Source organism: Schistocerca gregaria, unplaced genomic scaffold, assembly GCF_023897955.1.
Source record: "Schistocerca gregaria isolate iqSchGreg1 unplaced genomic scaffold, iqSchGreg1.2 ptg000001l___fragment_3, whole genome shotgun sequence".
Taxonomy (NCBI): Eukaryota; Metazoa; Arthropoda; class Insecta; order Orthoptera; family Acrididae; genus Schistocerca; species Schistocerca gregaria.
In genome coordinates, this window is record NW_026061699.1 from 7,222,531 (window position 1) to 7,366,709 (window position 144,179).

Below are 144,179 nucleotides of genomic sequence, written 5' to 3' on the forward strand. Positions count from 1 at the left end.
TTTGAGACATTACTCCCATGGAGAAAAGACTGCATGGTGCCTATTGTATTCAATCACGATGCAATATCTCTCTTTCATCAATACTGTGAAAGTCCACAGATCACAGAAAGCCTCCAGATGTGCTTCGGAAACTACTACTGGTCTCCCAGTGAACGATCAAAGCGTAGACAGTTTGAGACATTACTCCCATGGAGAAAAGTCCGCATTAGGCCTGTTGTATTCAATCCCGATGCAATTTCGGTGTTTCATCAACACTCGGAACGTCCTCAGATTGCATGAAGCCTCCAGATGTGCTTCTTAAACTACTACTGGTCTCCCACGGTACGATCAAAGCGTAGACAGTTTGAGACATTACTCCCATTGATAGAACTCCGCATGGAGCCTGTTGTATTCAATCCCGATGCAATTTCTGCGTTTCATCAACACTCTGAACGTCTACAGATTACAGGAAGCCTTCAGATGTGGTTCGGAAACTACTACTGGTCTCCAGGGAACGATCAAAGCGTAGACAGTTTGAGACATTACTACGATGGAGACAAGTCCGCATGGTGCCTGTTGTATTCAATCACGATGCAACTTCAGTGTTTCATTAACACTCTGAACGTCCATAGATTACATAAAGCCTCCAGATGTGCTTCGGAAACTTCTACTGGTCTCCCAGGGAACGATCAAAGCGTAGACAGTTTGAGACATTACTGCCATGGAGAAAAGACTGCATGGTTCCTGTTGTATTCAATCCCGATGCAATTTCTCTGTTTTATCAACACTTTGAACGTCCACAGATCCCAGGAAGCCTCCAGATGTGCTTCGGAAACTACTACAGGTCTCCCAGGTAACTATCAAAGCGTAGACAGTTTTAGACATTACTCCCATGGAGAAAAGTCCTCAGTTGGCGTGTTGTATTCAATCCCGATGCAATATCTGTGTTTCATCAACACTCTGAACGTCCATATACTACAGAATGCCTCCAGATATGCTTCGGAAACTACTGTAAGTAGGCTGTTTACGTTTTCTTATTGGTAACGCCACGTAGCGCTCTGTATGAAAAATCACTGGCTGCTGTGCGCAGTCTGTGGGTAGTTTGCATTGTTGTCTGCCATTGTAGTGTTGGGCAGCGGCAGCTGGATGGTAACAGTGCGTAGCGTTGCGCAGTTGGAGGTGAGCCGCCAGCAGTGGTGGACGTGGGGAGAGAGATGGCAGAGTTTGAAATTTGTAAGAATTGGTGTCATGAACTGCTATATATATTGTGACTAGTGAGGTAAATACATTGTTTGTTCTCAATTAAAATCTTTCATTTGCTAACTATGCCTATCAGTAGTTAGTGCCTTCAGTAGTTTGAATCTTTTATTTAGCAGGCAGTAGTGGCGCTCGCTGTATTGCAGTAGCTTGAGTAACGAAGATTTTTGTGAGGTAAGTGATTTGTGAAACGTATAGGTTAATGCTAGTCAGGGCCACTGTTTCGTAGGGATTTTTGGAAGTCAGATTGCGTTGCGCTAAAAATATTGTGTGTCAGCTTAAGCACAGTCGTGTATAATTGTTCAGAGAGGACGTTTCACATAGACCAGTCTTGTATAATTTTTCTAAGGGGACGTTTCATATGGCGACTACACGATTATATCACGACGCTACTAATGAGTGACAATTTACAATGTTGCTTTTGCGGTGTATCTGTTTTATATCTGCAGTTTCTCTGAATAATTCTGGAAAGTAAAACATGTTTTACAAGTAACTTTTGTGGTATAGCTACAATGAGACAGCCTTTTCTGTAGCACAAAAGTACGTACAGTACTGTACTTATTTCATCACGGGAATAAGCGTAATAACTAAGATATCTATACGCAAAGCATTTCCATTTCGTTTATCATGAGGTTAGTACATTGACTTCTGCAGAACGTAGCTTTCGGAGGACAATAACTACGACACTTCCACAGAGATTGTCTTACAGCAAGACGCACATTTAGCGCTACAGGACACGCATTAAACTATTTATTTTTCAACATATTTGAATTACAAAGAAAGTTTTCCGTGATACATTTCATTCCATTGCTATAATCTGTAACACCTGAGGATATAATTACATTAATCCTCAGGGGGGTACACGCCTACTTTGTGTACCATATGTTTGGCAAGCACAAGGAGCCCTAGCTAATATGGTATTTGCTTATACAACTCTACACATTGGTACCATATTTCTCTAACACAGAATTACACAGCTATGTGATCACTTAACTGAGAGAGACATACATTTTTTTTTTTTACTACGTCAGTGACAGATGTTTACGCAATTACACAGCTGGATAACTTCACACTTATGAAATTGTATTTTGTCTGTACTTTGTGAACTGTTCATATTTTTTCAGAAGCATTGTGATACTATGAGAGCTTTGAATGATGTATTTGGTATGGGGTCATGATTTTTAAAGTACGTTTGAAGTAGATGACACTTTTGACATGAGCACAGATTTTTTTTAGGTTTTGACATAGGAAGCCACGACGATTTTGAGATTTGGCTGAGGTTTTATGATGTTATGATGAAGATGTGTGTTACGCTGTTGTGGTATGTTTATGTTCAACAGGCTGATGCTATGTGAGGAATTTGATTATGCTATGTATTTCGTATGATTAAATATTGAAGAAGTGTCGACAAATATGTATATGTGTAATAAAGCAAGAAGTAATGAGTAGTGGTTAGGGACTCTGGTTTGTGAAAAAGGTTGTTGGAAACCAAGAATTGTACTTTAAGAGTTATGAAATGTATGTAAATGTGTGAATGTATTACAATGCCGACGAAAATTTTTTGGACACTCTTATATATATATAGGATTTTATTTTCTACACATTTATAACGCAAATTCTCAACCTGTGAAAATATTTTTATAAGAGACTGTCACTGTAGCGGAAACTGATGTCGCAAATTTTTCAGTAAGAAAGGTAAGTGACCACCTGCACGTAATGCGTCGTGGGCACCCAGCTGCGCGACAGGCGCCTGGAAAAAAAGCCTTTAGTGTGTGCCTGTCAGAGGCACAGTTGGAAAAAAAGAGGTCATTATACTCGCTATTGACATTCCTTTGTAGAAAGCATCGTAAATACGACACCCTCAAACTTGAAAACATGATTACACTGTAGAGTTCTTTATTTATGATATTTACTGAAATGAAATGATGAGAAACGTTTCATGTCTATTGTCTTGCTAGCTGGAAGATTGTTTACTGCATTATGAAATGCCTTATGGCTAGCGAATGACGTTTCACGCCTTGCTTTGCCTATTTTGTTTAATATCTAGTTTCTTGTTGCAATGCAGCATCGTTTAAATTAAAATTTAATACATGTACTAATATAACTACTTTCTGTTTACAGACCCAGTAAAGAATCATTTTATGATGTACTTCCTTAGAAAAGAGAGCACAAATAGACATTTCCCTTCACAGGACTTACAAAAATAATTTTTTTTTACGATTTGGTAACTTATCTGCTAGCGTATGTTCTAGTGATGCATCACTCTAGTGTTAAGATGTGACATAGGTATTACACATTTTGACTGTAATATTTTTTCTGTTTCAGCTTTGTCATGTTATTATTTTTTATTATTACATTTATTGCTGCTCGCTATGCTTACTTGCATTTTTTTCATTTCTGTTTGTGTTAATTGTTTTGTGCTGCTGCATTGCCTCGTCCCTTAGTTTAGCATTAGAGCTCAGTAGAATTTAAGTTAGCTTAGGAGGGGGTAGACTATATAAGAAAATAACTATGATGAATTGGAAGAAATGCATTGAGAAGCTATAAGAAAATGGTTTGGCCAAAAAAGTAGTGTATAGTGGAGAAAAACTATTTTTGAAAGAGGATGTGAGCATAATACAGAAAGCAGGCTTCGATATGACTTTTTGGAAATAATGAAGAATGAAGGGAGATCTCCGAGAAGTAAAGAAAGTTTTGTTTACAAAATACTGCAGTAAAACAAACCCTATCCTTTCCTTGTGTTATCCCACTATGTGTTTGTGTACCCTTGTGTATTTATGTTCGTCCTGTCTTTATATGTTTATCTGATAAGACTTATGTTGCAGAATTTTTCTAATACTCAGCTACATGAACTATGATGAGGAATACTGTTATCCTCAAATATAATTTGCATTAATAACATGTTATTTACTTTGTAAAGATGTTTACACATTATTTATTCTGTTTTGTTCTAATGCTCATGTGTGAAGTTGATGTTTCAAAAGTTATTCTGACCTTTTATGTATGTACTTATGACGTAATTTTTGTAACACTGATGTATTTGCTATTTCGATTCTTTTGTAAAGCCTGTAATACTACAAATGTTTTCTGTATTGTTATGTTCTTTAAAGATGTATTTTGTACCTTCATTATTGTATTCTGATGTTATAAAATTGTAATTGACACCAGTTCATCAAACTAAGTAACTTGTAAATTACATTTCACTGCACACATTTCTGTTGGTCATAGTATATGGACAATATGTGAGAAGTAGGGACTGATAGCGTTTGCACGTGTGTTAATAACTCAGTAAGGGACTGGATAACAGCATTGCTGGTTCTAAGGACATTTCAAAAACAATTTTTCTGAGTGCACAAGTGGTTGTTATGGACTTGCTGTATTCTCTGCAAGACTCTTCGATGGTGATTGTGCACCTGGCAGTCGCAACAGATGGCTGCTGGCCATCTCTACAAGGACTACAGTGGATCTGCATCTTTGATGGCCCATCAATACCATTATTTCTACAAGGACTGCAGTGGGTCTGCATCTCTGGTGGCCCACCAATACCCTAATCTCTACCAGGACTACTATGGGTCTGCTCTGTGATGACCTAAGTACCAATAGTCTTCAACTTCGACTGACTCTGCTATGGGTTTGCTCTGTTGTGGCCCATTACCTGTCTGCATGTCAAGAGTCAGCACTGTCTTTCCGTTGGAAGGACAACACTACTTCTTCAAGACTGCATGGAAATCCACTACTTCCATGTGCATTTTCTTTTACTACTCAGACTTTGAGAAAAACACAGCAATTTTACTTTGATGAATGATCAGGACTGTCTTTATGAACTGTGAGAAAATTTTAGCTTTTGACCAACATTTTATCGATAAGTGTGTGCATTTCATTTCTTTGTCATCGTAATTATGAAAAATTTTTTCAAATCTGTATTGGCCACTGCCCAAAACAATTTGTAAATATTTTGTGGGGAGCATGGGGGCTATGTAAGTAGGCTGTTTACGTTTTCTTATTGGTAACGCCACGTAGCGCTCTGTATGAAAAATCACTGGCTGCTGTGCGCAGTCTGTGGGTAGTTTGCATTGTTGTCTGCCATTGTAGTGTTGGGCAGCGGCAGCTGGATGCTAACAGCGCGTAGCGTTGCGCAGTTGGAGGTGAGCCGCCAGCAGTGGTGGACGTGGGGGGAGAGATGGCAGAGTTTTGAAATTTGTAAGAATTGGTGTCATGAACTGCTATATATATTATGACTAGTGAGGTAAATACATTGTTTGTTCTCTATTAAAATCTTTCATTTGCTAACTATGCCTATCAGTAGTTAGTGCCTTCAGTAGTTTGAATCTTTTATTTAGCTGGCAGTAGTGGCGCTCGCTGAATTGCAGTAGCTTGAGTAACGAAGATTTTTGTGAGGTAAGTGATTTGTGAAACGTATAGGTTAATGCTAGTCAGGGCCATTCTTTCGTAGGGATTTTTGGAAGTCAGATTGCGTTGTGCTAAAATATTGTGTGTCAGCTTAAGCCCAGTCGTGTATAATTGTTCAAAGAGGACGTTTCACATAGAACAGTCTTGTATAATTTTTCTAAGGGGACGTCTCACTACTACTGGACTCCCAGGAATCGATTAAAGCGTAGAGAGTTTGTGACTTTACTCCCTATGACAAAAGTCTTCATTGTGTTTGTTGTATTAAATCCCGATGCAATCTCTGCGTTTCATCAACACTCTGAACGTGCACAGATTACAGGAAGCTTCAAGAGTTGGTGCGGAAACTACTACTGCTCTTCGAGGAATCGATCAAAGCGTAGACAGTTTGAGACATTACTCCCATTTAGAAATATCCGCATAGTGCTTGTATTCAATCCCCATGCAACTTCAGTGTTTCATTAACACTCTGAACATCCATAGATTACATATAGCCTCCAGATGGGCTTCGGAAACTACTACTGGTCTCCCAGGGAACAATCAAAGCGTAGACAGTTTGAGATATTACTGCCATGGAGAAAAGACTACATGGTTCCAGTTGTATTCAATCCCGATGCAATGTCTGTGTTTCATCAACACTCTGAACGTCTACAGATTACAGGAAGCCTTCAGATGTGCTTCGGAAACTACTATAGATCTCCCAGGGAACGATCAATGAGTAGACAGTTTGAGACATTACTCCCACGGAGAAAAGTCCGCATGATGCCTGCTGTATTGAATCTAGATGCAATTTCTGTGATTAATTATCACTCTGAACGTCCATAGATTACATGAAGCCTCCGAGTGTGCTTCGGAAACAACTGCTGGTCTCCCAGGAATCTATCAAAGCGTAGACAGTTTGGGACATTACTAAATGCAGAAATTTCCGCATGGTGCCTGTTGTATTCAATCCCGATGCAATTTCTGTGTTTTATCAACATTCGGAACGTCCACAGATAACATGAAGCCACCAGATGTCATTCGGAAAGTAATACTGGTCCCCCATGGAACGATCAAAGCGTAGACAGTTTGAGACATTACTCCCATGGAGAAAAGACTGCATGGTGCTTGTTGCATTCAATCCCGATGCAATTTCTGTGCTTCATCAACACTCTGAACGTCCACAGATCACAGGAAGCCTCCAGATGTGCTTCGGAAACTACTGCTGGTCTCCCAGGGAACGATCAAATCGTAGAAAGTTTGAGACATTACTGCCAAGGAGAAAAGTCCGCAATTGGCGTGTTGTATTCAATCCCGATGCAATCTCTGTTTTTCATAAACACTCTGAATGTCCACAGATTACAGAATGCCTCCAGATGTGCTTCGGAATCTAGTACTGGTCTCCCAGGAATCGACCAAATTGGTGACAGTTTGAAACGTAACTCCCAATGAGAAAAGACCGCATAGTGCCTGCTGTATTCAATCCCGATTCAATTTCTGTGATTCATCAACACTCTGCACGTAGACAGATTAAAGGAAGCCTTCAGATGTGCTTCGGAAACTGTAACTGGTTTCCCAGGGAACGATAAAAGTGTAGACTTTTTGAGACATTACTCCAATGGAGAAAAGTCCGCATAGTGCCTGTTGTATTCAATCCCGATGCAATTTCTGTGATTAATTATCACTCTGAACGTCCATAGTTTATATGAAGCATCCAGATGTGCTTCGGAAACTACTGCTGGTCTCCCAGGAATCTATCAAAGCGTAGACAGTTTGGGATATTACTCCCATGCAGAAATTTCCGCATGGTGCCTATTGTATTCAATTCCGATGAAATTTCTCTGTTTCGTCAATATTCTGAATGTCCACAGATTACAGGAAGCCTTCATATGTGCTTTGGAAACTACTACTGGTCTCCCAGGGAACGATCTAAGCGTAGACAGAATGAGATTTTCACTCTGCTGCGGATTGTGCGCTGATATGAATTTTCCTGGCGGATTACAACTGTGTGCCCGACCGAGACTCGAACTAGGGACATTTGCCTTTTGCGGGCAAGTGCTCTACCATCTGAGCTACCGAAGCACGACTCTCGCCCGGTACTCACAGCTTTACTTCTGCCAGTATCTCGTCTCCTACCTTCCAAACCTTACAGAAGCTCTAATTCTGGAAACATCCCCCAGGCTGTGGCTAAGCCATGTCTCGGCTACATCCTTTCTTTCAGGGGTGCTAGATCTGCAAGTTTCGCATTAGAGCTTCTGTAAAGTTTGGAAGGTAGGAGACGAGATACTTGCAGAAGTAAAGCAATGAGTACCGGGCATGAGTTGTGCTTCGGTAGCTCAGATGGTAGAGCACTTGCCCGCGAAAGGCAAAGGTCCCGAGTTCGAGTTACGGTCGGGCATACAGTTTTAATCTGAGAGGAAGTTTCAAAGTGTAGACAGTTTGAGACTTTATTCCCGTGCAGGATAGTCCGCATGGTGACTGTTGTATTCAATCCCGCCGCAATTTCTGTGTTTCATCTACACCCTGAACATCCACAGATTACCGAATGCCTCCATATGTGCTTCGGAAACCACTACATGTCTCCCAGGAATCGATCAAAGCTTAGACAGTTTGAGACATTACTCATATGGAGAAATGTCCGCATAGTGCCTGTTGTATTCAATCCCGATGCAATTTCTGTGTTTCATCAACACTCTGAAGGTCCACAGATTACAGGATGCCTCCAGATGTGCTTCGGAACCTACTACCGATCTCCAAGCAATCGATCAAATCGTAGACAGTTTGAGACATTACTCCCATGGAGAAAAGTACGCATTAGGCCTGTTGTATTCAATCCCGATGCAAATTCTGTGTTTCATCATCACTCTGAACGTCCACAGATTACAGCAAGCTCCCAGATTTGTTACTTAAAATACTACTGGTCTCCCAGGGTACGGTCAAAGCGTAGACAGTTTGCGACATTACTCCCATTTAGAAATGTCCGCATAGTGCTTGTATTTAATCCCGATGCAATTTCTGTGTTTCATCAACACTGTGAAGGACCACAGATTGCAGGATCCCTCCAGATGTGCTTGGGAAGCTACTACTAGTCTCCCAAGAATCGATCAAAGTGTAGACAGTTTGAGACATTAGTCCCATTGAGCAATATCCGCATGGAGCCTGTAGTGTTTAATCCCGATGCAATTTCTGTCTTTCATCAACACTCTTTAGGTCCACAGATTACATAATGCCTCCAGATGTGCTTCGAAAACTACTACCGGTCTCCCAGGAATCGATCAAAGCGTAGACTGTTTGAGACATTACTCCCATGGAGAAAAGTCCGCATTTGGCCCTTTGGTTTCAATCCCGATTCAATTTCTGTGTTTCATCAATATTCTAAACGTCCACAGATTACAGAAAGCCTCCAGATATGCCTCGGAAACTACTACTGGTCTCCCAGGGAACGATCAAAGCGTTGACAGTTTGAGACATTACTCCCATGGCGAAAAGTCCGCATGGTTAGTTTTGTAAACAATGCCGATGAAATTTCTGTGTTTCATCCACACTCTGAACTTCAACAGATTACAGGAAGCCTCCCCATGTGCTTCGAAAACTACTACTGGTTTCCCAGGAATCTATGAATCCATAGACTGTTTGGGACATTACTCCCATGGAGAAAAGTCATCATTTGACCTTTTGTTTTCAATCCCGATTCAATTTCTGTGTTTTTTTTATCTATATTCCAAACGTCCACAGATTACAAGAAGATCCCAGATGTGCTTCGGAAGCTACTACTGGTCTCCCAGGTATCGACTAAAGTGTAGACAGTTTGAAACGTAACTCCTATTGGGAAAAGACCGCATGGTGCCGGTTGTATTCAATCCCGATGAAATATCTGTGTTTCATCAACACACTGTTCGTCCATATATTACACAATGCAACCAGATATGCTTCGGAAAGTACTACTGTTCTCCGAGGATTGGATTAAAGCGTGGAGAGTTTGTGACTTTACTCCCTATGACAAAAGTCTTCATTGTGACTGTTGTATTCAATCTCGATGCAATCTCTGTGTTTCACCAACACTCTGAACGTGCACAGATTACAGGAAGATTCGAGATGTGCTGCGGAAACTACTACTGGTCTTCGAGGAGTCGATCAAAGCGTAGACAGTTTGAGACATTAATCCCATTTCGAAATATCCGCATAGTGCTTGTATTCAATCCCGATGCCATTTCGGTGTTTCATCAACACTATGCACGTCCACAGATTACAGGAAGCCTCCCGATGTGCTTTGGAAACTTCAACTGGTCTCCCAATCGACGATCTAAGCGTAGACAGCTCGTGACATTACTCCCATAGGGAAACGTTCGCATGGTGCCTATTCTATTCAATTCCGATGCAATTTTTGTGTTTAATCAACACTCTGAACGTCGACAGATTATAGGATGCCTCCAGATTTGCTTCAGAAACTACTTGTGGTCTCAAAGGGAACAATCAAAGCGTAGACAGTTTGAGACACTACTGCCATGGAGAAAAGTCCCCATTGTGCCTGTTGTATTCAATCCCGATGCAATTTCTGTCTTTCATCAACACTCTTTAGGTCCACAGATTACAGCATTCCTACAGATGTGCTTCGAAAACTACTACTGGTCTCCCAGGAATCGATCAAAGCGTAGACTGATTGAGACATTACTCCCCTGGAGAAAAGTCCGCATTTGGCCCTTTGTTTTCAATCCCGATTCAATTTCTGTGTTTCATCAACACTCTGAACGTCCACAGATTACAGGAATCCTTCAGATGTGCTTCGGAAGCTACTACTGGTTTCCCAGGGAACGATAAAAGTGTAGACAGTTTGAGACATTACTCCCATGGAGAAAAGTCCGCATGGTGTCTGTTGTATTCAATCCCGATGCAATTTCTGTGATTTATTAACACTCTGAACGTCCATAGATTATATGAAGCCTCCAGAAGTGCTTCGGAAACTACTGCTGGTCTCCCAGGAATGTATCAAAGCGTAGACAGTTTCGGACATTACTCAAATTCAGAAATTTCCGCATGGTGCCTGTTGTATTCAATCCCGATGCAATTTCTGTGTTGCATCAACATTCAGGACGTCCACAGATTACAGGAAGCATTCAGATGTGCTTTGGAAACTACTACTGGTCTCTCAGGGAACGATCAAAGCGTAGACAGAATGAGATTTTCACTCTGCAGGATTGTGCGCTGATACGAATTTTCCTGGCAGATTACAACCGTGTGCCTGACAGAGACTCGAACTAGGGACATTTGGCTTTTGCGGGCAAGTGCTCTACCATCTGAGCTACCGAAGCACGACTCTCGCCGTTACTCACAGCGTTACTTCTGCCAGAATCTTGTGTCCTACCTTCCAAACTTTACAGAAGCTCTAATTCTTTAAACATCCCCTAAGCTGTGGCTAAGCCATGTAGCGGCTATATCCTTTCTTTCAGGGGTGCAAGATCTGCAAGTTTCTCTTTAGAGCTTCTGTAAAGTTTGGAAGGTAGGAGACGAGATACTGGCAGAAGTAAAGCAATGAGTACCGATCGTGAGTTGTGCTTCGGTAGCTCAGATGGTAGAGCACTTGCCCGCGAAACGCAAAGGTCCCGAGTTCAACTTTCGGTCGGGCACACACTTTTAATCTGCCAGGAAGTTTCAAAGTGTAGACAGTTTGAGACTTTATTCCCGTGGAGGATGGTCCGCATGGTGACTGTTGTATTCAATCCCGATGCAATTTTTGTGTTTCATCAACACTCTAAAAGTCGACAGATTACAGGATGCCTCCAGATTTGCTTCAGAAACTACTACTGGTCTCAAAGCGTAGACAGTTTGGGACATTACTCCCATGCAGAAATTTCCTCATGGTGCCTCTTGTATTCAATCCCGATGCAATTTCTGTCTTTCATCAACATTCTGAACGTCCACAGATTACATGAAGCCACCAGAAGTGCTTCGGAAACTACTACTGGTCTCCCAGGGAACGATCAAAGCGTAGACAGTTTGAGACATTACTCCCATGGAGAAAAGACTGCATGGTGGCTGTTGCACTCAATCCCGATGCAATTTCTGTGTTTCATCAACACTTTGAACGTCAACAGATCACAGGAAGCCTCCAGATGTGCTTCGGAAACTACTGCTGGTCTCCCAGGGAACGATCAAATCGTAGACAGTCTGACACATTACTGCCATGGAGAAAAGTCCGCATTTGGCGTGTTGTATTTAATCCCGATGCAATCTCTGTGTTTCATAAACACTCTGAATGTCCACAGATTACAGAATGCCTCCAGATGTGCTTCGGAACCTAGTACTGATCTCCCAGAATCAACCAAAGTGTAGAAACTTTGAAACGTAACTCAAATTGAGAAAAGACCGCATAGTGCCTGTTGTATTCAATCCTGATTCAATTTCTGTGATTCATCAACACTCTGAACGTCCACAGATTACAGGAAGCCTTCAGATGTGCTCCGGAAACTGTAACAGGTTTCCCAGGAAACGATAAAATTGTAGACAGGTTGAGACATTACTCCCATGGAGAAAGGTCCGCATGGTGCCTGTTGTATTCAATCCCGATGCAATTTCTGTGATTAATTAACTCTCTGAACGTCCATAGTTTATATGAAGCCTTCGGATGTGCCTCGGAAACTACTGCTGGTCTTCCAGGAATCTATCAAAGCGTAGAAAGTTTGAGACATTACTCCCATTGAGCAAAGTCCGCATGGTGCTCTTGTATTCAATCCCAGTGCAAATTTCTGTGTTTCATCAACACTCTGAAGGTCCACAGATTACAGATTGCCTCCAGATGTGCTTCGGAAACTACTACTGGTCTCCCAGGAATCAATCAAACCTTAGAAAGTTAGAGACATTACTCCCATGGAGATATGTCCGCATAGTGACTGTTGTATTCAATCCCGATGCAATTTCTGTGTTTCATCAACTCTCTGAACGTCCACAGATTACAGCAAGCCCTCAGATGTGTTACCTAAAATACTACTGGTCGCCCAGGGTACGATCAAAGCGTAGACAGTTTGAGACATTACTCCCATTGTGAAAAAACCGCATGGTGCCTGTTGTATTCGATCCCGATTCAATTACTGTGCTTCATCAACACTCTGATCCTCCACAGATTACATGAAGCCTCCAGTTGTGCTTCGGAAACTACTACTGGTCTCCCAGGAATCGACCAAAGTGTAGAAAGTTTGAGACATTACTCCCATTGAGAAAAGTCCGCATAGTGCCCGTTGTATTCAATCCCGATGCAATATCTACGTTTCATCAACACACTGAACGTCCATATATTACAGAATAATTCCAGATATGCTTCGGAAACTACTACTGGTCTCCCAGGAATCGATTAAACAGTAGAGAGTTTGAGACATTACTCGACCTGACAAGAGTCTACATGGTGTCTGTTGAATTCAATCCCGATGCAATTTCTGTGTTTCATCAACACTCTGAACGTCCACAGATTACAGGAAGCTTCGAAATGTGCTGCGGAAACTACTACTGGTCTCCCAGGTTTTGATCAAAGCGTAGACAGTTTGAGACATTACTCCCATTTAGAAATATCCGCATAGTGCTTGTATTCAATCCCGATGCAATTTCTGTGTTTCATCAACACTCTGAAGGACCACAGATTACAGGATGCCTCCAGATGTGCTTGGGAGCGTACTACTGGTCTCCCAGGAATCGAACAAAGCACAGACAATTTGAGACAGTACTCCCACGGATAAAAGTCCTCATGGTGCCTGTTGTATGCAATTCCGATTCAATTTCTGTGTTTCATCAACACTCAGAACGTACACAGATTACAGGAAGCCTTCAGATGTGCTTCGGAAACTACTACTGGTCTCCCAGGGATCGATCAATTTAAACAGTTAGGGACATTACTTCTATGGAGAAAAGTCCGCATGGTGCCTGTTGTATTCAATCCCGATTCAATTTCTGTGCTTCATCAACGCTCTGATCGTCCACAGATTACATGAAGCCTCCAGTTGTGCTTCGGAAACTACTACTGGTATCTCAGGCGTCGATCAAATCGTATACAGTTAGAGACATTACTCCCATGGAGAAATGTCAGCATGGTGCCTGTTGTATTCAATCCCGATGCAATTTCTGTGTTTGATCAACACTCTGAACGTCCACAGATTGCAGGAAGCTTCAGATGTGCTTCGGAAACTACTACTGGTATTCCAGGGAACGATCGAAGAATAGACATGGAGAAAAGTCCGCATGATGCCTGTTGTATTCAATCCCGATGCAATTTCTGTGTTTTATCAACATTCGGAACGTCCACAGATTACATGAAGCCACCAGATGTCATTCGGAAAGTAATACTGGTCCCCCATGGAACGATCAAAGCGTAGACAGTTTGAGACATTACTCCCATGGAGAAAAGACTGCATGGTGCTTGTTGCATTCAATCCCGATGCAATTTCCGTGCTTCATCAACACTCTGCACGTAGACAGATTAAAGGAAGCCTTCAGATGTGCTTCGGAAACTGTAACTGGTTTCCCAGGGAACGATAAAAGTGTAGACATTTTGAGACATTACTCCAATGGAGAAAAGTCCGCATAGTGCCTGTTGTATTCAATCCCGATGCAATTTCTGTGATTAATTATCACTCTGAACGTCCATAGTTTATATGAAGCATCCAGATGTGCTTCGGAAACTACTGCTGGTCTCCCAGGAATCTATCAAAGCGTAGACAGTTTGGGATATTACTCCCATGCAGAAATTTCCGCATGGTGCCTATTGTATTCAATCCCGATGAAATTTCTCTGTTTCGTCAATATTCTGAACGTCCACAGATTACAGGAAGCCTTCATATGTGCTTTGGAAACTACTACTGGTCTTCCAGGGAACGATCAAAGCGTAGACAGAATGAGATTTTCACTCTGCTGCGGATTGTGCGCTGATATGAATTTTCCTGGCCGATTACAACTGTGTGCCCGACCGAGACTCGAACTATGGACATTTGCCTTTTGCGGGCAAGTGCTCTACCATCTGAGCTACCGAAGCACGACTCTCGCCCGGTACTCACAGCTTTACTTCTGCCAGTATCTCGTCTCCTACCTTCCAAACCTTACAGAAGCTCTAATTCTGGAAACATCCCCCAGGCTGTGGCTAAGCCATGTCTCGGCTACATCCTTTCTTTCAGGGGTGCTAGATCTGCAAGTTTCGCATTAGAGTTTCTGTAAAGTTTGGAAGGTAGGAGACGAGATACTGGCAGAAGTAAAGCAATGAGTACCGGGCATGAGTTGTGCTTCGGTAGCTCAGATGGTAGAGCACTTGCCCGCGAAAGGCAAAGGTCCCGAGTTCGTGTTACGGTCGGGCATACAGTTTTAATCTGCCAGGAAGTTTCAAAGTGTAGACAGTTTGAGACTTTATTCCCGTGCAGGATAGTCCGCATGGTGACTGTTGTATTCAATCCCGCCGCAATTTCTGTGTTTCATCTACACCCTGAAATCCACAGATTACCGAATGCCTCCATATGTGCTTCGGAAACCACTACATGTCTCCCAGGAATCGATCAAAGCTTAGACAGTTTGAGAAATTACTCCCATGGAGAAAAGTACGCATTAGGCCTGTTGTATTCAATCCCGATGCAAATTCTGTGTTTCATCATCACTCTGAACGTCCACAGATTACAGCAAGCTCCCAGATTTGTTACTTAAAATACTACTGGTCTCCCAGGGTACGGTCAAAGCGTAGACAGTTTGCGACATTACTCCCATTTAGAAATGTCCGCATAGTGCTTGTATTTAATCCCGATGCAATTTCTGTGTTTCATCAACACTGTGAAGGACCACAGATTGCAGGATCCCTCCAGATGTGCTTGGGAAGCTACTACTAGTCTCCCAAGAATCGATCAAAGTGTAGACAATTTGAGACATTAGTCCCATTGAGCAATATCCGCATGGAGCCTGTAGTATTTAATCCCGATGCAATTTCTGTCTTTCATCAACACTATTTAGGTCCACAGATTACATAATGCCTCCAGATGTGCTTCGAAAACTACTACTGGTCTCCCAGGAATCGATCAAAGCGTAGACTGTTTGAGACATTACTCCCATGGAGAAAAGTCCGCATTTGGCCCTTTGGTTTCAATCCCGATTCAATTTCTGTGTTTCATCAATATTCTAAACGTCCACAGATTACAGAAAGCCTCCAGATATGCCTCGGAATTTACTACTAGTCTCCCAGGGAACGATCAAAGCGTTGACAGTTTGAGACATTACTCCCATGGCGAAAAGTCCGCATGGTTAGTTTTGTAAACAATGCCGATGAAATTTCTGTGTTTCATCCACACTCTGAACTTCAACAGATTACAGGAAGCCTCCCCATGTGCTTCGAAAACTACTACTGGTTTCCCAGGAATCTATGAATCCATAGACTGTTTGGGACATTACTCCCATGGAGAAAAGTCATCATTTGACCTTTTGTTTTCAATCCCGATTCAATTTCTGTGTTTCATCTATATTCCAAACGTCCACAGATTACAAGAAGATCCCAGATGTGCTTCGGAAGCTACTACTGGTCTCCCAGGTATCGACTAAAGTGTAGACAGTTTGAAACGTAACTCCTATTGGGAAAAGACCGCATGGTGCCGGTTGTATTCAATCCCGATGAAATATCTGTGTTTCATCAACACACTGTTCGTCCATATATTACACAATGCCACCAGATATGCTTCGGAAAGTACTACTGTTCTCCGAGGATTGGATTAAAGCGTGGAGAGTTTGTGACTTTACTCCCTATGACAAAAGTCTTCATTGTGTCTGTTGTATTCAATCTCGATGCAATCTCTGTGTTTCACCAACACTCTGAACGTGCACAGATTACAGGAAGATTCGAGATGTGCTGCGGAAACTACTACTGGTCTTCGAGGAGTCGATCAAAGCGTAGACAGTTTGAGACATTACTCCCATTTAGAAATATCCGCATAGTGCTTGTATTCAATCCCGATGCCATTTCGGTGTTTCATCAACACTCTGCACGTCCACAGATCACAGGAAGCCTCCCGATGTGCTTTGGAAACTTCAACTGGTCTTCCAAACGACGATCTAAGCGTAGACAGCTCGTGACATTACTCCCATAGGGAAACGTTCGCATGGTGCCTATTCTATTCAATCCCGATGCAATTTTTGTGTTTAATCAACACTCTGAACGTCGAAAGATTATAGGATGCCTCCAGATTTGCTTCAGAAACTACTTGTGGTCTCAAAGGGAACAATCAAAGCGTAGACAGTTTGAGACACTACTGCCATGGAGAAAAGTCCCCATTGTGCCTGTTGTATTCAATCCCGATGCAATTTCTGTCTTTCATCAACACTCTTTAGGTCCACAGATTACAGCATTCCTACAGATGTGCTTCGAAAACTACTACTGGTCTCCCAGGAATCGATGAAACCATATGGAGAAAAATCATCATTTGTCCTTTTGTTTTCAATCCCGATTGAATTTCTGTGTTACATCGATATTCCAAACATCCACAGATTACAAGATGATCCCAGATGTGCTTCTGAAGCTACTACTGGCCTCTCAGGTATCGACCAAAGTGTAGACAGTTTGAAACGTAACTCCCATTGGAAAAAGACCGCATGGTGCCTGTTGTATTCAATCCCGATGAAATACGCTTGGGAAGCTACTACTAGTCTCCCAGGAATCGATCAAAGCGTAGATAGTTTGAGACATTAGTCCAATTGAGCAATGTCCGCATGGTGGCTGTTGTATTTAATACCGATGCAATTTCTGTCTTTCATCAACACTCTTTAGGTCCACAGATTACATAATGACTCCAGATGTGCTTCGAAAACTACTACTGGTCTCCCAGGAATCGATCAAAGCGTAGACTGATTGAGACATTACTCCCCTGGAGAAAAGTCCGCATTTGGCCCTTTGTTTTAAATCCCGATTCAATTTCTGTGTTTCATCAACACTCTGAACGTCCACAGATTACAGGAAGCCTTCAGATGTGCTTCGGAAACTACTACTGGTTTCCCAGGGAACGATAAAAGTGTAGACAGTTTGAGACACTACTCCCATGGAGAAAAGTCGCATGGTGTCTGTTGTATTCAATCCCGATGCAATTTCTGTGATTTATTAACACTCTGAACGTCCACAGATTACAGGAAGCCTTCAGATGTGCTCTGGAAACTGTAACAGGTTTCCCAGGAAACGATAAAATTGTAGACAGGTTGAGACATTACTCCCATGGAGAAAGGTCCGCATGGTGCCTGTTGTATTCAATCCCGATGCAATTTCTGTGATTAATTAACTCTCTGAACGTGCATAGTTTATATGAAGCCTTCAGATGTGCCTCGGAAACTACTGCTGGTCTCCCAGGAATCTATCAAAGCGTAGAAAGTTTGAGACATTACTCCCATTGAGCAAAGTCCGCATGGTGCTCGTGTATTCAATCCCAATGCAATTTCTGTGTTTCATCAACACTCTGAAGGTCCACAGATTACAGATTGCCTCCAGATGTGCTTCGGAAACTACTACTGGTCTCCCAGGAATCAATCAAACCTTAGAAAGTTAGAGACATTACTCCCATGGAGATATGTCCGCATAGTGACTGTTGTATTCAATCCCGATGCAATTTCTATGTTTCATCAACTCTCTGAACGTCCACAGATTACAACAAGCCCTCAGATGTGTTACCTAAAATACTACTGGTGGCCCAGGGTACGATCAAAGCGTAGACAGTTTGAGACATTACTCCCATTGTGAAAAAACCGCATGGTGCCTGTTGTATTCGATCCCGATTCAATTTCTGTGCTTCATCAACACTCTGATCCTCCACAGATTACATGAAGCCTCCAGTTGTGCTTCGGAAACTACTACTGGTCTCCCAGGAATCGACCAAAGTGTAGAAAGTTTGAGACATAACTCCCATTGAGAAAAGTCCGCATGGTGCCTGTTGTATTCAATCCCGATGCAATTTCTGTGTTTCATCAACACACTGAACGTCCAAAGATCACAGGAAGCCTACAGATGTGCTTCGGAAACTACTACTGGTATCCCAGGGAACGATCAAAGCATAGACAGTTTGAGACATTAGTCAAATTTCGAAAATTCCGCATTTGGCGTGTTGTATTGAGTCCCGATGCAATCTGTGTGTTTCATAAACACTCTGCATGTCCACAGATTACAGAATGCCTCCCGATGTGCTTCGGAACCTAGTGCTGGTCTCCTAGGAATCGACCAAAGTGTAGACAGTTTGAGACATTACTCCCATTGAGAAAAGTCCGCATAGTGCCCGTTGTATTCAATCCCGATGCAATATCTACGTTTCATCAACACACTGAACGTCCATATATTACAGAATAATTCCAGATATGCTTCGGAAACTACTACTGGTCTCCCAGGTATCGATTAAACAGTAGAGAGTTTGAGACATTACTCGACCTGACAAGAGTCTACATGGTGTCTGTTGTATTCAATCCCGATGCAATTTCTGTGTTTCATCAACACTCTGAACGTCCACAGATTACAGGAAGCTTCGTAATGTGCTGCGGAAACTTCTACTGGTCTCCCAGGTTTTGATCAAAGCGTAGACAGTTTGAGACATTACTCCCATTTAGAAATATCCGCATAGTGCTTGTAATCAATCCCGATGCAATTTCTGTGTTTGATCAACACTCTGAACGTCCACAGATTACAGGAAGCTTCAGATGTGCTTCGGAAAATACTACTGGTATTCCAGGGAACGATCAAAGAATAGACATGGAGAAAAGTCCGCATGATGCCTGTTGTATTCAATCCCGATGCAATTTCAGTGTTTCATTGACACTCTGAACGTCTACAGACTACAGGAAATCTCCAGGTGTGCTTCGTAACCTACTACCCTACTAATGGTCTCCCAGGAATCGAACAAAGTGTAGAAAGTGTGAGACATAACTCCCATTGAGAAAAGTCCGCATAGTCACTGTTGTATTCAATCCCGATGCAATTTCTGTGTTTATCAACACACTGAACGCTCATAGAATACAGAATGCCTCCAGATGCACTTCGGTAACTACTACTGGTCTCCCAGGGAACAATCAAAGCATAGACAGTTTGAGACATTACTCCCATGGAGTATAGTCCGCATGGTGACTGCTGTATTCAATCCCGTTGCAATATGTGTGTTTCACCAACACTCTAAACGTCCACAGATTACAGAATGCCCCAAGATGTGCTTCGTAAACTACTACTGGTCTCCCAGGAATCGATCAAAACGTAGACAGTTTGAGACGTTACTCCCATTGATCAAAGTCAACATGGTGCTGTTGTATTCAATCCCAATGCAATTTCAGTGTTTCATCAACACTCTGAAGGTCCACAGATTACAGATTGCCTCCAGATGTGCTTCGGAAACTAGTACTGGTCTCCCAGTAAACAAACAAAGCGTAGACAGTTTGAGACATTACTCCCATGGACAAAAGTCCGCATTTAGCGTGTTGTATTAAATCCCGATGCAATTTCAGTGGTTCATCAACACTCTGAATGTCCACAGATTACAGAATGATTCCAGTTGTGCTTCGGAAACTACTACTGGTCTCCCAGGAATCTACCAAAGCGTAGACAGTTTGAGACGTAACTCCCATTGAGAACAGTCCACATGGTGCCTGTTGTATTCAATCCCGTTGCAATTTCCGTGTTTCATCAACACTCTGAACGTCCATAGATTCAGAATGCCTCCAGATGTGCTTCGGAAACTACTACTGGTCTCAAAGGAATCTATCAAAGCGTAGACAGTTTGGGACATTACTGCTATGCAGAAATTTCCCCATGGTGCCTGTTGTATTCAATCTCGATGCAAGTTCTGTGCTTCATCAGCACTCTGAACGTCCATAGATTACAGGAAGCCTTCAGATGTGCTTTGGAAACTACTACTGGTCTCCTAGGGTACGATCAAAGCGTAGACACAATGAGATTTTCACTCTTCAGCGGAGTGTGCGCTGATATGAATCATCCTGGCGGATTACAACTGTGTGCCCGACCGAGACTCAAACTAGGGACATTTGCCTTTTGCGGGCAAGTGCTCTACCATCTGAGCTACCGAAGCCCGACTCACGCCCGGTACCCAAAGCTTTACTCCAGCCAGTATCTAGTCTCCTACCTTCCAAACTTTACAGATGCTCTAATTCTGGAAACTTCCCCCAGGCTGTGGCCAAGCCATGTCTCCGCTATATCCTTTCTTTCAGGGGTGATAGATCTGCAAGTTTCGCATTAGAGCTTCTGTAAAGTTTGGAAGATAGGAGATGAGATACTGGCACAAGTTAAAATCTGAGTACTGGGCGGGAGTCGTGGTTCGGTAGCTCAGATGGTAGAGCACTCGCCCGCGAAAGGCAAAGGTTCCGAGTTCAAGTTTCGAACGAGCACACAGTTTTAATCAGCCAAGAAGTTTAAAAGCGTAGACAGTTTGAGACCTTATTCCGTGGAGAAAAGTCCCCTAGGTGCCTGTTGTATTCAATCAAGATGCAATTTCTGTGTTTCATCTACACTCTGAACGTTCACAGTTTACAGAATGCCTAAATATGTGCTTTGGAAATTACTACTGGTCTCCCATTAATCGATCAACGCGTAGACAGTTTGAGATATTACTCCCATGGAGAAAAGTCCGCATGGTGCCTGTTGTATTCAATCCCGATACAATTTCTGTGCTTCATGAACGCTCTGATCGTCCACAGACTACATGAAGCCTCCAGTTGTGCTTCGGAAACAACTACTGGTAACCCAGGAGTCGATCAAATCGTAGACAGTTTGAGACGTTACTCCCATGGAGAAAAGTCCCCTAGGTGCCTGTTGTATTCAATCCCGATGCAATTTCTGTTTTTTTTTTTCAACACTGAGAGAGACCACAGATTACAGGATGCCTCCAGATGTGCTTGGGAAGCTGCTACTGGTCTCCCATTAATCGATCAACTCGTAGACAGTTTGAGACATTACTCTCACGGAGAAAAGTCCGCATGGTGCCTGTTATATTCAATCCCGATACAATTTCTGTGCTTCATGAACGCTCTGATCGTCCACAGATTACATGAAGCCTCCAGTTGTGCTTCTGAAACAACTACTGGTATCTCAGGAGTCGATCAAATCGTAGACAGTTTGAGACATTACTCCCATGGAGAAAAGTCCCCTAGGTGCCTGTTGTATTCAATCCCGATGCAATTTTTTTTTTCAACACTGAGAGAGACCACAGATTACAGGATGCCTCCAGATGTGCTTGGGAAGCTGCTACTGGTCTCCCATTAATCGATCAACTCGTAGACAGTTTGAGACATTACTCTCACGGAGAAAAGTCCGCATGGTGCCTGTTGTATTCAATCCCGATACAATTTCTGTGCTTCATGAACGCTCTGATCGTCCACAGATTACATGAAGCCTCCAGTTGTGTTTCGGAAACAACTACTGGTATCCCAGGAGTCAATCAAATCGTAGACAGTTTGAGACATTACTCCCATGGAGAAAAGTCTGCATGGTGCCTGTTGTATTCAATCCCGAAGAAATTTCTGTGTTTTATCAACACTCTGAATGTCCACAGATTATATTAAGCCTCCAGATGTGCTTCAGAAACTACTACTGGTCTCCCAGGAATCGATCAAATGGTAGAGAGTTTGAGAAATTACTCCCATGGTTAAAAGTCCGCATTTAGCCTGCTCTATCCAATTACGATAAATTTTCTGTGTTTCAACCATACTCTGAACGTCCACAGATTACCTGAAGCCTCCAGATGTGCTTCTTAAACTAGTAATGATCTTCCAGGGAACGTTCAAAGCGTAGACAGTTTGAGACATTACTCCCATGGAGAAAAGTAATTATGTGCCTGTTGTATTCCATCCCTACGGAATTTCTGTATTTCATCAACACTCTGAAAGTCCACCGATTGCAGAATGCCCCCCAGATGTGCCTCGGATACTATTACTGGTCTCCTAGGAATCGATCAAATCGTAGACAGTTTGAGACATTACTCCTATGGAGAAAAGTCCGCATTTGCCCTGTTGTATTCAATCCCGATGCAATCTCTGTGTTTCATCAACACTCTGAACATCTACAGATTACAGCAAGCCTCCAGATGTGTTTCCTAAAATACTACTTTTCTACCAGGGTACGATCAAAGCGTAGACAGTTTGAGACATTACTCCCATTTAGAAATGTACGCATAGTGTTTCTATTCAATCCCGATGCAATTTATGTGTTTCATCAACACTGTGAACGTCCACTGATTACAGAATGCCTCCAGATGTGCTTGGGAAACTGCTACTGGTCTCCCAGGAATCGATAAAAGCGTAGACTGTTTGAGACATTACTAGAATTGAGAAAAGACCGCATCAATCCTGTTGTATTCAATCCCGATGCAATTACTGTGATTCATCAACACTCTGAAGGTCCACAGATTACAGGAAGCTGCCAGATATGCTGCGAAATCTACTACTGGTCTCCCAGGAATCGATGAAAGCGTAGTGAGTTTGAGACATTACTCCCATTTAGTAATGTCCGCATAGTGCTTGTATTCAACCCCGATGCAATTTCTGTGTTTCATGAACACTCTAAACGCCCAAAGATTACAGGAAGCTTCCAGATGTGCTTCGGAAACTACTACTGGTCTCCCAGGAATCGATCAAAGCGTAGACCGTTTGAGACATTACTCCCATTTATAAATGACTGTATAGTGCTTGTATTCAATCCCGATGAAATTTCTGTTTTTTATCAGCACTGAGAAAGACCACAGATTACAGGATGCCTCCAGATGTGCTTGGGAAGCTGCTACTGGTCTCCCATTAATCGATCAACGCGTAGACAGTTTGAGACATTACTCCCATGGAGGAAAGTCCGCATGGTGCCTGTTGTATTCAATCCCGATTCAATTTCTGTGCTTCATGAACGCTCTGATCGTCCACAGATTACATGAAGCCTCCAGTTGTTCTTCGGATCCCACTACCGGTCTCCCAGGGAACGATCAAAGCGTAGACAATTTGAGACATTACGCCCATGGAGAAAAGTCTGCATGGTGCCTGTTGTATTCAATCCCGAAGCAAATTCTGTGTTTTATCAACACTCTGAATGTCCACAGATTACATTAGGCCTCCAGATGTGTTTCGGAAACTACTACTGGTCTCCCAGGAATCGAACAATTGGTAGACAGTTTGAGAAATTACTCCCATGGTTAAAAGTCCGCATTTGGACTGCTCTATTCAATTACGACGAATTTTCTGTGTTTCAACCATACTCTGAACGTCCACAGATTACATGAAGCCTACACATGTTCTTCTTAAACTACTACTGATCTTCCAGGAAACGTTCAAAGCGTCGACAGTTTGAGACATGACTCCCATGGAGAAAAGTAATCATGATGCCTGTTGTATTCAATCCCTATGGAATTTCTGTATTTCATCAACACTCTGAAAGTCCCCCGATTACAGAATGCCCCCCAGATGTGCTTCGGAATCTATTACTGGTCTCCCAGGAATCGATCAAATCGTAGACAGTTTGAGACATTACTCCCGAGGAGGAAAGTGCGCATTTGCCCTGTTGTATTCAATCCCGATGCAATCTCTGTGTTTCATCAACACTCTGAATGTCCACATATTACAGAATGCCTCCAGATGTGCTTCGGAACGTACTAATGGTCTCCCAGGAATCGACCAAAATGTAGACAGTCTGAGACATAACTCCCAATGAGAAAAGTGCGCATTTGCCCTGTTGTATTCAATCCCGATGCAATCTCTGTGTTTCATCAACACTCTGAACATCTACAGATTACAGCAAGCCTCCAGATGTGTTTCCTAAAGTACTACTGTTCTACCAGGGTACGATCAAAGCGTACACAGTTTGAGACATTACTCCCAAAGTGAAAAGTTCGCGTGGTGCACTTTGTATTCAATCCCGATGCAATTTCTGTGTTTCATCAACACTCTGAACGTCCACAGATTACAGAATGCCTCCAGATGTGCTGTGGAAACTACTACTGTCTCCCAGGAATCGATAAAAGCGTTGAGAGTTTGAGACATTACTCACTATGACAAAAGTTTTCATGGTGTCTGTTATATTCAATCCCGATGTAATTTCAGTGTTTCATTAACACTCTGAACGTCCACAGATTACAGGAGGCCTCCAGATGTGCTTCGGATTCCACTACCGGTCTCCCAGGAAACAATCAAATCGTAGACAGTTTGAGACATTACACCCATGGTGAAAAGTCCACATGGTGACTGTTGTATTCAATCCCGATGCAATATCTGTGTTTCATCAACACTCTGAACGTCCACAGATTACAGGAAGCCTCCAGATGTGCTTCGGATTCCACTACCCGTCTCCCAGGGAAAGATCAGAGCGTAGACAGTTTGAGACATTACTCCCATGGAGCACAGTCCGCAAGGTGCCTGTTGTAATCAATGCCGATTCAATTTCTGAGTTTCATCAACACTCTGAATGTCCACAGATTACTGAATGCCTCCAGATGTGCTTCGGAAACTACTAATGGTCTCCCAGGAATAGACCAAAGTGTAGACAGTTTGAGACATAACTCCCATTGAGAAAAGTCCGCTTGGTGCTTATTGTATTCAATCCCGATGCAATTTCTGTGTTTCATCAACATACTGAATGTCCATAGATTACAGAATGCCTCCAGATGTGCTTCGGAAACTACTACTTTGCTCCCAGAAAACTATCAAAGCGTTGACAGTTTGGGACACTACTCCCATGCAGAAATTTCGGCATGGTGCCTGTTGTATTCAATCCCGAACCAATTTCTGTGTTTCATCAACACGCTGAACGTCCACAGATTACATGAAGCTCCCAGATGTCCTTCGGAAACTACTACTGTTCTCCCAGGAATCGATCAAAGCGTAGACAGTTTGAGACATTACTCCCATGGAGAAATGTCCGCATAGTGGCTGTTGTATTCAATGCCGGTGTAATTTCTGTGTTTCATCAACACTCTGAACATCTACAGATTACAGCGAGCCTCCAGATGTGTTTCTTAGAATACTACTGGTCTACCATTGTACGATCAAAGCGTAGACAGTTTGAGACATTACTCCCATGGAGAAAAGTCCGCATGGTGCCTGTTGTATTCAATCCCGATGCAATTTCTGTGTTTCATCAACACTCTGAAGAGCCACAGATTACAGGAAGCTGCCAGATGTGGTGCGAAATCTACTACTGGTCTCCCAGGAATCGATCAAAGTGTAGACAGTTTGAGACATTACTCCCATTTAGTAATATCCGCATAGTGCTTGTATTCAAACCCGATGCAATTTCTGTGTTTCATCAACACTCTAAACGCCCACAGATTACAGGAAGCTTCCAGATGTGCTTCGGAAACTACTAATGTTCTCCCAGGAATCGATCAAAGCGTAGACCGTTTGAGACATTACTCCCATTTATAAATGTCCGTATAGTGCTTGTATTCAATCCCGATGCAATTTCTGTTTTTTATCAACACTGAGAAGGACCACAGATTACAGGATGCTCCAGATGTGCATGGGAAGCTGCTACTGGTCTCCCAATAATCGATCAACGCGTAGACAGTTTGAGACATTACTCCCATGGAGAAAAGTCCGCATGGTGCCTGTTGTATTCAATCCCGATACAATTTCTGTGCTTCATGAACGCTTTGATCGTCCACAGATTACATGAAGCCTCCAGTTGTGCTTCGGAAACAACTACTGGTATCCCAGGAGTCGATCAAAACGTAGACAGTTTGAGACATTACTCCCATGGAGAAAAGTCTCCATGGTGCCTGTTGTATTCAATCCCGAAGAAATTTCTGTGTTTTATCAACACTCTGAATGTCCACAGATTACATTAATCCTCCAGATGTGCTTAGGAAACTACTACTGGTCTCCCAGGAATCGATCAAATGGTAGACAGTTTGAGAAATTACTCCCATGGTTAAAAGTCCGCATTTGGCCTGCTCTATTGAATTACGATGAATTTTCTGTGTTTCAACCATACTCTGAACGTCCACAAATTACATAAAGCCTCCAGATGTGCTTCTTAAACTACTACTGATCTTCCAGGGAACGTTCAAAGCGTAGACAGTTTGAGACATTACTCCCATGGAGAAAAGTAATCATGATGACTGTTGTATTCCATCCCTATGGTATTTCTGTATTTTACCAACACTCTGAAAAGTCACCGATTACAGAATGCTCCCCAGATGTGCTTCGGAAACTATTACTGGTCTCCAAGGAATCATTCAAATCGCAGACAGTTTGAGACATTACTCCCATGGAGAAATGTCCGCATTTGCCATGTTGTATTCAATCCCAATGCAATCTCTGTGTTTCATCAACACTCTGAACACCTACAGATTACAGCAAGCCTCCAGATGTGTTTCTTAAAATACTACTGTTCTACCAGGGTACGATCAAATCGTAGACAGTTTGAGACATTACTCCCATTTAGAAATGTCCGCATTGTGCTTCTATTCAATCCCGATGCAATTTATGTGTTTCATCAACACTGTGAGCGTCCACTGATTACAGAATGCCTCCAGATGTGCTTGGGAAACTGCTACTGGTCTCCCAGGAATCGATCAAATCGAAGACTGTTTGAGACATTACTCGAATTGAGAAAAGTCCGCATGAATCCTGTTGTATTCAATCCCGATGCAATTTCTGTGTTTCATCAACACTGTGAAGGTCCACAGATTACAGGAAGCTGCCAGATGTGCTGAGAAATCTACTACTGGTCTCCCAGGAATCGATGAAACCGTAGACAGTTTGAGACATTACTCCCATATAGTAATGTCCTCATAGTGCTTGTATTCTACCCCGATCCAACTTCTGTGTTTCATCAACACTCTAACCGCCCAGACATTACACGAAGCTTCCAGATGTGCTTCGGAGTATACTACTGGTCTCCCAGGAATCGATCAAAGCGTAGAGCGTTTGAGACATTACTCCCTATGACAAAAGTTTTCATGGTGGCTGTTGTATTCATTCCCGATGTAATTTCTTTGTTCCATCAACACTCTGAACGTCCACAGATTACAGGAAGACTCCAGATGTACTTCGGAAACTACTTCTTGTCTCCCAGGTATCGATCAAAGCGTAGACAGTTTGATACATTACTACCATGGAGAAAAGTCCGCATGGTCCTTGTTGTATTCAATCCCGATGCAATTTCTGTGTTTGATCTACACTCTGAACGTCCACAGATTACAGGAACCTTCAGATGTGCTTCACAATCTACTACTGGTCTCCCAGACAACGATCAAAGCGTAGACAGTTAGAGACATTACCCACATGGAGAAAAGTCCGCATAGTGCCTGTTGTATTAAATCCCGATGCATTTCCTGTGTTTCATCAACACACTGAACGTCAACAGATTACAGAAAGCCTTCAGATGTACTTCGGAAACTACTACTGGTCCGACAGGGAACGATCAAATCGTAGACAGTTTGAGACATTGCTCCCATAGTGAAAAGTTTGCATGGTGCCTGTTGTATTCAATTCCGATGCAATTTCTGTGTTTCATCAACACTCTGAACGCTCACAGATTACAGAATGCCTCCAGATGTGCTGTGGAAACTACTACTGGTCTCCTAGAAATCGATCAAAGCGTAGAGAGTTTGAGACATTACTCCCCATGACAAAAGTATTCATGGTGCCTGTTATATTCAATCCCGATGCAATTTCAGTGTTTCATTAACACTCTGAACGTCCACAGATAACAGGAAGACTCAACATGTGCTTCGGAAACTACCTCTGGTCTCCCAGGTATCGATCAGAGCGTAGACAGTTTGAGACATAACTCACATGGAGAAAAGTCTTCATGGTGCCTATTGTATTCAGTCCCGATGCAATTTCTGTGTTTCATCACCATACTGAACGTCCATAGATTACAGAATGCCTCCAGATGTGCATCGTAAACTACTACTGGTCTCCCAGAAATCTATCAAAGCGTAGACAGTTTGGAACACTAATCCCATGCAGAAATTTCCGAATGGTGCCTGTTGTATTCAATCCCGAAGATATTTCTGTGTTTCAGGAACACGCTGAACGTCCACAGATTACATGAAGCCTCCAGATGTCGTTCGGAAACTACTACTGGTCTCCCAGGAATCGATCAAAAAGTAGACAGTTTGAGACATTACTCCCATGGAGAAAAGTCCGCATGGTGCCTTGTGTATTCAATCCCGATGCAATTTCTGTGTTTCATCAACACTCGGAACGTCCACAGATAACAGGAAGACTCAACATGTGCTTCGGAAACTACCTCTGGTCTCCCAGGTATCGATCAAAGCGTAGACAGTTTGAGACATAACTCCCATGGAGAAAAATCTTCATGGTGCCTGTTGCATTCAATCCCAAAGCAATATCTGTGTTTTATCAACACTCTGAAAGTCCACAGATTACAGAAAGCCTCCAGATGTACTACGAAAACTACTACTGGTCCCCAAGGGAACGATCAAATGGTAGACAGTTTGAGACATAACTACCATGGAGAAAATTTTGCATGGTGCCTATTATATTGAATCCCGATGCTATTTTTGTGTTTCATCAACGATCCGAACGTCGACAGATTACAGGATGCCTCCAGATTTGCTTCGGAAACTACTACTGGTCTCCCAGGGAACAATCGAAGCGTAGACAGTTTGAGACATTACTCCCATGGAGAATAAGTCCGCATGGTGCCTGTTGTATTCAATCCCGATGCAATTCCAGTGTTTGATCTACACTCTGAACGTCCACAGATGTCAGGAACCTTCAGATGTGCTTCGCAAACTACTACTGGTCTCCCAGGGAACGATCAAAGCGTAGACAGTTAGAGACATAACCCCCATGGAGAAATCTAGGCATGGTGCCTGTTGTATTCAATCCCGATGCAATTTCTGTGTTTCATCAAAACTCTGAACGTCCACATATTACAGAGAGCCTTCATATATACTTCAAAAACTACTACTGGTCTCCCAGGGAACGATCGAATCGTAGACAGTTTGAGACATTACTCCCATAGTGAAAAGTTCGCATTGTGCCCTTTGTATTCAATCCCGATGCAATTTCTGTGTTTCATCAACACCCTGAAAGTCCACAGATTACAGATTGCCTCCTGATGTGTTCCGGAAACTACTACTGGTCTCCCAGTAAAAGATAAAAGCTTAGACAGTTTGAGACATTACTCCCATTGAGAAAAGTCCGAATGTGGCCTGTTTTATTAAATCCCGATGCAATTTCAGTGTTTCATCAACACACTGAATGTCCACGGATTACAGAATGATTCCAGTTTTGCTTCGGAAACTACTACCGGTCTCCCAGGAATCGATTAAAGGGTAGAGAGTTTGTGACATTACTCCCTATGACAAAATTCTTCTTGGGGTCTGTAGTATTCAATCCCTATTAAATTTCTGTGTTTCATCAACACTCAGAACGTCCACAGATTACAGGAAGCTTCCAGATGTGCTGCGGAAACTACTAGTGGTCTCGCAGGAATCGATCAAAGTATAGACAGTTTGAGACAGAACTACCATGTAGAGAAGTCCGCATGGTGCCTGTTGTATTCAATTACGATGCAATTTCTGTGTTTCATTAACATTCTGAACGTCCATAGATTACATTAAGCCTTCATGTATGCTTTGGAAACTACTACTGTTCTCCCAGGAATCGATCAAAGCGTAGAGAGTTTGGGACATTACTCCCTATGACAAAAGTTTTTAATGGTGCCTGTTCTATTCAATCCCGATGCAATTTCAGTGTTTCATTAACACTCTGAACGTCCACAGATTACAGAATGCCTCCAGACGTGCTTCGGAACCTACTAATGGACTGCAAGGGAATCGACCAAAGTGTCGAAAGTTTGGGACATAACTCCCATTGAGAAAAGTCCGCATGGTGACTGTTGTATTCAATCCCGATGCAATTTTTTGTGTCAAATCAACACACTGACGTTTATAGAATACAGAATGCCCCAGATGCTCTTCGGAAACTACTACTGGTCTCCCAGGGAACAATCAAGGCGCAGACAGTTTGAGACATTACTCCCATGGTGAAAAGTCCGCATGGTGACTGTTGTATTCAATCCCGATGCAATGTCTGTGTTTCATCAACACTCTAACCGTCCACAGAATACAGATTGCCTCCAGATGTGCTTCGGAAACTACTACTGGTCTCCCAGGAATCGCTGAAAGCGTAGGCTGATTTTCAGAAATTACTCCCATGGAAAAAAGTCAGCATTTGGCCTTTTGTTTTCAATCCCGATGCAATTTACGTGTTTCATCAATATTCTAAACGTCCACAGATTACATGAAGTTTCCAGAAGTCCTTCGGAATCTACTACTGGTCTCCCAGGGAACGATCAAAGAATAGACAATTTGAGACATTACTCCCATGGAGAAAAGTCCGCACGGTGCCTGTTGCATTCAATCCCGATGCAATATCTGTGTTTCATCAACACTCTGAACGTCCACAGGTTACAGGAAGTCTCCAGATTTGCTTCGGAAACTACTACTGGTCCCCCAGGAATCGATCAATGCGTAGACAGTTTGAGACATTATTCCCATGGAAAGAAGTCCGCAGAGTGCCTGTTTTATTCAATCCCGATGGAATTTCTGTGTTTCATCAACACTCGGAACGTCCTCAGATTACATGAAACTCTAGATGTGCTTTGGAAACTTCTACTGGTCTCCCAGGAATCGATCATAGCGCAGACAGTTTGAGAAATAACTCCCTTGGAGAAAAGTGCGCATGGTGCCTGTTGTATCCAATCCCGATGAAATTTCTGTGTTTCATCAACGCTCTGAACGTCCACAGATTACAGGAAGCCTCCAGATGTGCTTCGTAAACTACTACTGGTCTCTCAGGAATCGATCAAATCGTAGACATTATGAGACATTACTCCCATGGAGAAAATTCCGCAAGGTGCCTGATCTATTCAATCCCGATGCAATTTCAGTGTTTCATTAACACTCTGAAAGTCCATAGATTACAGGAAGCCTCCAGATGTGCTTCGGATTCCACTACCGGGTTCACAGGGAACGATCAAATCGTAGATAGTTTTAGACATTCTCCCATGGAGAAAAGTCCGCATGGTGCCTGTTGTAATCAATGCCGATGCAATTTCTGTGTTTCATCAACACTCTGAATCTCCACAGATTACAGAATGCCTAGAGATGTGCTTCGGAACCTACTATTGGACTCCCAGGAATCGACCAAAGTGTAGAAAGTTTGAGACAAAAATCCCATTGAGAAAAGTCCGCATGGTGCCTGTTGTATTCAATCCCGATGCAATTTCTGTGTTTTATCAACACACTGACATCCATAGAATACAGAAGGCCCCCAGATGCTCTTCAGAAACTACTACTGGTCTCCCAGGGAACAATCAAAGCGTAGACAGTTTGAGACATTACTCCCATAGTGCAAAGTCCGCATGGTGACTGTTGTATTCACTCCCGATGCAATATCTGTGTTTCATCAACACTCTATACGTCCACAGATTATAGAATGCCCCAAGATGTGCTTCGGAAACTACTACTGGTCTCCCAGGAGTCGATCAAATCGTAGACACTTTGAGACATTACTCCCATTGAGCAAAGTCCGCATGGTGCTGTTGTATTCAATCCCAATGCAATTTCTATGTTTCATCAACACCCTGAAAGTCCACAGATTACAGATTGCCTCCTGATGTGTTCCGGAAACTACTACTGGTCTCCCAGTAAAAGATAAAAGCTTTGACAGTTTGAGACATTACTGCCATTGAGAAAAGTCCGAATGTGGCATGTTTTATTAAATCCCGATGCAATTTCAGTGTTTCATCAACACACTGAATGTCCACAGATTACAGAATGATTCCAGTTTTGATTCGGAAACTACTACCGGTCTCCCAGGAATCGATTAAAGGGTAGAGAGTTTGTGACATTACTCCCTATGACAAAATTCTTCTTGGTGTCTGTTGTATTCAATCCCGATTAAATTTCTGTGTTTCATCAACACTCAGAACGTCCACAGATTACAGGAAGCTTCCAGATGTGCTGCGGAAACTACTAGTGGTCTCGCAGGAATCGATCAAAGTATAGACAGTCTGAGACAGAACTCCCATGTAGAGAAGTCCGCATGGTGCCTGTTGTATTCAATTACGATGCAATTTCTGTGTTTCATTAACATTCTGAACGTCCATAGATTTCATTATGCCTCCATATATGCTTTGGAAACTACTACTGGTCTCCCAGAAATCTATCAAAGCGTTGACAGTTTGGGACATTACCCCCATGCAGAATTTTCCGCATGGTGCCTGTTGTATTCAATCCTGATGCAATTTCTGTGTTTCATCAACACGTTGAACGTCCACAGATTACATGAAACCTCCAGATGTGCCTCGGAAACTACTACTGGTCTCCCAGGAATCGATCAGAGCGTAGACAGATTGAGACATTACTCCCGTGGAGAAAAGTCCGCATGGTGCCTGTTGTATTCGATCCCGATGCAATTTCTGTGTTTGATCTACTCTCTGAACGTCCACAAATTACAGAAAGCCTTCAGATTTACTTCGGAAACTACTACTGGTCTCCCAGGGAACGATCAAATCGTAGACAGTTTGAGACATTACTCCCATAGTGAAAAGTTCGCATGGTGCCTTTTGTATTCAATCCCGATGCAATTTCTGTGTTTCATCAACACTCTGAACGTCCACAGATTACAGATTGCCTCCAGATGTGCTTCGGATTCCACTACCGGTCTGCCAGGGAACGATCAAATCGTTGATAGCTTGAGACATTACACCCATGGAGAAAAGTCCGCATGGTGCCTGTTGTAATCAATGCCGATGCAATTTCTGTGTTTCATCAACACTCTGAATGTCCACAGATTACAGAATGCCTCCAGATGTGCTTCGGAACCTACTAATGGAAGCCAAGGGAATCGACCAAAGTGTCGAAAGTTTGGGACATAATTCCCATTGAGAAATGTCCGCATGGAGCCTGTTGTATTTAATCCCGATGCAATTTTTTGTGTCAAATCAACAAAATGACGTTTATAGAATACAGAATGCCCCAGATGCTCTTCGGAAACTACTACTGGTCTCCCAGGGAACAATCAAGGCGCAGACAGTTTGAGACATTACTCCCATGGCGAAAAGTCCGCACGGTGCCTGTTGCATTCAATCCCGATGCAATATCTGTGTTTCATCAACACTCTGAACGTCCACAGGTTACAGGAAGTCTCCAGATGTGCTTCGGAAACTACTACTGTTCCTCCAGGAATCGATCAAAGCGTAGACAGTTTGAGACATTATTCCCATGGAAAAAAGTCCGCATAGTGCCTGTTTTATTCAATCCCGATGCAATTTCTGTGTTTCATCAACACTCGGAACGTCCTCAGATTACATGAAACTCTAGATGTGCTTCGGAAACTTCTACTGGTCTCCCAGGAATCGATCAAAGCGTAGACAGTTTGAGAAATAACTCCCGTGGAGAAAAGTCCGGATGGTGCCTGTTGCATTCAATCAAGATGCAATTTCTGTGTTTCATCAACACTCTGAACGTCCACAGATTACAAGAAGCCTCCAGATGTGCTTCAGAAACTACTACTGGTCTCTACAGAATCGATCAAAGCATAAAGTTCGATACATTACTCACATGGAGAAAAGTCCGCATGGTGCCTGTTGTATTCAATCCCGATGAAATTTCTGTGTTTCATCAACGCTCTGAACGTCCACAGATTACAGGAAGCCTCCAGATGTGCTTCGTAAACTACTACTGGTCTCTCTAGAATCGATCAAATCGTAGACATTTTGAGACATTTCTCCCATGGAGAAAATTCCGCAAGGTGCCTGATCTATTCAATCCCGATGCAATTTTTGTGTTTCATCAACACTCTGAACGTCAACAGATTACAAGAAGACTCCAGATGTGCTTCGGAAACTACTACTGGTCTCCCTGGGAACAATCAAAGCGTAGACAGTTTGAGACATTTCTCCCATGGTGAGAAGTCTGCATGGTGCGTGTTGTATTCAATCCCGATGCAATTTGTCTGTTTCATCAACACTCTGAAAGTCCACAGATCACAGGGAGGCTTCAGACATGCTTCCGAAACTACTACTGGTCTCCCACGAATCTATCAAAGCGTTGACAGTTTGGGACATTACTCCCATGCAGAAATTTCCGCATGGTGCCTGTTGAATTCAATCCTGATGCAATTTCTGTGTTTCATCAACACGTTGAACGTCCACAGATTACATGAAACCTCCATATGTGCCTAGGAAACTACTACTGGTCTCCCAGGAATCGATCAACACGTAGACAGTTTGAGACATAACTCCCATTGAGAAAATTCCGCATGGTGCCTGTTCTATTCAATCCCGATGCAATTTTTGTGTTTCATCAACACTCTGAACGTCGACAGTTTACAGGATGCCTTCACATGTGCTACGGAAACTACTACTGGTCTCCCAGGGATGAATCAAAACGTAGTCAGTTTGAGACATTACTCCCATGGAGAAAAGTCCGCATGGTGCCTTGTGTATTCAATCCCGACGCAATTTCCGTGTTTCATCAACACTGAACATCCACAGATTACAGGAAGTCTCCAGATGTGCTTCGGAAACTACTCGGGTCTCCCAGGTATCGATCAAAGCGTAGACAGTTTGAGACATTACTCCCATGGAGAAAAGTCGACATGGTGCCTATTATATTTAATCCCGATGCAATTTTTGTGTTTCATCAACGCTCTGAACGTCGACGGATTACAGGATGCCTCCAGATTTACTTCGGAAACTACTACTGGTCTGCCAGGAAGCGATCAAAGCGTAGACAGTTTGAGACATTACTCCCATGGAGAAAAGTCCGCATGGTGACTTGTGTATTCAATCCCGATGCAATTTCCGTGTTTCATCAACACTGAACATCCACAGATTACAGGAAGACTCCAGATGTGCTTCGGAAACTACTCTGGTCTACCAGGTATCGATCAAGGCGTAGACAGTTTGAGACATTACCCCCATGGAGAAAAGTCCGCATGGTACCTGTTGCATTCAATCCCAAAGCAATATCTCTGTTTCATCAACACTCTGAACGTCCACAGATTACAGGAAGCCTCCGGATGTGCTTCGGAAACTACTACTGGTCTCCCAGGAATCGCTGAAAGCGCAGGCTGTTTTTCAGAAATTACTCCCATGGAATAAAATCAGCATTTGGCCTTTTGTTTTAAATCCCGATGCAATTTATGTGTTTCATCAATATTCTAAACGTCCACAGATTACATGAAGTTTCCAGAAGTCCTTCGGAATCTACTACTGGTCTCCCAGGGAACGATCAAAGAATAGACAATTTGAGACATTACTCCCATGGAGAAAAGTACGCACAGTGCCTGATGCTTTCAATCCCGATGCAATATCTGTGTTTCATCAACACTCTGAACGTCCAAAGGTTACAGGAAGTCTCCAGCTGTGCTTCGGAAACTACTACTGGTCCCCCAGGAATCGATCAAAGCGTAGACAGTTTGAGACATCATTCCCATGGAAAAAAGTCCGCATTGTGCCTGTTTTATTCAATCCCGATGCAATTTCTGTGTTTCATCAACACTCGGAACGTCCTCAGATTACATGAAACTCTAGATGTGCTTCGGAAACTACTACTGGTCTCCCAGGGAACGATCAAATCGTAGACAGTTTGAGACATTACTCCCATAGTGAAAAGTTCGCATGGTGCCTTTTGTATTCAATCCCGATGCAATTTCTGTGTTTCATCAACACTCTGAACGTCCACAGATTACAGAATGCCTCCAGGTGTGCTTCGGAAACTACTACTGGTCCCCCAGGAATCGATCAAAGCGTAGACAGTTTGAGACATTATTCCCATGGAAAAAAGTCCGCATAGTGCCTGTTTTATTCAATCGCGATGCAGTATCTGTGTTTCATCAACACTGAAAACGTCCACAGATTACATAATGCCTCCAGATGTGCTTCGAAAACTTCTACTGGTCTCCCAGGAATCGATCAAAGCGTAGACAGTTTGAGAAATAACTCCCTTGGAGAAAAGTCCGCATGGTGCCTGTTGCATTCAATCAAGATGCATTTTCTGTGTTTCATCAACACTCTGAACGTCCACAGATTACAAGAAGCCTCCAGATGTGCTTCAGAAACTACTACTGGTCTCTACAGAATCAATCAAAGCGTAAAGTTTGATACATTACTCACATGGAGAAAAGATCGCATGGTGCCTGTTGTTTTCAATCCCGATAAAATTTCTGTGTTTCATCAACGCTCTGAACGTCCACAGATTACAGGAAGCCTCCAGATGTGCTTCGTAAACTACTACTGATCTCTCAGGAATCGATCAAATCGTAGACATTTTGAGACATTACTCCCATGGAGAAAATTCCGCATGGTGCCTGATCTATTCAATCCCGATGCAATTTGTCTGTTTCATCAACACTCTGAAAGTCCACAGATCACAGGAAGGCTCCAGATGTGCTTCGGAAACTACTACTGGTCTCCCAGGAATCTATCAAAGCGTTGACAGTTTGGGACAATACTCCCATGCAGAAATTTCCGCATGGTGCCTGTTGTATTCAACCCTGATGCAATTTCTGTGTTTCATCAACACGTTGAACGTCCACAGATTACATGAAACCTCCATATGTGCCTCGGAAACTACTACTGGTCTCCCAGGCATCGATCAAAACGTAGACAGTTTGAGACATTACTCCCAATTGAGAAAAGTCTGCATGGTGAATGTTGTATTCATTCCCGATGTAATTTCTGTGTTTCATCAACACTCTGATCGTCCACAGGTTACTGGAGGCCTTCAGATGTGCTTCGGAAACTACTACTGGTCTCCCAGGGAACGATCTAATCTTAGACAGTGTGAGACATTACTCCGATGGAGAAAAGTCTGCATGGTGCCTTGTGTATTCAATCCCGATGCAATTTCTGTGTTTCATCAACACTCGGAACGTCCACGGATTACATGATGCCTCCAGATGTGCTTCGGAAACTACTACCGGTCTCCCAGGACTCGATCAAAGCATAGAAAGTTTGAGACATTACTCCCAATTGAGAAAAGTCTGCATGGTGAATGTTGTATTCATTCCCGATGTAATTTCTGTGTTTCATCAACACTCTGATCGTCCACAGATTACTGGAGGCCTTCAGATGTGCTTCGGAAACTACTACTGGTCTCCCAGGGAACGATCTAATCTTAGACAGTGTGAGACATTACTCCCATAGACAAAATTCCGTGTGGTGCCTGTTGTATTCAAACCCGATGCAATTTCTGTGTTTCATCAACACTCTGGAGCTCCACAGATTACAGAATACCTCCAGAAGTGCTGTGGAAGTTACTACTGGTCTCCCAGGAGTCGATCGCACCGTAGAGAGTTTGAGACATTACTCCCTATGACAAAAGTTTTCATGGTGCCTGTTGTATTCAATCCCGATTCAATTTCAGTGTTTCATTAACACTCTGAACGTCCACGGATTACATGACGCCTCCAGATGTGCTTCGGAAACTACTTCCGATCTCCCAGGACTCAATCAAAGCATAGACAGTTTGAGACATAACTCCCATTGAGAAAGTCCGCATATTGCCTGTTGTATTCAATCCCGATGCAATCTCTGTGTTTCATCAAAACACTGAAAGTCCATAGAATACAGAATGCCTCCAGATGTTCTTCGGAAACTACTAGTGGTCTCCCAGGGAACAATCAAAGCATAGACAGTTAGAGACATTACTCCCTTGGAGAAATGTCCGCATGGTGACAGTTGTATTCAATCCCAATGCAATATCTGTGATTCATCAACACTCTAAACGTCCACAGATTACAGAATGCCCCAAGATGTGCTTCGGAAACTACTACTGGTCTCCCAGCGAACGATCAAAGCGTAGACAGTTAGAGACATTACTCCCATTGAGCAAAGTCCGCATGGTGCAGTTGTATTAATCCCAAAGCAATATCTGAGTTTCATATACACTGTGAAGATCCACAGATTACAGATTGCCTCCAGATGTGCTTCGGAAACTACTACTGGTCTCCCAGTAAACGATCAAAGCGTAGACAGTTTGAGACATTACTCCCATGGAGAAAAGTCCGCATTTGGCGTGTTGTATTGAACCCCGATGAAATTTCAGTGTTTCATCAACACTCTGAATGTCCACAGATTATAGAATGATTCCAGTTGTGCTTCGGTACCTACTCGTACTCTCCCAGGAATCGACCAAAATGTAGACAGTTCGAGACTTAACTCCCATTGAGAGAAGTCCGCATGGTGCCTGTTGTATTCAATCCCGATGAAATTTCTGTGTTTCAGCAACACATTGAACGTCCATAGATTACAGACTGCCTCCAAATGTTCTTCGGAAACTACTACTGCTCTCCCACGAATCGATTAAAGGTAGAGAGTTTGAGACATTACTCCCGATGACAAAAGTCTTCTTGGTGCCTGTTGTATTCAATCCCGATTAAATTTCTGTGTTTCATCAACACTCAGAACGTCCACAGATTACAGGAAGCTTCCAGATGTGCTTCAGAGGCTACTACAGGTCTCCCAGGAATCGATCAAAGCGTTGACAGTTTGAGAAATAACTCCCATGGAGAAAATTCCGCATGGTGCCTATTATATACAATCCCGATGCAATTTTTGTGTTTCATCAATTCTCTGAACGTCGACAGTTTACAGGATGCCTTTAGATATGCTTCAGAAACTACTACTGGTCTCCCAGGGAACAATCAAAGCGTAGAAAGTTTGAGACATTACTCCCATGTAGAGAAGTTGGCATGGTGCCTGTTGTATTCAATCCCGATGCAATTTCAGTGTTTCATTATCACTCTGAACGTCCACAGATTACAGGAAGCCTCCAGATGTGCATCGGATTCCACTACTGGTCTCCCAGGGAACGATCAAAAACGTAGACAGTTTGAGATATTTCTCCCATGGAGAAAAGTCTGCATGGTGCCTGTTGTAATCAATGCCGATGCAATTTCTGTGTTTAATCAACGCTCTGAATGTCCACAGATTACAGAATGCCTCCAGGTGTGCTTCGGAACCTACTAATTGTCTACCAGGAATCGACCAAAGTGTAGAATGTTTGAGACATTACTCCCTATGACAAAAGTCTTCTTGGTGTCTGTTGTATTCAATCCCGATTAAATTTCTGTGTTTCATCAACACTCAGAACGTTCACAGATTACATTAAGCTTCCAGATGTGCTGCGGAAACTACTTCTGGTATCCCAGGAATCGATCAGAGCGTAGACATTTTGGGACATTACTCCCATGCTGAAACTTCCGCATGTTGCCTGTTGCATTCAATCCCGATGTAATTTCTGTGTTTCATCAACGCTCTGAAGGTCTACAGATTACTGAATTCCTTCAGATTGCTTCGGAAACTACCACTGGTCTCCCAGAGAACGATCAAAGCGTAGACAGTTAGAGACATTACTCCCATGGAGATAAGTCCGCATGGTGGGTGTTGTATTCAATCCCAACGCAATTTCTGTGTTTCATCAACACTCTGAACGTCCACAGATTACAGAATTCCTTCAGATGTGCTTCGGAAACTACTACTGGTCTCCCAGGGGATGATCAAATCGTAGACAGTTTGAGACATTACTCCCATAGAGAAATGTCCGCTTGGTGCCTGTTGTAATCAATGCCGATGCAATTTCTGTGTTTCATCAACACTCTGAATGTCCACAGATTGCAGATTGCCTAAAGATGTGCTTCGGAACCCACTAATGGTCTCCCAGGAATCGACCAAAGTGTAGAATATTTGAGCATAACTCCCATTGAGAAAAGTCTTCATTTTTCCTGTTGTATTCAATCCCGATGCAATTTCTGTGTTTCATCAACACACTGAACGTCCACAGATTACAGGAAGACTCCAGATGTGCTTCGGAAACTACTAGTGGTCTCCCAGAGAACAATCAAATCGTAGACAGTTTGAGACATTACTCCCATGGAGAAAAATCCGCATGGTGACTGTTGTATTCAATCCCGATGCAATATCTGTGTTTCATCAACACACTAAACGTCCACAGATTACAGAATGCCCCAAGATGTGCTTCGGAAACTACTACTGGTCTCCAGGGAATCGATCAAAGCGTAGACAGTTTGGGACATAACTCCCATGCTGAAACTTCCACATGTTGCCTGTTGTATTCAATCCCGATGCAATTTCTGTGTTTCAACAACGAACTGAACGTCTACAGATTACAGGATGCCTCCAGATGTGCTTCGGAAACTACTACTGGTCTCCCAGCAAACGATCAAAGCGTAGACAGTTAGAGACATTACTCCCATGGAGAAAAGCCCGCATGGTGCCTGTTGTATTCAATCCCGATGCAATTTCTGTGTTTCATCAACACTCTGAACGTCCACAGATTACAGGAAGCTTCCAGATGTGCTGCGGAAACTACCACGGGTCTCCCAGGATTCGATCAAAGCATTGACAGTTTGAGGAATAACTCCCATGGAGAAAATTCCGCATGGTGCCTATTATATTCAATCCCGATGCAATTTTTGTGTTTCATCAAGGCTCTGAACGTCGACAGATTACAGGATGCCTTTAGATGTGCTTCGGAAACTACTACTGGTCTCCCAGGGAACAATCAAAGCGTAGAAAGTTTGAGACATTACTCCCATGTAGAGAAGCCGGCATGGTGCCTGTTTTATTCAATCCCGATGCAATTTCATTGTTTCTTTAACACTCTGAACGTCCACAGATTCAGGAAGCCTCCAGATGTGCTTTCGGATTCCACTCCTGATCTCCCAGGAACCGATCAAAGCGTAGAGAGTTTTTGACATTACTCCCCATGACAAACGTTTTCATGGTGCCTGTTGTATTCAATCCCGATGCAATATCTGTGTTTCATCAATACTCTAAACGTCCACAGATTACAGAATGCCCCAAGATGTGCTTCGGAAACTACTACTGGTCTCCTGGGAATCGATCAGAGCGTAGACAGTTTGAGACATTACTCCCATTGTGCAAAGTCCGCATGGTGCTGTTGTATTCAATCCCGATGCAATTTCTGTGTTTCATCAACACACTGAACGTCCAAAGATTACAGAATGCCTCAACATGTGCATCGGAAACTACTACTGGTCTCCCAGGAATCGATTAAAGGGTAGAGACTTTGAGACATTACTCCCAATGACAAAAGTCTTCATGGTGTCTGTTGTATTCAATCCCGATTACATTTCTGTGTTTCATCAACACTCTGAACGTCCACAGATTACAGGAAGCTTCCAGATGTGCTGCGGAAACTACTACTGGTCTCCCAGGAATCGATAAAAGCGTTGACAGGTTGAGGAACATTTCCCATGCATGGTGCCTGTTATATTTAATCCCGATGCAATTTCTGTGTTTGATTAACACACTCAACGTCCATAGAATACAGACTGCCTCCAGATGTTCTTCGGAAACTACTACTGGTCTCCCAGGGAACAATCAAAGCGTAGACAGTTTGAGACATTACTCCCATGGAGATTAGTCGGCATGGTGACTGTTGTATTCAATCCCAATGCAATATCTGTGTTTCATCGACACTGAGAACGTCCACAGATTACAGGAAGCTTCCAGATGTGCTGCGGAAACTACTACTGGTCTCCCAGGAATCGATCAAAGCGTAGACAGTTAGAGACATTACCCCCATGGAGAAAAGTCCGCATGGTGCCTGTTGTATTCAATCCCGATGCAATTTCTGTGTTTCATCAACACTCTGAACGTCCACAGATTACAGGAAACCTTCAGATGTGCTTCGGAAACTACTACTGGTCTCCCAGAGAACAATCAAAACGTAGACAGTTTGAGACACTACTCCCATGGAGAAAAGTCCGCATTTCGCCTGTTGTATTGAACCCCGATGCAATTTCAGTGTTTCATCAATACTCTAAATGTCCACAGATTACAGAATGATTCCAGTTGTGCTACGGAACCTACGAGTGATCTCCCAGGAATCGACCAAAGTGTTGACAGTTTGAGACATAAATCCCATTGGGAGAAGTCCGCATGGTGCCTGTGGTATTCAATCCCGATGCAATTTCTGTGTTTCATCAACACACTGAACATATAAAGACTACAGAATGCCTCCAGATGTGCATCGGAAACTACTACTGGTCTCCCAGGTATCGATTAAAGGGTAGAGAATTTGAGACATTACTCCCAATGACAAAAGTCTTCATGGTGTCTGTTGTATTCAATCCCGATTAAATTTCTATGTTTCATCAACACTCTGAACGTCCACAGATTACAGGAAGCTTCCAGATGTGCTGCGGAAACTACCACGGGTCTCCCAGGATTCGATCAAAGCATTGACAGTTGGAGGAATAACTCCCATGGAGAAAATTCCGCATGGTGCCTATTATATTCAATCCCGATGTAATTTTTGTGTTTCATCAAGGCTCTGAACGTCGACAGATTACAGGATGCCTTTAGATGTGCTTCGGAAACTACTACTGGTCTGCCAGGGAACAATCAAAGCGTAGAAAGTTTGAGACATTACTCCCATGTAGAGAAGTCGGCATGGTGCCTGTTTTATTCAATCCCGATGCAATATCTGTGTTTCATCGACACTCAGAACGTACACAGATTACAGGAAGCTTCCAGATGTGCTGCGGAAACTACTACTGGTCTCCCAGGAATCGATCAAAGTGTAGACAGTTTGGGACATTACTCCCATGCTAAAACTTCCGCATGTTGCCTGTTGTATTCAATCCCGATGCAATTTCTGTGTTTCATCAACGCTCTGAACGTCTACAGATTAGAGAATGCCTCCAGATGTGCTTCTGAAACTACTACTCGTCTCCCAGGGAACGATCAAAGCATAGACAGTTAGAGACATTACTTCCATGGAGAAAAGTCCGCATGGTGCCTGTTGTATTCAATCCCGATGCCATTTCTGTGTTTCATCAACACAGAACGTCCATAGATTAGAGGAAGCCTACAGATGTGCTCGGAAACCACTACAGGTCTCCCAGAGAACAATCAAAGCGTAGACAGTTTGAGACATTACTCCCATGGAGAAAAGTCCGCATTTGGCCTGTTGTATTGAACCCCGATCAATTTCAGTGTTTCATCAATACACTGAATGTCCACAGATTACAGAATGATTCCAGTTGTGCTACGGATACTACTAGTGATCTCCCAGGAATCGACCAAAGTGTAGACAGTTTGAGACATAACTCCCATTGAGAGAAGTCCGCATGGTGCCTGTTGTATTCAATCCCGATGCAAATTCTGTGTTTCATCAACACACTGAACGTATAAAGATTACAGAATGCCTTCAGATGTGCATCGGAAACTACTACTGGTCTCCCAGGAATCGATTAAAGGGTAAAAAATTTGAGACATTACTCCCAATGACAAAAGTCTTCTTGGTGTCTGTTGTATTCAATCCCGATTTAATTTCTGTGTTTCATCAACACTCAGAACGTCCACAGATTACAGGAAGCTTCCAGATGTGCTGCGGAAACTACTACAGGTTTCCCAGGAATCGATCAAAGCGTAGACAGTTTGGGACATTACTCCCATGCAAAAACTTCCGCATGTTGACTGTTGAATTCAATCCCGATGCAATTTCTGTGTTTCATCAATACTCTAAACGTCACCAGATTACAGAATGCCCCATGATGTGCTTCGAAAACTACTACTGGTCTCCTGGGAATCGATCAGAGCGTAGACAGTTTGAGACATTACTCCCATTGTGCAAAGTCCGCACGGTGCTGTTGTATTCAATCCCAATGAAATTTCTGAGTTTCATCAACACTGTGAAGATCCACAGATTACAGATTGCCTCCAGATGTGCTTCGGATTCCACTACTGGTCTCCCAGGAAACGATCAAAGCGTTTTTGACATTACTCCCCATGACAAACGTTTTCATGGTGCCTGTTGTATTCAATCCCGATGCAATATCTGTGTTTCATCAATACTCTAAACGTCCACAGATTACAGAATGCCCCATGATGTGCTTCGGAAACTACTACTGGTCTCCTGGGAATCGATCAGAGCGTAGACAGTTTGAGACATTACTCCCATTGTGCAAAGTCCGCATGGTGCTGTTGTATTCAATCCCAATGCAATTTCTGAGTTTCATCAACACTGTGAAGATCCACAGATTACAGATTGCCTCCAGATGTGCTTCGGAAACTATTACTGGTCTCCCAGTAAACGATCAAATCGTAGACAGTTTGAGACATTACTCCCTTGGAGAAAAGTCCGCATTTGGCCTGTTGTATTGAACCCCGATGCAATTTCAGTGTTTCATCAATACTCTGAATGTCAACAGATTACAGAATGATTCCAGTTGTGCTACGGAACTTACTAGTGATCTCCCAGGAATCGACAAAAGTGTACACAGTTTGAGACATAACTCCCATTGAGAAAAGTCCGCATGGTGCCTGTTGTATTCATTCCCGATGCAATTTCTGTGTTTCATCAACACACTGAACGTCCAAAGATTACAGAATGCCTCCAGATGTGCATCGAAAACTACTACTGGTCTCCCAGGAATCGATTAAAGGGTAGAGAATTTGAGACATTACTCCCAATGACAAAAGTCTTCATGGTGTCTGTTGTATTCAATCCCGATAAATTTCTGTGTTTTATCAACACTCTGAACGTCCAGAGATTACAGGAAGCTTCCAGATGTGCTGCGGAAACTACTACTGGTCTCCCAGGAATCGATAAAAGCGTTGACAGTTTGAGGAACAACTCCCATGCAGAAACTTCCGCATGGTGCCTATTATATTCAATCCCGATGCAATTTTTGTGTTTCATCAAGGCTCTGAACGTCGACAGATTACAGGATGCCTTTATATGTGCTTCGGAAACTACTACTGGTCTCCCAGGGAACAATCAAAGCGTAGAAAGTTTGAGACATTACTCCCATGTGGAGAAGTCGGCATAGTGCCTGTTTTATTCAGTCCCGGTGCAATTTCAGATTTTCATTAACACTCTGAACGTCCACAGATTACAGGAAGCCTCCAGATGTGCTTCGGATTCCACTACTGGTCTCCCAGGAATCGATCAAAGCGTAGAGAGTTTCTGACATTGCTCCCCTTGACAAACGTATTCATGGTGCCTGTTGTATTCAATCCCGATGCAATTTCAGTGTTTCATTAACACTCTGAACGTCCACAGATTACAGGAAGACTCCAGATGTGCTTCGGATTCCACTACTGGTCTCCCACGGAACGATCAAAAACGTAGACAGTTTGAGATATTACTCCCATGGAGAAAAGTCTCCATGGTGCCTGTTGTAATCAGTGCCGATGCAATTTCTGTGTTTAATCAACGCTCTGAATGTCCACAGATTACAGAATGCCTCCAGATGTGCTTTGGAACCTACTACTGATCTCCCAGGAATCGAACAAATTATAGAAAATTTGAGAAATAACTCCCACTGAGAAAAGTCCGCATGGTGCCTGTTATATTCAATCCCGATGCAATTTCTGTGTTTCATCAACACACTCAACGTCCATAGAATACAGACTGCCTCCAGATGTTCTTCGGAAACTACTACTGGTCTCCCAGGGAACAATCAAAGCGTAGACAATTTGAGAAATTACTCCCATGGAGATTAGTCCGCATGGTGACTGTTGTATTCAATCCCGATGCAATATCTGTTTTTCATCAACACTCTGAACGACAGATTACGGGATGCCTCCAGATGTGATTCGGAAACTACTACTGGTCTTCCAGGGAACGATCAAAGCGTAGAAAGTTAGAGACATTACTCCCACGGAGAAAAGTCCGCATGGTGCCTGTTGTACTCAATCCCGATGCAATTTCTGCGTTTCACCAACACTCTGAACGTCCACAGATTACAGAAAGCCTTCAGATGTGCTTCGGAAACTGCTACTGGTCTCCCAGGTAACGATCAAATCGTAGACAGTTTGAGACATTACTCCCATAGAGAAAAGTCCGCTTGGTGCCTATTGTAATCAATGCCGATGCAATTTCTGTGTTTCATCAACACTCTGAATGTCCACAGATTACAGAATGCCTCCAGATGTGCTTCGGAACCTACTAATGGTCTCCCAGGAATCGACCAAAGTGTAGAATGTTTGAGACATTACTCACTTTGACAATAGTTTTCTTGGTGTCTCTTGTATTCAATCTGGATTTAATTTCTGTGTTTCATCGACACTCAGAACGTCCACAGATTACAGGAAGCTTCCAGATGAGCTGCGGAAACTACTACTGGTCTCCCAGGAATCGATCAAAGTGTAGACAGTTTGGGACATTACTCTCAAGCTAAAATTTCCGCATGTTGCCTGTTGTATTCAATCCCGATGCAATTTCTGTGTTTCATCAACGCTCTGAACGTCTACAGATTAGAGGATGCCTCCAGATGTGCTTCGGAAACTACTACTCGTCTCCCAGGGAACGATCAAAGCGTAGACAGTAAGAGACATTACTCCCGTGGAGAAAAGTCCGCATGGTGCCTGTTGTATTCAATCCCGATGCAATTTCTGTGTTTCATCAACACACTGAACGTCCATAGAATACAGAAAGCCTCCAGATGTGCTTCGGAAACTACTACTGCTCTCCCAGGAATCGATTAAAACGTAGAGATTTTGAGACATTATCCCTATGACAAAAGTCTTCTTGGTGTCTGTTGTATTCAATCTCGATTACATTTCTGTGTTTCATCAACACTCAGAACGTCCACAGGTTACAGGAAGCTTCCAGATGTGCTGCGGAAACTACTACAGGTCTCCCAGGAATCGATCAAAGCGTAGACAGATTGGGACATTACTCCCATGCAAAAACTTCCGCATGTTGCCTGTTGTATTCAATCCCGATGCAATTTCTATGTTTCATCAATACTCTAAACGTCACCAGATTACAGAATGCCCCATGATGTGCTTCGGAAACTACTACTGGTCTCCTGGGAATCGATCAGAGCGTAGACAGTTTGAGACATTACTCCCATTGTGCAAAGTCCGCATGGTGCTGTTGTATTCAATCCCAATGCAATTTCTGAGTTTCATCAACACTGTGAAGATCCACAGATTACAGATTGCCTCCAGATGTGCTTCGGATTCCACTACTGGTCTCCCAGGAAACGATCAAAGCGTTTTTGACATTACTCCCCATGACAGACGTTTTCATGGTGCCTGTTGTATTCAATTCCGATGCAATATCTGTGATTCATCAATACTCTAAACGTCCACAGATTACAGAATGCCCCATGATGTGCTTCGGAAACTACTACTGGTCTCTTGGGAATCGATCAGAGCGTAGACAGTTTGAGACATTACTCCCATTGTGCAAAGTCCGCATGGTGCTGTTGTATTCAATCCCAATGCAATTTCTGAGTTTCATCAACACTGTGAAGATCCACAGACTACAGATTGCCTCCAGATGTCCTTCGGAAACTATTACTGGTCTCCCATTAAACGATCAAATCGTAGACAGTTTGAGACATTACTCCCATGGAGAAAAGTCCGCATTTGGCCTGTTGTATTGAACCCCGATGCAATTTCAGTGTTTCATCAATACTCTGAATGTCCACAGATTACAGAATGATTCCAGTTGTGCTACGGAACTTACTAGTGATCTCCCAGGAATCGACAAAAGTGTACACAGTTTGAGACATAACTCCCATTGAGAAAAGTCCGCATGGTGCCTGTTTTATTCAATCCCGATGCAATTTCTGTGTTTCATCAACACACTGAACGTCCAAAGATTACAGAATGCCTCCAGATGTGCATCGGAAACTACTACTGGTCGCCCAGGAATCGATTAAAGGGTAGAGAATTTGAGACATTACTCCCAATGACAAAAGTCTTCATGGTGTCTGTTGTATTCAATCCCGATAAATTTCTGTGTTTTATCAACACTCTGAGCGTCCAGAGATTACAGGAAGCTTCCAGATGTGCTGCGGAAACTACTACTGGTCTCCTAGGAATCGATAAAAGCGTTGACAGTTTGAGGAACAACTCCCATGCAGAAACTTCCGCATGGTGCCTATTATATTCAATCCCGATGCAATTTTTGTGTTTCATCAAGGCTCTGAACGTCGACAGATTACAGGATGCCTTTATATGTGCTTCGGAAACTACTACTGGTCTCCCAGGGAACAATCAAAGCGTAGAAAGTTTGAGACATTACTCCCATGTGGAGAAGTCGGCATAGTGCCTGTTTTATTCAGTCCCGGTGCAATTTCAGTGTTTCATTAACACTCTGAACGTCCACAGATTACAGGAAGACTCCAGATGTGCTTCGGATTCCACTACTGGTCTCCCACGGAACGATCAAAAACGTAGACAGTTTGAGATATTACTCCCATGGAGAAAAGTCTCCATGGTGCCTGTTGTAATCAGTGCCGATGCAATTTCTGTGTTTAATCAACGCTCTGAATATCCAGAGATTACAGAATCCCTCCAGATGTGCTTTGGAACCTACTAATGATCTCCCAGGAATCGAACAAATTATAGAAAGTCTGAGAAATAACTCGCACTGAGAAAAGTCCGCATGGTGCCTGTTATATTCAATCCCGATGCAATTTCTGTGTTTCATCAACACACTCAACGTCCATAGAATACAGACTGCCTCCAGATGTTCTTCGGAAACCACTACTGGTCTCCCAGGGAACAATCAAAGCGTAGACAATTTGAGAAATTACTCCCATGAAGATTAGTCCGCATGGTGACTGTTGTATTCCATCCCGATGCAATATCTGTGTTTCATCAACACTATGAACGTCGACAGATAACAGGATGCCTCCAGATGTGATTCGGAAACTACTACTGGTCTCCCAGGAAACGATCAAAGCGTAGAAAGTTAGAGACATTACTCCCACGGAGATTAGTCCGCATGGTGCCTGTTGTACTCAATCCCGATGCAATTTCTGCGTTTCACCAACACTCTGAACGTCCACAGATTACAGAAAGCCTTCAGATGTGCTTCGGAAACTACTACTGGTCTCCCAGGGAACGATCAAATCGTAGACAGTTTGAGACATTACTCCCATAGTGAAAAGTCAACTTGGTGCCTATTGTAATCAATGCCGATGCAATTTCTGTGTTTCATCAACACTCTGAATGTCCACAGATTACAGAATGCCTCCAGATGTGCTTCGGAACCTACTAATGGTCTCCCAGGAATCGACCAAAGTGTAGAATGTTTGAGACATTACTCCCTGTGACAATAGTTTCTCGGTGTCTCTTGTATTCAATATGGATTTAATTTCTGTGTTTCATCGACACTCAGGACGTCCACAGATTACAGGAAGCTTCCAGATGAGATGCGGAAACTACTACTGGTCTCCCAGGAATCGATCAAAGTGTAGACAGTTTGGGACATTACTCTCAAGCTAAAATTTCCGCATGTTGCCTGTTGTATTCAATCCCGAAGTAATTTCTGTGTTTCATCAACGCTCTGAACGTCTACAGATTAGAGGATGCCTCCAGATGTGCTTCGGAAACTACTACTCGTCTCCCAGGGAACGATCAAAGCGTAGACAGTAAGAGACATTACTCCCATGGAGAAAAGTCCGCATGGTGCCTGTTGTATTCAATCCAGATGCAATTTCTGTGTTTCATCAACACACTGAACGTCCATAGACTACAGAAAGCCTGCAGATGTGCTTCGGAAACTACTACTGCTCTCCCAGGAATCGATTAAAACGTAGAGATTTTGAGACATTATCCCTATGACAAAAGTCTTTTTGGTGTCTGTTGTATTCAATCCCGATTAAATTTCTGTGTTTCATCAACACTCAGAACGTCCACAGGTTACAGGAAGCTTCCAGATGTGCTGCGGAAACTACTACAGGTCTCCCAGGAATCGATCAAAGCGTAGACAGTTTGGGACATTACTCCCTTGCAAAAACTTCCGCATGTTCCCTGTTGTATTTAATCCCGATGCAATTTCTGTGTTTCATCAACATTCCGAACGTCCACAGATTTCAGGAAGCCTTCAGATGTGCTTCGGAAAATACAACTGGTCTCCCAGAGAACAATCAAAACGTAGACAGTTTGAGACATTAGTCCCATGGAGAAAAGTCCGCATTTGGCCTGTTGTATTGAACCCCGATGCAATTTCAGTGTTTCATCAATACTCTGAATGTCCACAGATTACAGAATGATTCCAGTTGTGCTACGGAACCTACTAGTGATCTCCCAGGAATCGACCAAAGTGTAGACAGTTTAAGACATAACTCCCATTGAGAGAAATCCGCATGGTGCCTGTTGTATTCAATCCCGATGCAATTTCTGTGTTTCATCAACACACTGAACGTATAAAGATTACAGAATGCCTCCAGATGTGCATCGGAAACTACTACTGGTCTCCCAGGAATCGATTAAAGGGTAGAGAATTTGAGACATTACTCCCAATGACAAAAGTCTTCATGGTGTCTGTTGTATTCAATCCCGATCAAATTTCTGTGTTTCATCAACACTCTGAACGTCCACAGATTACAGGAAGCTTCCAGATGTGCTGCGGAAACTACCACTGGTCTCCCAGGAATCGATCAAAGCATTGACAGTTTGAGGAATAACTCCCATGGAGAAAATTCTGCATATTGCCTATTATATTCAATCCCGATGCAATTTTTGTGTTTCATCGAGGCTCTGACGTCGACAGATTACAGGATACCTTTAGATGTGCTTCGGAAACTACTACTTGTCTCTCAGGGAACAATCACAGCGTAGAAAGTTTGAGACATTACTCCCATATAGGGAAGTCGGCATGGTGCCTGTTTTATTCAATCCCGATGCAATTTCATTGTTTCATTAACACTCTGAACGTCCACAGATTACAGGAAGCCTCCAGTTGTGCTTCGGATTCCACTACTGGTCTCCTAGGAACCGATCAAAGCGTAGAGAGTTTTTGACATTACTCCCCACGACAAACGTTTTCATGGTGCCTGTTGTATTCAATCCCGATGCAATATCTGTGTTTCATCAATACTCTAAACTTCCACAGATTACAGAATGCCCCAAGATGTGCTTCGGAAACTACTACTGGTCTCCTGGGAATCGATCAGAGCGTAGACAGTTTGAGACATTACTCCCATTGTGCAAAGTCGGCATGGTGCTGTTGTATTCAATCCCAATGCAATTTCTGAGTTTCAACAACACTGCGCAGATCCACAGATTACAGATTGCCTCCAGATGTGCTTCGGAAACTACTACTGGTCTCCCAGTAAACAATCAAAACGTAGACAGTTTGAGAAATTACTCCCATGGAGAAAAGTCCGCATTTGGCGTGTTGTATTGAACCCCGATGCAATATCAGTGTTTCATCAATACTCTGAATGTCCACAGATTACAGAATGATTCCAGTTGTGCTACGGAACCTGCTAGTGATCTCCCAGGAATCGACCAAAATGTAGACAGTTTAAAACATAACTCCCATTGAGAGAAGTCCGCATGGTGCCTGTTGTATTCAATCCCGATGCAATTTCTGTGTTTCATCAACACTCAGAACGTCCAAAGATTACAGATTGCCTCCAGATGTGCTTCGGAAACTACTACTGGTCTCCCAGTAAACAATCAGAGCGTAGACAATTTGAGACATTACTCCCATGGAGATTAGTCCGCATGGTGACTGTTGTATTCAATCCCGATGCAATATCTGTGTTTCATCAACACTCTGAACGTCGACAGATTACTGGATGCCTCCAGATGTGCTTTGGAAACTACTACTGTTCTCCCAGGGAACGATCAAAGCGTAGACAGTTAGAGACATTACTCCCACGGAGAAAAGTCCGCATGGTGCCTTGTGTATTTAAGCCCGATGCAATTTCTGTGTTTCATCAACACTCGGAACTTCCACAAATTACATGAAGCCTCCAGATGTGCTTCGGAAACTAAAACTGGTCTCCCGTGATTCGATCAAAGCATAGACAGTTTGAGACATTACTCCCATAGAGAAGAGTCCGCATTGTGCCTGCTGCATTCAATCGCGATGTAATTTCTGTGTTTCATCAACACTCAGAACGTCCACAGATTACAGGAAGTCTCCAGATGTGCTTCGGAAACTACTACTTGTCACCCAGGAATCGATCAATGCGTAGACAGTTTGAAACATAACTCCCTTGGAGAAAATTCCGCATGGTGCCTATTATATTCAATCCCGATGCAATTCTTGTGTTTCATCAACGCTCTGAACTTCGACAGGTTACAGGATGCCTTCAGATTGGCTTCGGAAGCTACTACTGGTATCCCAGGGAACAATCAAAGCGTAGACAGATTGAGACGTTACTCCCAGGGAGAAAAGTCCGCATGGTGCTTGTTGTATTCAATCCCGATGTAATTTCTGGGTTTCATCAACACTCTGAACGTCTACAGATCACTGGAAGACTCCAGATGAGCTTCGGAAACTACTTCTGGTCTCCCAGGTATCGATCAAAAAGTAGACAGTTTGAGACATTACTCCCATGGAGAAAAGTCCGCATGGTGCCTGTTGTATTCAGTCCCGATGCAATTTCTGTGTTTGATCAACACTCTGAACGTCCACAGATCACAGGAAGCTTTCAGATGTGCTTCGGAAACTACTACTGGTCTCCCAGGGACGATCAAAGCGTAGACAGTTCGAGACATTACTCCCATGGAGAAAAGTCCGCATGGTGCCTGTTGTATTCAAACCCGATGCAATTTCTGTGTTTCATCAACACTCAGAACGTCCACAGATTACAGGAAGTCTCCAGATGTGCTTCGGAAACTACTTCTGGTCTCAAAGGTAACGAACAAAAAGTAGACAATTTGAGACATTACTCCCATGGAGAATATTCCGCATGGTGCCAGTTTTATTCAATACCGATGCAATTTTTGTGTTTCATCAACACTCTGAACGTCGACAGATTACATGATGCCTCCAGATGTGCTTCGGAAACTACTATTGGTCTCCCAGGGAACAATCAAAGCGTATACAGTTTGAGACATTACTCATATGGCGAAAATTCTTCATGGTTCCTGTTGCATTCAATCCAAAAGCAATATCTGTGTTTCATCAACACTCTGAACGTCCAAAGATTACAGAATGCCTCCAGATGTGCATCGGAAACTACTACTGGTCTCCCAGGAATCGATTAAAGGGTAGTCAGTTTGAGGCATTTCTCCCTATGACGAAAGTCTCCTTGGTGTCTGTTGTATTCAATCCCGATTCAATTTCTGTGTTTCATCAACACTCAGAACGTCCACAGATTACAGGAAGCTTCCAGATGTGCTGTGGAAACTACTACTGGTCTCTCAAGAATCGATGAAAGCGTAGACAGTTTGAGACATTACTCTGATGTAGAGAAGTCCTCATGGTGCCTGTTGATTTCAATCCCATTGCAAATTCTGTGTTTCATTAACACTCTGAACGTCCATAGATTACATGAAACCTCCAGATGTGCTTCGGAAACTACTACTGGTCTCCCAGGAATCTATCAAACCGTAGGTAATTTGGGACATTACTCCCATGCAGAAATTTCCGCATGGTGCCTGTTGTATTCAATCCCGATGCAATTTCGGTGTTTCATCAGCACTCTGAACGTCCACAGATTACATGAAGCCTCCAGATGTGCTTCGGAAACTACTACTTGTCACCCAGGAATCGATCAATGCGTAGACAGTTTGAAACATAACTCCCTTGGAGAAAATTCCGCATGGTTCCTATTATATTCAATCCCGATGCAATTCTTGTGTTTCATCAACGCTCTGAACTTCGACAGGTTACAGGATGCCTCCAGATTTGCTTCGGAAACTACTACTGGTCTCCCAGGGAACAATCAAAGCGTAGACAGATTGAGACATTACTCCCAAGGAGAAAAGTCAATCCCGATGTAATTTCTGTGTTTCATCAACACTCTGAACGTCCACAGATTACAGGAAGTCTCCAGATGCGCTTCGGAATCTACTTCTGGTCTTCCAGGTATCGACCAAAAAGTAGATAGTTTGAGACATTACTCCCATGGAGAATATTCCGCATGGTGCCTGTTTTATTCAATACCGATGAAATTTTTGTGTTTCATCAACACTCTGAAGGTCGACAGATTACATGATGCCTCCAGATGTGCTTCGGAAACTACTATTGGTCTCCCAGGGAACAATCAAAGCGTATACAGTTTGAGACATTACTCATATGGCGAAAATTCTTCATGGTTCCTGTTGCATTCAATCCAAAAGCAATATCTGTGTTTCATCAACACTCTGAACGTCCAAAGATTACAGAATGCCTCCAGATGTGCATCGGAAACTACTACTGGTCTCCCAGGAACCGATTAAAGGGTAGGGAGTTTGAGGCATTACTCCCTATGACGAAAGTCTCCTTGGTGTCTGTTGTATTCAATCCCGATTCAATTTCTGTGTTTCATCAACACTCAGAACGTCCACAGATTACATGGACCCTCCAGATGTGCTTCGGAAACTACTACTTGTCACCCAGGAATCGATCAATGCGTAGACAGTTTGAAACATAACGCCCTTGGAGAAAATTCCGCATGGTGCCTATTATATTCAATCCCGATGCAATTCTTGTGTTTCATCAACGCTCTGAACTTCGACAGGTTACAGGATGCCTTCAGATTTGCTTCGGAAGCTACTACTGGTATCCCAGGGAACAATCAAAGCGTAGACAGATTGAGACGTTACTCCCAGGGAGAAAAGTCCGCATGGTGCCTGGTGTATTCAATCCCGATGTAATTTCTGGGTTTCATCAACACTCTGAACGTCTACAGATCACTGGAAGACTCCAGATGAGCTTCGAAAACTACTTCTGGTCTCCCAGGTGTCGATCAAAAAGTAGACAGTTTGAGACATTACTCCCATGGAGAAAAGTCCGCATGGTGCCTGTTGTATTCAAACCCGATGCAATTTCTGTGTTTCATCAACACTCAGAACGTCCACAGATTACAGGAAGTCTCCAGATGTGCTTCGGAAACTACTCCTGGTCTCAAAGGTAACGATCAAAAAGTAGACAGTTTGAGACATTACTCCCATGGAGAATATTCCGCATGGTGCCTGTTTTATTCAATACCGATGCAATTTTTGTGTTTCATCAACACTCTGAACGTCGACAGATTACATGATGCCTCCAGATGTGCTTCGGAAACTACTATTGGTCTCCCAGGGAACAATCAAAGCGTATACAGTTTGAGACATTACTCATATGGCGAAAATTCTTCATGGTTCCTGTTGCATTCAATCCAAAAGCAATATCTGTGTTTCATCAACACTCTGAACGTCCAAAGATTACAGAATGCCTCCAGATGTGCATCGGAAACTACTACTGGTCTCCCAGGAATCGATTAAAGGGTAGTCAGTTTGAGGCATTTCTCCCTATGACGAAAGTCTCCTTGGTGTCTGTTGTATTCAATCCCGACTCAATTTCTGTGTTTCATCAACACTCAGAACGTCCACAGATTACAGGAAGCTTCCAGATGTGCTGTGGAAACTACTACTGGTCTCTCAAGAATCGATGAAAGCGTAGACAGTTTGAGACATTACTCTGATGTAGAGAAGTCCTCATGGTGCCTGTTGATTTCAATCCCATTGCAAATTCTGTGTTTCATTAACACTCTGAACGTCCATAGATTACATGAAACCTCCAGATGTGCTTCGGAAACTACTACTGGTCTCCCAGGAATCTATCAAACCGTAGGTAATTTGGGACATTACTCCCATGCAGAAATTTCCGCATGGTGCCTGTTGTATTCAATCCCGATGCAATTTCGGTGTTTCATCAGCACTCTGAACGTCCACAGATTACATGAAGCCTCCAGATGTGCTTCGGAAACTACTACTTGTCACCCAGGAATCGATCAATGCGTAGACAGTTTGAAACATAACTCCCTTGGAGAAAATTCCGCATGGTTCCTATTATATTCAATCCCGATGCAATTCTTGTGTTTCATCAACGCTCTGAACTTCGACAGGTTACAGGATGCCTCCAGATTTGCTTCGGAAACTACTACTGGTCTCCCACGGAACAATCAAAGCGTAGACAGATTGAGACATTACTCCCAGGGAGAAAAGTCAATCCCGATGTAATTTCTGTGTTTCATCAACACTCTGAACGTCCACAGATTACAGGAAGTCTCCAGATGCGCTTCGGAAACTACTTCTGGTCTTCCAGGTATCGACCAAAAAGTAGATAGTTTGAGACATTACTCCCATGGAGAATATTCCGCATGGTGCCTGTTTTATTCAATACCGATGCAATTTTTGTGTTTCATCAACACTCTGAAGGTCGACAGATTACATGATGCCTCCAGATGTGCTTCGGAAACTACTATTGGTCTCCCAGGGAACAATCAAAGCGTATACAGTTTGAGACATTACTCATATGGCGAAAATTCTTCATGGTTCCTGTTGCATTCAATCCAAAAGCAATATCTGTGTTTCATCAACACTCTGAACGTCCAAAGATTACAGAATGCCTCCAGATGTCCATCGGAAACTACTACTGGTCTCCCAGGAATCGATTAAAGGGTAGGGAGTTTGAGGCATTACTCCCTATGCCGAAAGTCTCCTTGGTGTCTGTTGTATTCAATCCCGATTCAATTTCTGTGTTTCATCAACACTCAGAACGTCCACAGATTACATGAAGCCTCCCGATGTGCTACGGAAAGTACTACTGGTCTCCCAGGAATCGATCAATGCGTAGACAGTTTGAAACATAACTCCCTTGGGGAAAATTCCGCATGGTGCCTATTATATTCAATCCCGATGCAATTCTTGTGTTTCATCAACGCTCTGAACTTCGACAGGTTACAGGATGCCTTCAGATTTGCTTCGGAATCGACTACTGGTCTCCCAGTAAACGATCAAAGCGTACACAGTTTGAGACATTACTCCCATGGAGAAAAGTCCGCATTTGGTGTGTTGTATTGAATCCAGATGCAATTTCAGTGTTTGATCAACACCATGAATGTCCACAGATAACAGAATGATTCCAGTTGTGCATCGGAACCTACTACTGGTCTCCCAGGATTCGACCAAAGTGTAGACAGTTTGAGAAATAACTTCCATTGAGAAAAGTCCGCATGGTGCTTGTTGTATACAATCCCGATGCAATTTCTGTGTTTCATCAACACTCTGAACGTCCACAGATCACAGGAAGACTCCAGATGCGCTTCGGAAACTACTTCTGGTCTTCCAGGTATCGACCAAAAAGTAGATAGTTTGAGACACTACTCCCATGGAGAAAAGTCCGCATGGTGCCTGTCGTATTCAATCCCGATGCAATTTCTGTGTTTCATCAACACTCTGGACGTCCATAGATTACATGAATCCTCCAGATGTGCTTCGGAAACTACTACTGGTATCCCAGGAATCGACCAATGCGTAGACAGTTTGAGACATTACTCCCATGGAGAATATTCCGCATGGAGCCTGTTTTATTCAATACCGATGCAATTTTTGTGTTTCATCAACACTCTGAAGGTCGACAGATTACATGATGCCTCCAGATGTGCTTCGGAAACTACTATTGGTCTCCCAGGGAACAATCAAAGCGTATACAGTTTGAGACATTACTCATATGGCGAAAATTCTTCATGGTTCCTGTTGCATTCAATCCAAAAGCAATATCTGTGTTTCATCAACACTCTGAACGTCCAAAGATTACAGAATGCCTCCAGATGTCCATCGGAAACTACTACTGGTCTCCCAGGAATCGATTAAAGGGTAGGGAGTTTGAGGCATTACTCCCTATGACGAAAGTCTCCTTGGTGTCTGTTGTATTCAATCCCGATTCAATTTCTGTGTTTCATCAACACTCAGAACGTCCACAGATTACATGAAGCCTCCCGATGTGCTACGGAAAGTACTACTGGTCTCCCAGGAATCGATCAATGCGTAGACAGTTTGAAACATAACTCCCTTGGGGAAAATTCCGCATGGTGCCTATTATATTCAATCCCGATGCAATTCTTGTGTTTCATCAACGCTCTGAACTTCGACAGGTTACAGGATGCCTTCAGATTTGCTTCGGAATCGACTACTGGTCTCCCAGTAAACGATCAAAGCGTACACAGTTTGAGACATTACTCCCATGGAGAAAAGTCCGCATTTCGTGTGTTGTATTGAATCCAGATGCAATTTCAGTGTTTGATCAACACCATGAATGTCCACAGATAACAGAATGATTCCAGTTGTGCATCGGAACCTACTACTGGTCTCCCAGGATTCGACCAAAGTGTAGACAGTTTGAGAAATAACTTCCATTGAGAAAAGTCCGCATGGTGCTTGTTGTATACAATCCCGATGCAATTTCTGTGTTTCATCAACACTCTGAACGTCCACAGATCACAGGAAGACTCCAGATGCGCTTCGGAAACTACTTCTGGTCTTCCAGGTATCGACCAAAAAGTAGATAGTTTGAGACACTACTCCCATGGAGAAAAGTCCGCATGGTGCCTGTCGTATTCAATCCCGATGCAATTTCTGTGTTTCATCAACACTCTGGACGTCCATAGATTACATGAATCCTCCAGATGTGCTTCGGAAACTACTACTGGTATCCCAGGAATCGACCAATGCGTAGACAGTTTGAGACATTACTCCCATGGAGAATATTCCGCATGGAGCCTGTTTTATTCAATACCGATGCAATTTTTGTGTTTCATCAACACTCTGAAGGTCGACAGATTACATGATGCCTCCAGATGTGCTTCGGAAACTACTATTGGTCTCCCAGGGAACAATCAAAGCGTATACAGTTTGAGACATTACTCATATGGCGAAAATTCTTCATGGTTCCTGTTGCATTCAATCCAAAAGCAATATCTGTGTTTCATCAACACTCTGAACGTCCAAAGATTACAGAATGCCTCCAGATGTCCATCGGAAACTACTACTGGTCTCCCAGGAATCGATTAAAGGGTAGGGAGTTTGAGGCATTACTCCCTATGACGAAAGTCTCCTTGGTGTCTGTTGTATTCAATCCCGATTCAATTTCTGTGTTTCATCAACACTCAGAACGTCCACAGATTACATGAAGCCTCCCGATGTGCTACGGAAAGTACTACTGGTCTCCCAGGAATCGATCAATGCGTAGACAGTTTGAAACATAACTCCCTTGGGGAAAATTCCGCATGGTGCCTATTATATTCAATCCCGATGCAATTCTTGTGTTTCATCAACGCTCTGAACTTCGACAGGTTACAGGATGCCTTCAGATTTGCTTCGGAATCGACTACTGGTCTCCCAGTAAACGATCAAAGCGTACACAGTTTGAGACATTACTCCCATGGAGAAAAGTCCGCATTTGGTGTGTTGTATTGAATCCAGATGCAATTTCAGTGTTTGATCAACACCATGAATGTCCACAGATAACAGAATGATTCCAGTTGTGCATCGGAACCTACTACTGGTCTCCCAGGATTCGACCAAAGTGTAGACAGTTTGAGAAATAACTTCCATTGAGAAAAGTCCGCATGGTGCTTGTTGTATACAATCCCGATGCAATTTCTGTGTTTCATCAGCACTCTGAACGTCCACAGATCACAGGAAGACTCCAGATGCGCTTCGGAAACTACTTCTGGTCTTCCAGGTATCGACCAAAAAGTAGATAGTTTGAGACACTACTCCCATGGAGAAAAGTCCGCATGGTGCCTGTCGTATTCAATCCCGATGCAATTTCTGTGTTTCATCAACACTCTGGACGTCCATAGATTACATGAATCCTCCAGATGTGCTTCGGAAACTACTACTGGTATCCCAGGAATCGACCAATGCGTAGACAGTTTGAGACATTACTCCCATGGAGAATATTCCGCATGGAGCCTGTTTTATTCAATACCGATGCAATTTTTGTGTTTCATCAACACTCTGAACGTCGACAGATTACATGATGCCTCCAGATGTGCTTCGGAAACTACTATTGGTCTCCCAGGGAACAATCAAAGCGTATACAGTTTGAGACATTACCCATATGGCGAAAATTCTTCAAGGTTCCTGTTGCATTCAATCCAAATGCAATATCTGTGTTTCATCAACACTCTGAACGTCCAAAGATTACAGAATGCCTCCAGATGTCCATCGGAAACTACTACTGGTCTCCCAGGAATCGATTAAAGGGTAGGGAGTTTGAGGCATTACTCCCTATGACGAAAGTCTCCTTGGTGTCTGTTGTATTCAATCCCGATTCAATTTCTGTGTTTCATCAACACTCAGAACGTCCACAGATTACATGAAGCCTCCAGATGTGCTTCGGAAACTACTACTTGTCACCCAGGAATCGATCAATGCGTAGACAGTTTGAAACATAACTCCCTTGTGGAAAATTCCGCATGGTGCCTATTATATTCAATCCCGATGCAATTCTTGTGTTTCATCAACGCTCTGAACTTCGACAGGTTACAGGATGCCTTCAGATTTGCTTCGGAAGCTACTACTGGTCTCCCAGGGAACAATCAAAGCTAATACAGTTTGTGACATTATTCCCATGTAGAGAAGTCGGCATGGTGCCTGTTGTATTCAATCCCGATGCAATTTCTGTGTTTCGTTAACACTCTGAACGTCCATAGATTACATGAAGCCTCCAGATGTGCTTCGGAAACTACTACTGGTCTCCCAGGGACGATCAAAGCGTAGACAGTTCGAGACATTACTCCCATGGAGAAAAGTCCGCATTTGGCGTGTTGTATTGAATCCAGATGCAATTTCAGTGTTTGGTCAACACCATGAATGTCCACAGATAACAGAATGATTCCAGTGGTGCATCGGAACCTACTACTGGTTTCCCAGGATTCGACCAAAGTGTAGACAGTTTGAGAAATAACTTCCATTGAGAAAAGTCCGCATGGTGCTTGTTGTATTCAATCCCGATGCAATTTCTGTGTTTCATCAACACTCTGAACGTCCACAGATTACATGAAGCCTCCAGATGTGCTACGGAAACTAGTACTGCTCTGCCAGGAATCGATCAATGCGAAGACAGTTTGAGAAATAACTCCCATGGAGATAATTCCGCATGGTGCCTATTATATTCAATCCGATGCAATTTTTGTGTTTCGTCAACGCTCTGAACGTCGACACATTACAGGATGCCTCCAGATGTGCTTCGGAAACTACTACTGGTCTCCCAGGGAACAATCAAAGCTTATACAGTTTGAGACATTAATCCCATGTAGAGAAGTCGGCATGGTGCCTGTTGTATTCAATCCCGATGCAATATCTGTGTTTCGTTAACACTCTGAACGTCCATAGATTACATGAAGACTCCAGATGTGCTTCGGAAACTACTACTGGTCTCCCAGGGAACAATCAATGAGTAGTCAGTTTCAGAAATTACTCCCATGGAGAAAAGTCCGCATGGTGCCTATTATATTCAAACAAGATGCAATCTTTGTGTTTAATCAACGCTCTGAACGTCGACAGATTACAGGATGCCTCCAGATGTGCTTCGGAAACTAATACTGGTCTCCCAGGGAACAATCAATGCGTAGACAGTTTGAGACATTACTCCCACAGAGAAAAGTCCGCATGGTGCCTTGTGTATTCAATCCCGATGCAATTACTGTGTTTCATCAACACTCGGAACGTCCGCAGATTATATGAAGCCTCCAGATGTGCTTCGGAAACTACTACACGTCTCCCAGGATTCGATCAAAGCATAGATAGTTTGAGACTTTACTCCCATGGAGACATGTCCGCTTGGTGCCTGTTGTATTCAACCCCGACGCAATTTATGTGTTTCATCAACACTCTGAACGTCCACAGATTACAGAATTCCTCCAGATGTGCTGTGGAAACTACTACTGGTCTCCCAGGGAACATTGAAAGCGTTTCCGAAGCACATCTGGAGGCATCATGTTATCTGTCGACGTTCAGAGTGTTGATGAAACACAATAATTGCATCGGTATTGAATAAAACAGGCTCCATGCGGAATATTCTCCATGGGAGTAATGTCTCAAACTGTCTACTCAATGATCGTCCCTGGGAGAACAGTAGTAGTTTCCGAAGCACATCTGAAGGCTTCCTGTAATCTGTTGACGTTCAGAGTGTTGATCAAACACAGAAATTGCATCGGGATTACATACAACAGGCACCATGCGGACTATTCTCCATGGGAGTAATGTCTCAAACTATCTACTTTTTGGTCGATACCTGGAAGACCAGAAGTAGTTTCCGAAGCGCATCTGGAGTCTTCCTGTGATCTGTGGACGTTCAGAGCGTTGATGAAACACAGAAATTGCATCGGGATTGAATACAACAAGCACCATGCGGACTTTTCTCAATGGAAGTTATTTCTCAAACTGTCTTCGCATTGATCGATTCCTGGCAGAGCAGTACTAGTTTCCGTAGCACATCTGGAGGCTTCAAGTAATCTGTGAACGTTCAGTGTGTTGATGAAACACAGAAACTGCATCGGGATTGAATACAACAAGTACCATGCGGACTTTTCTCAATGGGATCGATCAAAAGGTAGACAGTTTGAGACATTACTCCCATGGAGAAAAGTCCGCATGGTGCCAGTTGTATTCAATCCCGATGCAATTTCTGTGTTTGATCAACACTCTGAACGTCCACAGATTACAGGAAGCTTTCAGATGTGCTTCGGAAACTACTACTGGTCTCCCAGGGACGATCAAAGCGTAGACAGTTCGAGACATTACTCCCATGGAGAAAAGTCCGCATGGTGCCTGTTGTATTCAATCCTGATGCAATTTCTGTGTTTCATCAACACTCAGAACGTCCACAGATTACAGGAAGCTTCCAGATGTGCTGCAGAAACTACTACTGGTCTCCCAGGAATCGACCAAAGCGTAGACAGTTTGAGACATTACTCCCATGTAGAGAAGTAAGCAGGGTGCCTGTTGTATTCATTCCCGATGCAATTTCTGTGTTTCATTAACACTCTGGACGTCCATAGATTACATGAAGCCTCCAGATGTGCTTCGGAAACTACTACTGGTCTCCCAGGAATCGACCAATGCGTAGACAGTTTGAGACATTACTCCCATGGAGAAAATTCCGCATGGTGCCTGTTTTATTCAATACCGATGCAATTTTTGCGTTTCATCAACACTCTGAACGTCGACAGATTACAGGATGCCTCCAGATGTGCTTCGGAATCGACTGCTGGTCTCCCAGTAAACGATCAAAGCGTACACAGTTTGAGACATTACTCCCATGGAGAAAAGTCCGCATTTGGCGTGTTGTATTGAATCCAGATGCAATTTCAGTGTTTGATCAACACCATGAATGTCCACAGATAACATAATGATTCCAGTTGTGCATCGGAACCTACTACTGGTCTCACAGGATTCGACCAAAGTGTAGACAGTTTGAGAAATAACTTCCATTGAGAAAAGTCCGCATGGTGCTTGTTGTATTCAATCCCGATGCAATTTCTGTGTTCATCAACACTCTGAACGTCCACAGATCACAGGAAGACTCCAGATGCGCTTCGGAAACTACTTCTGGTCTTCCAGGTATCGACCAAAAAGTAGATAGTTTGAGACATTACTCCCATGGAGAAAAGTCCGCATGGTGCCTGTTGTATGTAATCCCGATGCAATTTCTGTGTTTGATCAACACTCTGAACGTCAACAGATTACAGGAAGCCTTCAGATGTGCTTCGGAAACTACTACTGTTCTCCCAGGGACGATCAATGCGTAGACGGTTAGAGACTTACTAACATGGAGAAAAGTCCGCATGGTGCCTGTTGTATTCAATGCCGATGCAATTTCTGTGTTTCATCAACACTCAGAACGTCCACAGATTACAGGAAGCTTCCAGATGTGCTGCAGAAACTACTACTTGTCTCCCAGGAATCGACTAAAGCGTAGACAGTTTGAGACATTACTCCCATGTAGAGAAGGAAGCAGGGTGCCTGTTGTATTCATTCCCGATGCAATTTCTGTGTTTCATTAACACTCTGGACGTCCAAAGATTACAGAATGCCTCCAGATGTCCATCGGAATCGACTGCTGGTCTCCCAGTAAACGATCAAAGCGTACACAGTTTGAGACATTACTCCCATGGAGAAAAGTCCGCATTTGGCGTGTTGTATTGAATCCAGATGCAATTTCAGTGTTTGATCAACACCATGAATGTCCTCAGATAACAGAATGATTCCAGTTGTGCATCGGAACCTACTACTGGTCTTCCAGGATTCGACCAAAGTGTAGACAGTTTGAGAAATAACTTCCATTGAGAAAAGTCCGCATGGTGCTTGTTGTATTCAATCCCGATGCAATTTCTGTGTTCATCAACACTCTGAACGTCCACAGATCACAGGAAGACTCCAGATGCGCTTCGGAAACTACTTCTGGTCTTCCAGGTATCGACCAAAAAGTAGATAGTTTGAGACATTACTCCCATGGAGAAAAGTCCGCATGGTGCCTGTTGTATGTAATCCCGATGCAATTTCTGTGTTTGATCAACACTCTGAACGTCAACAGATTACAGGAAGCCTTCAGATGTGCTTCGGAAACTACTACTGTTCTCCCAGGGACGATCAATGCGTAGACGGTTAGAGACTTACTCCCATGGAGAAAAGTCCGCATGGTGCCTGTTGTATTCAATGCCGATGCAATTTCTGTGTTTCATCAACACTCAGAACGTCCACAGATTACAGGAAGCTTCCAGATGTGCTGCAGAAACTACTACTTGTCTCCCAGGAATCGACTAAAGCGTAGACAGTTTGAGACATTACTCCCATGTAGAGAAGGAAGCAGGGTGCCTGTTGTATTCATTCCCGATGCAATTTCTGTGTTTCATTAACACTCTGGACGTCCAAAGATTACAGAATGCCTCCAGATGTCCATCGGAATCGACTGCTGGTCTCCCAGTAAACGATCAAAGCGTACACAGTTTGAGACATTACTCCCATGGAGAAAAGTCCGCATTTGGCGTGTTGTATTGAATCCAGATGCAATTTCAGTGTTTGATCAACACCATGAATGTCCTCAGATAACAGAATGATTCCAGTTGTGCATCGGAACCTACTACTGGTCTTCCAGGATTCGACCAAAGTGTAGACAGTTTGAGAAATAACTTCCATTGAGAAAAGTCCGCATGGTGCTTGTTGTATTCAATCCCGATGCAATTTCTGTGTTTCATCAACACTCTGAACGTCCACAGATCACAGGAAGACTCCAGATGCGCTTCGGAAACTACTTCTGGTCTTCCAGGTATCGACCAAAAAGTAGATAGTTTGAGACATTACTCCCATGGAGAAAAGTCCGCATGGGGCCTGTTGTATGTAATCCCGATGCAATTTCTGTGTTTGATCAACACTCTGAACGTCAACAGATTACAGGAAGCCTTCAGATGTGCTTCGGAAACTACTACTGGTCTCCCAGGGAACAATCAAAGCTTATACAGTTTGAGACATTAATCCCATGTAGAGAATTCGGCATGGTGCCTGTTGTATTCAATCCCGATGCAATATCTGTGTTCCATCAACACTCAGAACGTCCACAGATTACAGGAAGCTTCCAGATGTGCTGCAGAAACTACTACTGGTCTCCCAGGAATCGACTAAAGCGTAGACAGTTTGAGACATTACTCCCATGTAGAGAAGGAAGCAGGGTGCCTGTTGTATTCATTCCCGATGCAATTTCTGTGTTTCATTAACACTCTGGACGTCCATAGATTACATGAATCCTCCAGATGTGCTTCGGAAACTACTACTGGTATCCCAGGAATCGACCAATGCGTAGACAGCTTGAGACATTACTCCCATGGAGAATATTCCGCATGGAGCCTGTTTTATTCAATACCGATGCAATTACTGTGTTTCATCAACACTCTGAACGTCGACAGATAACATGATGCCTCCAGATGTGCTTCGGATACTACTATTGGTCGCCCAGGGAACAATCAAAGCGTATACAGTTTGAGACATTACTCATATGGCGAAAATTCTTAATGGTTCCTGATGCATTCAATCCAAAAGCAATATCTGTGTTTCAACAACACTCTGAACGTCCAAAGATTACAGAATGCCTCCAGATGTCCATCGGAAACTACTACTGGTCTCCCAGGAATCGATTAAAGGGTAGGGAGTTTGAGGCATTACTCCCTATGACGAAAGTCTCCTTGGTGTCTGTTGTATTCAATCCCGATTCACATTCTGTGTTTCATCAACACTCAGAACGTCCACAGATTACATGAAGCCTCCAGATGTGCTTCGGAAACTACTACTTGTCACCCAGGAATCGATCAATGCGTAGACAGTTTGAAACATAACTCCCTTGGGGAAAATTACGCATGGTGCCTATTATATTCAATCCCGATGCAATTCTTGTGTTTCATCAACGCTCTGAACTTCGACAGGTTACAGGATGCCTTCAGATTTGCTTCGGAAGCTACTACTGGTTTCCCAGGGAACAATCAAAGCGTAGACAGATTGAGACATTACTCCCAGGGAGAAAAGTCCGCATGGTGCCTGTTGTATTCAATCCCGATGTAATTTCTGAGTTTCATCAACACTCTGAACGTCTACAGATCACTGGGAGACTCCAAAATGGGCTTCGGAAACTACTTCTGGTCTCCCAGGTATTTATCAAAGAGTAGACAGTTTGAGACATTACTCCCATGGAGAAAAGTCCGCATGGTGCCTGTTGTATTCAATCCCGATGCAATTTCTGTGTTTGATCATTACTCTGAACGTAAGCAGATTACAGGAAGCTTTCAGATGTGCTTCGGAAACTACTACTGGTCTCCCAGGGACGATCAAAGCGTAGACAGTTCGAGACATTACTCCCATGGAGAAAAGTCCGCATTTGGCGTGTTGTATTGAATCCAGATGCAATTTCAGTGTTTGGTCAACACCATGAACGTCCACAGATAACAGAATGATTCCAGTTGTGCATCGGAACCTACTAGATGTCTCCCAGGATTCGACCAAAGTGTAGACAGTTTGAGAAATAACTTCCATTGACAAAAGTCCGCATGGTGTTTTTTGTATTCAATCCCGATGCAATTTCTGTGTTTCATCAACACTCTGAACGTCCACAGATTACATGAAGCCTCCAGATGTGCTACGGAAACTAGTACTGCTCTGCCAGGAATCGATCAATGCGAAGACAGTTTGAGAAATAACTCCCATGGAGATAATTCCGCATGGTGCCTATTATATTCAATCCCGATGCAATTTTTGTGTTTCTTCAACGCTCTGAACGTCGACACATTACAGGATGCCTCCAGATGTGCTTCGGAAACTACTACTGGTCTCCCAGGGAACAATCAAAGCTTATACAGTTTGAGACATTAATCCCATGTAGAGAAGTCGGCATGGTGCCTGTTGTATTCAATCCCGATGCAATTTCTGTGTTTCGTTAACACTCTGAACGTCCATAGATTACATGAAGCCTCCAGATGTGCTTCGGAAACTACTACTGGTCTCCCAGGGAACAATCAATGAGTAGTCAGTTTCAGAAATTACTCCCATGGAGAAAAGAACGCATGGTGCCTATTATATTCAACCAAGATGAAATCTTTGTGTTTAATCAACGCTCTGAACGTCGACAGATTACAGGATGCCTCCAGATGTGCTTCGGAAACTAATACTGGTCTCCCAGGGAACAACCAATGCGTAGACAGTTTGAGACATTACTCCCACAGAGAAAAGTCCGCATGGTGCCTTGTGTATTCAATCCCGATGCAATTTCTGTGTTTCATCAACACTCGGAACGTCCGCAGATTATATGAAGCCTCCAGATGTGCTTCGGAAACTACTACACGTCTCCCAGGATTCGATCAAAGCATAGATAGTTTGAGACTTTACTCCCATGGAGACATGTCCGCTTGGTGCCTGTTGTATTCAACCCCGACGCAATTTCTGTGTTTCATCAACACTCTGAACGTCCACAGATTACAGAATTCCTCCAGATGTGCTGTGGAAACTACTACTGGTCTCCCAGGGAACATCGAAAGCGTAGACAGTTTCAGACAATACTCCCAGGGAGAAAAGCCCGCATGGTGCCTGGTGTATTCAATCCCGATGCAATTTCTGTGTTTCATTAACACTCTGAACGTCCACAGATTACATGAAGCCTCCACATGTGCTTCGGAAACTACTACTGGTCTCCCAGGGAACAACCAAAGTGTAGACAGTTTGAGACATTACTCCTAGGGGGAAAGATCCGCATGGTGCTTTGTGTATTTAAGCCTGATGCAATTTCTGTGTTTCATCAACACTCGGAACTTCCACAAATTACAGGAAGCCTCCAGATGTGCTTCGGAAACTAATACTGGTCTCCCGTGATTCGATCAAAGCATAGACAGTTTGAGACATTACTCCCATAGAGAAGAGTCCGCATGGTGCCTGCTGCATTCTATCGCGATGTAATTTCTGTGTTTCATCAACACTCAGAACGTCCACAGATTACAGGAAGTCTCCAGATGTGCTTCGGAAACTACTTCTGGTCTCAAAGGTAACGATCAAAAAGTAGACAGTTTGAGACATTACTCCCATGGAGAGAAGTCCGCATGGTGACTGTTGTATACAATCCCGATGCAATATCTGTGTCTCATCAAAACTCTAAACGCCACAGACTACAGAATGCCCCAAGATGTGCTTCAGAAACTAGTACTGGTCTCCCAGGAATCGATCAAAGCGTAGACAGTTTGAGACATTACTCCCATTGAGCAAAGTCCGCATGGTGCTGTTGTATTCAATCCCAATGCAATTTCTGTGTTTCATCAACACTCTGAAGAACCACAGATTACAGAATGCCTCCAGACGTGCTTCAGAAACTACTACTGGTCTCCCAGTAAACGATCAAAGCGTAGACAGTTTGAGACATTACTCCGATGGAGAAAAGTCCGCATTTTTCGTGTTGTATTGAATCCCGATGCAATTTCAGTGTTTGATCAACACTCTGAATGTCCACAGATTACAGAAGGATTCCTGTTGTGCATCGGAACCTACTACTGGTCTCCCAGGATTCGACCAAAGTGTAGACAGTTTGAGACATAACTCCCATTGAGAAAAGTCCGCATGGTACTTGTTGTATTCAATCCCGATGCAGTTTCTGTGTTTCATCAACACACTGAACGTCCACAGATTACATGAAGCCTCCAGATGTGCTACGGAAACTAGTACTGCTCTGCCAGGAATCGATCAATGCGATGACAGTTTGAGAAATAACTCCCATGGAGAAAATCCCGCATGGTGCCTATTATATTTAATCCCGATGCAATTTTTGTGTTTCGTCAACGCTCTGAACGTCGACAGATTACACGATGCCTCCAGATGTGCTTCGGAAACTACTACTGGTCTCCCAGGAACAATCAAAGCGTATACAGTTTAAGACATTACTCCCATGTGGAGAAGTCGGCATGGTGCCTGTTGTATTCAATCCAGATGCAATTTCTGTGTTTCATTAACACTCCGCACGTCCATAGATTACATGATGCCTCCAGATGTGCTTCGGAAACTACTACTGGTCTCCCAGGGAACAATCAATGCGTAGTCAGTTTGAGACATTACTCTCATTGAGAATAGTCCACATGGTGCCTATTATAATCAAACAAGATGCAATCTTTGTGTTTCATCATCGCTCTGAACGTCGACTGATTAAAGGATGCCTCCAGATGTGCTTCGGAAACTAATATTGGTCTCCCAGGGAACAATCAAAGCGTAGACAGTTTGAGACATTACTCCCATGGAGAAAAGTCAACATGGTGCCTTGTGTATTCAATCCCGATGCAATTTCTGTGTTTCATCAACACTCGGAACGTCCACAGATTACAGAATGCCTCCAGAAGTGCTGTGGAAACTACTACTGGTCTCCCAGGAATCGATCAAAGCGTAGACAGTTTGAGACATTACTCCCATTGAGCAAAGTCCACATGGTGCTGTTGTATTCAATCCCAATGCAATTTCTGTGTTTCATCAACACTCTGAAGGTCCACAGATTACAGAATGCCTCCAGATGTGCTTCGGAAACAACTACTGGTCTCCCAGTAAACGATCAAAGCATAGACAGTTTGAGACATTATTCCCATGGAGAAAAGACCGCCTTTGGCGTGTCGTATTGAAACCAGATGCAATTTCAGTGTTACATCAACACTCGAATGTCCACAAATTACAGAATGATTCCAGTTGTGCTTCGGATCCTACTACTGGTCTCGCAGGAGTCGACCAAAGTGTAGACAGTTGAGACACAACTCCCATTGAGAAAAGTCCGCATGGTGCCTGTTGTATTCAATCCCGATGCAATTTCTGTGTTTCATCAACACACTGAACGTCCATAGATTACAGAATTCTTTCAGATGTGCATCGGTAATTACTACTGGTCTCCAAGGAATCGATTAGAGGTTAGAGAGTTTGAGACATTACTCCCTATGACAAAAGTCTTCTTGGTGTCTGTTGTATTCAATCCAGATTAAATTTCTGTGTTTCATCAACACTCAGATCGTCCACAGATTACAGGAAGCTTCCAGATGTGCTGTGGAAACTACTACTGGTCTCTCAAGAATCGATGAAAGCGTAGACAGTTTGAGACATTACTCTGATGTAGAGAAGTCCTCATGGTGCCTGTTGATTTCAATCCCATTGCAAATTCTGTGTTTCATTAACACTCTGAACGTCCATAGATTACATGAAACCTCCAGATGTGCTTCGGAAACTACTACTGGTCTCCCAGGAATCTATCAAACCGTAGGTAATTTGGGACATTACTCCCATGCAGAAATTTCCGCATGGTGCCTGTTGTATTCAATCCCGATGCAATTTCGGTGTTTCATCAGCACTCTGAACGTCCACAGATTACATGAAGCCTCCAGATGTGCTTCGGAAACTACTACTTGTCACCCAGGAATCGATCAATGCGTAGAAAGTTTGAAACATAACTCCCTTGGAGAAAATTCCGCATGGTGCCTATTATATTAAATCCCGATGCAATTCTTGTGTTTCATCAACGCTCTGAACTTCGACAGGTTACAGGATGTCTTCAGATTTGCTTTGGAAGCTACTACTGGTCTCCCAGGGAACAATCAAAGCGTAGACAGATTGAGACATTACTCCCAGGGAGAAAAGTCCGTATGGTGCCTGTTGTATTCAATCCCGATGTAATTTCTGGGTTTCATCAACACTCTGAACGTCTACAGATCACTGGAAGACTCCAGATGAGCTTCGGAAACTACTTCTGGTGTCCCAGGTATCGATCAAAAAGTAGATAGGTCGAGACATTACTCCCATGGAGAAAAGTCCGCATGGTGCCTGTTGTATTCAATCCCGATGCAATTTCTGTGTTTGATCAACACTCTGAACGTCCACAGATTACAGGAAGCTTTCAGATGTGCTTCGGAAACTACTACTGGTCTCCCAGGGACGATCAAAGAGTAGACAGTTCGAGACATTACTCCCATGGAGAAAAGTCCGCATGGTGCCTGTTGTATTCAATCCCGATGCAATTTCTGTGTTTCATCAACACTCAGAACGTCCACAGATTACAGGAAGCTTCCAGATGTGCTGCAGAAACTACTACTGGTCTCCCAGGAATCGACCAAACAGTAGACAGTTTGAGACATTACTCCCATGTAGAGAAGTAAGCAGGGTGCCTGTTGTATTCATTCCCGATGCAATTTCTGTGTTTCATTAACACTTTGGACGTCCATAGATTACATGAAGCCTCCAGATGTGCTTCGGAAACTACTACTGGTCTCCCAGGAATCGACCAATGCGTAGACAGTTTGAGACATTACTCCCATGGGGAAAATTCCGCATGGTGCCTGCTTTATTCAATCCCGATGCAATTTTTGTGTTTCATCAACGCTCTGAACGTCGACAGATTACAGGATGCCTCCAGATGTGCTTCGGAATCGACTACTGGTCTCCCAGTAAACGATCAAAGCGTACACAGTTTGAGACATTACTCCCATGGAGAAAAGTCCGCATTTGGCGTGTTGTATTGAATCCAGATGCAATTTCAGTGTTTGATCAACACCATGAATGTCCACAGATAACAGAATGATTCCAGTTGTGCATCGGAACCTACTACTGGTCTCCCAGGATTCGACCAAAGTGTAGACAGTTTGAGAAATAACTTCCATTGAGAAAAGTCCGCATGGTGCTTGTTGTATTCAATCCCGATGCAATTTCTGTGTTTCATCAACACTCTGAACGTCCACAGATCACAGGAAGACTAAAGATGCGCTTCGGAAACTACTTCTGGTCTTCCAGGTATCGACCAAAAGTAGATAGTTTGAGACATTACTCCCATGGAGAAAAGTCCGCATGGTGCTTGTTGTATGTAATCCCGATGCAATTTCTGTGTTTGATCAACACTCTGAACGTCAACAGATTACAGGAAGCCTTCAGATGTGCTTCGGAAACTACTACTGTTCTCCCAGGGACGATCAATGCGTAGACGGTTAGAGACATTACTCCCATGGAGAAAAGTCCGCATGGTGCCTGTTGTATTCAATCCCGATGCAATTTCTGTGTTTCATCAACACTCAGAACGTCCACAGACTACAGGAAGCTTCCAGATGTGCTGCAGAAACTACTACTGGTCTCCCAGGAATCGACTAAAGCGTAGACAGTTTGAGACATTACTCCCATGTAGAGAAGGAAGCAGGGTGCCTTTTGTATTCATTCCCGATGCAATTTCTGTGTTTCATTAACACTCTGGACGTCCATAGATTACATGAATCCTCCAGATGTGCTTCGGAAACTACTACTGGTATCCCAGGAATCGACCAATGCGTAGACAGTTTGAGACATTACTCCCATGGAGAATATTCCGCATGGAGCCTGTTTTATTCAATACCGATGCAATTTTTGTGTTTCATCAACACTCTGAACGTCGACAGATTACATGATGCCTCCAGATGTGCTTCGGAAACTACTATTGGTCTCCCAGGGAACAATCAAAGCGTATACAGTTTGAGACATTACTCATATGGCGAAAATTCTTCATGGTTCCTGTTGCATTCAATCCAAAAGCAATATCTGCGTTTCATCAACACTCTGAACGTCCAAAGATTACAGAATGCCTCCAGATGTCCATCGGAAACTACTACTGGTCTCCCAGGAATCGATTAAAGGGTAGGGAGTTTGAGGCATTACTCCCTATGACAAAAGTCTCCTTGGTGTCTGTTGTATTCAATCCCGATTCAATTTCTGTGTTTCATCAACACTCAGAACGTCCACAGATTACATGAAGCCTCCAGATGTGCTTCGGAAACTACTACTTGGCACCCAAGAATCGATCAATGCTTAGACAGTTTGAAACATATCTCCCTTGGGGAAAATTCCGCATGGTGCCTATTATATTCAATCCCGATGCAATTTTTGTGTTTCATCAACGCTCTGAACGTCGACAGATTACAGGATGCCTCCAGATGTGCTTCGGAATCGACTACTGGTCTCCCAGTAAACGATCAAAGCGTACACAGTTTGAGACATTACTCCCATGGAGAAAAGTCCGCATTTGGCGTGTTGTATTGAATCCAGATGCAATTTCAGTGTTTGATCAACACCATGAATGTCCACAGATAACAGAATGATTCCAGTTGTGCATCGGAATCTACTACTGGTCTCCCAGGATTCGACCAAAGTGTAGACAGTTTGAGAAATAACTTGAGAAAAGTCCGTATGGTGATTGTTGTATTCAATCCCGATGCAATTTCTGTGTTTCATCAACACTCTGAACGTCCACAGATCACAGGAAGACTAAAGATGCGCTTCGGAAACTACTTCTGGTCTTCCAGGATCGACCAAAAGTAGATAGTTTGAGACATTACTCCCGTGGAGAAAAGTCCGCATGGTGGCTGTTGTATGTAATCCCGATGCAATTTCTGTGTTTGATCAACACTCTGAACGTCAACAGATTACAGGAAGCCTTCCGATTTGCTTCGGAAACTACTACTGGTCTCCCAGGAACGATCAATGCGTAGACGGTTAGAGACATTACTCCCATAGAGAAGAGTCCGCATGGTGCCTGCTGCATTCAATCGCGATGTAAATTCTGTGTTTCATCAACACTCAGAACGTCCACAGATTACAGGAAGTCTCCAGATGTGCTTCGGAAACTACTTCTGGTCTCAAAGGTAACGATCAAAAAGTAGACACTTTGAGACATTACTCCCATGGAGAGAAGTCCGCATGGTGACTGTTGTATACAATCCCGATGCAATATCTGTGTCTCATCAAAACTCTAAACGCCACAGACTACAGAATGCCCCAAGATGTGCTTCAGAAACTAGTACTGGTCTCCCAGGAATCGAACAAAGCGTAGACAGTTTGAGACATTACTCCCATTGAGCAAAGTCCGCATGGTGCTGTTGTATTCAATCCCAATGCAATTTCTGTGTTTCATCAACACTCTGAAGAGCCACAGATTACAGAATGCCTCCAGATGTGCTTCGGAAACTACTACTGGTCTCCCAGGAACAATCAAAGCGTATACAGTTTAAGACATTACTCCCATGTAGAGAAGTCGGCATGGTGCCTGTTGTATTCAATCCCGATGCAATTTCTGTGTTTCATTAACACTCCGCACGTCCATAGATTACATGATGCCTCCAGATGTGCTTCGGAAACTACTACTGGTCTCCCAGGGAACAATCAATGCGTAGTCAGTTTGAGACATTACTCTCATTGAGAAAAGTCCGCATGGTGCCTATTATAATCAAACAAGATGCAATCTTTGTGTTTCATCATCGCTCTGAACGTCGACTGATTAAAGGATGCCTCCAGATGTGCTTCGGAAACTAATATTGGTCTCCCAGGGAACAATCAAAGCGTAGACAGTTTGAGACATTACTTCCATGGAGAAAAGTCAACATGGTGCCTTGTGTATTCAATCCCGATGCAATTTCTGTGTTTCATCAACACTTGGAACGTCCGCAGATTATATTAAGCCTCCAGATGTGCTTCGGAAACTACTGCACGTCTCCCAGGAATCGATCAAATCATGGACAGTTTGAGACATTACTCCCATGGAGACATGTCCGCTTGGTGCCTGATGTATTCAATCCCGATGCAATTTCTGTGTTTCATCAACACTCTGAACGTCCACAGATCACAGGAAGACTCCAGATGCGCTTCGGAAACTACTTCTGGTCTTCCAGGTATCGACCAAAAGTAGATAGTTTGAGACATTACTCCCATGGAGAAAAGTCCGCATGGTGCCTGTTGTATGTAATCCCGATGCAATTTCTGTGTTTGATCAACACTCTGAACGTCAACAGATTACAGGAAGCCTTCAGATGTGCTTCGGAAACTACTACTGGTCTCCCAGGGACGATCAATGCGTAGACGGTTAGAGACATTACTCACATGGAGAATATTCCGCATGGAGCCTGTTTTATTCAATACCAATGCAATTTTTGTGTTTCATCAACACTCTGAACGTCGACAGATTACATGATGCCTCCAGATGTGCTTCGGAAACTACTATTGGTCTCCCAGGGAACAATCAAAGCGTATACAGTTTGAGACTTACTCATATGGAGAAAATTCTTCATGGTTCCTGTTGCATTCAATCCAAAAGCAATATCTGTGTTTCATCAACACTCTGAACGTCCAAAGATTACAGAATGCCTAAAGATGTCCATCGGAAACTACTACTGGTCTCCCAGGAATCGATTAAAGGGTAGGGAGTTTGAGGCATTACTCCCTATGACGAAAGTCTCCTTGGTGTCTGTTGTATTCAATCCCGATTCAATTTCTGTGTTTCATCAACACTCAGAACGTCCACAGATTACATGAAGCCTCCAGATGTGCTTCGGAAACTACTACTTGTCACCCAAGAATCGATCAATGCGTAGACAGTTTTAAACATAACTCCCTTTTGGAAAATTCCGCATGGTGCCTATTATATTCAATCCCGATGCAATTTTTGTGTTTCATCAACGCTCTGAACGTCGACAGATTACAGGATGCCTCCAGATGTGCTTCGGAATCGACTACTTGTCTCCCAGTAAACGATCAAAGCGTACATAGTTTGAGACATTACTCCCATGGAGAAAAGTCCGCATTTGGCGTGTTGTATTGAATCCAGATGCAATTTCAGTGTTTTATCAACACCATGAATGTCCACAGATAACAGAATGATTCCAGTTGTGCATCGGAACATACTACTGGTCTCCCAGGATTCGACCAAAGTGTAGACAGTTTGAGAAATAACTTCCATTGAGAAAAGTCCGCATGGTGCCTGTTGTATTCAATCCCGATGCAATTTCTGTGTTTCATCAACACACTGAACGTCCATAGATTACAGAATGCCATCAGATACGCATCGGTAACTACTACTGGTCTCCCTGGAATCGATTAAAGTGTAGAGAGTTTGAAACATTACTCCCTATGACAAAAGTCTTCTTGGTGTCTGTTGTATTCAATCCCGATTAAATTTCTGTGTTTCATCAAAACTCAGAACGTCCACAGATTACAGGAAGCTTCCAGATGTGATGCGGAAACTACTACTGGTCTCTCAAGAATCGGTGAAAACGTAGACAGTTTGAGACATTACTCCGATGTAGAGAAGTCCTCATGGTGCCTGTTGATTTCAATCCCGTTGCAAATTCTGTGTTTCATTAACACTCAAAACGTCCATAGATTACATGAAGCCTCCAGATGTGCTTCGGAAACTACTACTGGTCTCCCAGGAATCTATCACAGCGTAGACAGTTTGGGACATTACTCCCACGCAGAAATTTCCGCATGGTGCCTGTTGTATTTAATCCCGATGCAATTTCGGTGTTTCATCAACACTCTGAACGTCCACAGATTACATGAAGCCTCCAGATGAGCTTCGGAAACTAGTACTGGTCACCCAGGAATCGATCAATGCGTAGACAGTTTGAGACATAACTCCCATGGAGAAAATTCCGCATAGTGCATGTTGTATTCAATCCCGATGTAATTTCTGTGTTTCATCAACACTCTGAGCGTCCACAGATTACAGGAAGACTTCAGATGCGCTTCGGACACTACTTCTGGTCTCCCAGGTATCGATCAAAAAGTAGACAGTTTGAGACATTACTCCCAATTAGAAAATTCCGCATGGTGCCTGTTTTATTCAATACCGATGCAATTTTTGTGTTTCATCAACACTCTGAACGTCGGCAGATTACATGATGCCTCCAGATGTGCTTCGGAAACTACTACTGGTCTCCCAATAAACAATCAAAGCGTAGTCAGTTTAAGACATTTCTCCCATGGAGAAAAGTCCGCATGGTGCCTGTTATATTCAATCCCGATGCAATTTTTGTGTTTCATCAACGCTCTGAACGTCGACTGATTACAGGATGCCTCCAGATGTGCTTCGGAAACTACTACTGGTCTCCCGGGGAACAATCAAAGCGTAGACAGTTTGAGACATTACTCATATGGAGAAAATTCTTCATGGTGCCTGTTGCATTCAATCCCAAAGCAATATCTGTATTTCATCAACACTCTGAACGTCCACAGATTACAGAAAGCCTCCAGATGTGCATCGGAAACCACTACTGGTCTCCCACGATTCGATCAAAGCATAGACAGTTTGAGACATTACTCCCATGGAGAAATGTCCACTTGGTGCCTGTTGTATACACTCCTGATGCAATTTCTGTGTTTCATCAACACTCTGAACGTCCACAGATTACAGAATGCCTCCAGATGTGCTGTGGAAACTACTACTGCTCTCCCAGGAATCGATCAAAGCGTAGAGAGTTTGAGACATTATTCTCTATGACAAAATTTTCATGGTGCCTGTTGTATTTAATCCCGATGCAATTTCACTGTTTCATTAACACTCTGAACGTCCACAGACTACAGGAAGCCTCTAGATGTGCTTCGGATTCCACTGCTGGTCTCAAAGGGAACGAGCAAAGCGTAGACAGTTTGAGACATTACTCTCATGGAGAAAAGTCTGCATGGTGCCTGTTCTAATCAATGCCGATGCAATTTATGTGATTCATCAACACTCTGAATGTCCACAGATTACAGAATACCTCCAATTGTGCTTCGGAACCTACTAATGGTCTCCCAGGAATCGACCAAAGTGCAGAATGTTTGAGACATAACTCCCATTGAGAAAAGTCCGTATTCAATCCCAATGCAATATCTGTGTTTCATCAACACACTTAATGTCCATAGAGTACAGAATGCACCCAGATGTTCTTCGGAAAGTTCTAATGGTCTCCCAGGGCAGAATCAAAGCGTAGACAGTTTGAGACATTACTCCCATGGAGAAAAGTCCGCATGGTGCCTGTTGATTTCAATCCCGATGCCATTTCTGCGTTTCATTAACACTCTGAACGTCCATAGATTACATGAAGCATCCAGATGTTCTTCGGAAAGTACTACTGGTCTCCCAGGTATCTATCAAAGCGTAGACAGTTTGGGACATTACTCCCATGCAGAAATTTCCGCATGGTGCCGGTTGTATTCAATCCCGATGTAATTTCTATGTTTCATCAACACTCTGAACGTCCACAGATTAGAGGAAAACTCCAGATGTGCTTCGGAAACTACTTCTGGTCTCTCAGGTATCGATGAAAGCGTAGACAGTTTGAGACATTTCCCCCATGGAGAAAAGTCTTCATGGTGCCTGTTGCATTCAATCCCAAAGCAATATCTGTGTTTCATCAACACTCTGAACGTCCACAGATTACAGAATGCCTCCAGATGTGTTGTGGAACTACTACTGGTCTCCCAGGAATCGATCAAAGGATAGACAGTTTGAGACATTACTCGTATAGAGAAGAGTCCGCATGGTGCCTGTTGTATTCAATCCCGATGTCATTTTTGTGTTTCATCAACACTCTGAACGTCCACAGATTACAGGAAGCTTTCAGATGTGCTTCGGAAACTACTACTGGTCTCCCAGGAATCGACCAATGCGTAGACAGTTTGAGACATTACTCCCATGGGGAAAATTCCGCATGGTGCCTGTTTTATTCAATACCGATGCAATTTTTGCGTTTCATCAACACTCTGAACGTCGACAGATTACATGATGCCTCCAGATGTGCTTCGGAAACTACTATTGGTCTCCCAGGGAACAATCAAAGCGTATACAGTTTGAGACATTACTCATATGGAGAAAATACTTCATGGTGCCTGTTGCATTCAATCCCAAAGCAATATCTGTGTTTCATCAACACTCTGAACGTCCAAAATTACAGAATGCCTACAGATGTGCATCGGAACCTACTACTGGTCTCCCAGGAATCGATTAAAGGGTAGGGAGTTTGAGGCATTACTTCCTATGACGAATGCCTTCTTGGTGTCTGTTGTATTCAATCCCGATTAAATTTCTGTGTTTCATCAACACTCAGAACGTCCACAGATTACATGAAGCCTCCCGATGTGCTACGGAAAGTACTACTGGTCTCCCAGGAATCGATCAATGCGTAGACAGTTTGAGAAATAACTCCCATGGAGAAAATTCCGCATGGTGCCTATTATATTCAATCCCGATGCAATTTTTGTGTTTCATCAACGCTCTGAACGTCGACAGATAACAGGATGCCTCCAGATGTGCTTCGGAATCGACTACTGGTCTCCCAGTAAACGATCAAAGCGTACACAGTTTGAGACATTACTCCCATGGAGAAAAGTCCGCATTTGGCGTGTTGTATTGAATCCAGATGCAATTTCAGTGTTTGATCAACACCATGAATGTCCACAGATAACAGAATGATTCCAGTTGTGCATCGGAACCTACTACTGGTCTCCCAGGATTCGACCAAAGTGTAGACAGTTTGAGAAATAACTTCCATTGAGAAAAGTCCGCATAGTGCTTGTTGTATTCAATCCCGATGCAATTTCTGTGTTTCATCAACACTCTGAACGTCCACAGATCACAGGAAGACTCCAGATGCGCTTCGGAAACTACTTCTGGTCTTCCAGGTATCGACCAAAAGTAGATAGTTTGAGACATGACTCCCATGGAGAAAAGTCCGCATGGTGCCTGTTGTATGTAATCCCGATGCAATTTCTGTGTTTGATCAACACTCTGAACGTCAACAGATTACAGGAAGCCTTCAGATGTGCTTCGGAAACTACTACTGGTCTCCCAGGGACGATCAATGCGTAGACGGTTAGAGACATTACTCACATGGAGAATATTCCGCATGGAGCCTGTTTTATTCAATACCAATGCAATTTTTGTGTTTCATCAACACTCTGAACGTCGACAGATTACATGATGCCTCCATATGTGCTTCGGAAACTACTTTTGGTCTCCCAGGGAACAATCAAAGCGTATACAGTTTGAGACTTACTCATATGGAGAAAATTCTTCATGGTTCCTGTTGCATTCAATCCAAAAGCAATATCTGTGTTTCATCAACACTCTGAACGTCCAAAGATTACAGAATGCCTAAAGATGTCCATCGGAAACTACTACTGGTCTCCCAGGAATCGATTAAAGGGTAGGGAGTTTGAGGCATTACTCCCTATGACGAAAGTCTCCTTGGTGTCTGTTGTATTCAATCCCGATTCAATTTCTGTGTTTCATCAACACTCAGAACGTCCACAGATTACATGAAGCCTCCAGATGTGCTTCGGAAACTACTACTTGTCACCCAAGAATCGATCAATGCGTAGACAGTTTTAAACATAACTCCCTTTTGGAAAATTCCGCATGGTGCCTATTATATTCAATCCCGATGCAATTTTTGTGTTTCATCAACGCTCTGAACGTCGACAGATTACAGGATGCCTCCAGATGTGCTTCGGAATCGACTACTTGTCTCCCAGTAAACGATCAAAGCGTACACAGTTTGAGACATTACTCCCATGGAGAAAAGTCCGCATTTGGCGTGTTGTATTGAATCCAGATGCAATTTCAGTGTTTTATCAACACCATGAATGTCCACAGATAACAGAATGATTCCAGTTGTGCATCGGAACATACTACTGGTCTCCCAGGATTCGACCAAAGTGTAGACAGTTTGAGAAATAACTTCCATTGAGAAAAGTCCGCATGGTGCCTGTTGTATTCAATCCCGATGCAATTTCTGTGTTTCATCAACACACTGAACGTCCATAGATTACAGAATGCCATCAGATACGCATCGGTAACTACTACTGGTCTCCCTGGAATCGATTAAAGTGTAGAGAGTTTGAAACATTACTCCCTATGACAAAAGTCTTCTTGGTGTCTGTTGTATTCAATCCCGATTAAATTTCTGTGTTTCATCAAAACTCAGAACGTCCACAGATTACAGGAAGCTTCCAGATGTGATGCGGAAACTACTACTGGTCTCTCAAGAATCGGTGAAAACGTAGACAGTTTGAGACATTACTCCGATGTAGAGAAGTCCTCATGGTGCCTGTTGATTTCAATCCCGTTGCAAATTCTGTGTTTCATTAACACTCAAAACGTCCATAGATTACATGAAGCCTCCAGATGTGCTTCGGAAACTACTACTGGTCTCCCAGGAATCTATCACAGCGTAGACAGTTTGGGACATTACTCCCACGCAGAAATTTCCGCATGGTGCCTGTTGTATTTAATCCCGATGCAATTTCGGTGTTTCATCAACACTCTGAACGTCCACAGATTACATGAAGCCTCCAGATGAGCTTCGGAAACTAGTACTGGTCACCCAGGAATCGATCAATGCGTAGACAGTTTGAGACATAACTCCCATGGAGAAAATTCCGCATAGTGCATGTTTTATTCAATCCCGATGTAATTTCTGTGTTTCATCAACACTCTGAGCGTCCACAGATTACAGGAAGACTTCAGATGCGCTTCGGACACTACTTCTGGTCTCCCAGGTATCGATCAAAAAGTAGACAGTTTGAGACATTACTCCCAATTAGAAAATTCCGCATGGTGCCTGTTTTATTCAATACCGATGCAATTTTTGTGTTTCATCAACACTCTGAACGTCGGCAGATTACATGATGCCTCCAGATGTGCTTCGGAAACTACTACTGGTCTCCCAATAAACAATCAAAGCGTAGTCAGTTTAAGACATTTCTCCCATGGAGAAAAGTCCGCATGGTGCCTGTTATATTCAATCCCGATGCAATTTTTGTGTTTCATCAACGCTCTGAACGTCGACTGATTACAGGATGCCTCCAGATGTGCTTCGGAAACTACTACTGGTCTCCCGGGGAACAATCAAAGCGTAGACAGTTTGAGACATTACTCATATGGAGAAAATTCTTCATGGTGTCTGTTGCATTCAATCCCAAAGCAATATCTGTATTTCATCAACACTCTGAACGTCCACAGATTACAGAAAGCCTCCAGATGTGCATCGGAAACCACTACTGGTCTCCCACGATTCGATCAAAGCATAGACAGTTTGAGACATTACTCCCATGGAGAAATGTCCACTTGGTGCCTGTTGTATACACTCCTGATGCAATTTCTGTGTTTCATCAACACTCTGAACGTCCACAGATTACAGAATGCCTCCAGATGTGCTGTGGAAACTACTACTGCTCTCCCAGGAATCGATCAAAGCGTAGAGAGTTTGAGACATTATTCTCTATGACAAAATTTTCATGGTGCCTGTTGTATTTAATCCCGATGCAATTTCACTGTTTCATTAACACTCTGAACGTCCACAGACTACAGGAAGCCTCTAGATGTGCTTCGGATTCCACTGCTGGTCTCAAAGGGAACGAGCAAAGCGTAGACAGTTTGAGACATTACTCTCATGGAGAAAAGTCTGCATGGTGCCTGTTCTAATCAATGCCGATGCAATTTATGTGATTCATCAACACTCTGAATGTCCACAGATTACAGAATACCTCCAATTGTGCTTCGGAACCTACTAATGGTCTCCCAGGAATCGACCAAAGTGCAGAATGTTTGAGACATAACTCCCATTGAGAAAAGTCCGTATTCAATCCCAATGCAATATCTGTGTTTCATCAACACACTTAATGTCCATAGAGTACAGAATGCACCCAGATGTTCTTCGGAAAGTTCTAATGGTCTCCCAGGGCAGAATCAAAGCGTAGACAGTTTGAGACATTACTCCCATGGAGAAAAGTCCGCATGGTGCCTGTTGATTTCAATCCCGATGCCATTTCTGCGTTTCATTAACACTCTGAACGTCCATAGATTACATGAAGCATCCAGATGTTCTTCGGAAAGTACTACTGGTCTCCCAGGTATCTATCAAAGCGTAGACAGTTTGGGACATTACTCCCATGCAGAAATTTCCGCATGGTGCCGGTTGTATTCAATCCCGATGTAATTTCTATGTTTCATCAACACTCTGAACGTCCACAGATTAGAGGAAAACTCCAGATGTGCTTCGGAAACTACTTCTGGTCTCTCAGGTATCGATGAAAGCGTAGACAGTTTGAGACATTTCCCCCATGGAGAAAAGTCTTCATGGTGCCTGTTGCATTCAATCCCAAAGCAATATCTGTGTTTCATCAACACTCTGAACGTCCACAGATTACAGAATGCCTCCAGATGTGCTGTGGAACTACTACTGGTCTCCCAGGAATCGATCAAAGGATAGACAGTTTGAGACATTACTCGTATAGAGAAGAGTCCGCATGGTGCCTGTTGTATTCAATCCCGATGTCATTTTTGTGTTTCATCAACACTCTGAATGTCCACAGATTACAGGAAGCCTCCAGATGTGTTTCGGAAACTACTTCTGGTCTCCCAGGTATCGATCAAAGCGTAGACAGTTTGAGACACTACTCCCATGCAGAAATTTCCACATGGTGCCTGTTGTATTAAATCCCGATGCAATTTCTGTGTTTCATTAACACCCTGAAAATCTACAGATTACAGGAAGCCTTCAGATGTGCTTCGGAAACCACTACTGGTCTCCCAGGGACGATCGAAGCGTAGATAGTTAGAGACATTACTCCCATGGAGAAAAGTCCGCATGGTGCTGTTGTATTCAATCCCGATGTAATTTCTGTGTTTCATAAACACTCAGAACGTCCACAGATTACAGGAAGCTTCCAGATGTGCTCTGGAAACTACTACTGGTCTCCCAGCAGTCGATCAAACGTAGACAGTTTGAGACATTACTCCCATGTGGAGAAGTCCTTATGGTGCCTGTTGTAATCAATCCCGATGCAATTTCTGTGTATCATTAACACTCTGAACGTCCATAGGTTACATGAAGCCTCCAGATGTGCTTCGGAAACTACTACTGGTCTCCAAGGAATCTATCAAAGCGTAGACAGTTTGGGACACTACTCCCATGCAGAAATTTCCACATGGTGCCTGTTGTATTCAATCCCGATGCAATTTCTACATCTACATCTACATCCATACTCCGCAAGCCACCTGACGGTGTATGGCGGAGGGTACCCTGAGTACCTCTATCGGTTCTCCCTTCTATTCCAGTCTCGTATTGTACGTGGAAAGAAGGATTGTCGGTATGCTTCTGTGTGGGTTCTAATCTCTCTGATTTTATCCTCATGGTCTCTTCGCGAGATATACGTAGGAGGGAGTAATATACTGCTTGACTCTTCGGTGAAGGTATGTTCTCGAAACCTTAACAAAAGCTCGTACCGAGCTACTGAGCGTCTCTCCTGCAGAGTCTTCCATTGGAGTTTATCTATCATCTGCGTAACGCTTTCGAAGTTACTAAATGATCCTGTAACGAAGCGCGCTGCTCTCCGTTGGAACTTCTCTATCTCTTCTATCAACCCTACCTGGTGCGGTTCCCACACTGTTGAGCAGTATTCAAGCATTGGGCGAACAAGCGTACTGTAACCTACTTCCTTTGTTGTCGGATTGCATTTCCTGAGGATTCTTCCAATGAATCTCAGTCTGGCATCTGCTTTACCGACGATCAACTTTATATGATCATTCCATTTTAAATCACTCTTAATGAGTACTCCCAAATAATTTATGGAATTATTTCTTCCAGTTGCTGACCTGCTATTTTGTAGCTAAATGATAGGGACCTATCTTTCTTTGTATTCGCATCACATTACACTTGTCTACATTGAGATTCAATTGCCATTCCGTGCACCATCCGTCAATTCGCTGCAGATCCTCCTGCATTTCAGTACAATTTTCCATTGTTGCAACCTCTCGATACACCACAGCATCATCTGCAAAAAGCCTCAGTGAACTTCCGATGTCATCCACCAGGTCATTTATGTATATTGTGAATACCAACGGTCCTATGACACTCCCCTGCGGCACACCTGAAATCACTCTTACTTTGGAAGACTTCTATCCATTGAGAATGACATGCTGCGTTCTGTTATCTAGGAACTCCTCAATCCAATCACACAATTGATCTGATAGTCCGTATGCTCTTACTTTGTTCATTAAACGACTGTGGGGAACTGTGTCAAACGCCTTGCGGAAGTCAAGAAACACGGCATCTACCTGTGAACCCGTGTCTAAGGCCCTCTGAGTCTCGTGGACGAATAGCGCGAGCTGGGTTTCACACGACCGTCTTTTTCGAAACCCATGCTGCTTCCTACAGAGTAGATTTCTAGTCTCCAGAAAAGACATTATATTCGAACATAATACGTGTTCCAAAATTCTACAACTGATCGACGTTAGAGATATAGGTCTATAGTTCTGCACGTCTGTTCGACGTCCCTTCTTGAAAACGGGGATGACCTGTGCCCTTTTCCAATCCTTTGGAACGCTTCGCTCTTCTAGAGACCTACGGTACACCGCTGCAAGAAGGGGGGGCAAGTTCCTTCGCGTACTCTGTGTAAAATCGAACTGGTATTCCATCAGGACCAGTGGCCTTTCCTCTTTTGAGCTATTTTAATTGTTTCTCTATCCCTCTGTCGTCTACTTCGATATCTACCATTTTGTCAACTGTGCGACAATCTAGAGAAGGAAGCACAGTGCAGTCTTCCTCTGTGAAACAGCTTTGGAAGAACACATTTCGTAATTCGGCCTTTAGTCTGTCATCCTCTGTTTCAGTACCATTTTGGTCACAGAGTGTCTGGACATTTTGTATTGATCCACCTACCGCTTTGACATAGGACGAAAATTTCTTAGGGTTTTCTGCCAAGTCAGTACATAGAACTTTACTTTCGAATTCATTGAAAGCCTCTCGCATAGCCCTCCTCACACTGCATTTCGCTTCAAGTAATTTTTGCTTGTCTGCAAGGCTTTGGCTATGTTTATGTTTGCTGTGAAGTTCCCTTTGCTTCCGCAGCAGTTTTCTAACTCGGTTGTTGTACCACGGTGGCTCTTTCCCATCTCTTACGATCTTGCTTGGCACATACTCATCTAACGCATATTGTACCATGGTTTTGAACTTTGTCCACTGATCCTCAACACTATCTGCACTTGAGACAAAACTTTTGTGTTGAGCCGTGAGGTACTCTGTAATCTGCTTTTTGTCACTTTTGCTAAACAGAAGAATCTTCCTACCTTTTTTAATATTTCTATTTACGGCTGAAATCATCGATGCAGTAACCGCTTTATGATCGCTGATTCCCTGTTCTGCATTAACTGATTCAAATAGTTAGGGTCTGTTTGTCACCAGAAGTTCTAATATGTTATCGCCACGAGTCGGTTTTCTGTTTAACTGCTCAAGGTAGTTTTCAGATAAAGCACTTAAAAATATTTCACTGGATTCTTTTTCCCTGCCACCCGTTATGAACGTTTGAGTCTCCCAGTCTATATCCGGCAAATTAAAATCTCCACCCAGAACTATAACATGGTGGGGAAATCTACTCGAAATATTTTCCAAATTATTCTTCAGGTGCTGAGCCACAACAGCTGCTGAGCCCGGGGGCCTATAGAGACAACCAATTACCATGTCTGAGCCTGCTTTAACCGTGACCTTCACCCAAATCATTTCACAATTCGAATCTCCGTCAATTTCCTTCGATACTACTGCACTTCTTATCGCTATAAACACGCCTCCCCCTTCACTGTCCAGCCTATCTCTGCGGTATACATTCCAATCCGAGTTTAGGATTTCATTACTGTTTACGTCTGGTTTCAGCCAACTTTTTGTTCCTAGTACTATGTGGGCGTTGTGACCGTTTATTAATGAGAGCAGTTCTGGGACCTTTCTATAGACGCTCCTGCAGTTTACTATAAGCACATTAATATTGTTATTCCTTGTTGCATTTTGCCTACTCCTGCCTTGCCGCGTCTCAGGAGGCGTCTTGCTGGGCCTAGGGAGGGAGTTCTCTAACCTAAAAAAACCCCATGTGCACTCCACATGTACTCCTCTACCCTCGTAGCCGCTTACGGCGTGTAGTGCACGCCTGACCTATTCAGGGGGACCCTACATTTCTCCACCAGATAGCGGAGGTCGAGAAATTTGCACCCCAGCTCTCCGCAGAATCGTCTGAGCCTCTGGTTTAAGCCTTCCAGTCGGCTCCAAACCAGAGGACCGCGATCGGTTCTGGGAACGATACTACAAATAGTTAGCTCTGATTCCACCCCGCGAGCGAGGCTTTCCGCCTTCATCAACTCCGCCAACCGCCTGTACGAACTGAGGATGACCTCTGAACCCAGACGGCAGGAGTCATTGGTGACGACATGAGCAACAATTTGCAGTCGGGTGCACCCAGTGCTCTCTATCGCCGCCGGTAGGGCCTCCTCCACATCTCGAATGAGACCCCCCGGCAAGCAGACAGAGTGAACACTGGCCTTCTTCCCCGACCTTTCCGCTATTTCCCTAAGGGGCTCGATCACCCGCCTAATGTTGGAGCTCCCAATAACTAATAAACCCCTCCCCCCGTGTACCTGCTCGGACCTTGCTGAAGGAGCGGCCACATGTCCACTCACAGGCAGAGCGGGCGATGCCACACGGCCAGCCTCCACATTGACCCTCCGCCTCGTGCGCCGCGAACGCCGCTGAACCCGCCACTCCCCTTCGGGAGAGGGTGACCAAACCGCGCACGTTGATGAAAGACAAAAATTGCATCGGGATTGAATATAACAGGCACCATGGGTACTTTTCTCCATGGGAGAAATGTCTCAAACTCACTACGCTTTGATTGTTCCCTGGGAGACCAGTAGTAGTTTCCGAAGCACATATGGTGGCATTATGTAATCGGTCTCCCAGAGAACGATCACATCGTAGACAGTTTGAGACATTACACCCATAGAGAAAAGTCCGATTGGTGCCTGTTGTATTCAATCCCGATGCAATTTCAGTGTTTCATTAACACTCTGAACGTCCACAGATTACAGGAAGCCTCCAGATGTGCTTCAGATTCTACCACTGGTCTCCCAGGGAACGATCAAATCGTAGACAGTTTGAGACATTACACCCATAGAGAAAAGTCCGCTTGGTGCCTGTTGTATTCAATCCCGATGTAATTTCTGTGTTTCATCAACACTCTGAACGTCCACAGATTACAGGAAGCCTCCGGATGTGCTTCGGAAACTATTACTGGTCTCCCAGGAATCGATCAAAGCGTAGACTGTTTTTCAGACATTACTCCCATGGAGAAAAGTCGGCATTTGGCCCTTTGTTTTCAATCCCGATGCAATTTCTGTGTTTCATCAATATTCTAATCGTCCACAGATTACAGGAAGCCTACGGGTGTGCTTTGGAAACTACTACTGGTCCCCCAGGAATCGATCAAAGCGTAGACAGTTTGAGACAATACGCCCATGGAGAAAATTTCGCATGGTGCCTGTTGTATTCAATCCCGATGCAATTTTTGTGTTTCATCAACACTCTGAACGTCGACAAATTACAGGATGCCTCCAGATGGGCTTTGGAAACTACTACTGGTCTCTCAGGGAACAATCAATGCGTAGACAGTTTGAGATATTACTCCCATGAAGAATAGTCCGCATGGGGCCTGTTATATACTACCCCGATGCAATTTTTGTGTTTCATCAACGCTCTGAACGTCGACAGATTACAGGATGCCCCCAGATGTGCTTCAGAAACTACTACTGGTCTCCCAGGGAACAATCAAAGCGTAGACAGTTTGAGACATTACTCCCATGGACAAAAGTCCGCAAGGTGCATTGTGTATTCAATCCCGATGCAATTTCTGTGTTTCATCAACACTCGGAATGGTCACAGATTACATGAAGCCTCCAGATGTGCTTCGGAAACTACTACACGTCTCCCAGGATTCGATCAAAGCATAGATAGTTTGAGACTTTACTCCCATGGAGACATGTCCGCTTGGTGCCTGTTGTATTCAACCCCGACGCAATTTATGTGTTTCATCAACACTCTGAACGTCCACAGATTACAGAATTCCTCCAGATGTGCTGTGGAAACTACTACTGGTCTCCCAGGGAACATTGAAAGCGTTTCCGAAGAACATCTGGAGGCATCATGTTATCTGTCGACGTTCAGAGTGTTGATGAAACACAATAATTGCATCGGTATTGAATAAAACAGGCTCCATGCGGAATATTCTCCATGGGAGTAATGTCTCAAACTGTCTACTCAATGACCGTCCCTGGGAGAACAGTAGTAGTTTCCGAAGCACATCTGAAGGCTTCCTGTAATCTGTTGACGTTCAGAGTGTTGATCAAACACAGAAATTGCATCGGGATTACATACAACAGGCACCATGCGGACTTTTCTCCATGGGAGTAATGTCTCAAACTATCTACTTTTTGGTCGATACCTGGAAGACCAGAAGTAGTTTCCGAAGCGCATCTGGAGTCTTCCTGTGATCTGTGGACGTTCAGAGCGTTGATGAAACACAGAAATTGCATCGGGATTGAATACAACAAGCACCATGCGGACTTTTCTCAATGGAAGTTATTTCTCAAACTGTCTTCGCATTGATCGATTCCTGGCAGAGCAGTACTAATTTCCGTAGCACATCTGGAGGCTTCAAGTAATCTGTGAACGTTCAGTGTGTTGATGAAACACAGAAACTGCATCGGGATTGAATACAACAAGTACCATGCGGACTTTTCTCAATGGGATCGATCAAAAGGTAGACAGTTTGAGACATTACTCCCATGGAGAAAAGTCCGCATGGTGCCAGTTGTATTCAATCCCGATGCAATTTCTGTGTTTGATCAACACTCTGAACGTCCACAGATTACAGGAAGCTTTCAGATGTGCTTCGGAAACTACTACTGGTCTCCCAGGGACGATCAAAGCGTAGACAGTTCGAGACATTACTCCCATGGAGAAAAGTCCGCATGGTGCCTGTTGTATTCAATCCCGATGCAATTTCTGTGTTTCATCAACACTCAGAACGTCCACAGATTACAGGAAGCTTCCAGATGTGCTGCAGAAACTACTACTGGTCTCCCAGGAATCGACCAAAGCGTAGACAGTTTGAGACATTACTCCCATGTAGAGAAGTAAGCAGGGTGCCTGTTGTATTCATTCCCGATGCAATTTCTGTGTTTCATTAACACTCTGGACGTCCATAGATTACATGAAGCCTCCAGATGTGCTTCGGAAACTACTACTGGTCTCCCAGGAATCGACCAATGCGTAGACAGTTTGAGACATTACTCCCATGGAGAAAATTCCGCATGGTGCCTGTTTTATTCAATACCGATGCATATTTGCGTTTCATCAACACTCTGAACGTCGACAGATTACAGGATGCCTCCAGATGTGCTTCGGAATCGACTGCTGGTCTCCCAGTAAACGATCAAAGCGTACACAGTTTGAGACATTACTCCCATGGAGAAAAGTCCGCATTTGGCGTGTTGTATTGAATCCAGATGCAATTTCAGTGTTTGATCAACACCATGAATGTCCACAGATAACATAATGATTCCAGTTGTGCATCGGAACCTACTACTGGTCTCACTGGATTCGACCAAAGTGTAGACAGTTTGAGAAATAACTTCCATTGAGAAAAGTCCGCATGGTGCTTGTTGTATTCAATCCCGATGCAATTTCTGTGTTCATCAACACTCTGAACGTCCACAGATCACAGGAAGACTCCAGATGCGCTTCGGAAACTACTTCTGGTCTTCCAGGTATCGACCAAAAAGTAGATAGTTTGAGACATTACTCCCATGGAGAAAAGTCCGCATGGTGCCTGTTGTATGTAATCCCGATGCAATTTCTGTGTTTGATCAACACTCTGAACGTCAACAGATTACAGGAAGCCTTCAGATGTGCTTCGGAAACTACTACTGTTCTCCCAGGGACGATCAATGCGTAGACGGTTAGAGACATTACTCCCATGGAGAAAAGTCCGCATGGTGCCTGTTGTATTCAATGCCGATGCAATTTCTGTGTTTCATCAACACTCAGAACGTCCACAGATTACAGAAAGCTTCCAGATGTGCTGCAGAAACTACTACTTGTCTCCCAGGAATCGACTAAAGCGTAGACAGTTTGAGACATTACTCCCATGTAGAGAAGGAAGCAGGGTGCCTGTTGTATTCATTCCCGACGCAATTTCTGTGTTTCATTAACACTCTGGACGTCCAAAGATTACAGAATGCCTCCAGATGTCCATCGGAATCGACTGCTGGTCTCCCAGTAAACGATCAAAGCGTACACAGTTTGAGACATTACTCCCATGGAGAAAAGTCCGCATTTGGCGTGTTGTATTGAATCCAGATGCAATTTCAGTGTTTGATCAACACCATGAATGTCCACAGATAACAGAATGATTCCAGTTGTGCATCGGAACCTACTACTGGTCTTCCAGGATTCGACCAAAGTGTAGACAGTTTGAGAAATAACTTCCATTGAGAAAAGTCCGCATGGTGCTTGTTGTATTCAATCCCGATGCAATTTCTGTGTTTCATCAACACTCTGAACGTCCACAGATCACAGGAAGACTCCAGATGCGCTTCGGAAACTACTTCTGGTCTTCCAGGTATCGACCAAAAAGTAGATAGTTTGAGACATTACTCCCATGGAGAATATTCCGCATGGAGCCTGTTTTATTCAATACCGATGCAATTACTGTGTTTCATCAACACTCTGAACGTCGACAGATAACATGATACCTCCAGATGTGCTTCGGATACTACTATTGGTCGCCCAGGGAACAATCAAAGCGTATACAGTTTGAGACATTACTCATATGGCGAAAATTCTTAATTGTTCCTGATGCATTCAATCCAAAAGCAATATCTGTGTTTCAACAACACTCTGAACGTCCAAAGATTACAGAATGCCTCCAGATGTCCATCGGAAACTACTACTGGTCTCCCAGGAATCGATTAAAGGGTAGGGAGTTTGAGGCATTACTCCCTATGACGAAAGTCTCCTTGGTGTCTGTTGTATTCAATCCCGATTCAATTTCTGTGTTTCATCAACACTCAGAACGTCCACAGATTACATGAAGCCTCCAGATGTGCTTCGGAAACTACTACTTGTCACCCAGGAATCGATCAATGCGTAGACAGTTTGAAACATAACTCCCTTGGGGAAAATTCCGCATGGTGCCTATTATATTCAATCCCGATGCAATTCTTGTGTTTCATCAACGCTCTGAACTTCGACAGGTTACAGGATGCCTTCAGATTTGCTTCGGAAGCTACTACTGGTTTCCCAGGGAACAATCAAAGCGTAGACAGATTGAGACATTACTCCCAGGGAGAAAAGTCCGCATGGTGCCTGTTGTATTCAATCCCGATGTAATTTCTGAGTTTCATCAACACTCTGAACGTCTACAGATCACTGGGAGACTCCAAAATGGGCTTCGGAAACTACTTCTGGTCTCCCAGGTATTTATCAAAGAGTAGACAGTTTGAGACATTACTCCCATGGAGAAAAGTCCGCATGGTGCCTGTTGTATTCAATCCCGATGCAATTTCTGTGTTTGATCATTACTCTGAACGTAAGCAGATTACAGGAAGCTTTCAGATGTGCTTCGGAAACTACTACTGGTCTCCCAGGGACGATCAAAGCGTAGACAGTTCGAGACATTACTCCCATGGAGAAAAGTCCGCATTTGGCGTGTTGTATTGAATCCAGATGCAATTTCAGTGTTTGGTCAACACCATGAACGTCCACAGATAACAGAATGATTCCAGTTGTGCATCGGAACCTACTAGATGTCTCCCAGGATTCGACCAAAGTGTAGACAGTTTGAGAAATAACTTCCATTGAGAAAAGTCCGCATGGTGTTTTTTGTATTCAATCCCGATGCAATTTCTGTGTTTCATCAACACTCTGAACGTCCACAGATTACATGAAGCCTCCAGATGTGCTACGGAAACTAGTACTGCTCTGCCAGGAATCGATCAATGCGAAGACAGTTTGAGAAATAACTCCCATGGAGATAATTCCGCATGGTGCCTATTATATTCAATCCCGATGCAATTTTTGTGTTTCTTCAACGCTCTGAACGTCGACACATTACAGGATGCCTCCAGATGTGCTTCGGAAACTACTACTGGTCTCCCAGGGAACAATCAAAGCTTATACAGTTTGAGACATTAATCCCATGTAGAGAAGTCGGCATGGTGCCTGTTGTATTCAATCCCGATGCAATTTCTGTGTTTCGTTAACACTCTGAACGTCCATAGATTACATGAAGCCTCCAGATGTGCTTCGGAAACTACTACTGGTCTCCCAGGGAACAATCAATGAGTAGTCAGTTTCAGAAATTACTCCCATGGAGAAAAGTCCGCATGGTGCCTATTATATTCAAACAAGATGAAATCTTTGTGTTTAATCAACGCTCTGAACGTCGACAGATTACAGGATGCCTCCAGATGTGCTTCGGAAACTAATACTGGTCTCCCAGGGAACAACCAATGCGTAGACAGTTTGAGACATTACTCCCACAGAGAAAAGTCCGCATGGTGCCTTGTGTATTCAATCCCGATGCAATTTCTGTGTTTCATCAACACTCGGAACGTCCGCAGATTATATGAAGCCTCCAGATGTGCTTCGGAAACTACTACACGTCTCCCAGGATTCGATCAAAGCATAGATAGTTTGAGACTTTACTCCCATGGAGACATGTCCGCTTGGTGCCTGTTGTATTCAACCCCGACGCAATTTCTGTGTTTCATCAACACTCTGAACGTCCACAGATTACAGAATTCCTCCAGATGTGCTGTGGAAACTACTACTGGTCTCCCAGGGAACATCGAAAGCGTAGACAGTTTCAGACAATACTCCCAGGGAGAAAAGTCCGCATGGTGCCTAGTGTATTCAATCCCGATGCAATTTCTGTGTTTCATTAACACTCTGAACGTCCACAGATTACATGAAGCCTCCACATGTGCTTCGGAAACTACTACTGGTCTCCCAGGGAACAACCAAAGTGTAGACAGTTTGAGACATTACTCCTAGGGGGAAAGATCCGCATGGTGCTTTGTGTATTTAAGCCTGATGCAATTTCTGTGTTTCATCAACACTCGGAACTTCCACAAATTACATGAAGCCTCCAGATGTGCTTCGGAAACTAATACTGGTCTCCCGTGATTCGATCAAAGCATAGACAGTTTGAGACATTACTCCCATAGAGAAGAGTCCGCATGGTGCCTGCTGCATTCTATCGCGATGTAATTTCTGTGTTTCATCAACACTCAGAACGTCCACAGATTACAGGAAGTCTCCAGATGTGCTTCGGAAACTACTTCTGGTCTCAAAGGTAACGATCAAAAAGTAGACAGTTTGAGACATTACTCCCATGGAGAGAAGTCCGCATGGTGACTGTTGTATACAATCCCGATGCAATATCTGTGTCTCATCAAAACTCTAAACGCCACAGACTACAGAATGCCCCAAGATGTGCTTCAGAAACTAGTACTGGTCTCCCAGGAATCGATCAAAGCGTAGACAGTTTGAGACATTACTCCCATTGAGCAAAGTCCGCATGGTGCTGTTGTATTCAATCCCAATGCAATTTCTGTGTTTCATCAACACTCTGAAGAACCACAGATTACAGAATGCCTCCAGACGTGCTTCAGAAACTACTACTGGTCTCCCAGTAAACGATCAAAGCGTAGACAGTTTGAGACATTACTCCGATGGAGAAAAGTCCGCATTTTTCGTGTTGTATTGAATCCCGATGCAATTTCAGTGTTTGATCAACACTCTGAATGTCCACAGATTACAGAAGGATTCCTGTTGTGCATCGGAACCTACTACTGGTCTCCCAGGATTCGACCAAAGTGTAGACAGTTTGAGACATAACTCCCATTGAGAAAAGTCCGCATGGTACTTGTTGTATTCAATCCCGATGCAGTTTCTGTGTTTCATCAACACACTGAACGTCCACAGATTACATGAAGCCTCCAGATGTGCTACGGAAACTAGTACTGCTCTGCCAGGAATCGATCAATGCGATGACAGTTTGAGAAATAACTCCCATGGAGAAAATCCCGCATGGTGCCTATTATATTTAATCCCGATGCAATTTTTGTGTTTCGTCAACGCTCTGAACGTCGACAGATTACACGATGCCTCCAGATGTGCTTCGGAAACTACTACTGGTCTCCCAGGAACAATCAAAGCGTATACAGTTTAAGACATTACTCCCATGTGGAGAAGTCGGCATGGTGCCTGTTGTATTCAATCCAGATGCAATTTCTGTGTTTCATTAACACTCCGCACGTCCATAGATTACATGATGCCTCCAGATGTGCTTCGGAAACTACTACTGGTCTCCCAGGGAACAATCAATGCGTAGTCAGTTTGAGACATTACTCTCATTGAGAATAGTCCACATGGTGCCTATTATAATCAAACAAGATGCAATCTTTGTGTTTCATCATCGCTCTGAACGTCGACTGATTAAAGGATGCCTCCAGATGTGCTTCGGAAACTAATATTGGTCTCCCAGGGAACAATCAAAGCGTAGACAGTTTGAGACATTACTCCCATGGAGAAAAGTCAACATGGTGCCTTGTGTATTCAATCCCGATGCAATTTCTGTGTTTCATCAACACTCGGAACGTCCACAGACTACAGAATGCCTCCAGAAGTGCTGTGGAAACTACTACTGGTCTCCCAGGAATCGATCAAAGCGTAGACAGTTTGAGACATTACTCCCATTGAGCAAAGTCCACATGGTGCCGTTGTATTCAATCCCAATGCAATTTCTGTGTTTCATCAACACTCTGAAGGTCCACAGATTACAGAATGCCTCCAGATGTGCTTCGGAAACAACTACTGGTCTCCCAGTAAACGATCAAAGCATAGACAGTTTGAGACATTATTCCCATGGAGAAAAGTCCGCCTTTGGCCTGTCGTATTGAAACCAGATGCAATTTCAGTGTTACATCAACACTCGAATGTCCACAAATTACAGAATGATTCCAGTTGTGCTTCGGATCCTACTACTGGTCTCGCAGGAGTCGACCAAAGTGTAGACAGTTGAGACACAACTCCCATTGAGAAAAGTCCGCATGGTGCCTGTTGTATTCAATCCCGATGCAATTTCTGTGTTTCATCAACACACTGAACGTCCATAGATTACAGAATTCTTTCAGATGTGCATCGGTAATTACTACTGGTCTCCAAGGAATCGATTAGAGGTTAGAGAGTTTGAGACATTACTCCCTATGACAAAAGTCTTCTTGGTGTCTGTTGTATTCAATCCAGATTAAATTTCTGTGTTTCATCAACACTCAGATCGTCCACAGATTACAGGAAGCTTCCAGATGTGCTGTGGAAACTACTACTGGTCTCTCAAGAATCGATGAAAGCGTAGACAGTTTGAGACATTACTCTGATGTAGAGAAGTCCTCATGGTGCCTGTTGATTTCAATCCCATTGCAAATTCTGTGTTTCATTAACACTCTGAACGTCCATAGATTACATGAAACCTCCAGATGTGCTTCGGAAACTACTACTGGTCTCCCAGGAATCTATCAAACCGTAGGTAATTTGGGACATTACTCCCATGCAGAAATTTCCGCATGGTGCCTGTTGTATTCAATCCCGATGCAATTTCGGTGTTTCATCAGCACTCTGAACGTCCACAGATTACATGAAGCCTCCAGATGTGCTTCGGAAACTACTACTTGTCACCCAGGAATCGATCAATGCGTAGTATGTTTGAAACATAACTCCCTTGGAGAAAATTCCGCATGGTGCCTATTATATTAAATCCCGATGCAATTCTTGTGTTTCATCAACGCTCTGAACTTCGACAGGTTACAGGATGCCTTCAGATTTGCTTTGGAAGCTACTACTGGTCTCCCAGGGAACAATCAAAGCGTAGACAGATTGAGACATTACTCCCAGGGAGAAAAGTCCGCATGGTGCCTGTTGTATTCAATCCCGATGTAATTTCTGGGTTTCATCAACACTCTGAACGTCTACAGATCACTGGAAGACTCCAGATGAGCTTCGGAAACTACTTCTGGTGTCCCAGGTATCGATCAAAAAGTAGATAGGTTGAGACATTACTCCCATGGAGAAAAGTCCGCATGGTGCCTGTTGTATTCAATCCCGATGCAATTTCTGTGTTTGATCAACACTCTGAACGTCCACAGATTACAGGAAGCTTTCAGATGTGCTTCGGAAACTACTACTGGTCTCCCAGGGACGATCAAAGAGTAGACAGTTCGAGACATTACTCCCATGGAGAAAAGTCCGCATGGTGCATGTTGTATTCAATCCCGATGAAATTTCTGTGTTTCATCAACACTCAGAACGTCCACAGATTACAGGAAGCTTCCAGATGTGCTGCAGAAACTACTACTGGTCTCCCAGGAATCGACCAAACAGTAGACAGTTTGAGACATTACCCCCATGTAGAGAAGTAAGCAGGGTGCCTGTTGTATTCATTCCCGATGCAATTTCTGTGTTTCATTAACACTTTGGACGTCCATAGATTACATGAAGCCTCCAGATGTGCTTCGGAAACTACTACTGGTCTCCCAGGAATCGACCAATGCGTAGACAGTTTGAGACATTACTCCCATGGGGAAAATTCCGCATGGTGCCTGTTTTATTCAATCCCGATGCAATTTTTGTGTTTCATCAACGCTCTGAACGTCGACAGATTACAGGATGCCTCCAGATGTGCTTCGGAATCGACTACTGGTCTCCCAGTAAACGATCAAAGCGTACACAGTTTGAGACATTACTCCCATGGAGAAAAGTCCGCATTTGGCGTGTTGTATTGAATCCAGATGCAATTTCAGTGTTTGATCAACACCATGAATGTCCACAGATAACAGAATGATTCCAGTTGTGCATCGGAACCTACTACTGGTCTCCCAGGATTCGACCAAAGTGTAGACAGTTTGAGAAATAACTTCCATTGAGAAAAGTCCGCATGGTGCTTGTTGTATTCAATCCCGATGCAATTTCTGTGTTTCATCAACACTCTGAACGTCCACAGATCACAGGAAGACTAAAGATGCGCTTCGGAAACTACTTCTGGTCTTCCAGGTATCGACCAAAAGTAGATAGTTTGAGACATTACTCCCATGGAGAAAAGTCCGCATGGTGCTTGTTGTATGTAATCCCGATGCAATTTCTGTGTTTGATCAACACTCTGAACGTCAACAGATTACAGGAAGCCTTCAGATGTGCTTCGGAAACTACTACTGTTCTCCCAGGGACGATCAATGCGTAGACGGTTAGAGACATTACTCCCATGGAGAAAAGTCCGCATGGTGCCTGTTGTATTCAATCCCGATGCAATTTCTGTGTTTCATCAACACTCAGAACGTCCACAGACTACAGGAAGCTTCCAGATGTGCTGCAGAAACTACTACTGGTCTCCCAGGAATCGACTAAAGCGTAGACAGTTTGAGACATTACTCCCATGTAGAGAAGGAAGCAGGGTGCCTTTTGTATTCATTCCCGATGCAATTTCTGTGTTTCATTAACACTCTGGACGTCCATAGATTACATGAATCCTCCAGATGTGCTTCGGAAACTACTACTGGTATCCCAGGAATCGACCAATGCGTAGACAGTTTGAGACATTACTCCCATGGAGAATATTCCGCATGGAGCCTGTTTTATTCAATACCGATGCAATTTTTGTGTTTCATCAACACTCTGAACGTCGACAGATTACATGATGCCTCCAGATGTGCTTCGGAAACTACTATTGGTCTCCCAGGGAACAATCAAAGCGTATATAGTTTGAGACATTACTCATATGGCGAAAATTCTTCATGGTTCCTGTTGCATTCAATCCAAAAGCAATATCTGCGTTTCATCAACACTCTGAACGTCCAAAGATTACAGAATGCCTCCAGATGTCCATCGGAAACTACTACTGATCTCCCAGGAATCGATTAAAGGGTAGGGAGTTTGAGGCATTACTCCCTATGACAAAAGTCTCCTTGGTGTCTGTTGTATTCAATCCCGATTCAATTTCTGTGTTTCATCAACACTCAGAACGTCCACAGATTACATGAAGCCTCCAGATGTGCTTCGGAAACTACTACTTGTCACCCAAGAATCGATCAATGCTTAGACAGTTTGAAACATATCTCCCTTGGGGAAAATTCCGCATGGTGCCTATTATATTCAATCCCGATGCAATTTTTGTGTTTCATCAACGCTCTGAACGTCGACAGATTACAGGATGCCTCCAGATGTGCTTCGGAATCGACTACTGGTCTCCCAGTAAACGATCAAAGCGTACACAGTTTGAGACATTACTCCCATGGAGAAAAGTCCGCATTTGGCGTGTTGTATTGAATCCAGATGCAATTTCAGTGTTTGATCAACACCATGAATGTCCACAGATAACAGAATGATTCCAGTTGTGCATCGGAACCTACTACTGGTCTCCCAGGATTCGACCAAAGTGTAGACAGTTTGAGAAATAACTTGAGAAAAGTCCGTATGGTGCTTGTTGTATTCAATCCCGATGCAATTTCTGTGTTTCATCAACACTCTGAACGTCCACAGATCACAGGAAGACTAAAGATGCGCTTCGGAAACTACTTCTGGTCTTCCAGGATCGACCAAAAGTAGATAGATTGAGACATTACTCCCGTGGAGAAAAGTCCGCATGGTGGCTGTTGTATGTAATCCCGATGCAATTTCTGTGTTTGATCAACACTCTGAACGTCAACAGATTACAGGAAGCCTTCCGATTTGCTTCGGAAACTACTACTGGTCTCCCAGGAACGATCAATGCGTAGACGGTTAGAGACATTACTCCCATAGAGAAGAGTCCGCATGGTGCCTGCTGCATTCAATCGCGATGTAATTTCTGTGTTTCATCAACACTCAGAACTTCCACAGATTACAGGAAGTCTCCAGATGTGCTTCGGAAACTACTTCTGGTCTCAAAGGTAACGATCAAAAAGTAGACACTTTGAGACATTACTCCCATGGAGAGAAGTCCGCATGGTGACTGTTGTATACAATCCCGATGCAATATCTGTGTCTCATCAAAACTCTAAACGCCACAGACTACAGAATGCCCCAAGATGTGCTTCAGAAACTAGTACTGGTCGCCCAGGAATCGATCAAAGCGTAGACAGTTTGAGACATTACTCCCATTGAGCAAAGTCCGCATGGTGCTGTTGTATTCAATCCCAATGCAATTTCTGTGTTTCATCAACACTCTGAAGAACCACAGATTACAGAATGCCACCAGATGTGCTTCGGAAACTACTACTGGTCTCCCAGGAACAATCAAAGCGTATACAGTTTAAGACATTACTCCCATGTAGAGAAGTCGGCATGGTGCCTGTTGTATTCAATCCCGATGCAATTTCTGTGTTTCATTAACACTCCGCACGTCCATAGATTACATGATGCCTCCAGATGTGCTTCGGAAACTACTACTGGTCTCCCAGGGAACAATCAATGCGTAGTCAGTTTGAGACATTACTCTCATTGAGAAAAGTCCGCATGGTGCCTATTATAATCAAACAAGATGCAATCTTTGTGTTTCATCATCGCTCTGAACGTCGACTGATTAAAGGATGCCTCCAGATGTGCTTCGGAAACTAATATTGGTCTCCCAGGGAACAATCAAAGCGTAGACAGTTTGAGACATTACTTCCATGGAGAAAAGTCAACATGGTGCCTTGTGTATTCAATCCCGATGCAATTTCTGTGTTTCATGAACACTTGGAACGTCCGCAGATTATATTAAGCCTCCAGATGTGCTTCGGAAACTACTACACGTCTCCCAGGAATCGATCATATCATGGACAGTTTGAGACATTACTCCCATGGAGACATGTCCGCTTGGTGCCTGTTGTATTCAATCCCCATGCAATTTCTGTGTTTCATCAACACTCGGAACGTCCACAGATTACAGAATGCCTCCAGAAGTGCTGTGGAAACTACTACTGGTCTCCCAGGAATCGATCAAAGCGTAGAGAGTTTGAGACATTATTCGATGTGACAAAAGTTCTCATGGTGCCTGTTGTATTAAATCCCGATGCAATTTCTGTGTTTCATCAACACTCTAAACGTCCACATATTACAGAATGAACCAAGATGTGCTTCGGAAACTACTACTGGTCTCCCAGGAATCGATCAAAGCGTAGACAGTTTGAGACATTACTCCCATTGAGCAAAGTCCGCATGGTGCTGTTGTATTCAATACCAATGCAATTTCTGTGTTTCAACAACACTCTGAAGGTCCACAGATTACAGAATGCCTCCAGTTGTGCTTCGGAAACAACTACTGGTCTCCCAGTAAACGATCAAAGCATAGACAGTTTGAGACATTATTCCCATGGAGAAAAGTCCGCCTTTGGCGTGTCGTATTGAAACCAGATGCAATTTCAGTGTTCACTCTGAACGTCCATAGATTACATGAAACCTCCAGATGTGCTTCGGAAACTACTACTGGTCTCCCAGGAATCTATCAAACCGTAGGTAATTTGGGACATTACTCCCATGCAGAAATTTCCGCATGGTGCCTGTTGTATTCAATCCCGATGCAATTTCGGTGTTTCATCAGCACTCTGAACGTCCACAGATTACATGAAGCCTCCAGATGTGCTTCGGAAACTACTACTTGTCACCCAGGAATCGATCAATGCGTAGAAAGTTTGAAACATAACTCCCTTGGAGAAAATTCCGCATGGTGCCTATTATATTAAATCCCGATGTAATTCTTGTGTTTCATCAACGCTCTGAACTTCGACAGGTTACAGGATGCCTTCAGATTTGCTTTGGAAGCTACTACTGGTCTCCCAGGGAACAATCAAAGCGTCAAGAAAAGTCAATCCAAATGTAATTTCTGTGTTTCATCAACACTCTGAACGTCCACAGATCACAGGAAGACTCCAGATGCGCTTCGGAAACTACTTCTGGTCTTCCAGGTATCGACCAAAAAGTAGATAGTTTGAGACATTACTCCCATGGAGAATATTCCGCATGGTGCCTGTTTTATTCAATACCGATGCAATTTTTGTGTTGCATCAACACTCTGACCGTCGACAGATTACATGATGCCTCCAGATGTGCTTCGGAAACTACTATTGGTCTCCCAGGGAACAATCAAAGTGTATACAGATTGAGACATTACTCATATGGCGAAAATTCTACATGGTTCCTGTTGCATTCAATCCAAAAGCAATATCTGTGTTTCATCAACACTCTGAACGTCCAAAGATTACAGAATGCCTCCAGATGTGCATCGGAAACTACTACTGGTCTCCCAGGAATCGATTAAAGGGTAGGGAGTTTGAGGCATTACTCCCTATGACGAAAGTCTCCTTGGTGTCTGTTGTATTCAATCCAGATTCAATTTCTTTGTTTCATCAACACTCAGAACGTCCACAGATTACATGAAGCCTCCAGATGTGCTTCGGAAACTACTACTTGTCACCCAGGAATCGATCAATGCGTAGACTGTTAGAAACATAACTCCCTTGGAGAAAATTGCGCATGGTGCCTATTATATTCAATCCCGATGCAATTCTTGTGTTTCATCAACGCTCTGAACTTCGACAGGTTACAGGATGCCTTCAGATTTGCTTCGGAAGCTACTACTGGTCTCCCAGGGAACAACCAAAGCGTAGACAGATTGAGACATTAATCCCAGGGAGAAAAGTCCGAATGGTGCCTGTTGTATTCAATCCCGATGTAATTTCTGGGTTTCATCAACACTCTGAACGTCTACAGATCACTGGAAGACTCCAGATGAGCTTCAGAAACTACTTCTGGTCTCCCAGGTATCGATCAAAAAGTAGACAGTTTGAGACATTACTCCCATGGAGAAAAGTCCGCATGGTGCCTGTTGTATTCAATCCCGATGCAATTTCTGTGTTTGATCAACACTCTGAACGTCCACAGATTACAGGAAGCTTTCAGATGTGCTTCGGAAACTACTACTGGTCTCCCAGGAATCGACCAATGCGTAGACAGTTTGAGACATTACTCCCATGGGGAAAATTCCGCATGGTGCCTGTTTTATTCAATACCGATGCAATTTTTGCGTTTCATCAACACTCTGAACGTCGACAGATTACATGATGCCTCCAGATGTGCTTCGGAAACTACTATTGGTCTCCCAGGGAACAATCAAAGCGTATACAGTTTGAGACATTACTCATATGGAGAAAATACTTCATGGTGCCTGTTGCATTCAATCCCAAAGCAATATCTGTGTTTCATCAACACTCTGAACGTCCAAAATTACAGAATGCCTACAGATGTGCATCGGAACCTACTACTGGTCTCCCAGGAATCGATTAAAGGGTAGGGAGTTTGAGGCATTACTTCCTATGACGAATGCCTTCTTGGTGTCTGTTGTATTCAATCCCGATTAAATTTCTGTGTTTCATCAACACTCAGAACGTCCACAGATTACATGAAGCCTCCCGATGTGCTACGGAAAGTACTACTGGTCTCCCAGGAATCGATCAATGCGTAGACAGTTTGAGACATAACTCCCATGGAGAAAATTCCGCATGGTGCCTATTATATTCAGTCCCGATGCAATTTTTGTGTTTCATCAACGCTCTGAACGTCGACAGATAACAGGATGCCTCCAGATGTGCTTCGGAATCGACTACTGGTCTCCCAGTAAACGATCAAAGCGTACACAGTTTGAGACATTACTCCCATGGAGAAAAGTCCGCATTTGGCGTGTTGTATTGAATCCAGATGCAATTTCAGTGTTTGATCAACACCATGAATGTCCACAGATAACAGAATGATTCCAGTTGTGCATCGGAACCTACTACTGGTCTCCCAGGATTCGACCAAAGTGTAGACAGTTTGAGAAATAACTTCCATTGAGAAAAGTCCGCATAGTGCTTGTTGTATTCAATCCCGATGCAATTTCTGTGTTTCATCAACACTCTGAACGTCCACAGATCACAGGAAGACTCCAGATGCGCTTCGGAAACTACTTCTGGTCTTCCAGGTATCGACCAAAAGTAGATAGTTTGAGACATTACTCCCATGGAGAAAAGTCCGCATGGTGCCTGTTGTATGTAATCCCGATGCAATTTCTGTGTTTGATCAACACTCTGAACGTCAACAGATTACAGGAAGCCTTCAGATGTGCTTCGGAAACTACTACTGGTCTCCCAGGGACGATCAATGCGTAGACGGTTAGAGACATTACTCACATGGAGAATATTCCGCATGGAGCCTGTTTTATTCAATACCAATGCAATTTTTGTGTTTCATCAACACTCTGAACATCGACAGATTACATGATGCCTCCAGATGTGCTTCGGAAACTACTATTGGTCTCCCAGGGAACAATCAAAGCGTATACAGTTTGAGACTTACTCATATGGAGAAAATTCTTCATGGTTCCTGTTGCATTCAATCCAAAAGCAATATCTGTGTTTCATCAACACTCTGAACGTCCAAAGATTACAGAATGCCTAAAGATGTCCATCGGAAACTACTACTGGTCTCCCAGGAATCGATTAAAGGGTAGGGAGTTTGAGGCATTACTCCCTATGACGAAAGTCTCCTTGGTGTCTGTTGTATTCAATCCCGATTCAATTTCTGTGTTTTATCAACACTCAGAACGTCCACAGATTACATGAAGCCTCCAGATGTGCTTCGGAAACTACTACTTGTCACCCAAGAATCGATCAATGCGTAGACAGTTTTAAACATAACTCCCTTGGGGAAAATTCCGCATGGTGCCTATTATATTCAATCCCGATGCAATTTTTGTGTTTCATCAACGCTCTGAACGTCGACAGATTACAGGATGCCTCCAGATGTGCTTCGGAATCGACTACTTGTCTCCCAGTAAACGATCAAAGCGTACACAGTTTGAGACATTACTCCCATGGAGAAAAGTCCGCATTTGGCGTGTTGTATTGAATCCAGATGCAATTTCAGTGTTTTATCAACACCATGAATGTCCACAGATAACAGAATGATTCCAGTTGTGCATCGGAACATACTACTGGTCTCCCAGGATTCGACCAAAGTGCAGACAGTTTGAGAAATAACTTCCATTGAGAAAAGTCCGCATGGTGCCTGTTGTATTCAATCCCGATGCAATTTCTGTGTTTCATCAACACACTGAACGTCCATAGATTACAGAATGCCATCAGATACGCATCGGTAACTACTACTGGTCTCCCTGGAATCGATTAAAGTGTAGAGAGTTTGAAACATTACTCCCTATGACAAAAGTCTTCTTGGTGTCTGTTGTATTCAATCCCGATTAAATTTCTGTGTTTCATCAAAACTCAGAACGTCCACAGATTACAGGAAGCTTCCAGATGTGATGCGGAAACTACTACTGGTCTCTCAAGAATCGGTGAAAACGTAGACAGTTTGAGACATTACTCCGATGTAGAGAAGTCCTCATGGTGCCTGTTGATTTCAATCCCGTTGCAAATTCTGTGTTTCATTAACACTCAAAACGTCCATAGATTACATGAAGCCTCCAGATGTGCTTCGGAAACTACTACTGGTCTCCCAGGAATCTATCACAGCGTAGACAGTTTGGGACATTACTCCCACGCAGAAATTTCCGCATGGTGCCTGTTGTATTTAATCCCGATGCAATTTCGGTGTTTCATCAACACTCTGAACGTCCACAGATTACATGAAGCCTCCAGATGAGCTTCGGAAACTAGTACTGGTCACCCAGGAATCGATCAATGCGTAGACAGTTTGAGACATAACTCCCATGGAGAAAATTCCGCATAGTGCATGTTGTATTCAATCCCGATGTAATTTCTGTGTTTCATCAACACTCTGAGCGTCCACAGATTACAGGAAGACTTCAGATGCGCTTCGGACACTACTTCTGGTCTCCCAGGTATCGATCAAAAAGTAGACAGTTTGAGACATTACTCCCAATTAGAAAATTCCGCATGGTGCCTGTTTTATTCAATACCGATGCAATTTTTGTGTTTCATCAACACTCTGAACGTCGGCAGATTACATGATGCCTCCAGATGTGCTTCGGAAACTACTACTGGTCTCCCAATAAACAATCAAAGCGTAGTCAGTTTAAGACATTTCTCCCATGGAGAAAAGTCCGCATGGTGCCTGTTATATTCAATCCCGATGCAATTTTTGTGTTTCATCAACGCTCTGAACGTCGACTGATTACAGGATGCCTCCAGATGTGCTTCGGAAACTACTACTGGTCTCCCGGGGAACAATCAAAGCGTAGACAGTTTGAGACATTACTCAAATTGAGAAAATTCTTCATGGTGCCTGTTGCATTCAATCCCAAAGCAATATCTGTATTTCATCAACACTCTGAACGTCCACAGATTACAGAAAGCCTCCAGATGTGCATCGGAAACCACTACTGGTCTCCCACGATTCGATCAAAGCATAGACAGTTTGAGACATTACTCCCATGGAGAAATGTCCACTTGGTGCATGTTGTATACACTCCTGATGCAATTTCTGTGTTTCATCAACACTCTGAACGTCCACAGATTACAGAATGCCTCCAGATGTGCTGTGGAAACTACTACTGCTCTCCCAGGAATCGATCAAATCGTAGAGAGTTTGAGACATTATTCTCTATGACAAAATTTTCATGGTGCCTGTTGTATTTAATCCCGATGCAATTTCACTGTTTCATTAACACTCTGAACGTCCACAGACTACAGGAAGCCTCTAGATGTGCTTCGGATTCCACTGCTGGTCTCAAAGGGAACGAGCAAAGCGTAGACAGTTTGAGACATTACTCCCATGGAGAAATGTCCACTTGGTGCCTGTTGTATACACTCCTGATGCAATTTCTGTGTTTCATCAACACTCTGAACGTCCACAGATTACAGAATGCCTCCAGATGTGCTGTGGAAACTACTACTGCTCTCCCAGGAATCGATCAAAGCGTAGAGAGTTTGAGACATTATTCTCTATGACAAAATTTTCATGGTGCCTGTTGTATTTAATCCCGATGCAATTTCACTGTTTCATTAACACTCTGAACGTCCACAGACTACAGGAAGCCTCTAGATGTGCTTCGGATTCCACTGCTGGTCTCAAAGGGAACGAGCAAAGCGTAGACAGTTTGAGACATTACTCTCATGGAGAAAAGTCTGCATGGTGCCTGTTCTAATCAATGCCGATGCAATTTATGTGATTCATCAACACTCTGAATGTCCACAGATTACAGAATACCTCCAATTGTGCTTCGGAACCTACTAATGGTCTCCCAGGAATCGACCAAAGTGCAGAATGTTTGAGACATAACTCCCATTGAGAAAAGTCCGTATTCAATCCCAATGCAATATCTGTGTTTCATCAACACACTTAATGTCCATAGAGTACAGAATGCACCCAGATGTTCTTCGGAAAGTTCTAATGGTCTCCCAGGGCAGAATCAAAGCGTAGACAGTTTGAGACATTACTCCCATGGAGAAAAGTCCGCATGGTGCCTGTTGATTTCAATCCCGATGCCATTTCTGCGTTTCATTAACACTCTGAACGTCCATAGATTACATGAAGCATCCAGATGTTCTTCGGAAAGTACTACTGGTCTCCCAGGTATCTATCAAAGCGTAGACAGTTTGGGACATTACTCCCATGCAGAAATTTCCGCATGGTGCCGGTTGTATTCAATCCCGATGTAATTTCTATGTTTCATCAACACTCTGAACGTCCACAGATTAGAGGAAAACTCCAGATGTGCTTCGGAAACTACTTCTGGTCTCTCAGGTATCGATGAAAGCGTAGACAGTTTGAGACATTTCCCCCATGGAGAAAAGCCTTCATGGTGCCTGTTGCATTCAATCCCAAAGCAATATCTGTGTTTCATCAACACTCTGAACGTCCACAGATTACAGAATGCCTCCAGATGTGCTGTGGAACTACTACTGGTCTCCCAGGAATCGATCAAAGGATAGACAGTTTGAGACATTACTCGTATAGAGAAGAGTCCGCATGGTGCCTGTTGTATTCAATCCCGATGTCATTTTTGTGTTTCATCAACACTCTGAATGTCCACAGATTACAGGAAGCCTCCAGATGTGTTTCGGAAACTACTTCTGGTCTCCCAGGTATCGATCAAAGCGTAGACAGTTTGAGACACTACTCCCATGCAGAAATTTCCACATGGTGCCTGTTGTATTAAATCCCGATGCAATTTCTGTGTTTCATTAACACCCTGAAAATCTACAGATTACAGGAAGCCTTCAGATGTGCTTCGGAAACCACTACTGGTCTCCCAGGGACGATCGAAGCGTAGATAGTTAGAGACATTACTCCCATGGAGAAAAGTCCGCATGGTGCTGTTGTATTCAATCCCGATGTAATTTCTGTGTTTCATAAACACTCAGAACGTCCACAGATTACAGGAAGCTACCAGATGTGCTCTGGAAACTACTACTGGTCTCCCAGCAGTCGATCAAACGTAGACAGTTTGAGACATTACTCCCATGTGGAGAAGTCCTTATGGTGCCTGTTGTAATCAATCCCGATGCAATTTCTGTGTATCATTAACACTCTGAACGTCCATAGGTTACATGAAGCCTCCAGATGTGCTTCGGAAACTACTACTGGTCTCCAAGGAATCTATCAAAGCGTAGACAGTTTGGGACACTACTCCCATGCAGAAATTTCCACATGGTGCCTGTTGTATTCAATCCCGATGCAATTTCTACATCTACATCTACATCCATACTCCGCAAGCCACCTGACGGTGTATGGCGGAGGGTACCCTGAGTACCTCTATCGGTTCTCCCTTCTATTCCAGTCTCGTATTGTACGTGGAAAGAAGGATTGTCGGTATGCTTCTGTGTGGGTTCTAATCTCTCTGATTTTATCCTCATGGTCTCTTCGCGAGATATACGTAGGAGGGAGTAATATACTGCTTGACTCTTCGGTGAAGGTATGTTCTCGAAACCTTAACAAAAGCTCGTACCGAGCTACTGAGCGTCTCTCCTGCAGAGTCTTCCATTGGAGTTTATCTATCATCTGCGTAACGCTTTCGAAGTTACTAAATGATCCTGTAACGAAGCGCGCTGCTCTCCGTTGGAACTTCTCTATCTCTTCTATCAACCCTACCTGGTGCGGTTCCCACACTGTTGAGCAGTATTCAAGCATTGGGCGAACAAGCGTACTGTAACCTACTTCCTTTGTTGTCGGATTGCATTTCCTGAGGATTCTTCCAATGAATCTCAGTCTGGCATCTGCTTTACCGACGATCAACTTTATATGATCATTCCATTTTAAATCACTCTTAATGAGTACTCCCAAATAATTTATGGAATTATTTCTTCCAGTTGCTGACCTGCTATTTTGTAGCTAAATGATAAGGGACCTATCTTTCTTTGTATTCGCATCACATTACACTTGTCTACATTGAGATTCAATTGCCATTCCGTGCACCATCCGTCAATTCGCTGCAGATCCTCCTGCATTTCAGTACAATTTTCCATTGTTGCAACCTCTCGATACACCACAGCATCATCTGCAAAAAGCCTCAGTGAACTTCCGATGTCATCCACCAGGTCATTTATGTATATTGTGAATACCAACGGTCCTATGACACTCCCCTGCGGCACACCTGAAATCACTCTTACTTTGGAAGACTTCTATCCATTGAGAATGACATGCTGCGTTCTGTTATCTAGGAACTCCTCAATCCAATCACACAATTGATCTGATAGTCCGTATGCTCTTACTTTGTTCATTAAACGACTGTGGGGAACTGTGTCAAACGCCTTGCGGAAGTCAAGAAACACGGCATCTACCTGTGAACCCGTGTCTAAGGCCCTCTGAGTCTCGTGGACGAATAGCGCGAGCTGGGTTTCACACGACCGTCTTTTTCGAAACCCATGCTGCTTCCTACAGAGTAGATTTCTAGTCTCCAGAAAAGACATTATATTCGAACATAATACGTGTTCCAAAATTCTACAACTGATCGACGTTAGAGATATAGGTCTATAGTTCTGCACGTCTGTTCGACGTCCCTTCTTGAAAACGGGGATGACCTGTGCCCTTTTCCAATCCTTTGGAACGCTTCGCTCTTCTAGAGACCTACGGTACACCGCTGCAAGAAGGGGGGGCAAGTTCCTTCGCGTACTCTGTGTAAAATCGAACTGGTATTCCATCAGGACCAGTGGCCTTTCCTCTTTTGAGCTATTTTAATTGTTTCTCTATCCCTCTGTCGTCTACTTCGATATCTACCATTTTGTCAACTGTGCGACAATCTAGAGAAGGAAGCACAGTGCAGTCTTCCTCTGTGAAACAGCTTTGGAAGAACACATTTCGTAATTCGGCCTTTAGTCTGTCATCCTCTGTTTCAGTACCATTTTGGTCACAGAGTGTCTGGACATTTTGTATTGATCCACCTACCGCTTTGACATAGGACGAAAATTTCTTAGGATTTTCTGCCAAGTCAGTACATAGAACTTTACTTTCGAATTCATTGAAAGCCTCTCGCATAGCCCTCCTCACACTGCATTTCGCTTCAAGTAATTTTTGCTTGTCTGCAAGGCTTTGGCTATGTTTATGTTTGCTGTGAAGTTCCCTTTGCTTCCGCAGCAGTTTTCTAACTCGGTTGTTGTACCACGGTGGCTCTTTCCCATCTCTTACGATCTTGCTTGGCACATACTCATCTAACGCATATTGTACCATGGTTTTGAACTTTGTCCACTGATCCTCAACACTATCTGCACTTGAGACAAAACTTTTGTGTTGAGCCGTGAGGTACTCTGTAATCTGCTTTTTGTCACTTTTGCTAAACAGAAGAATCTTCCTACCTTTTTTAATATTTCTATTTACGGCTGAAATCATCGATGCAGTAACCGCTTTATGATCGCTGATTCCCTATTCTGCATTAACTGATTCAAATAGTTAGGGTCTGTTTGTCACCAGAAGTTCTAATATGTTATCGCCACGAGTCGGTTTTCTGTTTAACTGCTCAAGGTAGTTTTCAGATAAAGCACTTAAAAATATTTCACTGGATTCTTTTTCCCTGCCACCCGTTATGAACGTTTGAGTCTCCCAGTCTATATCCGGCAAATTAAAATCTCCACCCAGAACTATAACATGGTGGGGAAATCTACTCGAAATATTTTCCAAATTATTCTTCAGGTGCTGAGCCACAACAGCTGCTGAGCCCGGGGGCCTATAGAGACAACCAATTACCATGTCTGAGCCTGCTTTAACCGTGACCTTCACCCAAATCATTTCACAATTCGAATCTCCGTCAATTTCCTTCGATACTACTGCACTTCTTATCGCTATAAACACGCCTCCCCCTTCACTGTCCAGCCTATCTCTGCGGTATACATTCCAATCCGAGTTTAGGATTTCATTACTGTTTACGTCTGGTTTCAGCCAACTTTTTGTTCCTAGTACTATGTGGGCGTTGTGACCGTTTATTAATGAGAGCAGTTCTGGGACCTTTCTATAGACGCTCCTGCAGTTTACTATAAGCACATTAATATTGTTATTCCTTGTTGCATTTTGCCTACTCCTGCCTTGCCGCGTCTCAGGAGGCGTCTTGCTGGGCCTAGGGAGGGAGTTCTCTAACCTAAAAAAACCCCATGTGCACTCCACATGTACTCCTCTACCCTCGTAGCCGCTTACGGCGTGTAGTGCACGCCTGACCTATTCAGGGGGACCCTACATTTCTCCACCAGATAGCGGAGGTCGAGAAATTTGCACCCCAGCTCTCCGCAGAATCGTCTGAGCCTCTGGTTTAAGCCTTCCAGTCGGCTCCAAACCAGAGGACCGCGATCGGTTCTGGGAACGATACTACAAATAGTTAGCTCTGATTCCACCCCGCGAGCGAGGCTTTCCGCCTTCATCAACTCCGCCAACCGCCTGTACGAACTGAGGATGACCTCTGAACCCAGACGGCAGGAGTCATTGGTGACGACATGAGCAACAATTTGCAGTCGGGTGCACCCAGTGCTCTCTATCGCCGCCGGTAGGGCCTCCTCCACATCTCGAATGAGACCCCCCGGCAAGCAGACAGAGTGAACACTGGCCTTCTTCCCCGACCTTTCCGCTATTTCCCTAAGGGGCTCGATCACCCGCCTAATGTTGGAGCTCCCAATAACTAATAAACCCCTCCCCCCGTGTACCTGCTCGGACCTTGCTGAAGGAGCGGCCACATGTCCACTCACAGGCAGAGCGGGCGATGCCACACGGCCAGCCTCCACATTGACCCTCCGCCTCGTGCGCCGCGAACGCCGCTGAACCCGCCACTCCCCTTCGGGAGAGGGTGACCAAACCGCGCACGTTGATGAAAGACAAAAATTGCATCGGGATTGAATATAACAGGCACCATGGGTACTTTTCTCCATGGGAGAAATGTCTCAAACTCACTACGCTTTGATTGTTCCTTGGGAGACCAGTAGTAGTTCCCGAAGCACATCTGGTGGCATTATGTAATCGGTCTCCCAGAGAACGATCACATCGTAGACAGTTTGAGACATTACACCCATAGAGAAAAGTCCGATTGGTGCCTGTTGTATTCAATCCCGATGCAATTTCAGTGTTTCATTAACACTCTGAACGTCCACAGATTAAAGGAAGCCTCCAGATGTGCTTCAGATTCTACTACTGGTCTCCCAGGGAACGATCAAATCGTAGACAGTTTGAGACATTACACCCATAGAGAAAAGTCCGCTTGGTGCCTGTTGTATTCAATCCCGATGTAATTTCTGTGTTTCATCAACACTCTGAACGTCCACAGATTACAGGAAGCCTCCGGATGTGCTTCGGAAACTATTACTGGTCTCCCAGGAATCGATCAAAGCGTAGACTGTTTTTCAGACATTACTCCCATGGAGAAAAGTTGGCATTTGGCCCTTTGTTTTCAATCCCGATGCAATTTCTGTGTTTCATCAATATTCTAATCGTCCACAGATTACAGGAAGCCTACGGGTGTGCTTTGGAAACTACTACTGGTCCCCCAGGAATCGATCAAAGCGTAGACAGTTTGAGACAATACGCCCATGGAGAAAATTTCGCATGGTGCCTGTTGTATTCAATCCCGATGCAATTTTTGTGTTTCATCAACACTCTGAACGTCGACAAATTACAGGATGCCTCCAGATGGGCTTTGGAAACTACTACTGGTCTCTCAGGGAACAATCAATGCGTAGACAGTTTGAGATATTACTCCCATGAAGAATAGTCCGCATGGGGCCTGTTATATACTACCCCGATGCAATTTTTGTGTTTCATCAACGCTCTGAACGTCGACAGATTACAGGATGCCCCCAGATGTGCTTCAGAAACTACTACTGGTCTCCCAGGGAACAATCAAAGCGTAGACAGTTTGAGACATTACTCCCATGGACAAAAGTCCGCAAGGTGCATAGTGTATTCAATCCCGATGCAATTTCTGTGTTTCATCAACACTCGGAATGGTCACAGATTACATGAAGCCTCCAGATGTGCTTCGGAAACTACTACTGGTCTCCCAGGATTGGATCAAAGCATAGACTGTTTGAGACATTACTCCCATACATAAAAGTCCGCATGGTGCCTGTTGTATTCAATCACGATGTAATTTCTGTGTTTCATCAACACTCTGAACGTCCACAGATTACAGGAGGACTACAGATGTGCTTCGGAAACAACTTCTTGTCCAGCAGGTATCGATCAAAGCGTAGACAGTTTGATACATTACTCCCATGGAGAGAAGTCCGCAGAGTGCCTGTTGTATTTAATCCCGATGAAATTTCTGTGTTTCATCAACGCTCTGAACGTCCACAGATTACAGGAAGCCTCCGGATGTGGTTCGGAAACTACCACTGGTCTCCCAGGAATCGATCAAACCGTAGACTTTTTTTCAGACATTACTCAAATGGAGAAAAGTCAGCATTAGCCTTTTGTTTTCAATCCCGATGCAATATCTGTGTTTCATCAATATTATAAACGTCCACAGATTACATGAAGCCTCCAGAAGTCCTTCGGAAGCTACTACTGGTGTCCCGGGGAACGATCAAAGCGTAGACAGTTTGAGACATTACTCCCATGTAGAGAAGTCGGCATTGTGCCCGTTGTATTCAATCCCGATGCAATTTCTGTGTTTCATTTACGCTCTGAACGTCCATAGATTACATGAAGCCTCCAGATGTGCTTCGGAAACTACTGCTGGTCTAACAGGAATCGACCAAATTGTAGACAGTTTGAGACATAACTCCCATTGAGAAAAGTCCGCATGGTGCCTGTTGTATTCAATCCCGATACGATATCTGTGTTTCATCAACACACTGAACGTCCATAGATTACAGAATGCCTCCAGATGTGCATCGGAAACTACTACTGGTCTCCCGGGAATCGATTAAAGTGTAGAGAGTTTGAGACATTACTCCCTATGACAAAAGTCTTCTTGGTGTCTGTTGTAATCTATCCCGATTAAATTTCTGTGTTTCATCAATACTCAGAACGTCTACAGATTACAGGATGCTTCCAGATGTGCTGCGGAAACTACTACTGGTCTCCCAGGAATCGATCAAAGCTAAGACAGTTTGAGACATTACTCCCATGTAGAGAAGTCCGCATGGTGTCTGTTGTATTCAATAACGATGCAATTTCTGTGTTTCATTAACACTGTGAACGTCCAAAGATTACGTGAAGCCTCCAGATGTGATCCGGAAACTACTACTGGTCTCCCAGGAATCGATTAATGCGTAGACAGTTTGAGACATATCTCCCATGGAGAAAATTCCGCATGGTGCCTGTTTTACTCAATCCCGATGCAATTTTTGTGTTTCATCAACACTCTGAACGTCTACAGAATACTGGATGCCTCCAGATGTGATTCGGAAACTACTACTGGTCTCCCAGGAATCGATTAATGCGTAGACAGTTTGAGACATTTCTTCCATGGAGAAAAGTTCGCATGGTGCCTGTTATATTCAATCCCGATGCAATTTTTGTGTTTCATCAACGCTCTGAACGGCAACAGATTACAGGATTCCTCCAGATGTGCTTCGGAAACTACTACTGCACTCACAGTATTCGAACAAGGCATATAAACTTTGAGACATTACTCCCATAGAGAAAAGTCCGCATGGTGACGGTTGTATTCAATCCCGATGTAATTTTTGTGTTACACCAACCCTCTGAATGTCCACAGATTACAGGAAGCCTCCGGATGTGCTTCGGAAAATACTACTGGTCTCCCAGGAATCGATCAAAGCGTAGACTGTTTTTCAGACATTACTCCCATGGAGAAAAGCCGGCATTTGGCCCTTTGTTTTCAATCCCGAAGCAATTTCTGTGTTTCTTTAATATTCTAAACGTCCACAGATTACAGGAAGCCTCCGGATGTGCTTCGGAAACTACTACTGGTCTCCCAGGGAACACTCAAAGCGTAGTCAGTTTGAGACATTACTCCCATGGAGATTAGTCCGCATAGTGCCTGTTGTATTCAATCCCGATGAAATTTCTGTGTTTCATCAACGCTCTGAACGTCCACAGATTACAGGAAGCCTCCGGATGTGCTTCTTAAACTACTACTGGTCTCCCAGCTTACGATCAAAGTGTAGACAGTTTGACACATTAATCCCTTTGAGAAAAGTCCGCATGTTGCCTGTTGCATTCAATTCCGATGTAATTTCTGTGTTTCATCAACACTCTGAACGTCCACAGATTACAGGAAGCCTGCGGATGTGCTTCGGAAACTATTACTGGTCTCTCAGGAATCGATCAAAGCGTAGACTGTTTTTCAGACATTACTCCCATGGAGAAAAGCCGTATTTGGCCCTTTGTTTTCAATCCCGATGCAATTTCTGTGTTTCATCAATATTCTAATCGTCCACAGATTACAGGAAGCCTACGCATGTGCTTTGGAAACTACTACTGGTCCCCCAGCAATCGATCAAAGCGTAGACAATTTGAGACATTACTCCCATGGAGAAAATTCCGCATGGTGCCTGTTGTATTCAATCCCGATGCAATTTTTGTGTTTCATCAACACTCTGAACGTCGAAAGATTGCAGGATGCCTCCAGATGTGCCTCGGAAACTACTACTGGTCTCCCAGGGAACAATCAAAGCGTAGACAGTTTGAGACATTACACCCATGGAGAAAAGTCCGCATGGTTCATTGTGTATTCAATCCCGATGCAATTTCTGTGTCTCGTTAACACTCGGAACGGTCACAGATTACATGAAGCTTCCAGATGTGCTTCGGAAACTACTACTGGTCTCCCAGGATTCGATCAAAGCATAGACTGTTTGAGACATTACTCCCATACATTAAAGCCCGCATGGTGCCTGTTGTATTCAATCCCGATGTAATTTCTGTGTTTCATCAACGCTCTGATCGTCCACATATTACAGGAAGCCTCCGGATGTGCTTCTTAAACTACTACTGGTCTCCCAGCTTACGATCAAAGCGTAGACAGTTTGACACATTACTCCCATGTAGAGAAGTCCGCATGGAGCCTGTTCTATTCAATCCCGATGAAATTTCTGTGTTTCATCGACGCTCTGAACGGACACAGATTACATGAAGCTTCCAGAAGTCCTTCGGAAACTACTACTGGTGTCCCAGGGAACGATCAAAGCGTAGACAGTTTGAGACATTTCTCCCATTGAGAAAAGTCCGCATGGTGCCTGTTGTATTCAATCCCGATACAATTTCTGTGTTTCATCAACACACTGAACGTCCATAGTTTACAGAATGCCCCCAGATGTGCATCGGAAACTACTACTGGTCTCCCAGGAATCGATTAAACTGTAGAGAGTTTGAGACATTACTCCCTATGACAAAAGTCTTCTTGGTGTCTGTTGTAATCAATCCCGATTAAATATCTGTGTTTCATCAACACTCAGAACGTCTACAGATTACAGGATGCTTCCAGATGTGCTGCGGAAACTACTACTGGTCTCCCAGGAATCGATCAAAGCTTAGACAGTTTGAGACATTACTCCCAAGTAGAGAAGTCCGCATGGTGCCTGTTATATTCAATCCCGATGCAATTTCTGTGTTTCATTAACACTCTGACCGTCAAGAGATTACATGAAGCCTCCAGATGTGCTTAGGAAACTACTACTGCTCTCCCAGGAATCGACTAATGCGTAGACAGCTTGAGACATATCTCCCATGGAGAAAATTCCGCATGGTGCCTCTTTTACTCAATCCCGATGAAATTTTTGTGTTTCATCAACACTCTGAACGTCGACAGATTACTGGATGCCTCCAGATGTGCTTCGGAAACTACTACTGCTCTCCTAGTATTCGATCAAGGCATAGAAACTTTGAGACATTAGTCCCATAGAGAAAAATCCGCATGGTGACGGTTGTATTCAATCCCGATGTAATTTTTATGTTATACCAACACCCTGAACGTCCACAGATTACAGGAAGCCTCCGGATGTGATTCGGAAAATACTACTGGTCTCCCAGGAATCGATCAAAGCGTAGACTGTTTTTCAGACATTACACCCATGGAGATAAGTCGGCATTTGGCCCTTTGTTTTCAATCCCGAAGCAATTTCTGTGTTTCATCAATATTCTAAACGTCCACAGATTACAGGAAGCCTCCGGATGTGCTTCGGAAACTACTACTGGTCCCCAGGAATCGATCAAAGCGTAGACAGTTTGAGACATTACTCCCATGGAAAAAATTCCGCAAGGTGCTGTTGTATTCAATCCCGATGAAATTTCTGTGTTTCATCAAGACTCTGAACGTCCACAGATTACAGGAAGCCTCCAGATGTGCTTCGGAAACTACTACTGGTCTCCCAGGATTCGATCAGAACATAGACTGTTTGAGACATTACTCCCATAGATAAAAGTCCGCATGGGGCCTGTTGTATTCAATCCCGATGTAATATCTGTGTTTCATCAACACTCTGAACGTCACAGATTACAGGAAGACTACAGATGTGGTTCGGAAACTACTTCTTGTCTACAAGGAATCGATCAAAGTGTAGACAGTTTGAGACATTACTCCCATGGAGAAAAGTCCGCATGGTGCCTGTTGCATTCAATCCCAAAGCAATACCTGTGTTTCATCAACACTCTGAACGTCCACAGATTACAGGATGCCTCCGGGTGTGCTTCGGAAACTACCACTGGTCTCCCAGGAATCGATCAAAGCGTTGACTGTTTTTCAGACATTACTCAAATGGAGAAAAGTCAGCATTTGGCCCTTAGTTTTCAATCCCGATGCAATATCTGTGTTTCATCAACACTCTGAACGTCCATAGATTACAGAATGCCTCCAGATGTGCATCGGAAACTACTACTGGTCTCCCGGGAATCGATTAAAGTGTAGAGAGTTTGAGACATTACTCCCTATGACAAAAGTCTTCTTGGTGTCTGTTGTAATCAATCAAGATTAAATTTCTGTGTTTCATCAATACTCAGAACGTCTACAGATTACAGGATTCTTCCAGATGTGCTGCGGGAACTACTACTGGTCTCCCAGGAATCAATCAAAGCTTAGACAGTTTGCGACATTACTCACATGTAGAGAAGTCCGCATGGTGCCTGTTGTATTCAATCCCGATACAATTTCTGTGTTTCATCAACACACTGAACTTCCATAGATGACAGAATGCCCCCAGATGTGCATCGGAAACTACTACTGGTCTCCCGGGAATCGATGAAACCTTAGACAGTTTGAGACATTACTCGCAAGTAGAGAAGTGCGCATGGTGCCTGTTGTATTCAATCCAGAAGAAATTTCTGTGTTTCATCAACGCTCTGAACGTCCACATATTACAGGAAGCCTCCGGATGTGCTTCTTAAACTACTACTGGTCTCCCAGCTTACGATCAAAGCGTAGACAGTTTGACACATTACTCCCATGTAGAGAAGTCCGCATGGAGCCTGTAGTATTCAATCCCGATGCAATTTCTGTGTTTCATTAACACTCTGAACGTCCACAGATTACATGAAGCCTCCAGATGTGCTTCGGAAACTACTACTGGTCTCCCAGGAATCGATCAAAGCGTAGACTGTTTTTCAGACATTACTCCCATGGAGAAAAGTCAGCATTTGGCCCTTTGTTTTCAATCCCGATGCAATTTCTGTGTTTCATCCATATTCTAAACGTCCACAGATTACAGGAAGCCTCCGGATGTGCTTCGGAAACTACTACTGGTCCCCAGGAATCGATCAAAGCGTAGATAGTTTGAGACATTACTCACATGGAAAAAATTCCGCAAGGTGCTGTTGTATTCAATCCCGATGAAATTTCTGTGTTTCATCAAGACTCTGAACGTCCACAGATTACAGGAAGCCTCCAGATGTGCTTCGGAAACTACTACTGGTCTCCCAGGATTCGATCAAAACATAGACTGTTTGAGACATTACACCCATAGATAAAAGTCCGCATGGGTCCTGTTGTATTCAATCCCGATGAAATTTCTGTGTTTCATCGACGCTCTGAACGTCCACAGATTTGAGGAAGCCTCCGGATGTGCTTCCTAAACTACTACTGCTCTCCCAGGGTACGATCAAAGCGTAGACAGTTTGACACATGTCTCCCATTGAGAAAATTCCGTATGGTGCCTGTTGCATTCAATCCCAAAGCAATATCTGTGTTTCATCAACACTCTGAACGTCCACAGATTACAGGAAGCCTCCGGATGTGCTTCGGAAACTACCACTGGGCTCCCAGGAATCGATCAAATCGTGGACTGTTTTTCAGACATTACTCAAATGGAGAAAAGTCAGCATTTAGCCATTTGTTTTCAATCCCGATGCTATATCTGTGTTTCATCAATATTCTAAACGTCCACAGATTACATGAAGCCTCCAGAAGTTCTTCGGAAACCACTACTTGTGTCCCAGGAATCGACCAAATTGTACACAGTTTGAGACATAACTCCCATTGAGAAAAGTCCGCATGATGCCTGTTGTATTCAATCCCGATATAATTTCTGTGTTTCATCAACACACTGAACGTCCATAGTTTACGGAATGCCCCCAGATGTGCATCAGAAACTACTACTGGTCTCCCAGGAATCGATTAAAATGTAGAGAGGTTGAGACATTACTCCCTATGACAAAAGTCTTCTTGGTCTCTGTTGTAATCAATCCCGATTAAATATCTGTGTTTGATCAACACTCAGAACTTCTACAGATTACAGGATGCTTCCAGATGTGCTGCGGAAACTACTACTGGTCTCCCAGGAATCGATCAAAACTTAGACAGTTTGAGACATTACTCCCAAGTAGAGAAGTCCGCATGGTGACGGTTGTATTCAATCCCGATGTAATTTTTGTGTTATACCAACACTCTGAACGTCCACAGATTACAGGAAGTATTCGGATGTGCTTCGGAAAATACTACTGGTCTCCCAGGAATCGATGAAAGCGTATAGTGTTTTTCAGACATTACACCCATGGAGAAAAGTCGGCATTAGGCCCTTTGTTTTCAATCCCGAAGCAATTTCTGTGTTTCATCAATATTCTAAACGTCCACAGATTACAGGAAGCCTCCGGATGTGCTTCGGAATCTACTACTGGTCTCCCAGGGAACAATCAAAGCGTAGTCAGTTTGAGATATTACTCCCATGGAGAGAAGTCGGCATAGTGCCTGTTGTATTCAATCCTGAAGAAATTTCTGTGTTTCATCAACGCTCTGAACGTCCACAGATTACAGGAAGCCTCCGGATGTGATTCTTAAACTACTACTGGTCTCCCAGCTTACGATCAAAGCGTAGACAGTTTGACACATTACTCCCATTGAGAAAAGTCCGCATGGTGCCTGTTGCATTCAATCCCGAAGCAATATGTGTGTTTCATCAACACTCAGAACGTCCACAGATTACATGAAGCGTCCGGATGTGCGTCGGAAACTACCACTGGTCTCCCAGGAATCGATCTAACCGTAGACTGGTTTTCAGACATTACTCAAATGGAGAAAACTCAGCATTTGGCACTTTGTTTTCAATCCCGATGCAATATCTGTGTTTCATCAATATTCTACACGTCCACAGATTACATGAAGCCTCCAGAAGTCCTTCGGAAACTACTACTGGTGTCCCAGGGAACGATCAAAGCGTAGACAGTTTGAGACATTACTCCCATGGAAAAAATTGAGCATGGTACCTGTTGTATTCAATCCCGATGTAATATCTGTTATTCAATAACACTCTGTACGTCCACAGATTACACAATGCTTTCAGATGTGCTTCGGAAAGTACTACTGGTCAGCTAGGAATCGATCAAAGCGTAGACAGTTTGAGACATTACTCCCATGTAGAGAAGTCGGCATTGTGCCTGTTGTATTCAGTCCTGATACAATTTCTGTTTTTCATCAACACACTGAACGTCCATAGATGACAGAATGCCCCCAGATGTGCATCGTAAACTACTACTGGTCTCCCAGGAATCGATCAAAGCGTAACCTGTTTTTCAGACATTACTCCCATGGAGAAAAGTCGGCATTTGGACCTTTGTTTTCAATCCCGAAGCAATTTCAGCGTTTCATCAATATTCTAAACGTCCACAGATTACAGGAAGCCTCCGGATGTGCTTCGGAAACTACTGCTGGTCTCCCAGGGAACAATCAATGCGTAGTCAGTATGAGACATTACTCCCATGGAGAAAATTCCGCATGGTGCCTGTCGTATTCAATCCCGATGCAATTTCGGTGTTTCATCAACACTCGGAACGTCCTCAGATTACATGAAGCCTCCAGATGTGCTTCGGGAAATACTACTGGTCTCCCAGGAATCGATCAAAGAGTAGACAGTTTGATACTTTACTCCAATGGAGAAAAGTCCGCAAGGTGCTGTTGTATTCAATCCCGATGAAATTTCTGTGTTACATCAACACTCTGAACGTCCACAGATTACAGGAAGCCTGCAGATGTGCTTCGGAAACTACTACTGGTCTCCCAGGAATCGATCAAAGCGTAGACAGTTTGAGACATTACTCCCATGGAGAAATTTCCGCATGGTGCCTGTTGTATTCAATCCCGATGCAATTTCTATGCTTCATCAACACTCTGAAAGTCCACAGATTACAGGATGCCTCCAGATGTGCTTCGGTAACACTTACTTGTCTCTCGGGGAACAATCAAACCGTAGACAGTTTGAGATATTACTACCATGAAGAAAAGTCCGCATGGTGACTGTTATATACAATCCCGATGGAATTTTTGGTTTCATCAACGCTCTGAACGTCCACAGATTACATGAAGCCTCCAGAAGTCCTTCGGAAACTACTACTGGTGTCCCAGGGAACGATCAATACGTAGACAGTTTGAGACATAACTCCCATGGAGAAAATTCAGCATGGTGCCTGTTTTACTCAATCCCGATGCACTTTTTGTGTTTCATCAACACTCTGAACGTCGACAGATTACTGGATGCCTACAGATGTGCTTCGGAAACTACTACTGGTCTCCCAGGGAACAATCAAAGCGTAGTCAGTTTGAGACATTACTCCCATAGACTAAAGTCCGCATGGTGACTAATGCATTCAATACCGATGAAATATCTGTGTTTCATTAACATTCTGTATGTCCACAGATTACAGGAAGACTCCAGATGTGCCTCAAAAACTACTTCTGGTCTCCCAGGAACCGATCAAAGCGTAGACTGTTTTTCAGACATTACTCCCATGGAGAAAAATCAGCATTTGGCACTTTGTTTTCAATCCCGATGTAATTTCTGTGTTTCAACAATATTCTAAACCTCCACAGATTACATGAAGCCTCCAGGTGTCCTTCGGAAACTACTACTGGTGTCCCAGGGAACGATCAATGCGTAGACAGTTTGAGACATAACTCCCATGGAGAAAATTCCGCAAGGTGCCTGTTTTACTCAATCCCGATGCACTTTTTGTGTTTCATCAACACTCTGAACGTCGACAGATTACTGGATGCCTACAGATGTGCTTCGGAAACTACTACTGGTCTCCCAGGGAACAATCAAAGCGCAGTCAGTTTGAGACATTACTCCCATAGACTAAAGACCGCCTGGTGACTAATGCATTCAATACCGATGCAATATCTGTGTTTCATTAACACTCTGAACGTCCACAGATTACAGGAAGACTCCAGATGTGCCTCGGAAACTACTTCTGGTCTCCCAGGAATCGATCAAAGCGTAGACTGTTTTTCAGACATTACTCCCATGGAGAAAAATCAGCATTTGGCCCTTTGTTTTCAATCCCGATGCAATTTCTGTGTTTCAACAATATTCTAAACCTCCACAGATTACAGGAAGCCTACGGATGTGCTTCGGAAACTACTACTGGTCCCCAAGGAATCGATCAAAGCGTAGACAGTTTGAGACATTACTCCCATGAAGAAAATCCCGCATGGTGCCTGTCGTATTCAATCCCGATGCAATTTCTGTGTTTCGTCAACACTCGGAACGTCCTCAGATTACATGAAACCTCCAGATGTGCTTCGGAAACTACTACTGGTCTCCCAGGAATCGATCAAAGCGTAGACAGTTTGATACATTACTCCCATGGAGAAAAGACCGCAAGGTGCCTGTTGTATTCAATCCCGATGCAAATTTTGTGTTTCATCAACGTTCTGAACGTCGACAGATTACAGGATGCCTCCAGACGTGCTTCGGGAACTACTACTGGTCTCCCAGGGATACAATCAAATCGTAGACAGTTTGAGACATTACTCCCAATTGAGAAACGTCCGCATGGTGCCTGTTGTATTCATTCCCGATGTCATTTCTGTGTTTCATCAACACTCCGAACGTCCAAAGATTACTGGAAGACTCCAGATGTGCTTCGGAAACTACTTCTGTTCTCCCAGGGAACGATCAAATCGTAGACAATTACACACGTTACTCCCGTGGGGAAAAGTCCGAATGGTGCCTGTTGTACTCAATCCCGATGCAATTTCTGTGCATCATCACCACTCTGAACGTCCACAGTTTACAGGAAGTCTTCAGATGTGCTTCGGAAACTACTACTGTTCTCCCAGGGATCGATCAAATCGTAGACAATTACACACGTTACTCCCGTGGAGAAAAGTCCGCATGGTGACTGTTGTATTCAATCCCGATGCAATATCTGTGTTTCATCAACACTCTGAACGTCCACAGATTACAGAATGCCTCCATATGTGCTACAGAAACTATCACTGGTCTCCCAGGAATCGATCAAAGCGTAGACAGTTTAAGACATTACTCCCATGCAGAAAATTTCGAGTGGTGCCTGTTGTATTCAATCACGATACAATGTCTGAGCCTCATCAACACTCTGAACGTCCACAGATTACAGGAAGCCTTCAGATGTGCTTCGAAAACTACTACTGGCCTCCCAGGTGTCGCTCAAAGCGTACAGTGTTTGAGACATTACTCCCTATGACAAAAGTCTTATTGGTGCCTGTTCTATTCATTCCGATGCATTTTCTTTGTTTCATTAACACTCAGAACGTCCACAGATCACAGGATGCCTCCGGATGTGCTTCGGAATCTTCTACTGATCTCCCAGGGAACGATCGAAGCGTAGACAATTTGAGACATAACTCCCGTGGAGAAAAGTCCTCATTTGGCTTGTTGTATTCATTCCCGATTTAATTTCTGTGTTTCATCAACACTCGGAACGTCCTCAGATTACATGAAGCCTCCAGATGCGCTTCGGAAACTGCTACTGGTCTCCCAGGGAACGATCAAAGGATACACAGTTTGAGACAGTACTCCCATGGAAAAAAGTCCGTATTTATCCTGTTGTATTCAACCCGATGCAATATCTGTGTTTCATCAACACACTGAGTGTCCACAGATTGCAGAATGCCTCCAGATGTGCTTCGGATACTACTACTGCTCTCCCAGGAATCAATCAAACGTAGACATTTTGAGACATTACCCCCAATAAGCAAAGTCTGCATGGTGGCTGTTGTATTCAATACCGATGCAATATCTGTGTTTGAGCAACACTCTGAACGTAAACAGATTACATAATGCTTTCAGATGTGCTTCGGAAAGTACTACTGGTCTCCCAGGAATCGATCAAAGCGTAGACAGTTAGAGACATTACTCCCATTGAGCAAAGACCGCATGGTGTCTGTTGCATTCCATTCCGATGCAATTTCTGTGCTTCATCAAACCTCTGAACGTCCACAAATTACGGGAAGCCTTCAGATGTGTGTCGGAAACCACTACTGGTTTCCCAGGGAATGATCAAAGAGTAGACAGAATGAGATTTTCATTCGGCAGCTTAGAGTGCGCCGATATGAAACTTCCTGGCAGATTAACACTGTGTTCCCGACCGAGACTCGAACTCGGGACCTTTGCATTTCGTGGGCAAGTGCTCAACCATCACAGTTACCGAAGCACTACTCACGGCCGATAGTCACAGCTTTACTTCTGCCAGTATCTCGTCTCTTACCTTCCAAAGTTTACAGAAGATCTAATTCTGGAAACATCCCCCAGGCTGGGGCTAAGCCATGTCTCCGCTATATCCTTGCTTTTAGGAGTTCTAGACCTGCAAGTTTTGCTTTAAATCTTCTGTAAAGTTTGGAAGGTAGGAGACGAGATACCGGCAGATGTAAAGATGTGGGTATCGGGCGTGAATCGTGCTTCGGGAGCTCAGTTGGTAGAGCACTTGCCCGCGAAAGGCAAAGGTGCCGATTTCGTGTCTCGGTCGAGCACACAGTTTTAATCTGCCAGGAAGTTTCAAAGCGTAGACAGTTTGAGACACTATTCCCGTTTAGAAAAGGCCGCATGGTGCCTGTTGTATTCAATCCCGATGCAATTTCTGTGTTTCATCAACACTCTGAACGTCCACAGATTACAGGAAGTCTCCAGATGTGCTTCCTAAACTACTACTGGTCTCCCTGGGTACGATCAAAGCGTAGGGAGTTTGAGACATTACTCCCTTGGAGAGAAGTCCACATGGCGTTTTTTGTATTCAAACCCGATGGAATATCTGTGTTTCATCAACACTCTGAAGGTGCACAGATTACGGAATGCCTCCTGATGTGCTTCGGAAACTACTACTGGTCTCCCAGGAATCGATCAGAGTGTGGACAGTTTGAGACAATACGACCATTGAGAAAAGTCCGCATGGTGCCAGTTGTATAGCATCCCGATGCAATTTCTGTGCATCATCAACACTCTGAACGTCCACAGATTACAGGAAGTCTTCAGATGTGCCTCGGAAACTACTACTGTTCTACCAGGGAACGATCAAATGGTAGACATTTTCACACATTACTCCCGTGGAGAAAAGTCCGCATGGTGCCTGTTGTATTCAATCCCGATGCAATATCTGTGTTTCATCAACACTCTGAATGCCCACAGATTACAGAATGCCTCCATATGTGCTACGGAAACTATCACTGGTCTCCCAGGAATCGATCAAAGCGTAGACAGTTTAAGACATTACCCCCATGCAGAAAATTCCGAGTTGTGCCTGTTGTATTCAATCACGATGCAATTTCTGTGCCACATCAACACTCTGAACGCCCACAGATTACAGGAAGCCTCCAGACGTGCTTTCTGAAACTAAACTGGTCGACCAGGGAACGATCAAATCTTAGACAGTTCAAGACATTACTCCCTATGACAAAAGTCCGCATGGTGCCTGTTGTATTCAATCCTGGTGCAATTTCTGTGTTTCATCAATAGTCTGAACGTCCAAAGATTACACGAAGCGTCCAGATGTTCTACGGAAACTATTACTGGTCTCTCAGGGAACGATCAAAGCGTAGACAGTCTTACACACTACTCTCGTGAAGAAAAGTCCGCATTTGGCTTGTTGTATTCAATCCAGATGCAATTTCTGTGCCACATCAACACTCTGAACGTCCACAGGTTACAGAATGCCTCCAGATGTGCTTCGGAAACTACTACTGGTCTCCCAGATATCGATCAGGTCGTAGACATTCTTAGAAAATACACCCATTGAGAAAAGTCCGCATGGTGCCTGTTGTATTCAATCCCGATGCAATTTCTGTGTTTCATCAACACACTGGACGTTCACAGATAACAGGAAACCTTCACATGTGCTTCGGAAACTACTACTAGTCTCGCAGGGTACGATCAAAGCGTAGACAGTTTGAGACATTACTCGCTATGACAAAAGTCCGCATGGTGCCAATTTTATTCAATCCCGGTGAAATTTCTGTGTTTTATTAATACTCTGAACGTCCACAGATTAAAGGAAGCCTCCAAATGTGCTTCGGAAACTACTACTGGTCTCTCAGGGAAAGATCAAAGCGTAGACAGTTTGAGACATTACTCCCATGAAGAAAAGTAAGCATGGTACCAGTTGTATTCAATACCGATGCAACAACTGTGTTTCATCAACACTCTGTACGTCCACAGATTACATGCTTTCAGATGTGCTTCCTAATGTACTACTGGTCTCCCAGGAATCGATCAAAGCGTAGACAATTAGAGACATTACTCATATTGAATAAAGACCGTATGGTGTCTGTTGCAATCAATCCCGATTCAATTTCTGTGCTTCATCAACACTCTGAACGTCCACGTATTACAGGAAGCCTTCAGATGTGCTTCGGAAACTACTACGGGTTTCCCAGGGAATGATCAAAGCGTAGACCGTTTGAGACATTACTCCCTATGACACGAGTCCGCATTGTGCCTGTTGTATTCAATCCCGATGGAATTTCTGTGTTTCATCAACACTCTGAAGGTCCACTGATTACAGGATCCTCCAGATGTGCTTCGGAAACTACTACTGGTCTCCCAGGAATCGATCAGAGCGTAGACAGTTTGAGACAATACACACATTGAGAAAAGTCCGCATGGAGACTGCTGTATTCAATCCCGATGCAATTTCTGTGTTTCATCAACAGTCCGAACGTCCACAGATTACAGGATGCCTTCAGATGTGCTTCGGAAACTACTACTGGTCTCCCAGGGAACGATCAAAGAGTAGACAGTTTGAGACTTTACTCCCTTGGAGAGGAGTCCACATGGTGTTTTTTGAATTCAAACCCGATGGAGTTTCTATGTTTCATCAACACTCTGAAGGTCCACAGATTACGCAATACCTCCTGATGTGCTTCGGAAACTACTACTGGTCTCCCACGAATGGATCAAAGCGTAGACAGATTGAGACATTACTCCCATGAAGAAAAGTCCTAATGGTGCCTCTTGTATTAAATCCCGATGCAATTTCTGTGTTTCATCAACACTTTGAAGGTCCACAGATTAGAGAATGCCTCCTGATGTGCTTCGGAAACTACTACTCGTCTCCAGGGGAACGATCAAAGAGTAGACGGTTTGTGACATTACTCCAATTGAGAAAAGTCCGCATGGTGCCTGTTGTATTCATTGCCGATGCAATTTCTGTGTTTCATCAACACTCTGAACGTCCACAGATTATAGGTAGCCTCCAGATCTGCTTCAGAAACTACAACTTGACTCCCAGGGATCGATCAAAGCGTAGACAGTTCGAGACATTACTCCCATGGAGAAAAGTCCGCAAGATGCCTGTTGTATTCAATGCCGATGCAATTTCTGTGTTTCATCAACACTCTGAACGTCCACAGATTACAGGATGGCTCCAGATGTGCTTCGGAAACTACTGCTTTAGTCTCAGATAACGATCAAAGATTAGACAGTTTGAGACATTACTCCCATGGAGAAAAGTGCGCATGGTGAATGTTGTATGCAATGGAGATGCAATTACTTTGTTTCATCAACACTCTGAACGTCCACAGATTACAGGAAGTCTTCAGATGTGCTTCGCAAACTAGTACCGGTTTCCAAGGGAACGATCAAAGCGTAGAAATTTGAAACATTACTCCCATGGAGAAAAGTCCGCATGGTGACTGTTGTATGCAATCCCGATGCAATATCTGTGTTTCATCAACGCTCTGAATGTCTACAGATTATATAATGCTTTCAGATGTGCTTCGGAAACTACTACTGGTCCAACAGGAATCGATCAAAGCGTAGACAGTTAGAGACGCTACTCCCATTGAGCAAAGAGCGCATGGTGTCTGTTGCATTCAATCCCGATGAAATTTCTGTGCTTCATCAACACTCTGAACGTCCACAGATTACAGACAACCTCCAGATGTGCTTCATAAACTACTACTGGTCTTCCAGTGTAAGATCAAAAACGTAGAAAGTTTAGACATTACTCCCTTGGAGAGAAGTCCACATGGTATCTGTTGTATTCAATCCTGATGGAATTTCTGAGTCTCATCAGCATTCTGAAGGTATAAGGATTACAGAATCCTCTAGATGTGCTCCGAAAACTACTACTGGTCTCCCAGGGAACGATCAAAGCGTAGACAGTTTGAGACATTACTCCCTATAACAAAAGTCCGCATGGTGCATGTTGTATTAAATCCCGATGCAATTTCTGTGTTTCATCAACACTCTGAACGTCCACAGATTACAGGAAGCCTCCAGATGTGCTTCGGAAACTACTACTGGTCGCTCAGGGTACGATCAAAGCGTAGACACTTTGAGACATTACTCCCATGGAGAAAAGTCCGCATTTGGCCTGTTGTATTTAATCCCGATGCCATTTCTGTGTTTCATCAACACACTGAGTGTCCACAGATTGCAGAATGCCTCCAGATGTGCTTCATAAACTACTACTGGTCTCCCAGGAATCGATCAAAGCGTAGACATTTTGAGACATTACCCCCAATGAGCAAAGTCTGCATGGTGCCTGTTGTATTCAATTCCGATGCAATTTCTGTGTTTGATCAAAACCCTGAACGTAAACAGATTACATAATGTTTTCAGATGTGCTTCGGAAAGTACTACTGGTCTCCCAGGAATCGATCAAAGCGTAGACAATTTGATACATTACTCCCATGGAGAGAAGTCCGCATGGTGCCTGTTGTATTCAATCCCGATGCAATTTCTGTGTTTCGTCAACACTCTGAACGTCCACGTATTACAGGAAGCCTCCAGATGTGCTTCTTAAACTACTACTGGTCTCCCTGGATACGATCAAAGCGTAGGCAGTTTGAGACATTACTCCCTTGGAGAGGAGTCCACAAGGTGTTTTTTGTATTCAAACCCGATGGAATTTCCGTGTTTCATCATCACTCTGAAGGTCCACAGATTACGGAATACCTCCTGATGTGCTTCGGAAACTACTACTGGTCTCCCAGTAATCGATCAGAGTGTTGACAGTTTGAAACAATACACCCATTGAGAAAAGTCCGCATGGTGCCTGTTGTATCGCATCCCGATGCAATTTCTGTGTTTCATCAACACTCTGAACGTCCACAGATTACAGGAAGTCTTCAGATGTTCTTCGGAAACTACTACTGTTCTCCCAAGGAACGATCAAATCGTAGACAATTTAACAAATTACACCCGAGGAGAAAAGTCCGCATGATGCCTGTTGTATTCAATCGCAACGGAGAAAAGTCCACATGGTGCCTGTTGTAATCAATCCCGATGCAATTTCTGTGTTTGATCAACACTCTGAACGTTAACAGGATACAGAAATCCTCATGATGTGCTTCAGAAACTACTACTGGTCTCCCATGGAACGATCAAGTCGTAGACACATTAACACATTACTCCCGTGAAGAAAAGTCCGCATTTAGCCTGTTGTATACAATCCCGATGCAATTATTGTGCATCATTAACACTCTGAGAGTCCACAGATTACAGGAAGCTTCCAGATGTGCTTCAGAAACTGCAACTGTTCTCCCAGGAATGGATCAAAGCGTAGACAGATTGAGACATTATTCCCATGGAGAAAAGTCCTAATGGTGCCTGTTGTATTCAATCCCGATGCAATTTCTGCGTTTCATCAACATTCTGAAGGTCCAAAGATTTCAGAATGCCTCCAGATGTGCTTCGGAAACTACTACTGGTCTCCCAGGAAACGATCAAAGCGTAGACAGTTTGAGACATTACTCCCTATGACAAAAGTCCGCATGCTGCATGTTGTATTAAATCCCGATGCAATTTCTGTGTTTCATCAACACTCTGAAATTCCACAGATTACAGGAAGTCTGCAGATGTGCTTTGGAAACTACTACTTTACTCTCAGATAACGCTCGAAACGTAGTCAGTTTGAGACATTACTCCCATGGAGAAAAGTCCGCATGGTATCTGTTGTATTCTATCCCGATGGATCGTCTACACATTACAGAATGCTTTCAGATGTGCTTCGGAAACTACTACTGGTCCGACAGGAATCGATCTAAGCGTAGACAGTTAGAGACGCTACTCCCATTGAGCAAAGAGTGCATGGTGTCAGTTGCATTCAATCCCTATGAAATTTTTGTGCTTCATCAACACTCTGAACGTCCACAGATTACAGGAAGTCTTGCAATGAGCTTCGGAAACTACTACTGGTCTCCCAGGGAACGATGAAAGCGTAGACAGTTTGAGACATTACTCCCTATGACAAATGTCCGCATTATGCGTGTTGTATACAATCTCGATGCAATTTCTGTGATTCATCAACACTCTGAACGTTCACAGATTACAGAAAACCTCCAAAGGCGCTTCTTAAACTACTACTGGTCTCCCAGTGTACGATTAAAACGTAGAAAGTTTAGACATTACTCCCTTGGAGAGAAGTCCACATGGTACAGCTGTTCTCCCAGGAATGGATCAAAGCGTAGACAGATTGAGACATTACTCCCATGGAGAAAAGTCCTAATGGTGCCTGTTGTTTTCAATCCCGATGCAATTTCTGCGTTTCATCAACACTCTGAAGGTCCAAAGATTTCAGAATGCCTCCAGATGTGCTTCGGAAACTACTACTGGTCTCCCAGGAAACGATCAAAGCGTAGACAGTTTGAGACATTACTCCCTATGACACGAGTCCGCATTGTGCCTGTTGTATTCAATCCCGATGGAATTTCTGTGTTTCATCAACACTCCGAAGGTACACTGATTACACAATCCTCCAGATGTGCTTTGAAAACTACTACTGGTCTCCCAGGAATCGATCAGAGCGTAGACAGTTTGAGACAATACACCCATTGAGAGAAGGCTGCATGTTGCCTGTAGTATTCAATCCCGATGCAATTTCTGTGTTTCATCAACACTCCGAACGTCCACAGATTACAGGAAGTCTTCAGATGAGCTTCGCAAACTAGTACCGGTTTCCAAGGGAACGATCAAAGCGTAGAAATTTGAAACATTACTCCCATGGAGAAAAGTCCGCATGGTGACTGTTGTATGCAATCCCGATGCAATATCTGTGTTTCATCAACACTCTGAATGTCTACAGATTATATAATGCTTTCAGATGTGCTTCGGAAACTACTACTGGTCCAACAGGAATCGATCAAAGCGTAGACAGTTAGAGACGCTACTCCCATTGAGCAAAGAGCGCATGGTGTCTGTTGCATTCAATCCCGATGAAATTTCTGTGCTTCATCAACACTCTGAACGTCCACAGATTACAGAAAACCTCCAGATGTGCTTCATAAACTACTACTGGTCTTCCAGTGTAAGATCAAAAACGTAGAAAGTTTAGACATTACTCCCTTGGAGAGAAGTCCACATGGTATCTGTTGTATTCAATCCTGATGGAATTTCTGAGTCTCATCAGCATTCTGAAGGTATAAGGATTACAGAATCCTCTAGATGTGCTCCGAAAACTACTACTGGTCTCCCAGGGAACGATCAAAGCGTAGACAGTTTGAGACATTACTCCCTATAACAAAAGTCCGCATGGTGCATGTTGTATTAAATCCCGATGCAATTTCTGTGTTTCATCAACACTCTGAACGTCCACAGATTACAGGAAGCCTCCAGATGTGCTTCGGAAACTACTACTGGTCGCTCAGGGTACGATCAAAGCGTAGACACTTTGAGACATTACTCCCATGGAGAAAAGTCCGCATTTGGCCTGTTGTATTTAATCCCGATGCCATTTCTGTGTTTCATCAACACACTGAGTGTCCAAAGATTGCAGAATGCCTCCAGATGTGCTTCATAAACTACTACTGGTCTCCCAGGAATCGATCAAAGCGTAGACATTTTGAGACATTACCCCCAATGAGCAAAGTCTGCATGGTGCCTGTTGTATTCAATTCCGATGCAATTTCTGTGTTTGATCAAAACCCTGAACGTAAACAGATTACATAATGTTTTCAGATGTGCTTCGGAAAGTACTACTGGTCTCCCAGGAATCGATCAAAGCGTAGACAATTTGATACATTACTCCCATGGAGAGAAGTCCGCATGGTGCCTGTTGTATTCAATCCCGATGCAATTTCTGTGTTTCGTCAACACTCTGAACGTCCACAGATTACAGGAAGCCTCCAGATGTGCTTCTTAAACTACTACTGGTCTCCCTGGGTACGATCAAAGCGTAGGCAGTTTGAGACATTACTCCCTTGGAGAGGAGTCCACAAGGTGTTTTTTGTATTCAAACCCGATGGAATTTCCGTGTTTCATCATCACTCTGAAGGTCCACAGATTACGGAATACCTCCTGATGTGCTTCGGAAACTACTACTGGTCTCCCAGTAATCGATCAGAGTGTTGACAGTTTGAAACAATACACCCATTGAGAAAAGTCCGCATGGTGCCTGTTGTATCGCATCCCGATGCAATTTCTGTGTTTCATCAACACTCTGAACGTCCACAGATTACAGGAAGTCTTCAGATGTTCTTCGGAAACTACTACTGTTCTCCCAAGGAACGATCAAATCGTAGACAATTTAACAAATTACACCCGAGGAGAAAAGTCCGCATGATGCCTGTTGTAATCAATCCCGATGCAATTTCTGTGTTTGATCAACACTCTGAACGTCAACAGGATACAGAAATCCTCATGATGTGCTTCAGAAACTACTACTGGTCTCCCATGGAACGATCAAGTCGTAGACACATTAACACATTACTCCCGTGAAGAAAAGTCCGCATTTAGCCTGTTGTATACAATCCCGATGCAATTATTGTGCATCATTAACACTCTGAGAGTCCACAGATTACAGGAAGCTTCCAGATGTGCTTCAGAAACTACAACTGTTCTCCCAGGAATGGATCAAAGCGTAGACAGATTGAGACATTATTCCCATGGAGAAAAGTCCTAATGGTGCCTGTTGTATTCAATCCCTATGCAATTTCTGCGTTTCATCAACATTCTGAAGGTCCAAAGATTTCAGAATGCCTCCAGATGTGATTCGGAAACTACTACTGGTCTCCCAGGAAACGATCAAAGCGTAGACAGTTTGAGACATTACTCCCTATGACAAAAGTCCGCATGCTGCATGTTGTATTAAATCCCGATGCAATTTCTGTGTTTCATCAACACTCTGAAATTCCACAGATTACAGGAAGTCTGCAGATGTGCTTTGGAAACTACTACTTTACTCTCAGATAACGCTCGAAACGTAGTCAGTTTGAGACATTACTCCCATGGAGAAAAGTCCGCATGGTATCTGTTGTATTCTATCCCGATGGATCGTCTACACATTACAGAATGCTTTCAGATGTGCTTCGGAAACTACTACTGGTCCAACAGGAATCGATCTAAGCGTAGACAGTTAGAGACGCTACTCCCATTGAGCAAAGAGTGCATGGTGTCAGTTGCATTCAATCCCTATGAAATTTTTGTGCTTCATCAACACTCTGAACGTCCACAGATTACAGGAAGTCTTGCAATGAGCTTCGGAAACTACTACTGGTCTCCCAGGGAACGATGAAAGCGTAGACAGTTTGAGACATTACTCCCTATGACAAATGTCCGCATTATGCGTGTTGTATACAATCTCGATGCAATTTCTGTGATTCATCAACACTCTGAACGTTCACAGATTACAGAAAACCTCCAAAGGCGCTTCTTAAACTACTACTGGTCTCCCAGTGTACGATTAAAACGTAGAAAGTTTAGACATTACTCCCTTGGAGAGAAGTCCACATGGTACAGCTGTTCTCCCAGGAATGGATCAAAGCGTAGACAGATTGAGACATTACTCCCATGGAGAAAAGTCCTAATGGTGCCTGTTGTTTTCAATCCCGATGCAATTTCTGCGTTTCATCAACACTCTGAAGGTCCAAAGATTTCAGAATGCCTCCAGATGTGCTTCGGAAACTACTACTGGTCTCCCAGGAAACGATCAAAGCGTAGACAGTTTGAGACATTACTCCCTATGACACGAGTCCGCATTGTGCCTGTTGTATTCAATCCCGATGGAATTTCTGTGTTTCATCAACACTCCGAAGGTACACTGATTACACAATCCTCCAGATGTGCTTTGAAAACTACTACTGGTCTCCCAGGAATCGATCAGAGCGTAGACAGTTTGAGACAATACACCCATTGAGAGAAGGCTGCATGTTGCCAGTAGTATTCAATCCCGATGCAATTTCTGTGTTTCATCAACACTCCGAACGTCCACAGATTACAGGAAGATTTCGGATGTGCTTCGGAAGCTACTACTGGTCTCCCAGGGAACGATCAAAGAGTAGACAGTTTGAGACATTACTCCCATGGAGAAAAGTCCGTATTTGGCCTGTTGTATTCAACCCGATGCAATATCTGTGTTTCATCAACACACTGAGTGTCCACAGATTGCAGAATGCCTCCAGATGTGCTTCGGATACTACTACTGGTCTCCCAGGAATCAATCAAAGCGTAGACATTTTGAGACATTACCCCCAATGAGCAAAGTCTGCATCATGCCTGTTGTATTCAATACCGATGCATTTTCTGTGTTTGATCAACACTCTGAACGTAAACGGATTACATAATGCTTTCAGATGTGCTTCGGAAAGTACTACTGGTCTCCCAGGAATCGATCAAAGCGTAGACAGTTAGAGACATTACTGCCATTGAGCAAAGACCGCATGGTGTCTGTTGCATTCCATTCCGATGAAATTTCTGTGTTTCATCAACCCTCTGAACGTCCGGAAATTATGGGAAGCCTTCAGATGTGCGTCGGAAACCACTACTGGTTTCCCAGGGAATGATCAAAGCGTAGACAGAATGAGATTAACATTCGGCAGCTTAGTGTGCGCCGATATGAAACTTCCTGGCAGATTAAAACTGTGTTCCCGACCGAGACTCGAACTCGGGACCTTTGCATTTCATGGGCAAGTGCTCTACCATCACAGTTACCGAAGCACGACTCACGGCTGGTACTCACAGCTTTACTTCTGCCAGTATCTCGTCTCTTACCTTCCAGACTTTACAGAAGCTGTAATTCTGGAAACATCCCCCAGGCTGTGGCTAAGCCATGTCTCCGCTATATCTTTTCTTTTAGGAGTGCTGGACCTGCAAGTATCGCATTGAATCTTGCCAGCGAAAGGCAAAGGTGCCGATTTCGTGTCTCGGTCGGGCACACAGTTTCAATCTGTCAGGAAGTTTCAAAGCGTCGACAGTTTGAGACATTATTCCCGTTTAGAAAAGACCGTATGGTGCCTGTTGTATTCAATCCCGATGCAATTTCTGTGTTTCATCAACACTCTGTACGTCCACAGATTACATGCTTTCAGATGTGCTTCGGAAAGTACTACTGGTCTCCGAGGAATCGATCAAAGCGTAGACAATTAGAGACCTTACTCCCATTGAATAAAGACTGTATGTTGTCTGTTGCATTCAATCCCGATTCAATTTCTGTGCTTCATCAACACTCTGAACGTCCACGTATTACAGGAAGCCTTCAGATGTGCTTCGGAAACTACCACGGGTTTCCCAGGGAGTGATCAAAGCGTAGACAGTTTGAGACATTACTCCCTTGGAGAGGAGTCCACATGGTGTTTCTTGTATTCAAACCCTATGGAATTTCTTTGTTTCATCAACACTCTGAAGGTCCACAGATTACGCAATACCTCCTGATGTGCTTCGGAAACTACTACTGGTCTCCCAGGAATCGATCAGAGTGTAGACAGTTTGAGACAATACATCCATTGAGAAAAGTCCACATGTGCCTGTTGTATCGCATCCCGATGCAATTTCTGTGTTTGATCAACACTCTGAACGTCAACAGATTACAGGAAGCTTCCAGATGTGCTACAAAAACTACAACTGTTCTCCCAGGAATGGATCAAAGCGTAGACAGATTGAGACATTACTCCCATGGAGAAAAGTCCTAATGGTGTCTGTTGTATTCAATCCCGATGGAATTTCTGCGTTTCATCAACACTCGGAAGGTCTACAGATTAGAGAATGCCTCCTGATGTGCTTCGGAACTACTACTGGTCTCCAGGGGAACGATCAAAGAGTAGACGGTTTGTGACATTACTCCCATGGAGATAAGTCCGCATGGTGCCTGTTGTATTCAATGCCGATGCTATCTCGGTGTTTCATCAACACTCTGAACATCCACAGATTATAGGTAGCCTCCAGATCTGCTTCAGAAACTACAACTTGACTCCCAGGGATCGATCAAATCGTAGACAGTTCGAGACATTACTCCCATGGAGAAAAGTCCGCATGGTGCCTGTTGTATTCCATGCCGATCCAATTTCTGTGTTTCATCAACACTCTGAGCGTCCACAGATTACAGGATGGCTCCAGATGTGCTTCGGGAACTACTGCTTTACTCTCAGATAACGATCAAAGATTAGACAGTTTGAGACATTACTCACATGGAGAAAAGTGCGCATGGTGAATGTTGTATGCAAAATCAGATGCAATTTCTGTGTTTCATCAACAATCTGAACGTCCACAGATTACAGGAAGCGTACTAAAGTGCTTCGGAAACTACTAATGGTCTCCCAGGGAACGATCAAAACGTAGACAGTTTGAGACGTCAATCCCATGGAGAAAAGTCCGTATGGTGCGCGTTGTATTCAGTCTCGATGCAATTTCTGTGTTTCATCAACACTCTGAACGTCCACAGATTATATAATGCTTTCAGATATGCTTCGGAAACAACTACTGGTCCAACAGGAATCGATCAAAGCGTAGATAGTTAGAGACGCTACTACCATTGAGCAAAGAGCGCATGGTGTCTGTTGCATTCAATCCCGATGAAATTTCTGTGCTTCATCAACACTCTGAACGTCCACAGATTACAGAATGCCACCAGATGTGCTTCGGAAACTACTACTGGTCTCCCAGGGAACGATCAAAATCGTAGACAGTTTGAGACATTACTCCCTATAACAAAAGTCCGCATGGTGCATGTTGTATTCAGTCTCGATGCAATTTCTGTGTTTCATCAACACTCTGAACGTCCACAGATTATATAATGCTTTCAGATATGCTTCGGAAACTACTACTGGTCCAACAGGAATCGATCAAAGCGTAGATAGTTAGAGACGCTACTACCATTGAGCAAAGAGCGCATGGTGTCTGTTGCATTCAATCCCGATGAAATTTCTGTGCTTCATCAACACTCTGAACGTCCACAGATTACAGAATGCCACCAGATGTGCTTCGGAAACTACTACTGGTCTCCCAGGGAACGATCAAAATCGTAGACAGTTTGAGACATTACTCCCTATAACAAAAGTCCGCATGGTGCATGTTGTATTCAATCCCGATGCAATTTCTGTGTTTCATCAACACTCTGAACGTCCACAGCGTACAGGAAGCCTTCATATGTGCTTCGAAAACTACTACTGGTCTCCCAGGGAGCGATCAAAGCGTAGACAGTTTGAGACATTACTCCCTATGACAAAAGTCCGCATTATGCCTGTTGTATACAATCCCGATGCAATTTCTGTGATTCATCAACACTCTGAACGTACACAGATTACAGAAAACCTCCAGATGCGCTTCTTAAACTACTACTGGTCTCCCAGTGTACTATCAAAAACGTAGAAAGTTTAGACATTACTCCCTTGGAGAGAAGTCCACATGGTATCTGTTGTATTCAATCCCGATGGAATTTCTGTGTCTCATCAGCATTCTGAATGTCCACAGATTACAGAATCCTCTAGATGTGCTTCGAAAACTACTACTGGTCTCCAAGGGAACGATCAAAGCGTAGACAGTTTGAGACATTGCTCCCTATAACAATAGTCCACATGGTGCATGTTGTATTCAATCCCGATGCAATTTCTGTGTTTCATCAACACTCTGATCGTCCACAGATTACAGGAAGCCTTCAGATGTGCTTCGGAAATTACTACTGGTCTACCAGGGAAAGATCAAATCGTAGACAGTTTGAGACATTACTCCCTGTGACAAAAGTCCGCATGGTGCCTGTTGTATTCAATCACGGTGTAATTTCTGTTTTTCATCAATACTTTGAACGTCCACAGATTACATGAAGCCTACAGATGTGCTTTGTAAGTTGCTACTGGTCTCTCAGGGTACAATCAAAGCGTAGACAGAATGAGATTTTCACTCGGCAGCCGAGTGTGCGCTGATATGAAACTTCCTGGCAGATTAAAACTGTGTTCTCGACCGAGACTCGAACTCGGGACCTTTGCCTTTCGTAAGTAAGTGCTCTACCAACACAGTTACCGAAGCACAACTCACGGCCGGTACTCACAGCTTTTCTTTTGCCAGTATCTCTTCTCCTACATTCCAAACTTTACAGAAATTATAATTATTGAAACATCCCCCAGGCTGTGGCTAAGCCATGTCTCCGCTATATCTTTTCTTTCAGGAATATTAGATCTGCAAGTTTCGCATTAAAGCTTCTGTAAAGTTTGGAAGGTAGGAGACGAGATACTGGCAGAAGTAAAGATGTGGGTACCAGGCGTGAATCGTGCTTCGGTAGCTAAGTTGCTAGAGCACTTGCCCACGAAAGGCAAAGGTCCCGATTTCGAATCTCGGTCGGGCACACAGTTTTAATCTGCCAGGAAGTTTCAAAGCGTAGACAGTTTGAGACGTTATTCCCGTGGAGAAAAGTCCGCATGGTGCCTGTTGTATTCAATCCCGATGCAATTTCTGTGTTTCATGAACACTCTGAACGACCACAGATTGCAGAATGCCTCCATATGTGCTACGGAAACTATCACTGGTCTCCCAGGAATCGATCAAAGCGTAGACACGTTGAGTCATTACTCCCATGCAGAAATTTCCGCATGGGGTCTGTTGTATTCAATCCTGATGCAATTTCTGTGTTTCATCAACACTCTCAAGGTCCACAGATTACGGAATGCCTCCTGATGTGCGTCGGAAACTACTACTGGTCTCCCAGGAATCGATCAGAATGTGGACAGATTGAGACAATACACCCATTGAGAAAAGTCCGCATGGTGCCTGTTGTATCGCATCCCGATGCAATTTCTGTGTTTCATCAACACTCTGAACGTCCACAGATTACAGGAAGCATCCAGGAGTGCATCAGAAACTACTACTGGTCTCCAAGGGAAAGATCAAAGAGTAGACAGTTTGCGACATTACACCCACGGAGAAAAGACATCATGGTGCAAGTTGTATTCAATCCCGATTGAATTTTTGTGTTTCATCAACACTCTGAACGTCCACAGACTACAGAATGCCTCCAGATGTGCTTCGGAAACCACTACTGGTCTCCCAGGAACGATGAAATAATAAAAGTTTTGAGACATTACTCCCATGGAGAACATTTCGCATGGTGCCTGTTGTATTCTATGCTGATGCAATTTCTGTGTTTCATCAACACTCTGAACGTCCACAGATTCCAGGAAGCCTCCAGACGCGCTTAGGAAACTATTACTGGTCTCCCAGGGAACGATCAAAGCGTAGATAGTTTGAGACATTACTCCTTATGACAAAAGTTCGCATGGTGCCTGTTGTATTAAATCCCGATGCAATTTCTGTGTTTCATCTACACTCTGAACGTCCACAGATTCCAGGAAGCCTCGAGATGTGCTTCGGGAACTGGTACTGGTCTCCCAAGAACGATCAAAGCATGGACGGTTTGAGACATTACTCCTATGGAGAAAAGTAGGCTTGGTGCCTGTTGTATTCAAAGCCGATGAAATTTCTGTGTTTCATCAACACTCTGAACGTCTAGAGATTACAGGAAGCCTCTGGATGTGCTTCAGAAACTACTACTGGTCTCCCAGGGAACGATCAAAGCGTAGATAGTTTGAGACATTACTCATTATGACAAAAGTTCGCATGGTGCCTTTCCTATTCAATCCCGATTCTATTTCTGTGTTTCATCATCACTCTGAACGTCCAGAGATTACAGGAAGCCTCTGGATGTGCTTCGGAAACTACTATTGGTCTCCCAGAGAACGATCAAAGAGTAGATAGTTTGAGACATTACTCCCTATGACAAAAGTTCGCATGGTGCCTTTTGTATTCAATCCCGCTAATATTTCTGTGCTTCATCAACACTCTGAAGGTCCACAGATTACATGATGGCTCCAGATGTGCTTCGGAAAGTAATACTGGTCACCCTGGGAGCGATCAAAGCGTAGACAGTTTTACACATTACTCCCATGGAAAAACGGCCGCATGGTGCCTGTTGTATTCAATACCGATGCAATATCAGTGTTTCATCAACACTTTGAACGTCCACAGATTACATAATGATTTCAGATGTGCTTCGGAAACTACTACTGGTTTCCAAGGAATCGATCAAAGCGAAGACAGATTGAGACATTACTCCCATGGATAAAAGTCCGCATGGTGCCTCTTGTATTAAATACTGACGCAATTTCTGTGTTTCATCAACACTCTGAAAGTCCACAGATTATAGAATGCCTCCAGATGTGCTTCGGAAACTACTACTGGTCTCCCAGAAATCGATAAAATCGTAGACAGTTTGGGACATTACTCCCAAGGAAGAAAGAACGCATGGTGCCTGTTTATTCAATGTCGATGCAATTTCTGTGTTTCATCAACACTCAGAGCGTCCACAGATTACAGGAAGCCTCCAGACGTGCTTTCTGAAACAAAACTGGTCTACCAGGGAACGATCAAAGCGTAGACAGTTCGAGACATTACTCCCTATGACAAAAGTCCGCATGGTGCCTGTTGTATTCAATCCTGGTGCAATTTCTGTGTTTCATCAATACTCTGAACGTCCACAGATTACACGAAGCCTCCAGATCTTCTACGGAAACTACTACTGGTCTCTCAGGGAACGATCAAAGCGTAGACAGTTTGAGACATTACTCCCATGGAGAAATGTCCGCACAGTGACTGTTGTATTCAATCCCGATGTAATATCTGTGTTTCATGAACACTTTGAACGTCCACAGATTACATAATGATTTCAGATGTGCTTCGGAAACTACTACTGGTTTCCAAGGAATCGATCAAAGCGTAGACAATTAGAGACCTTACTCCCATTGAATAAAGACCGTATGGTGATTGTTGCATTCAATCCCGATTCAATTTCTGTGCTTCATCAACACTCTGAACGTCCACGTATTACAGGAAGCCTTAAGATGTGCTTCGGAAACTACTACGGGTTTCCCAGGGAGTGATCAAAGCGTAGACAGTTTGAGACATTACTCCTTTGGAGAGGAGTCCACATGGTGTTTCTTGTATTCAAACCCTATATAATTTCTTTGTTTCATCAACACTCTGAAGGTCCACAGATTACGCAATACCTCCTAATGTGCTTCGGAAACTACTACTGGTCTCCCAGGAATCGATCAGAGTGTAGACAGTTTGAGACAATACACCCATTGAGAAAAGTCTACATGTGCCTGTTGTATCGCATCCCGATGCAATTACTGTGTTTCATCAACACTCTGAACGTCCACAGATTACAGGAAGTCTTCAGATGTGCTCCGTAAACTACTATAGTTCTCGCTGGGAACGGTCAAGTCGTAGACACATTAACACATTACTCCCGTGAGGAAAAGTCCGCATTTGGCCTGTTGTATTCAATCCCGATGCAATTATTGTGCATCATTAACACTCTGAGAGTCCGCAGATAACAGGAAGCTTCCAGATGTGCTTCAAAAACTACAACTGTTCTCCCAGGAATGGATCAAAGCGTAGACAGATTGAGACATTACTCCCATAGAGAAAAGTCCTAATGGTGCCTGTTGTATTCAATCCCGATGCAATTTCTGCGTTTCATCAACACTCGGAAGGTCCACAGATTAGAGAATGCCTCCTGATGTGCTTCGGAACTACTACTGGTCTCCAGGGGAACGATCAAAGAGTAGACGGTTTGTGACATTACTCCCAAGGAGAAAAGTCCGCATGGTGCCTGTTGTATTGAATTCCGATGCAATCTCGGTGTTTCATCAACACTCTGAACATCCACAGATTATAGGTAGCCTCCAGATCTGCTTCAGAAACTACAACTTGACTCCCAGGGATCGATCAAATCGTAGACAGTTCGAGACATTACTCCCATGGAGAAAAGTCCACATTGGTGCCTGTTGTATTCAATGCCGATCCAATTCCTGTGTTTCATCAACACTCTGAACGTCCACAGATTACAGGATGGCTCCAGATGTGCTTCGGGAACTACTGCTTTACTCTCAGATAACGATCAAAGAATAGACAGTTTGAGACATTACTCACATGGAGAAAAGTGCGCATGGTGAATGTTGTATGCAATGGAGATGCAATTTCTGTGTTTCATCAACACTCTGAACGTCCACAGATTACAGGAAGCGTACTAATGTGCTTCGGGAACTACTACTGGTCTCCCACTGAACGATCAAAACGTAGACAGTTTGAGACGTCAATCCCATGGAGAAAAGTCCGTATGGTGCGCGTTGTATTCAGTCTCGATGCAATTTCTGTGTTTCATCAACACTCTGAACGTCCACAGATTACATGCTTTCAGATGTGCTTCGGAAAGTACTACTGGTCTCCCAGGAATCGATCAAAGCGTAGACAATTAGAGACCTTACTCCCATTGAATAAAGACCGTATGGTGTTTGTTGCATTCAGTCCCGATTCAATTTCTGTGCTTCATCAACACTC